Genomic DNA, 140,806 nt, shown 5'->3' with positions numbered 1-140,806 from the left:
GCATTAACATTTTCTGGAGGCCTCTATAAATGCATTTAGATACGCATATAGCACTCCCGCCAAGGAGCTTCTCCCCTTTTGAGCCCAAAGTCAAGGTGTTGTCTTGCAGCAGAGCGCAGGCTAGCGACAAAACGAGGACAGACACTGGCTCTCAGGGGTTAAGATGCAAGCGGTCATGTGCCTGTCGGCTGCAACAAAAGCCTGCCTATGTAGGGTGCATACAGATGGAGCAGGCTCCTTTGTGTGCGCCGTTTCACACGTCGCAGCCTCGGAGCTGCCAGGTCTGGCTCTCGGGGGCCTGGCTGCGGGCCTGGCTAGCAGCTTGCAGCACCTGAAGCGAGGGGGGCTCGCACATCACTATTCTTTGCAGCACGTCTCCAAAGATAATACAGCGGAGGCCCTGGATAGCGTGGCCGAGGACACGGAGTGAATGCTCGCTGTGCTCTTCCAAAGTCACTTGGACGGCACTGTTTGTACTAAACATGTCATTTTTTGGGATGAAATACATCATACAATTCACACTGTGTATCATTTTGCATAATACAACACCTATTATTTAACACTGTACAAGTTTCTATCCAATAATACTCCCATTTATTTTTATTATAGAATAAGCTACTCTTACTCTATAAACTCAATTAACTTCACTATTACTTATCACTGATATTTAGTAACACTCCAGATTGTTGCTTCTTTCTACTCCTTTTTGGATGTTAAATTATGCTGTTTTTCAATGTAACTTGCATGTTTGGAATAAATCATAAATAAAGTATGATAATAATGGAAAACATGTTGACACATTTGTGGAATTTCACAGTAGGAATTCCCAACTATGTGTCACATCGCTTTTCTTTCTCTGCAAGCGATCACATGTCTAAATTCAAAAGAGGGAGGCAAGCTGGATGGAGGTTTTTGGGCCTGACGCGGCACATTGACAGCGTGATCATGTGATCACGTGAGCACACAGGTGTATGCTCTTATCATAGAATGGATGGCAGGTGGGAGGCCGGCGGTCCGCTTGAGGACCATTCAGCGTTTGACATTTTAAATGCAGGACAAACACGGCGAGCATGAAGACCCCCCGCTGCCCTGCCCGGACTTCAAACCCACATCGAGTGGCTAGAAAGGCTGTGGTGTGGATGCGTATTATTTCAAGAGCATGGCCCGATGCGTGCACCAAGCACCCTTCAGGAAGACATTACAAATAAACATGGCGTCGGTGCAAAAAATTCTATTCCCTCATTATTTTTAGGACTGTGAAAGCCCCCGCCGCACGAGACACGTGAACAGGACCAGAAAGGTCCATTCTGCCTCAGCTTGAAATGAGAGCGTTCTGTTCTTTCTCGATGTTCCTCTCGAACATGCTTCGCCTGGCACAAAAAAAAGTAACATTGTAGAATGTGCAATATTTGCACATTTGAAGCAATATTCGGTTCCTCACGCTCAAATTAGCAAGCTGGTGTTTCACCGGGATGTGAAAATATTTGGACGGGACCCTTCGGAAGTTTCATACAGGTAATTACATGTGCAAGAAAGTGTGCTGACAAAGCTCAGGGAGGTTTTTCGCCAATTTTGGTGTTTGATGAGAAAAGCAGTGATTTTCAAGTGATCTCGGGCAGATTTATGCTGGAAATGACTTTTTGGGCTGAAAAGAAATCACTTTACTTTTTTCTTTGTATGATGACACATTACGGCAAAATGATATGATGTTATTACAGCTGCTTAGTCAAGTTTCAAAACACTTATTTCACTTCATATGCAGACCAAAATCATACACGTGTTTTTCTTTCAGCTACACGCAAAAAAAAACATTAAAAAAAAAATTATGTGACCAAAGTGCATCCCGGGGGTTATTTGCGGTACACCACTCATTTTTTAATTGCCCTCTGCATATTCTTAAACTAAAATTAATTCACTATTAATGGAATATATTGCTATTATTACTGTACAAATTTGCTTTGACACCTCAAAAACAAAGCTATGAATGTTTTATTCAAACAGCTTAACACAGGCATCAGGAACAAGTCTCTAAATATATTATTTTTCATAATGTTGTTATACTGAATAAATAAATACTTTTTACCATGACTGCCGCTTCAGGTGCTGCAAGGTACTCTCTTCGTCATTTTTCTCTAAAGGGTTTGTTCTCCAGAATGCACCAGCTGACTCTTTGATCAAGGGATAGAAGTTTACTTGACCTCTCAATGACCCGGGTACGCTATCGTATTATGCAATCATCATCGCATTTTGGTATCTGACCTGGAAAATATCAAAAAAGAACAGCTGGCATTGGCTCTTGCCACCCGTATCGATCCTGAAAATGGATGGTGTCATTTCTGTAATGTTTTACATTACATTTTACCGTATGAAGAAATGTCTGAGCCAGTCAGCAAAAGAGGTTCCCGAGCCATAGGTTACCAACCCCTGGCTCGGCATATACTAACCTAGCATATTTAATGTACCGAATATATCAAACCCATTCTTTCATTTTCCTGCCTAGTTCTATGAGCTCAGCCAAATAGTGCCTCATCATTTTCATTAAGGGTGCAAACAAGGAATGTGAATGTAGCCTTATACTGAAAGAATTGCACAAAAAGCTTTCAAGCAAAGTGCTGCTGCAGCCACGATGATCCCACTCAGTGAGGGTGGTGAGGTGCAATTAGCATCCCACATATCGTTCTGTATTGTTTAACACCGATTCACACGAGTGTAAATACCCAACGCCATCAGGATGTCCGTGTTTTTTTTGGGGTTTTTTTGAGCACACACAAAATTAACACTCGGCACGTGCCAAATGTGGGTAGATTTTTTCATTCGGGCCAATAAATCCGCTGAGGCAACACGCCACGGTGGCGGGTAGACGTTTGAGGCACAATGGTCATAAAAACTATGCTGACTTTCTATATTGTTATTTTTACGGGAAACCTGGTTTGGTTCTCTGGCGACTGATACGGAAGTGGACACACACGTCTACATGGACTTATTAAAAAACAGGATGCTGTTGGTTCAGCCACCCGACATAACATCTGCAACCAGAGATAAACATGAGCACGAGGGGCCACCAATTCCATCGTTTATGTGCAGTTTTTCATTCATTCATTCATTTTCTACCGCTTATCTTAACGAGGGTGCTGGAGCCTATCCCAGCTGTCTTCGGGCAAGAGGCGGGGTACGCCAGCCAATCACAGGACACATATAGACAAACAACCATTCACACTCACATTCATACCTATGGACAATTTGGAGTCGCCAATTAACCTAGCATGTTTTAGGAATGTGGGAGGAAACTGGAGTACCCGGAGAAAACCCACGCCGAGGCCGAGGGTGGGATTGAACTCGGGTCTCCTAGCTGTGAGGTCTGCGCGCTAACCACTCGACCGCAGTCCATACTGTACAGATAAAATGAAATGACTGCAAACAACCGGCGTGTCTTACGGTATATATGATCTTTGATGACTGTCATGCATCCTCTCACAAAGTACCACATTTCCTGGTTTAAATGGTCTTCCAACAGCCACAATAACAACAACACACGCTACTGTTGCAAGCTAAAATTCAACTCTGAACCTTCGACGTCACTTCCTGTCCTTCACACATGTCCGTTCGCCTCTAAGGTCCCCTCTGAAAACACATTTACTGTGACACAAACAGGAAGGGGTCTGATTTACATCTTAAATTACTACTAAATTGTGTATAAAGCCATTTAAGGACAATAGCCACCGCAGGAAGTATGCTGTCCAGACAAAACAGCTAATTATGACTCTTATCTTATATATATGTCTAATACAGGGGTGGGCAAACTATGGCCCGAGGGCCACATGCGGCCCACCAAGCATTTGAATCCGGCCCGCCAGTTGATTTCCAAGTATTTAAATTTTTAAACATACAAACTTGCAACATGACTTGCAAGTCGGTAGTCTTATTTAGTAAAAAAAATGTAAAATTAAATTACATAGTTTGATGTGGTCTGGTGTTTAAAGTGCTCCTGAAAAAAATGGACACGAGAATATATAGCTGATAGTATAACACTTTTACAGATTAAATTAGACGTATAAATCAAGTAAAAGTATAAACATAAAATAGTGTGTGTGTGTTAAATATATGTTCTGACCCCCCGAACAATTTTGTTAACTCGAGTCAAAATATTTGCCCACCCCTGGTTTAATATGTCTTATTTTCGCTGATTATATCTACTATATCTGGTAATACTAATGTAAAGGTGACTATAGGGATGTTATTTCAAGTCAATAGGGCTCTAATAATGTTAAAAAAACATCTTTAGTCGATCGTAAGCAGGTTTTCTATGTCATAACTACAAAAATATTCCATTGATGAATATTGAATCATACTTGGTGGAATTTCACTGGGCCCAACTAAGGGCAATAAACAAAAGACGACTGTAAGAGCAAAGAATAAAACTAAGAAAAAAGGATCAAAATTAAAATGTAACAGAGACTTACATGAGCCACCAGTAGCTCGCCGCCTGATTTTGAGTAGATCATCAAAGCATGAAAGAATATTTGCATCAACTCTTTGTATTGAACATGATGTCACTTTATGATAAATTACCACAAGATAGCATAAAAACAATGAAAGCTCACCTCTCCTTGCTGTAGCTCTCATATACCCCGAGACAGCACACTTGACTTGTGTCCTACCTGTGTTAGTTTTCTTTAGGGGGAATGATATTAGCCATTTTGGTGAAGCAGCCCACTCCACACTAGGCTACCTTGCGCCTCAGAAGTACTAATTTGCCATTGGAAGCCAATGAATCACAACCACGGCTCTTTACAAACACGAATCACGCTTGATAATCAGCCACTTAACCCACTATGACCCTCAGACCTATATCATCTAATTCAGTTATTTTGCCAGAACATGAGATGCAACAGATGCACTCAGTAAAATGTATACAATGTCTCAAACAGACACATTAACCTCTTGGGAGGGCTTTCTTGTTCCGGATCTTCTCCACAAAATAGCCGATAGGAGCCGGAGGATGTCTCTTTGCAGCGCATCTGGATAACACCTGATCTGAGCAAAGAGGGCTGCCAATGAGAGCAATCCGTCAAATCTTCGCTTAAAAGTAGGAATGAGGCGGAGAGGCCCGGTGCACTAACTCAAAGTCACGTCTCAATCACGTGTGATATGTCTATGTGAAACTAAATATTCGTTTTCTGGTACATTTAAGTCACTATAAAATTGATATGCTTAAAAATGGCAAATACAGAAACTGACACAAGCATCCATTTTTCAAAGTATCAGGAATGTCAGAACATTTTTTTCAAAGCAACTGATAAATGTCTAGGAAAAAAAAACATGTAAATAAACTTTTTCAGGTCAGCCGAGAAATATTGTCCTAACCACATAAATTGTACGTAAATGTATCCCCGTGTTTATTTTTTCCTGGCTGTGCTCCCTTTCTACAAGCTTCACACAGTCCTGCCTTCAACTTCTCATCCAAAAGCAACCCAGCGTCGGTCCCACATTACCCATTTACTTTGCTTGTACAAGATCCTCCTGATTACGTTGAAGGCATCGTCTTGTTCCTCAGTTGCCCTTTTTTGACCGCGTGGCTCGTCCACCCCGGGCTTGCTATCGTCCGCTCGCACAAAAGGCAAGGAATTTGCCGTCCGGGGGCCAATCCTGATTACCTTCCACAATCGATTAGGTCTGTTGAATATTTGGAATGTTTTAAATGGCGCACAGAAACTCATCTTGGCAAGCCTTTGAAAAGACATCCTGTTCTCTAATTGTCTTTGTTGTTGTCTTTGTGTTTCATCACTTCATTGCTTTTTCCTTCATCTGTTATGATCTTTTTGTTAATGTCTACTGATATTCATTGTTTTGTATCAAAAATGAAGAAAAAAACATATCAAATAAGCGGTTTAATTAGTTTCAATATTATCCTACCGAGGCTGCACAGTGTTCGAGTGGGTAGCACGCAGGCCTCACAGGTAGGAGACCCGAGTTCAATTCCACCCTCGGCCATCTCTGTGTGGAGTTTGCATGTTCTCCCCATGCATGCGTGGGCTTTCACCGGTTACTCCGGTTTCCTCCCACATTCCAAAAACATGCTAGGTTAATTGGTGACTCCAAATTGTCCATAGGTATGAATGTGAGTGTGAATGGTTGTTTGTCTATATGTGCCCTGTGATTGGCTGGCGACCAGTCCAGTGTGTACCCCGCTTCAGCACTCCCCCGCGACCCGCGCAAGGATAAGCGGTAGAAAATGAATGATTTATCCTACCGATGTAATATACCGGCGTGATGTGTTTACTTTCACAAAGATCTCAGAGTTTTGTGTTATATATATATATATATATTGTTACATTCTTTACAAATGCTGGGAAAACAGTGGTAGTTTTTGCTTTTGTTTAGTTTACTCAAACAATTTGTCATAAAAGGAAATAAGGAATCAACTTTGTTATGAGTTGATATTGTTCAACTGTCTTATATTGCGTTAAATATTCTTAAATTGTGCGTGTTGGTATACACATTTTTTATACACATTGATTATAATCACGATCAACAAATGACAGGGGATAAAAATTTACTTTTTACATATTAATATCTGCTAGTGTGATGTGATATGGTTTGTATATGTCAGGGGTGCTCACACTTTTTCAGCATGCGAGCTACTTTTAAAATGACCGAGTCAAAATGATCTACCCACTACAAAAATGCAAAACATCTATTTATTTTCAAATGTATTGAGGATTATTTGTACGTACAATGTATGTTGATGTACCTTACATAACCAAATAAGCCAATATTGCAAAACACACATAATTAACTATTAACATTTTTTGTAATTACCTGAGTTTACTTTGATGACTTGCACTGAATTGAATCAGCCAGGGATGCATAGTCCGGACAGTAGCTGCTGATAGCCAGGTTAGCCAGGCAAACGCACTTCGAAAAAAACATTGTGAAAAAAAAAGTCCACCTCCCATTCCATATGGAAGTGATATGTTTTAGCCTTTTTACTTGGTCCAGCTACTTCACTCATTTTAGTGACCATAAACTTTAGCGAGGGCTTAAAATCTGACGCAATTCGCCGACTAGCTTAGCACTTTGCATCGTTTACGCATGAGAGGTGACCTAAAGTCAAAATTCAGTTGTCATCTGACTGGTTGTCCTGTATGTCAATCAAGTAACGGGGATGGATGATAGCCTGACATCGTAAGTTCTGCCGCACTTAGAGACGTTGTTTGATTTGATTGGTCACCCGAAGGGCAACATTCAGTTGTCATTTGAATGGCTGCCCTGTATATCAATCAAGTGACGGCATTGATGCTAGGATGATATTTTTTTAATGTCACGCCGCGATCAACCAGCGATCGACCAGTACCACCTCCGCGATCGACCGGTAGATCGCGATCGACTTAATGAGCACCCCTGGTATATGTGCACGCCTTTCAGATGAAGTTTAACACGGGTTACAATTCTCATGAAAATATCTTAACACAACAAGAGTTGTTACAAAGGTGGATAAATGGATAATATATGCAAGGGGTCATAAGGAAACCATTAAACTATCTCTGACTTTGGACTTTTTACCTTCTCTTTCTGTCAAAAGAATTTCCTGCTTCTCAAAAACATCCAAAAATTCAAGTCATCCTGTGTTAACGTGTCCCAAATAAATTGGCACAAACCAAGGTTATTCTGAAATGGTTTTCAGTCCGCATACACATATGATGGAATGACACTGATCCTGTATGGTACGCCTCACCCACTTACTAACAAACCTGTAAAGAATGCTTTGCCAGTAAATACCAGTGCTACCTAAACTGCAAAGCCACGAGTCTGCCGAACGCAACAGCAAGCCAGGAGGACGACCGCAGCTGTCCTTGAGTCCGTAATCCACTCAAAACCACATTTTTGACGGCACTTTTGAATTTATGAGGGCAATATGACATTGTCTTGTTCACATCGAGGAAAATAAAAGTGATTGAATATCTAGCTCATGCATTAATGATATACTGTTCATTCATAAGCGTCCGCTTAGGATTCCCTAAAACTACAATTGAAATAAACCTAGTTTAAGTATAAACAGGAGCTTACCAGCTTTCCAGTGTCCGACGGCCCTTCTGCTCCCAGGGGTGCTGGTGGCCTCTGGTGCACTGCAGCAAACGCAGGAAACAGAACCGGGCTGAAAAAAAAAAAAAAAACATCTCAAAGTGAGGGTCAAGAGTTTGGATTTTGAAGCGAGACAAACATGTAAGAATGTGGGTGCAAGCTGAGCACACAGCGTTCCTGCTGGAACAGGTCCGTGATGCATTTCTTCTTAAAAAGGGCTTTATAGAACACAAATGACACTAAATCAAATAAAGGCTGTGTCCGTCGGCACCTTTAGGTTAAGACACTAGTGCATAATGTACTTACTGTATAGTCGTGTTGCATTCAAGCACTGTATCGTAACAGTCTAGGGCTAGACAATGACACAGCACTATTCTAGATAAAGTCCTTTTCTGAATAATTCTGTTGAAGGCATTGTTGCATAATCCATTTAAAAAATGTATACTTTCCATCCCCACAACAAGATGATGCACACAAACATCATTCACCTTGTTCTTGAGTGGAGGCTGACTTTAATATTTCATCAGGTGCTAACGCTCAAAGCGGTTTATCCGCTATTAATAGCGATGGGAATGCAGCAATTTATTCTTTCCATGCTATCAGAGATTGAAGGCATAGAAAGGGGCCTCGACGCTGGCCTTAATAAAGCCACTGGCACGGCTTCCTTTTGCCTCCTGAGCATGTCAAGCAGCCAGCCTCCCCCCCCCTCCCCCCCCTCGCTGTGGGTATGTTTAAACTAAACCGGAAGAACCTGCACTGCTCTCCACAGAGGTCTGCTTCATTTGCTTTTTTCGTCTCTCCTTTCCTCCCTCCCTCCCCATCTTCTAACAGGACCTGTGAACTCTCCATAAACCCACACATTCCCTGCTGAAGAAGGAATACAACGAAAAATTGGTGCAAAAAAAGGAGAAATAGACAATAGGAAATGAAATAGGCGAGCAGGACAGATTGCAGAGTACTTAATCAATGCAGAAGCCTGCTCACTCCCCCCCACCCCCCGCTCTCTTTTTTCTCTCTCAAATGATTCACAGTGGAAAGAAAAGGCCTTTTCCTTGTCCTCAGTTGAACTCCACATCAGCTTCCTGTTAGAAAGGCAAAGAGGAAACACCCAGAGCGCCACGCGCATGCGCACACGGCAATACACACACAGCGAGGCCTTCACTGGTGGATGGATTCTTTGCTGCCGGAGAAATTAGGTCAAGCATTAAAGTACCCTGCATGGAGATGAACGCAGCACATATACTATATATATCGAGCATGCACACAGAATGTTGATGGATTGCATGTAAATAAATGAAAACGTGTCAAACGACCTGATAGAGTACATGTTACACAGCAATATTAGCCCCCACCCTCCTCACTCCTTAAAGAAACAGCGCAACAAACACATTGCCAAACACATCCAATCAACTATTCATAGAGAAGGCGGACCAGTCTAATCTCACCATTTAGAGGCTCAATCAATTGCATTGGGGGCATTTGAGGGGGGTGATGGTGTTCTGAAGAAAAGTGGAGTATCCATGCGATTCGGGGCGTCAGGGGTAAAACCAAGACTGTAATAACGCCAATTTTCACTCCACACGGCCATGTGCTTCCCCCGGTGCCCGCACTGACTCACAGTGGAGAAATGAGCTCAGCGCCATTGTCCCACCACCTGTGTTTTCTGCTTCATTTTCACCAAGGCACAATGGCATTTTTCCTGTTTACCGCGCTTTGTAAACATGCAACGTCAGCGGGTGTTAATACACATGAGAGGGAGAGAGCGTGTGCGGCCAAAAGGGTCGAGCTTTCCCTCCTTCCTCTTCCGTGGATCTGTCTTTCTCGGGGAAATATGCCTCTGAATGCATGTGAAAATGTACGGAGGTACTGTACGTCACATTTTTATAAAGATTGAAGTCACAACATGACGACGACAAAACATACAGACTATCAAGAGCTACGCTCGTCTGCTAAAGCAGGGGTCCACAACCTTTTTGAGCACATTGACCGACTCCTTTCTGTCAAAAAAAAGCTACACTCCAGACTAAATAAAGGAAAGCACAATAGGTGCAAGCTGGGAGTTTGTTTTGCAGAGAGAAGATGCGAAAAGCATGGTTTGTTGTGTTTAAGCGTATTGTCGCCATCAATTTTTCACTGCAGACTCTTGTTTTGGTAGTGGCTCCCGCCCAAAACCAAGTCTTACACAAGTGATCGGACGGGAATGGCAATAACGTTTTGACCGCCGTGGTCCAAAGTTCAAAATAATTCCTTTTTAACGTCAATCCAAAATGACGGAACAACAAACTTTGCGATTTGCAGCATTAACATGCCATATTTGAGGTCGTTGCTGTCTTAATTTCTGTTGACTTTGGCTTTCTGTTATGCTCCTTGGCCTGGGAAGCTTTTTCAGCAGCCCCAGTGAGAAATCTTGTTAACGTAGTTTGTCTCTTCACGTATGCACATGGACCACTTTGACCCCACGGTGACATCCGAGTAAAATGAATTCATGTGCGCTGCCTGGCCACAAATAAAAAAACCTCACCACCTGGATTGAACTGAATAAATAGCTAAGTTGGGATAGTTACCGCATGCGTTATTATGTTTCAGCTGGCAACAAGCGATTTCTCCCTAACCGATGCAGTGAACAGCTTCTCTTTTGTTAAATAAACATGTCTAAAGATACATCCTGTAGTCGTGGAAGTGGTGCTAATCTGCTTCAGATATTATTGGCATGTATCAAACGTGACAACACGTCTAAGGAGACGCTTCAGAACTCAGTGGCAGAACAGTGGGGAAGCGTGGTGCATACTTTGGCCCGAATCGCACCTCATCAATACAAGACCTTGGCAAAAAATTAATCCAACTCTTGTAGAGAAATAAATGTTTGAAGCTTGTGGAACGCTAAAGGCTGTCCAAGAAAGGGTGACCTTTTTTTTAAATATATATGTTATTATATAAAAGAAACCACAGTATTTCCAAAATGAAAATATATTTTCTTCAAAATGGTGATTTATGAAAATAAATAAGGTGCCTTCCTATTGATATTTTATACTGAATCTGACTGTGGTTTGGCCACTCAGTGATTGGGGACCCCTGGTCATAACAATATGGCCTCAACTTTATATCTATATGTACAAAAAACTACTTAAGTGTCTACACGTCTGTTCAACAATCTTTTTTATGTGTACTGCAACTTCTCACTATGTTTTTAACTGTAATAATCACCATCCCACACACACACGTCTTGGATCAATATGTATGTGAGTGTGGGAATGAGATGAAAGAAGCCCACGCAGGCCTTTAAACTATTAAAAACCACAACCATTAAGTTCATTTTCATCCCAAAAAAAACTTCTAGTAAGTGGGGGGGGGGACATATACGACCATAGATGATGCCTGGGCCAATGTTTTGGAGGTTTTTTTTGTTTATAAAGCACTATTTCTAGTGACGTCCTACCAGCGGCTAAGCTCACATGCTTCACCCCGCACGGAGGTGCTTGTGAGCGGCTGCGCGTCTGGGATCGCGTCGGTGCGGACAACAAAGGGCGACATGAGTCGTAACGAGGGTACTTTATTATTTGCACTTTATTTAACGGTTTAATGTTAAACTACGAGGCTATTAAGCACCATAAAAGCGGACTTGGACGATGATAGCCATATGAATGTCCATCCGTTATTAAGTGCGCTAAGCTATATATTGACATATCGACGTCCAGCCATTATTAAGCGCACTTCCTGTGTTCTAACCTATGCCTTTCCGTGACGATACCCAGCCATAATTAAGTGTAATTCTTATGTTCTAACCTATATATGAGCATAACAGTATCTAGCCATTGTTATGTGCACTTCCTGTGTTCGAACCGATGAGGTAAACAATCACAAGTATACGTACCCATAGGTGTCACGTTCAAGTGCACCGCTTTTCCCCGGGGCTTTACACTTCCTTGACTTCTGCTAGGCTTTTCGTCTGCCCTTCCACGACAAAGACACGATCCAGTTCACACGCAATAAAGTGTCCGTGTTTAGGAGACGACAGACGGAACGCAGCGATACACTGCTCCCTGCTCCTCTTCCCCCCGACCATGGCTGCCTCGGTTCAGCGAGGACACCGCGCGTCCTCCGCCGCCAGTCAAGTTCAGCTGAGGTGAAGCACCCGTTACACAAGCTAGCCCAGTTCCATCGCAGCTGCTGTTTTTTTTAAAGTCTGCCGAAGAAGGAGACGAGAGGGTATTAAAAAAAGGCTGAAAAGACACTTCACGTTGTAATAGCAGCAAAAAAGTAGGCAGTGTTCACATGATTATTGAGGGCTGCCTCACTACCCCCCCCCCTTTTTTACCCTTCCGCGAATGAGGAAAAATCACTATTTGATATTGCCTGATGCCAGCTTTGTCCAAAAACATTACAAATATAAATAAATGCAAAATCCTATTATAGCCGCAGCATTTTAAAACAATCGCGTGCGAATTTTACACCGTTTTAAAATGTCATTTTGGCAAATTACTGAGCAATTTCATTACATTAGAGAGGGAACTGTAGTTGTTCTAATCTCCCTATTAGGAAACATTAAGTCGTAAACAAACATCTACACAAGTTAAATGGCTTTCATGTCACAAACACATTCAATATTAAAATAGAAACAGCAAGCTTAATTTGGGTAATTATGCTTTTTTTTATCTCGTAAAATACATTTTCAAGTTCATTTTGACACACCTGTGTTGATTAGCTCCACTTGCTATACCATCCACTATAAATATAATATATATGTTTAATTAAGTTGTATTTTACCTGAAGAAAGCTACTAAGTCATGATTCAATTGGATTTATCTTGCAAAACTGAATGAATACATTAAGAAAACACTTTTGTCACCCACAAAACTTTTTTCACTATAAATATAATGAACATGGATGTCATTACCAGTCGAAAAGTCGCAATTGAGGACATTTTAATCCTCTTAAGGGTCGTAATTGAGGTAGTCAGTGTAGGTTTCATCATTTTAAAAACAACTACAACAGTATTTGTTTCGATTTTTGTAATATACAGAATACAAAATAATAGTCAAAGTAAATAAAAACTCATAACACATATATTTTTGGTAAAAATAAAAATCAGGCACTGTACAGGACAACAAAAAAAGAGACGTAAGCACTGGCGCTCCCTATGGACCCCTGTTGATCGACTTTTTTATAATGTTACTTCCACTCATTTGCTAAGAAAGAAGCAATTAATGAACTTTTTCAATATAAATACATCCAAAGTAAAGTTTAAAAAATGCATAAGATAATCATAATTCAGAATAATACATAGAATTTTTACATTTTAAATAAATATTATGGCACGACAAAAAAAAAACAATAAAAGGTCACCATGTGTTCTGTTGCCAAATAACTCCAATACATTCTAAAAAAATAATACACTTTTTGTACATTGTTGATTCTTATAGTGATATTAAACTTCCACCCACTGACCTGCTCTGTGGACAGCAATTATAAGAAGAAGTGTACTATAGGATTAAGTGTGTGTGTGTGTGTGTGTGTTCACTCCACGTGGCTATAGTGCACATAAGGCCTTAGCTTAAATGGATTAAAAGGTGATAGACGTTCATACTGATGGTGCCTGAAGACAAACACACATTTGAATTATTTCATTTGCAAATAACTTCAGTGTGTGTGAAATTAAGGACAATAATTACAAGTGTGAGGTTGTTTTCGAGGTCAGTGAAAGAAGTATCCCCCTCCAACTTATTCTATGTAAATACTTGGAAAATGTTTATTATTATAAGAAGATATGAGTTTAATATTCCTTCAACTTAATATTAGTGAATTACATGTGTTGTTTGAATTATTTAAATACACACTCTGGTGTACCATGGAATAATAAATACTTCATCATATCTTGTATATGTGTAATTTGTCTTATTGAGTTTTTCTATGCATTTGTGTACATTTGCATAAAGCGACAGCATTTATAATTCAATGTAATTCTCCAGTTTTGTTTTTTGTTGTTTGTTTTCCTCAAACTTTAATAGGATTATACAGAGGATAAAAATCCCTACAAGTGAACAACAGATCATTTATTAGTGCCACTGATGCATGGCGCTTAACAGAAACACACTTAAACGGACTTCTGCACTCAAAAGTCATCAATCTTTAATTTGATTGATTAGATACACTTCTTCCATCAATTAAGAACCTATCAGGAAGAGTGCTGAGTATATGGTAGCATAATTAGAAAGTTCAGCTGAAACAAAGGCTGTATTCTCCAGCAGCAAAGAAGGCCCCCTCCCTCTTTGAAGTTCATTTTCAGGACCCCCCCCCACTCCTTCCCCAGATGCAGGAAGGAGCACGTCTGAGGAGGCAAAATGGCTGGGGACTGAGGAGGTGTGGAAAAGTGGGAGAGGCCAAACTGCTGTCTCTCGTCCCACTCAGCTCCTTCCCTCTGCTCGCACCGACCCAAATAAAGTGGTGCAGTGCGGCGCCCGCCCCACCTTGCACCACTCAACAATCGATCAAGAACCTCTCTTGATGTGACACAAATCTCATCCTGGAGTTTGTGAAGCTTAATAAAGTTATTTTTTTTAATCATTCAAGTGCACATCATGAAGGATGTGGATGTCTGAGTGGGTTCATGCACCTGTGGAGGCACTATCGCTTCTTTATCAGCAGTCCGGTTGCTTGTGTAGTATGTTTTGACTTGGTTGCCGCGGGTAACGGGTCAATGATTACCCACAGTGCGGCCGGGATTGTCCTCAAGTGCAGGTCAGACCCCCGGGGAGATAGTTAGGCCTCCATTCTCAAGTTAGGAATGACTTTTGATGAATCACTGACGACCTGTAAAGCAGGGGTGTGCAAAGTGCAGCCTGCGGGCCATTTTTGGCCTGCGGCTCAATTTTTTATGCATGGGCTCTTACATAATTCATTCATTCATTCATTTTCTACCGCTTTTTCCTCACGAGGGTCGCGGGGGTGCGGAGCCTATCCCAGCTGTCTTCGGGCGAGAGGCGGGGTACACCCTGGACTGGTGGCCAGCCAATCACAGGGCACATATAGACAAACAACCATTCACACTCACATTCATACCTATGGACAATTTGGAGTCGCCAATTAACCTAGCATGTTTTTTTTTTGGAATGTGGGAGGAAACCGGAGTACCCGGAGAACACCCATGCATGCAAACATGCAAACTCCACACAGAGATGGCCGAGGGTGGAATTGAACTCTAGTCTCCTAGCTGTGAGGCCTGCGTGCTACCCACTCGACCACTGTGCAGCCTCGGTAGGATAATATTGAAACTAATTAAACCGTTTATTTGATTTTTTTTCTTCATACAAAACAATGAATATCAGTAGACATTAACAAAAAAACACGATCATAACAGATGAAGAAGGAAATTGAACCCTAGTCTCCTAGCTGTGAGGTCTGCGCGCTAACCACTCGACCGCCGTGCTGCCCGGCTCTTACATAATCCAAAAGTAAAATCAATTCAGCTAATGGATGGATTTGATTGGTTTTAGTATTGTTGACACACAAAATGTATTTCGCCAACATCCATTCCGTGAATAGGTGGATCTCGAACTTGGTCAAGAGACCGCGGCTCCATCTATATATAGTATCTATAGCAAGTCAATAGCACTGAAATGACTGGACGGCAGGGCCCCTCTTCTGTCCCCCTGCAGCACCACAAACAGCCATTGTCACTAGAGACCACAAGAACAATTGGCTTCTTATGCTGTGGCCAGTCCAGGCATGGGAGGGTAAACTTCAGCAAAGACCGCCTAAGTCAATTATAGCGCCAACGGGCCTGTGCGGTTTGGAGGGCTTTGCGAGAGGTCCGCCACTTCAGCACATTTGATGCCTCCACGTCTTTTGGAAGCTGGGTTCCATCTTGTGAAAGCAACAGAGGATGGGCTAACCTCGATCCCTCTCCCTTCTTCCCCTCTCCTGTCCCACTCTCGGAAATCGAGGCTCCGCCCTTCAACTGTCCTCCCGCGCTTTGGATGCTCCGCCTACTAACCCTATCCACTTTCTACATGACATCATCTGCACATCTGTCGTCCCAAACAGGGTACTGCATATGGGGACACTACATGACCAGAAGTCTCTGTGTTTGATTCTATTTGTATTTCTCCAGTAAATAATCCACCTAACGTCACCCATCCCTGCATGCGAGGGAGGCAGGAAGCGGCCATTAAAGTAAATGATCCATGGGCTTGACCGCAGTTCTGACCCGTGTGATTGTAAGCAAACACAATCAGCAACGCTAGCATGACATGTGGCTCTATAGGAAACGTTTGTGTGTGTGTGTGTGTGTGTGTGTGTGTTGAAACTTTGAGGAATAGTGGACCTTCTTCTCCAAGTGCAATTGTTCACATGCAAATGACTAACAGATCAAATGAGGCTGGAGAAAAAACAGTCGCATTACAAATGGGTGTAGTTAACCAAACTAATGGAGAACATTAAATAAGTTCAAGTCAACAGAAATTAACCCTCTGCAGGACCATCTTAAGTTGGTTGGGGGTGAGCCATGTTAACATAACATATATTTATAATGGTTAGCATGGCGGCCACACAGTCGGGAGTTCGAGACGCTCTGGGTTTGACCCTACATTTGGGTACGTTCTCCCCATACGGGACTCCGGTTTACATGCTAGGTTAATTGGCGACTCCAAATCGTCCATATGTGAATGGTTGTTTGTCTATATGTGCCCTGTGATTGGCTGGCGACCTGTCCAGGGTGTACCCCTGCCTCACGCCCGAAGTCAGCTGGGATAGGCTCCAGCCTAGTGAGGACATTGCATCTAATGGTATGCACAGCTTTTATTTAAGTAAAATAACTCTATATATATATATATTAGACTATTTATATGATAAAGTCACCTTACAGTATATATACAAATTATATTATTGGCCTTAAATAATACTTTGTCACAGTTACAATATTGCATATTCCTATCTTTTTATCACAACAGTATATGCATATTATATAATTAGCCTTAAAATTTATTGCACTTTGTCACAGTTATAATATTGTATATGACCCTCTTGTTGTTAATATTACAATATTGCATATTCCTATCTTTTTATCACAACAGTGTATTCATATTATATAATTAGCCTTAAAATTGATTGCACTTTGTCACAGTTATAATACTGTATATGACCCTCTTATTGTTAATATTACAATATTGCATTTTCCTATCTTTTTATCAAAACACTATATGCATATTATATAATTAGCCTTAAAATTTATTGCACTTTTCGCAGTTATAATACTGCATATGACCCTCTTATTGTTAATATTACACAATATTGCATTTTCCTATCTTTTTATCAAAACACTATATGCATATTATATAATTAGCCTTAAAATTTATTGCACTTTTCGCAGTTATAATACTGCATATGACCCTCTTATTGTTAATATTACAATATTGCATTTTCCTATCTTTTTATCAAAACACTATATGCATATTATATAATTAGCCTTAAAATTGATTGCACTTTTCGCAGTTATAATACTGCATATGACTCTCTTATTGTTAATATTGTGTTCTACCTAAACAGACAAATTGACAATATAGTTCTGACTAAATAGAAAAAAAATCGCAATTTTCTTACATTACATCCTCAAGTGCTCCAAATACAATATTTACCCATGTACTTAACAAAAGTAAAATAAAAATTAAATTGCTGTAGCAATGTTACAAATGGGTGTTAAAACAGTGCAGCACATCAAAAAAGCAATAAATTAACTTTAATTAACTTCACTGTTTGGATGCAGGCTATATCATATTTATGTGTCTTTGCAGTGTCACATGAGGGTGTTTTTTGCTGGCATTTTTTTGGGCATTTTTGTTGATAAAGTCACCTAAAATGTGCATACTAGCATACTAATTTGTTATTATATATTGTTTGGTGCTTCTAAATGAAAAATAACTTCTATTTCATGATTGCAATCACAAATCTGTGTCCACGGTGCCATTGCTGTGTCACATACACAAATGTTTTCATGCATATTTACAATGATAAAGCAGATGTTAGCATAATAAAGTCACAGTATATAGTACATGCGATATAATAATAAATAGCACTTAAGTACAGCTGAATCATCCCGGGATTGTTTAACTTGTGAATATTCCGTTAAAAAAAAAAAATCAAGGTGTCCACTTCAGTGCTGATTATCTCCCTCAAGTACCTCAAATATTGACTAAGGTACTTGATGAAATGCAACTGTTGTTTACACGTTTTGTCAGCATTATTAAGTCAGTGATTGCAGTTTCCCTTGAAATAATAAAGATGCACACACAAAATGGTGTGAGATGCTAAACAGTGTAGCATTTGGACAATATAGGAAGAAAAATAGTGGAACAATTGTAGGAGTCATAGGCCTTAACATACAGCTTGGGCTTCTCCATCATGTGAAACATGGGAGTAAAGAGCCCCCTTGAGGATGTCTGAGTTACTCACATTTCTGCTGTCACTGGAATGCTGCTGGGATTCTCGCTTGATCGTTTTCCATGGCTGCAATTAAAAAAAGGGAGTATGTGAGCTAACATTCAAGGCTTCCATTCCAAAAGTCACTATGCTACAAGTGCGCATGCAGAATATGCAGAATGAACTGCAGAACAGCAAGATTTCAACTTCCTCCACATCTGCAACATGTTTATACAGGCACAAATAGCATTTACATAAAAGGATTTTTTTCTCCTCTGATGACATTTATGTGCTGAGTGCTTTCATCCATTTTGGGGGGGGGGGAAAGAAACAAAAAAGACAACACATTTCCCAAATACCGCTGTTCTGCAATGTGGAATTCATTCTGGCTTTGAAAAACAAAAGGAAATTAAGTGAGTGATTTTGTTGGTGTAGCTCAGGGGTCTCCAAAGTGTGGCCTGAGGAGGACACAATTTTTTTTTTTTTTTTACTGGCACATCCTAAAAATACAATTAAAAAAGAAAATTACAGCAAAAATGGGAGAAAAGAAACGTAACTTGATGAGAAAAAGTTAAAATTCTGTTACTAACAAGACTTGGTTTTCATGTCTAAGACATTATAGCCTTTTATAGTAAAACCCTAAACATCCACACGTCATCCATCCATCAAGTTTTCTATGCCGCTTATCCTCACTAGGGTCACTGGAGCCTATCCCAGCTGTCTTGGGGCGAGAGGCGCGTGGCCAGCCAATCACAGGGCACATATAGACAAACAACCATTCACACTCACATTCATACCTATGGACAATTTGGAGTCGCCAATTAACCTAGCATGTTTTTGGAATGTGGGAGGAAACCGGAGTACCCGGAGAAAACCCACGCATGCACGGGGAGAACATGCAAACTCCACATCGGGGGGTCGCACGGTGACTGAATAGTTAGGGAGATCGGGAAGACTTTGGTTTGATTCTCCGCTTGGTCATCGTTTGTGTCAAGTTTGCATGTTTTCTCCGTGGTTTTCTCCTGGTACTCCGGTTTCCTCCCACATTCCCAAAACATTCATCTTAGGTTAAGACTTAGGACTCCAAATTGTCCATAGGTATGAATGTTATTGCCCTGCGATTGGCTTGCGATCAGTCTCGCCTTGTCAGCTGGGATAGGCTCCAGCATACCCCTGTGACACTAGTGAGAATAAGCGACATAGAAGATGGATGAATGGAATATTTTGGGAAAAAACAATAAAAAAAGATTACAGAGCAAAGTTCAAAATAAAAAAGTAATCACCTTAACATGCCTATTATTCATTGTTTACATCACATTGCGCAAATCTTGCCTTGAGATTTACCACTTCCACATGGAAGAGGAGGATAACTTTTTTCATTTATACTAAACAAACACTTTATTCACCGATATCACAAAGCTCACAAAATATCAAAGTGGCCCTTACATCCTTCCATTTTCAGTGGACCTACCCATACTGAGGCCTGTTTTCTCAATTATTAAGCATTCCATGCAGCAAACCAAAATATTAGGAACATCTCTGAATATGATGCATAGCAGGCATTGCCACTGTAACTGAACTACTATTTGTTCAAGGCCACCATTTTCTGTTTAATGAGGTTAAACGGTCGTCACGTTGACATATCCCTGGCGATTCATTTCAACCTCTGACATCTATAGCCTTCATGCGCTTCAAGAGCCTTGGCACCACCAATGGGAACAAGTGTTCTTAGCGCTCACTTTTGACTGCTAAATTAGCTTTTCATGTCATCTTTTCTCCGCGACACCACGCTATTTCCAGTTAGCTCACTTTTGATGGCCAATTATGTGCTGATTTCTTTTTCTGCTGGCAGATACTCCGCTCTTTGGGGAAAACAGGCATGGAGTGTGAGCGGGGGAAGTGTGTAAAAGATGTGAGTGTTAACGTGTCGCTGCAGTCGGTGATGCCTGTGATGTGACCTTGCGTGCATATTTATGTGGTCTTCTGATGCTAATCGTCAAGTATTCAGCAACAGAAACAGCAGCACTGAGACATTTCTGAGGCATTTGAGTTTGATGTAGAACGGGGGTGTTTAAATGGTTTCCGTCAAGGACCACATACCAAAAAATGAAAGGATGCAAGGCCCACTTTGATATTCTCAAGATAGAATTGGATCTCAGCTTTGTGATGTAGGTGAAAAAGCATATTATTAGCAGGTTTTTTCATAAATATTTACGTTTTCATCTTAAATAATCGTTGTAAATGTTCTTCTTGGAATATTATGACTTTATTCCTATGATATTAGAACTTAATAGTTTATATGGTTTGTTTCTCAGAATATTTTTGTTGTAAAAGTAAAATGTTTCTTTAATAGTATACTAAAATGTGATTATTTTTCCTCATAATCATATGGATTTATTCTTATTAAATTATTACTTTTTTCTTGCTAGAATTTGACCTTTTATTTAGTATTTTGACTTTATTCTATTAGAATTATAGTTGTTTTTATCAATTTTTTATTTAAAAAAATCCAGCTATTTCAGTTTTCTTTTAATTTAATTTAATTTAATTTAATTTAATTTAATTTAATTTAATTTAATTTAATTTAATATTTAAAAAATACAGAAAATTACAGCAAAAATGTCGGAAAAAGAGGCGTAACTTGATGAGAAAAAGTTGAAATTCTGTTACTAACAAGACTTGGTTTTCATGTCTAAGACATTATAGCCTTTTATAGTAGAACCCTAAACATCCACACATCATCCATCCATACGTTTTCTATGCCGCTTATCCTCACTAGGCTCGTCCCTATCCATCTGTCTTGGGGCAAGAGGCCCAATTAATTTTTTAATTAAATTAAATTAAATTAAATTAAATTAAATTAAATTAAATTAAATTGAATTGAATTGAATTGAATTGAATTGAATTGAATTGAATTGAATTGAATTGAATTGAATTGAATTGAATTGAATTGAATTGAAATGAATTGAATTGAAATGAATTGAATTGAAATGAATTGAATTAAATTGAATTTAAAGTAGTAATATTCATGTGTACTGTATTCATATACTCTATATGTAATGTCAAAATTCTAGCCAAAGACTAATTTCCATCTGTTGTCCCCTTAAAAGACCTTAAAAGACAGTTTATTAAGACACTATACACGTAAATTACCACCTTATTTCCATAATATTGTGACTTTATTCCACTAAATTACAACTTTTCTCTTAATATTTTGAAATGATATTTGCATAATATGCCGCAGGCCTGATAGGGCCCCCAGGGTGCACTTTGGACACCCCTGATGTAGAAGAACCCTGACCTAAACCCCACCAAATGGTTGCAACGCCATGTTTTTCCACATTTTGACTTCCCGGTATCTCATGATTATGATCCATAAAACGTTAAAGAGCTCAGCCATGCTTCCTTTACTCGCCTCCAGCCTTGTCAATCATCGTAATAAAGCAGATAATGTCTGTTCTGTCAACACCCTCGACAGACATGAAGTCGTTAAGGCTTTATGGCTGCTCTCATCACTGATTTGATATCCTGTTTGGCGACGTACGTGTTCCCGTATGGCCCTTTGAAAAACACACACATGTAAAAAGCAGCAGATATTACACAGCAACTGCCAAGACAAGAGTGCACACTTTTAAGGGCCGGCTTGTGGTTGAAAGGAGGGTCACCAGGAGTGAAAGTCAATGAGATTTAATCTTTGAAATAGTTTTTGTTTAAATATAAATCACAGTTCTTTACTGTTGCTAGTTTCCCAGAAATGAAATTAATAGTGTCTGACTATTTGAAAGCATAATTCATTAATATCATCACCCCTTGTGGTTGTAAAGTGCAGGCTCCAGAATGAAAGACAGCATCGGATAAAATATGCACTTTGTCGTTTGTGACGCCAACTTCAGAAAACAGCTCATCCTTTGAAGCTACAGCACTAATTCTACTTCTTTACTTAACAGTCTCACCACAACAAATACTCTTAAATACGTTTTAAAAGCTACAATTACTCGTTTTTGTGCACATGAACGGACCATTTGCACGAGCAATGCAAATACCAGCAAGGAAAAGGCAACTTGTACATGCTGTGCATAATGAATATGTACCTGTTGAAGCAACTTTGGTCCCGTTTACCACCACACGAGGGCGCACTTGTGCTGGCGAACGCAGAGGCGGACAAAGTTGACCTCTAACCTCCTGCTTTTTGACATGAAAAGACAAAGAACATTCAAAATAAAGACCCTTAAAAATAACATATTTTGACACATCTTGTGCTAAATGTATTTTTATGATATATGAAAGTAGATATGATAATATGATGAGCCGTACGAGCACAATTGCTGTCTAATAAAGTGAGTGCAGGTGTACAAAAATTTGATAACAAATAAAAAACATATAAAAAACATATAAAAAACATATAAAATATCTAAAACAAGAACAATTGATCGCCATTTTTTGCAGTCAGCACAACTAATAAAGAGGCAGCAGAGCATCACGACCCTCCATTCAAAATTAAAACATGTAATTTGGGAGGCGCGGGGGGGGGGGGTGTTATGGGAGGTATTAGGGGTGGAGATACGGTGAATGTGCTGCTCCATCCCAATGCTTCCCTTCCCCAAAACCCACTGCCGCAATATAGCCCCCACTTTGATGCACACGACTGGACCCACCCAGCAGCAGCAGCAGCACCACCACCACCACGCCCACCCCTTGCACTCTCTCAGCCCAGGTGGGAGCGTGCACTTCGGCCTCGGGATGCAGCGTCTCGCCCTCGGCTCACCGCCAGTGGAGTGTGGACTACTTTAAAAATCACGACACCTGGACATCTATTAAACGGGATTGTTTGGTGATTTTTTTTTTTTTTTTTTGAAGGAGTGAAGACAAAGTTGCGTTCAATGCGCAGCCATGCTCATCATCTCGTCACGCAGCGCTCTGCTGTCCGTCTACTACCCACAGATCTTCCTCATCCTCACCAGCGGTAGCTACCTGTACGCTCATTTTCTTTGAACTTTGAGCACAAAAAAATGTTTTTACGCGAAAATTACACGCAGGATTTCTAGTGGAGGACGCAGGTGTTGAATATAAGGAAGTAATGTGAAGTAGGATATTGGTCAACTACATTTAGTGTACTCTTAATTTGTAGTTACATATTGTGTGTAATATGTTCATGATTTATTACATTATTACAAAAAATCACAATAATAAGCATATTTCGTATCTTTCTGATTGTCATTGAAACTACAGTATGTCTATCTGCATATGTAGGACCTTGTCCTCGGTGGTAGCTTTGGGCGCCAACATCATCTGCAACAAGATACCAGGCCTGGCGCCTCGACAGCGAGCCCTTTGTCAGAGCCGCCCGGATGCCATCATTGTCATTGGCGAAGGCGCCCAGCTGGGCATCAACGAATGCCAGTACCAGTTCCGGTACGGCCGGTGGAACTGCTCGGCCCTGGGAGAGAGGACAGTGTTCGGACAAGAGCTGAGAGTAGGTCAGTCCCATTTGCACCGGATTTGATTTTTGACAAGATCGTATAGAAATTAGATGCATTAATGTGGCTTTTGTGTATTAATATTCATTCATTCATTCATTTTCTACCGCTTTTTCCTCACGAGGGTCGCGGGGGGTGCTGGAGCCTATCCCAGCTGTCTTTGGGCGAGAGGCAGGGTACACCCTGGACTGGTCGCCAGCCAATTGTATTAATATTTATGTCCCTTAATCTAATAGGAAATTAATTGTAACTGGATTTAAATGGAAGTGTACGCACGTCTCCAGGTCCAAAAATGGTCCGAATATATTCCCAACTTGTACAAATCATGTAACGATGACCACACAAGTGAAACTGTATCCCTCCTAAAGTCCAGTTTGCACTAATGTGCACCCATAGATAATTACCAGATTCATTTTCTAGTAACAAAAAGGGTCCAGGTGTAACCTACCAGGTCCTGCGTTCAGCTGAGACTCAAACTAAAGTCCACAGAATCAAGAGTCAAGAGCGCTAGCCGTCAAGCTAAAAACACAAGCTGTCAATTCGACTCTTAAGTGATTTCAGGGTAACTGAATATGCTCCAAAATGGCCTCGGTATACCGATACTCCCAATTTGTACAGCTCAAGGGTATAAAAGCAGTACCTTTCATATACCCCAAAAAGTATGCAAATAAAGTACCAGGACGCTATTGCATATTCTGATGACAGAATGTCCCGTGGCTTAGCATCAATTACAAAGGCAAGACGTTTTGACAAACATCTAACACATTTGTCAAACCTTTGTCCATATAAGGGCGTTCCACCTTCAAAGAACAGCCAACTAGACAAGGGATTCAATCAGTATTTCCCACAGAATCCCCCCTCATGTGAGACCCTCATATGAATTGCATTGCAATGTGAATGTTTTGTTGCGGCTTTGGACCCGCGTTTAATCTCGCAGTTCTGGGAGCCATCACTTTTGTTCCAAGGAGACAGACATCTGGATGCCTTTCTTTCTTCCTTTCCTTTTGTCAAAAGGAAATGTTTCCTTTCACTTAGTGGTGTGTAAAGCGGATAAGAGTACTCTTTTGGACGCAACTTGGAGACACGAGAAGAACCTTTCTCCAGGACTGTATCTCATAAAAAGAACTACACCAGCAAGTTTTGTCCATTCATGCTCTCTCCTGTCGCTTAATCTGTAGCACTTCATTTGCTTGACCGCCAGGCCTTTAAACTCATTAAGCGTTGAGAAAGAGCGCGGAGAATCATGCTAACCACTAATTGAAGTCAGGCCCGGCAGCTGGATGGCAACAATGCACTGCTGTGCAATCCAAACAAATCACGGCGAGAGCAGATTCCCCCTGTACAATATATCCGGATTGCACAGATTTAGCCTGATGAGAGAGGACTTGAGTTTGTTATTAGTTATGGATGGAGGCGGGGGAAAGGGGGGGGGGGGCACAGGACTGATGGTTTCACTTTGTCACAGGGGAGCCATTAGAATCTCTCCTATACACAAGACGCCATGCATTAATACCGCCGCTTGTTGAACGCACGCATTACGCTGATTGGCGCGAGGGGCTATCCTGTTACACAGACCTACCGTGGTGCCAGTAAATTAATTTCCCCCGCACCTCAGCACGCCATAAATACAAGGGTGTTTATTCTCAACTTCAAAATGGTGACACAGCAAAGAAAGGGGCACATGTCAGTCAAACTGGAGCACGCAGGGATCCGGCGCTTAAGTATCGCTTGCAAAAACAACGTGGACTGCCTGAAACAGACACAGCAAGACATTTAAGCTGTGTGAGAAATTCAATTGATGAAAAATATCCAAATCTACCGGTCAGCCAGTAGATGTCACTTGTGTTTGCCTCAAGTTTTCGACAACAACAGAAGCCTTACTGCTGATGACTTCAGCCTGAAAGTCGTGGACAACAGGGGTCAATATTGGGGTATCCTTGAAAAGGCTTAGCGGTTTACGATGTGGGCAACATTTCTCAAGAAATAATTGGAAGGAATTTAGGGATTACACATCTGCAAACCATAATATCCATCAAATATCCGGGGAATGCATAAAAATCACCCCTTGTAAAGCAGAACCCCACTGCATTGCAGTATTTAAAAACTGACACCAGTCCATCAAGGATATTACCACTTGGGCTTGGCAGCACTTTGGAAATGCGTTCTAAGTAAATGCAATTCACTGCGTCTCCAAACACCATGTAAAAAGGGAAAAGCATATATCAGTAACATCCACAAGCCAGTTCTCTGGGCTGTCTGAGATGACGCAAAGTGGAAAAGTCCGCTGTGGTCAGACGAGTCTGTGTTTCAAAATTGGTTTTGGAAATCTTGGCTCCAGAGGAGCTTCCAGATCTTTTCCTGATATCCAGTTAGAGAAGTCAGCATCCGTGATGGTATGACGGTGTTCTGGTGGCCTACGGCATCACGAGTAATTAAAAACCTTCAGCAACCCGTCAGTGCTACAAGGAGTCTGGTGCTGCGATCCAGATGACGTCGTCTAATCGAAGCCACATTCTGAATGCTGCAGCTTGGACAACATGGAGGATCGACACAGAGCAGGCAATTCACGTTACCATGTTGACCCAACTAGGAAGTGGTATTTTCATTCATTCATTCATTTGTGCTGGAGCCTATCCCAGCTGTCTTTGGGCGAGAGGCGGGGTACACCCTGGACTGGTGACCAGCCAATCACAGGGCACATATAGACAAACAACCATTCACACTCACATTCATACCTATGGACAATTTGGAGTCGCCAATTAACCTAGCGTGTTTTTGGAATGTGGGAGGAAACTGGAGTACCCGGGGAAAACCCACGCATGCACGGGGAGAACATGCAAACTCCACACAGAGATGGCTGAGGGTGGAATTGAACCCTGGTCTCTTAGCTGTGAGGTCTGCGCGCTAACCACTAGACCACCGTGCCACCAAGGTGGTATTTTAAACCGGAAAAAAAGTCTGAAAAATACGCGTCTTCTTGTATTCAGAGTGTGGATTTATACATGCACATCAATAGGTGGAGGCAAGAGGTTTTCTTCCTGTCACTCACACACCAGTGACCAGGAGTATTGCAGTCGCAGCAAATGTCTCAATTGTCGAGCAGCTAAGAAATACTACCAATATTGAAAATATAATCAATTATTATTTCCTTTTGATCGAGGTCAAGCTGATATTTTCTTTTTCAGGTAGCCGAGAAGCAGCCTTCACGTACGCCATCACAGCGGCCGGCGTGGCCCACGCGGTGACCACAGCCTGCAGCCAGGGCAACCTGAGCCAGTGCGGCTGCGACCGTGACAAGCAGGGCTACCACGAGCGCGAGCAGGGCTGGAAGTGGGGGGGCTGCTCGGCCGACGTCAAGTATGGCGTGGAATTCTCGCGGCGCTTCGTGGATGCCCGAGAGATTAAGAAAAACGCCCGGCGGCTGATGAACCTACACAACAATGAGGCGGGCCGGAAGGTACAGTATGTGTACAACATGAGGGTGACAATAATTATCATTTTGTACTTTTTGTGGCAATGGAAATACACACCGCATACACACTGTACCAAACAGTACTACCTAGTAAACTGGAGGTATCACAAATTTTTTTATGATACTTTAGAGTACTCAGTAGTATAGATTTACTATTAACATATGTGAGTACCAAGATGATTGTACCTTGCCTATACGGTCAAGTATGGTGGTGGAAGTGTAATGGTCTGGCTGTATGAGAGCTGCCAGCTCTGGGAAGCTGCGGTTCAATACGTGAAACATGAATTCCAAGTGAGTCCACCTCACAGTAAACATGCCCACATTGAATCCAGTGCCAGCAGCACTCATGCAGCCCCAGACCGTGACACTACCACCACCATATTTGACAGTAGGCTAGACACAGTAGTTATACAAACTATACACTGACTGCTCTCTCTCTGTTGTTAGATCCTTGAAGAAAAGATGAAGCTGGAGTGCAAGTGTCATGGCGTGTCTGGGTCCTGCACCACTAAGACCTGCTGGATCACCCTCCCAAAGTTTAGAGAGATCGGTTACCTGCTAAAGGAGCGGTACAGCGCCGCCGTTCAAGTCGAGCCGGTCCACGCTTCTCGTCTGCGCCAACCTTCCTTTCTACGCCTCAAAGAGGGTCGGGGCTACCAGAAGCCCCCCGACACCGATTTGGTGTACCTGGAGCGCTCGCCCAACTACTGCGAGGAGGACAGGGTCACAGGGAGCACAGGGACGCGGGGGAGACTCTGCAACGGCACCTCGGCGCACATGGATGGCTGCAACGTGATGTGCTGCGGCAGGGGGTACAACTTGCACCAGTACACGAGGGTCTGGCAGTGCAACTGCAAATTCCACTGGTGCTGCTTTGTCAAATGCAACACCTGCAGCGAGAAATCTGAGATTTTCACCTGCAAGTAGAGGAGTGGGAGGAAAAGGAAGTATTTATTCAACATTTTGCACATTTTGACATCCTATTTGAAATTCTTGACAAAGGATGGTTAGGGATGACTTTAGACTGGAGATGCTGGTCTGAAGCATCCTGCAAGAGAAAGGATTTGTTTTCAAAAGGCAAATAAAAAAAAATGTCACAGACAGAAGGCAAATAATTCTGTTACACGGGGTTGTGATCATGGAAATGGTCAAAAGCTGGAATATGACTCGCACTGTATTCTGTTTGAACACTGAAATGAAAACTAAATATTTATGTTAGACTTATAGAGGGTGGAAACAACTCACCGCTTTTCTTCTTTGTTGATGCAAAGTGGATGAAATAGTCAAATCTGCCATTTGCAGCCATTATGTGTAACCTGTCACATAATAAGCCGGGGTGTCCAAAGTGCAGCCTGGGGGCAATTTTTGTCCCACCACTTTGTTTTTTTGGTCCCTCGCATATTCTAAAAATAAAATGAAATCATTCATGATATACATATAATTACACTTTATATAAATTTGCTTTGCCACCCATAAAACAACGCTAATATGCTATAGCTTAGCATAGGTTGACCAACACTGGACTGGTTTCAGCATGTACCAACGAGACCCTGCACATCCTTCAATTTTTCTGTATGCGGTCCTCGTTGAAAAAGTTTGGACACCCCTGCGTTAAGCTATTGATTAAGCATGAGGTATGACAGTTCTATTTTTAGCCTACACGCTTGTGAGTGAGAACGGCACCTTCCATCCCCGACTGTGTTCATTGTTTTGTTTGCTATGACCAGGTTGGAATACAGTGAGCGTTCCCATGAATGGCGCACACAAAAGCGCGGTTTAAGCCCGCCTGGGTGGATGGCATGTGCCTTAACCACACAGCAGCTATTTTTGGTCCATCACCCATTGTCGAACTTACAAAACAATTTGAAGAGTATATTTTTATATGAGGAATGTGGCACTTTATGTCATTTATACCTAGGGAAAAGAAAGTCACCATTGAAAAGCTGTTGACTAAAATAGTGTTTACTATTGTGTCTTTTCAGAGATTTAAATTATTTGCGATTTCTATTCATGTAAATAGTTTTTATTAAAGTAGCCAAAAAATTAAGCTAGCATCACGGTGTTTCTACTAGTCATCTCCCCAGTATGTGTTTTATGTTACATTCTTGGCTTAAATAAAGTCATACAAAATGTTTTGTGTTGCAAACAAATGTTTATTAAACCTTCTAATAATGTATTTTGTATCTGGGAGGCAGGAACACAATGTGGTATAAAACGCTGATGGGGGAAAGCCCAGAGTACTGTGTGGAGGTGACCAGACAGCCATGGCCATGCTGCCTCATTCAGACCGTGGCTGACTCGCACAGACTCTTTCCTGTGGGGCTCAAAAGCATTGCAGCCAGCCGCTGGAGCGCAAGTAACCGCTGTTTTGTTAGCTGTCTGAAATCCTTGGGGACCGGAACCGTATAAGCTCCCTCCACCATGGCGGTGGATTGAGGGGAGAGTCCGGTTGATTGTTTCAGTGCATCTTGTCATTTAAAAAAAAAACGGCGGCAGAGAAAACAGGGTGTGGCAGGCCTCTAAAGCGCCACATTGTTGAGGTGTCAGCATTGTTCAGCTTGTGTCACTACCACTAATCACCAGAAGAAAAGTAAATTACAGGTTGCGTTGACTAACGCTAGTGCGGTGTAACTTAAATAGGCAAGGTGAAGGTGTAAAGAACTCAAATAGCTGGTTTGAATGTCTTAAGCCCTTTGACGCAGCATTTGTCTACGATACAGTGCATAAAATTTAGATTATGAGCATACAATTAGTCTAAACATTGCAATGTAGGCAACATTACTATGCTAAGTTAATGTATTATGTATTACATTCATTGATTTATTACAGAAGTCAATGTGATTCTGCATGGTATTTAACCCTGATGGAGAGATTAAATTCTCCAAAAAGAAAAGCCTAGACACTGTGGAGTCATTTGTCTTTGGATTACAGCACAAAGAATTAGCTTAGCCAAATGGTACAAGTGAGGCCACTCTACATTTCCCAGGATTTGGGGCGAGACAATAGAAGAGTTCCTAAAGCGTAGTTTTTCCAGCGGGGAGAGCCTGTGCACCTTTAATACTGTATGTACTGAGAAGCTCCACTCTATAAGTGCTATAGTGTTAAGGTATTGATATTTCTTCACGTTAAAACCTGGGCCGAGGTCATGCATCCTTCCTGACTGGTCTGAGCAACAAACTGCCGTCTCGCTCCTCCACCTGGAAGCCCAACTCCCTGAGCGCGGAATAGTCGGCAGCCCCGCGTTGTTCCAGTGAGGCCACCAGCTCTTGATTCTTCTGGTTGTGTTCCAAGAGGTTCCGGATGGCGAAAATTGACCATTGACTGATGACTGGATGTGTTGGTTAAGGTTATTATATTTTAGACAACTCCAAATGACCATTAAAGCTTTCTATCTCTTTGTATTTCTCTACCTTCGATTAATAATAATAATACATTTTATTTGTATAGCGCTTTTCAGAGTACTCAAAGACGCTTTACAGTACAGAAAAAATAAATAAAAATAGAGTTGAGTAAAAACAGAGTAAACAATGCATTAAAATACAACATCCATACATTCATTCAAAGCTAAAACAAGGCTAAAAGCAGGGCGGGACGGGGCGCAGCAGTCAGGTATAAAAAGTTAGCAACACCCCGTCCTATTTGTGCTTTATGTAAATAAAAGCCCTCGCTATAGTAACAGCACTTCCTATATTACCAGGTGAAATTATAAAAGGAGTCTTGTGGCGGTAAGGAATAATCGTGCAAAATGTACCAAACAAACAAATATACAGGCAACACTTTTTTCAAGCACTGAACAAATGGCTAAAAAGTACTGCAACCTTATAATTCTAGAGGTAAAACAAAGTAAGAGGTGTCCTGGCTGGTCCAGTTGTATCATAAACACCAAAATGTTGGTGATGCAGGGTCGCCACGGCAACACAGAGGCGACTAAATTGAAGATGCCGATTTCACGTCAAATGTTACTGAAGTTGCTTTAAATTTAACATATTTTAAATAAGACCACAAAACTATGTACATATAGTGGTACCTTGGTTAACATTTTTCAGTTAACAACCAAAATCTCTGCCTTGGCTTGCATTGGCCTGCTTGATTAGTGTCCAAAATACAGTCTGTTTTTTATTTTAGTTTTTTACATTTTTTATATTAAACCAGCAAGGTACATGTTTACTGGTTGTAGAACCAAGTTTGATTTAAATAATGTTTACATTTTTGCCAATTGTGGCTACAGTAGAATAATGTGTTAATTTTTTGTTAATTGATGGATGTGTGTTTTTTCCCCCCAACAAAATTAGCTAAAAGTGATGTTAACTGTTAAGTTGCCCATTCATTTGTCGTCACTTTTGCATCGATTTATTGTTTAGAAAATGTGCTTTGTGTTAACATTTTTGGGTGACTGGAACAAATTAATTTGATTTACATTATTTTCTATGAAAAATTTTTTTTTGGTTACAGTCCGTTTTGGTTTGAGTCAGATGGATTAATGATGTTAACCAAGGCACCACTGTCATCCAAAAATAACTGCATTTATATTCATGATTTGATGAGGTATTTTCATATTTTATGCTTCAACAAAAAAAATATTAAGAATGTAAATACTGATGGTAGTAAAAAAAAACGCAGTACATCCAGAATGCTGCTGCTCTAGTGCTGACTAGAACCAGGAATTATGAGCACATTAGCCTTTTCATGGTCTTGCGCCAAAGTGCATTACTGACATGTTAGAGCCACATAAACCATCTCGGCCTCCTGAGGGTGCCCCAAGTCAGCACTAAACACGGTGAGGCTGCATTTCAGTGTTTGGCTGCCAAAATCTGCAACTGTCTTCCAGAAAATGCAAGGCAATCCTCAAATTTGGCAATGTTCAAATCCTGACTGAAAACACTTCTATTCAACTGTGTATTTTATCTGCACCCTTCACTTTTAATTCATTTAAACTTTTAGGTATTCTAGATTTTCTGTAATTTTTCAATGTTTGTATGTTTTATGAACTGATTTTCTTTTTGGTAAAACCCTTTGAATTACCGTGTGCACGAATTATGCTCTCTAAACAAATGTTACCTTGCCTAAAATGCTATTAGCAAAGGATACATGGGTTGTTGCTGTCTATGTTACAGTTGTCCAGAATGACAGGGATGCCTTCCAGTTCTCTGACCTGCAAAAAAACATATGCATTCAATGTAGCTTTCAATACTAAATCAGCTTACAGTTTATTCATTCATTCATTCATTCATTAGACAAACAACCATTCACACTCACATTCATACCTATGGACAATTTGGAGTGGCCAATTAACCTAGCATGTTTTTGGAATGTGGGAGGAAACCGGAGTACCCGGAGAAAACCCACGCATGCGCGGGGAGAACATGCAAACTCCACACAGAGATGGCCGAGGGTGGGAATTGAACCCTGGTCTCCTAGCTGTGAGGTCTGCGCGCTAACCACTAGATCGCCGTGCCGCCGCTTACAGTTTATTTACTTACTTATTGCACCTTGTTGATATTTGTGATATGGAACAATGAATAACCTCAAATACAATCAATCCACAAATTACAATATTATTTTCTTAAAACATGTTTTTCCGTTGTATTTTGTTTATTAAAACTACTTGCATTGTTTTGCAGCTGTTGGACGCTGAACCAAACCAATGTTTTTGTCTCTTAAGTGAGAAAATAAAGCCTGCGTTTAAAAATTCCATGTGATTATTTAAAGGCAAATAATAACTACGAGGGGGAAAACTGGAGCAGCGGCATAGTTGTGGCTGTGCCTGAACCGTGTCACAACAGCATCATCTGCTTCTTATCATTAGTTTGCGCCCGTAAGCTCAATTATTGTATCTGTTTGCCACTGACCTCCACTTGTCACGGCGGTTAATTTCCAAAACACACTGCATGGAGAGCCAGAACTAATAGCGGTGTTTGTATTGTCAAAAAGGAGAACAAACAGGACAATAAGCAACCAGACTTGAGCTTTGTGTGCATCCAGTTCTGCACTTAGCGAGGACATCTTGTGTTACAATCTGTCCCAAAGGTGAACAGAGCAAAATGTGGTTTACTGGAAGGGATCTTGGTGAAAACAGATACGGGGTGATTTCTGACCAATGACAGACCACAGATCAGCATCCATAAATATTACAGCGAGGCCAGGCGAGGGTGTCCATCCCACAAGCATTCCAACAATCGCTTCCTATTAAAGGCGAGTGAGTCTATACTGCAGCCCAGGCAGAGGCTAGCTCCTCCCCGACTGCTGTAATATTTATCTTGATGTGACAACTGAGATGCTGACAGCAGGCGATGGAGGCAAACTGATAAAATCGCGGCGGCGGTAGTGGGCTCAGTGAGAAACAAGAGAGCTGGATTGAAAGAACATGCTTTGTACGGACGGGAACACGCAGAGTTAAAATCAGCTCATTTCCTCTCCGTAGTCGTCCGTTTGTGCGGTTTGATACACCAGCCTGTCTCCTGCTTGCACTGTAAAACGATAAGGCACTAAAGAGCAAAGGACTTGCAGTTCCCGGATCCTGTTTGAGAAGGAATCTCATAGTAGTAGGCATGGAGAGTAATATAAAAAAAATACTTCTGTATGATTTTTATTATTACTGTAAGCGCCTCTGCCCCACGGCAAGACTTTAACCCTTAGGATGAGGGTGTCCAAAGTGCGGCACTGTGTCCTGCAGTGTGTTCTTAAATGGCCCTCATACTATATCACATCTACAAAGTGACATTGATGTGATCGACCGCTCGTTCCCAGTCAGCATTATGGGCACTGGAATAACGTGTGGGTTGATTGATTTGCTACCATTGAGCTTAAACATTCGAGTCACCAAAACCCCAAATTTAGATCTATCCACGACAGTACCTACCTACCCAAAGTACTTATCCATACAGTATCTACTTCAAACCTTGTTCTGGTTGATAGTGTGGTTGTAGCAAAGGTTTCCAATCAGCCTGATGAGATGAGCCTTAAAGCTGATGACAGGTGAGTCGGAAGAAGTGTTGTCCTCTTCGCTGGAGGAGAAATTCTGAGCCGAGCTGAAAATGTTCTTGCTGGCCTTTCCGATGGTGTGAACCTGCTTCAGGAGCTCTGCCGGAGAAGATGAAGAACAGAAGACACTTAAATGTTGTTTTATTGATGATGGCGCAGGAATGTGAGCTGGTTTATGTCATGACACCTTTATCGCTTGTGTTGACCCATTTAGGGAGTTTTGTGTGGTTTGATTTACCTACGGTGGTCACCAAAAGGTCCGCTTGGTCTTGTAGGAACTCTGCGTGGTGTGAGGTCACCTCGCATAGCACGTCAAGTAGACTGATCACTGTCAGTACCTCCTGCAGGACCTGCTGATGAGAGAATACACAATTTCTACGGACTCTTCCAGAGCGGTATTAGTGTTTGTACCTCATCGCTGGATGCAGAGCCAGTGGCAAGGGTCAACACGGCTCCACAGCCTTTCTGGAAGGAAGATGCGAGGAAACAAGTCACGTTGGGAGGGACGCCACAATTTTGGGACTCTTCGCCACTTAGCTGGGCCGAGATCAGCTCTAACAGCGTCAGTCTGAAAGACAATAATGCACTTTTTCTATACCGTGAAGCGTAAAGACCACCACAGGAACAGGTGTAGTTTGAGTGAGAGAGCTAGTTGAGCTCTGTAAACTGCATTTTGATAAGACTTTGGATGTTATGGCGCCACCTTTTGCTTTGACAGGCACATGACTAGTCAAAAATGCTATTTAATGTGAACAAAGGGTAGGCAAAGTCTGGCCCAAGGCCATGAGCTCGTTTTTTTTTGGTCTCTGGCATATTCCAACAATAAAATCCCAGACATCCCAGATAAAGGCTACACAGAGAAGCAAAACACTGTAATGATATCAGAAATTCCTTTTCTTTTTAGACTATGAGAAAAAAATGTGAGAGTGGCATATACTACATACAAAGAACAAAGATTACCTTTCACAGGATGACATTGCAGCATACATGTTTTCAACCAGAGCTGAAGATGTGAGAAAATGCTGAGTTGCAATCAGGACCCTGTTGATTCATATAAATGCACACATTAAAAACTACATTGACAGTCCGCTTGCCACTTATCTCGCTCTTACGTCCAGTCCAGCTCGGGTTGTGTCCTGCAGAGCTCCATCATCTTGAGCGCCAGCTGGATGTTCTGTGGCTCGGAAAGTTCCTCCACCTTGGCTTCATCCAGGCATGTGTGGACCACCATGGAGGTGTAGCTCACTGTCTTCTCATCATCAACGTTAAGCAGCTGCCTGCTCACAATGAGATTTAGGCTTCTGACTAAGCTGTTTGGTATTTATGTCAGGACCATAAAACTGGTGTCTGTTCAGCCATCATTTTCATACAGATACTATCAAGTGTAACTTACACAATGAGATCTGGAAAGCTTAGCCGCCAAATGTCATCTTTGCACATTTGGTTCCCCACAGCTAAATTACCTAGAGACTGGATCCCACAACGCAGAGCTGAGAGGAAAAAAACGATAATACGAGAAAGCTATTAAAAGCTACCATTGGGATTCAATGACATATTTAAAACTTACGCTCAAAGACGCCATCCCTGCTCTTTGAATTTGTGTGAAGGAATCTCAATATCCGGAGGCAAACATCAACAAAACCAAGCTCCCTGTAAGTAAACATCACATTTACGTGGTAAACACATATATGACAATAAAGACATAATGTCAACCCTTACCTGAGCAGGCACTGATTGCGGGGACTTTGCACACAGGAGTTCCTCTGAGCTCGAAAGCACTCAGCAGTAAGCTGCAGCTTTAGGCTGTAATTAGAGCCGCTGGAAGCTTGCAACTCATCACTGAGTCTGGATAAGACTTTTAGAAGACTGGAAAACGCCTCTCTATCGACAGCATCCCTGGATGTTGATCAAAACAGGATGATGTCATCGTTCAGTAAACAGCTAACAATGACAAGTATTAGTTCACAAGTGAAGGCTAGAGGGAAATAGTAGTTGTAAAAACACACTTTACACCATAACAATATATACGTTTAGGACATTAAAGACCCGCATCTTGTTAAAAGGTTAATTCATCAAGTCAAAGCATATGGTAACAAGCTAGCTGTTTAGCAATATAATACCATTACTTACATTTAGTTGATAGCGCAGCTAGCTTAGCAAACAAGCTAACAAACACCAACACAACAAAACACTTCCTCCTCACCTGTAGTCCTTGTCCCGTAAGGCAGTCGTAAATGTTTTTAAGACTTGTAAGTGTTCAGGGCAGTGTTTTTCATTCAAAATACCAGCAATAGACGCTGAAATGTCATCGGGGTTGGTCGGAGTAGCTGCCATGTTTTCTGTGTCATGCGTATGGGGCGGGACATCCGGAAGAAGTCTTAAACCCCATTGGCTGTTCTAGCTTTGAGGGCGGTGTCAAAACATGTGCTATTGTTTTCAAGTTTTCTTGGCTTTCAGTGAAAACAAGCGTGTATTATATGTCTTTTGAATTAATCAAATTGCAGTTTTTCTTTGTTCCTTGTTTGAGAACATGCTAAACCGATTCAATTCATAGCAAGCCTCATTCACATATGAAATCAATTTCCCTAATAATGACTAAAGACTGCTGCCCAGATTTCATTTATGCAATTGTTGCCACAGGACAAGCATCTGGGATTTCCATGCAGTGGTTAAGTTTTACATCACAGGATTTTCCTCTTTGGTTGACCCCTGTGTTTTGATTGGACAGGAGGAGCTCAACGGTGGTCTAAGTCACATCAACGTGGAAAAGAGTTGATTATATTGTATATGTTTTTTTAAAGCAATTTTTCATTTTTATGTGAGTTATTTACAGAACAGTATTGTATATCAGATTATGAGTGGAAATAAGCGGAAATATCGTGACAAACTTTACACAGGAGAGGCTGTGGTGGTTCTCCACAGAACAAACAATGAGCACATTTAATGGCAATTAGTCTTGAACAGCCATAACTCAGATGGTGCAAAAGTAAAATGGATTGTACATATAATGACATTAAATACACACAACAACACAACACACGTGTGTAAAATTAGGATTAAGACAACCACTCATGTGAACTAGCTAAGTAATAATTGCATAATAAAACGTTAACACATAAGTGACCATAATGTATGGTGTTAGCATTGCCTCACAGTAAACCTCTGTATGTTGTATGATAATCTATTGCAAATATGCATTCTTTTGGCATACATTTTGCATCTTATATTCAATTCACATGGTGAACATGGCTCAGAACCAGAACTCTGTGAAGCAGATGTAGATGACGACGATGTTGCGATGTGAGACGAGTCCTGACCTAACATAGCTCAGCGCCACGTGCAACTCGATGTCGATGGGGCCGTTGACTGGCTTCACCTGCCGCACCACTCCTGGGAAATTAACAGGAAGTGCCGTCAGTAAATGTTCTCTAAGCTCTTGTGAAATGCTGCAATGCTAGTTTTAATACAGTATGATATCACCGAGATGAGGACAACAGAGCAATTTGGTTGAAGATCCTTTATGTGACAGGAGCGCTCTGCTGTTTGTAAAAACTCTAGTCAAAGATCTTATACGGTATTTGACCAGTAAGTTCTACTGTTTTCAAGGATTTACTGCGAAAGCACATCAAAGTTCCACTGCTGTCTGTAAGCCTAGACTGAAAAATGTGAGTCAAAGATTCTCTATTTGACATGTATGCTCTGATGTTTTGAAATATTTTCTCCAAAAGCATCTCAGTGATTCTCTAGTCTATAGGACTGATTGTAAAAGCATGTCAAAGATTCTTTGACAGCAGCTCTGCTTTTAAGAACCGACTATAAAAAGCACATCAAATATTCTCTATATAACGGGAGCATGCTGCTGTCTGCAACAACGCTACAAAAAATCCAATAAGACGGGACTGCTCTTCTGTTTTTAAGAAGCGACTGCAAAAACATGTCAAAGATCCTTTATATGACAAGCACACCAGAGCACTCAAAAAGTATGTTGAAGATCATATATACTGTATAACAGGTGAGCGTTCTTGTTTTTAAGGACCGACTGCAAATGCACGTCAAAGTTCCTCACTTGGTATGACAGGAGCGCTCTGCAGACTGTAAGGCACGACTGCAAAAATGCGAATCAAAGATCCTCTATTTGACTGGTATAGCCTGCTGTTGTGAAGCATATCACATCATGGTCATATCACCTCGTACTTCGGTACGTGACAAAAATAAAATGTAAAAAAAACAAAAAAACTTAAACTATATTAGGAAAGCAGGAAGTGAACAAATGTAACAGTTACTGATTGTAAAAGTATCAGATGGAGGGGTAGGATTTAATAAGCTTTGCTTCTTCCTACTCCTTTTGGACATGTGGAACTGTGAACTGATTAAATTCAATCAAATTCAATAAATTCAAACTCAATTGTAATCTGATGCATGTTCAAATGAAATAAAACCATTACCATTACCATTTACTACAAAAGCATTATAAAGATTCTCTATATAGTCGGAGTGGTCAGCTTTTTTTTAAGGAGCCTGTCAAAGATCCTTTATTTGGCAGGAGTGCTCTGCTGTCTGTAAGGACTTATGCCAAAAGGCACATCAAAGGTCATGCCAGGTACGCTATGCTGTTTTTTAGAGCTAAGTGCAAAAGCACAAAAGTGCTCCACAAAAATGCGGGTCAAAGATCACCTATATAGTAAGAGTGTTCTGCTGCTTTTAGGAAGTGACTGCAAAAACATTAGTCAAGTTTAGGACTAAACTCTTGATCTGAACCGTATGTGCTCTTACCCATGACAATACCCTGTTGTGAGCGCTTGACCACGTCAAATGAGGCCCGGTCATCTGTCGTCAGGATTTCAAAGACCACATCACCGTCGGCGCTGTCGGCGGATGATGCCGTTCGCAGGAAAACCACATCTGTTGGAACAATATGAGATGACAAGTGCAATAAGATAAACGTCGGACGACTAGAATCGACATGATCCGTGCTCACCTTCCGGTTGGTTGAGGTGTTTGTAGGTGGGCAATGATAGGATGGTGTAGCTGATGAGGTGGACGGGGTCTTGCATGCAGACGTAATCATTCAACGGACAGGATTTAACGCAACGCATGCTGGACGCTTTCCTGGCTCTGAAACAATGCATGAGGATACCACCACTTAAAAGCTGGTCTGGATATGTGCATGGAGAACCTGAATAGCCACTAAATCTCCCTCTCAAAAGGAATGAGTGAATGGGTCCAAACCCGCCGTGCAAAGTCTAAAACAACACTTAGGAGGGTTAGCAGAGTGAGTGTAGTGGGGCTTTCAAAATAAAATCAGGGGACAGGAGCCAGGCAAGCAGGTGAGTCCAAGTTGTTCGTGGAGCTGCGAGCCAAAGTGTGGTTGGCCCCAGTGCCAAAATAATATATCCTGATGTGATCCAGTGACATCACAAGAACAGGGTCAACATTTTTGTCCAAGACAAGACGTCTCACTTCGTTCCGTCCAAAAATAAGAATCCAAAACACACAGATACTGTAATTATTGTCATATTCAATGATTAATGTGGTATTTTGACAAAGGAGGCGCTTCCAATCCAAAGATTTACCATAACCACACTTATGTTACACTTTTCAATCAGCTCTATTCGCAATAAACACTGGAAAATGTGTCCGCTCGCGTTTATTCAGCTGAACGGCTACTGGTGTCATTTACAGCAAATTAGGTGCGAATCACCTGACACAGACTCTCAAAAGCATCATCCATCATGACTGGTTCCACCACTAATTGGGTCGCCATGCTGATGCTGGACAGGTGCCCGGAAGGTGACCAAAATATAAGTGGAGAGCTTATTTTTTCCCACTGGACTGGAAAGAGGAACTTGGAATAGTAGAAGTTGGCAGTGTGCATTTTCACTGACTAAACACTGAGGTAAACTGCTGTGAAGGGTAACCTTCAACCCGGTAATAGCTAACGAACGCCATCTACTGGTCAAAGACCGTACTGCTACTCCTACTTCTCCATTATAATCTGCCACTTGGAAATTGATAGAGATCCGGTACAAAAATATCAGAATTTAGAATCAGAATTTTAGTAATTATTTTTAATAAATTAAGTATTCTAATTAAAATAATTAACAAAAAAACACTTTTTAGGTTTTTAACTGCTTTTTTTGCCGCTCATGCAGCTAAAGGAGGACACCAGGAAATGTAATGCGATCAATCACAAAAACATTGGAATTATTCATTCATTCATTCATTCATTTTCTACCGCTTTTCCTCGCAAGGGTCGCGGGGGTGCAGGAGCCTATCCCAGCTGTCTTCGGGCGAGAGACGGAGTACACCCTGGACTAGTCGCCATCCAATCACAGGGCACATATAGACAAACAACCATTCACACTCACATTCATACCTATGGACAATTTGGAGTCGCCAATTAACCTAGCATGTTTTTGGAATGTGGGAGGAAACCGGAGTACCCGGAGAAAACCCACGCATGCACAGGGAGAACATGCAAACTCCACACAGAGATGGCCGAGTGTGGAATTGAACTCTGATCTCCTAGCTGTGAGGTCTGCGCGCTAACCACACGCCCGCCGTGCAGCCCCATTGGAGTTATTGAAATGTAACTCTTTAGGTTTTTGATGTTCAAGCAACTAAAGGCGGAGTCTAGAAACTGGACAATTTAATCAGATCCAATACAAAAGTATGCCAAAAAATGTAATTATCTTCAATAGTTTTATTAAAAATTTTATTTATTTTGTTTTTTTAGGTTTTTGCCCCCTAGTTAAATGATTTATTTCTAAATTTATGACATTTAACGTTTATTCCAAACACATTTTTTGCCATTTTGCAACTAAAGAAGATGAAAAAAATGTTTTTCAACCACGGCGTACCCCCCATGGCACATCCATGGTACATGGCCCCACAGAATGCGTGCATTTCACTGTGGAGGTGTACCTAATGTTGTGATCAGTAACTGTAAATAATTCTTAAAGTGAAATAAAAGCAGTATTTTCCGGGGGAGTGATATATATTCATATTTGTATCACTTTTCTTAATATGAAGACATAAATAAGGAAGGTAGGAGTGTAAAATAGTTCCTATTATATTATAATTAAAGGAGTTTATCTATATGCAATTCCCCCCATTTTGTATTGTTTGTACGTTATATCAAGAGGTATATAAGGCATGTGTCAAAGCTACACATCTAATGGTAACAATGCAGAGAAGCCACAAATAAAAAGGTAGATGTTTGTTTCCTATTGGTCCTTCCTACAGTGTCTGGCTAGGTTGCTCCCCCGTGACAAACACAGCTATCTTAGCCATGTAGAGGTGTGAAGTCCCGTAGCGCATCAGCCTCATCTCCACTGTCAGGAAGAAGTCCCGAGACTCGGCGAGGGCGCGTCGCAACGAGATGACGCCTCTGTAGGCCTGCTGTTGCTGGACCGCAAAGTAGCCTTGCTCATCTCCGGACACTATGCTCACCGCCATTTGGTCTCCGGGCACCGAATTGAACGGCCCCATGCGGAAAATGTCGGCGGGGACGGGTGTGTTGGTGGGGAGGGTGACGTTGTAGAAGGAGATTCTCAGGGGCAATGAGAAACACGACGCAGGGTCCTGTGTGAACTCGCAAGTTTGGCGCTCGCAACGGCTGGAAGGGAGAAACCAAAGTTTGATCTAATGGATTCATCCAAGGGAAGAATTAAGGCGGGAGATACACCCTGGATGGATCACCTGTCAGTCACAGGGCTGACACGTACAGCAGAGAGATAGCTACAGATTCTAACCCACAACCGTCTTGCATGCTCACCCATTCGCCACTTTCTGGTAGTAGGAGGGACACTCGAGGGTCAAGCAACGATATCCTCCGTGGATGTTGAAACAGCTCTGCGAGGCGGAGCAGGTGTGACTTCCTGTTTCACACTCATCAATATCTGTATCGACACACACAACACAAGTCAAGGAGTGTGTTTATTCTGTAATAAAAGTGTTTACAGTATGGGATGTGTTACCTTGGCATGTGTGTCCATTTGGTGCAAGGGTGTATCCCATAGGTGGGCAGGTGCAGTAGAAGCTTCCAGGTGCGTTGGAGCAGCGGTAGGAGCACACATGACCCCCAGTGGGCAGCGCACATTCATCAATATCTGACAGGAAGAACCATAAAACAGTTAAGCAGTTGCCTCGTTTTGATGACGTAGCATTCCGACACCTTCGCATGTATTCCCATCAGTGTCACTCAGCTGGTAACCACGGCGACAGTAGCACTGGTAGGAGCCGTAGGTGTTGGCGCACTCCTGGCCACACGGGTTGGCCTCGCACTCGTTGACATCTAGAAACGTGGCGTCAGTCTGGGTTTGCAAACACAACCATGCTCTTCGGTAAATGGGTTGTTTTACCGTCACAACTCCTGCCATCTTGGGATAGTTGGAAACCCTTGGAGCATTCGCACTGGTAGGACCCTTCGGTGTTGACACACTTGTGAGCGCAGAGTCGCCCTGGATAATGCCTGCACTCGTCGATATCTACAGACAACAAATACATGCAAATATCATAAACAAAACATTACATGTATTAACCCAAATAGAAAACAACCTTGAATATAATAGAAGATACATACGTTTTTAAAGGTAAGATTTAAGTCTATAAAACTATCATACTGGACTGACCCAAATATAAGACAACCCCGAATATAACACGACCCCACTTTTTCAAGACCAGTTTTTGGACATGTATCTCAAAATCAATGACAAAAAACACACCAAAAGTAACCTTTATTCATCTCACCTCACTTTACAGTGAAATACCGCACTGACCCGAATATAAGACAACCCCAAATATAACAGAACCTCACTTTTTTAGTAGTTTTTGGACATATATTTCAAAATCAAAGATGAAATGTACCCTTTTTTCATCTTACCTCAGTTTTCAAAATCAGTGAAATACTGCATGGACCCGAATATAAGACAACCCCGAATATAACACAACCTCACTTTTTTGAGTACAGTTCTTGGACATGTATTTCAAAATCAAAGACAAAATGTAACCTTTTTACATCTTACCTCACTTTTCAAAATCAGTGAAATACTGCACGGACCCGAATATAAGACAACCCCTAATATAACAGAACCTCACTTTTTTGAGTACAGTTTTTGGACATGTATTTCAAAATCAAAGATGAAATGTAACCTTTTTTCATCTTACCTCACTTTTCAAAATCAGTGAAATACTGCACTGACCCGAATATAAGACAACCCCAAATATAACACAACCTCACTTTTTTTCTACCAGTTTTTTCTACATGAGGGAAATACTGTACTTCAGTGACCTGAACACAAGACAACACTGAATGTGATCCGACCCCCTTTTTTCAAGACTGCTTTTGGGAAAAATATATTTTCAACCTTGAATATAAACTGGTCTTTTCCCCCAAATACCAGTTTATGGACATTCCATACGTGCATATTTTTTCTAATGTTGAAAAAAGAAATTTGTCTCTCTTTTTTTTCTCACATTTTCAATATCAGTGAAATATTTTATTGACCTAAATATAAGAATTCCAAATATAAGACGGACTCCTGTTTTGGGAAAAATATTTCATTAAAAAATCCATGACAATAAAAGAATTATAATATTTCCTTTTGATTATGTTTTTCCATCTATTCAATATCAGTGAAATGAATATAAGATGACCCTGAAAAAAAGACGACCCCACTTTTTCAAGAACCTTTTTCTGAGAGATTTAAAGACTGAATTATTATTTTGAATCTTTTTTCAATACTGAATTTGAGTTAAATAAAAACTTGAATATAAGACAACCAGTTTTTGACTGTATATACTGTAAAACACCATTGAAGATTGTTATGATTGTTATTATTATTAATCATATTTTCAATACAACAACATTTTTAGACTTTCTCTCATGAAAAAAATAGCGCCTTATATTTGTGTTAAATGTCATTTGGGGGTTGTACCTTCACACTGTTTGTTGACGCTGTTGAACACAAATCCATTTGTGCATTCACATCGATAGGTGCCCATCATGTTGACACAGACGTGGTGTCCGCACACGTTGCCCGTCTGACACTCGTCCACATCTGCATTCAAATGGGAAACAGTTCCGATGTTACCTACGGCAGTAAACGCAACAAAGACTTCCAAAGGTCTTTACCTTCACAGCGTGTGCCATCCGCATTCAGGTGGTAGCCACGTCCACATGTGACCGTGTTCTTGCGGCACGTGTACGAGCCCGGTGTGTTGATGCACGTGTGGCCGGGTTGGCAGGGACTAGAGTGGATCACACACTCGTTGATGTCTAAAAGGAAGAGCTTGATGTTGGTCATATTACCTTAGCCAACACTTGAATGCTGTCGTGAATTACCAATACAGCTGCCAACTGCATCTTGAATGAACCCAACAGCACACTTCTCCTTTGGATGGCAGCGGAAGGACCCTTCAGTGTTGTTACACAGGAATGCCAATCCGCAGTTGTGCATTCCCAAAGCGCATTCATCGATATCTGGAATGAGGGGAGACAATGAAATGTTGCACAGGTCCCCTTACCTTCACTGTTATTAATACATTTTGACACCTTGGCAGTGGTTGCTGTTGGTTAGCTCGTAGCCGGTGCCGCAGCTGGTCTCCCGTTGGCAGCGGAACGAGCCCTCTGTGTTGATACACGCTTGGCCGAAGAGGCAATTGTGGGAGCTGATCAAGCATTCGTTAATATCTAAAGGCACACAAGCACAATATTGAACTGTCCTTATCGATTAAAGACTTGCAGGATGAATAATGATACTCACCCTCGCAAGTGACTCCATCAAATTGGAGCTGATAACCAGCACGGCACGCACACGTCCCATTGACAATGCAAAGCTGGGAGCAATTGGAGACTGGGAATAGTGTGGAAACAAGGATTAAGGATCTTTATTGTCCCTGCAATCATGCAATAATGCCAATATGCAGTAGTTGCAGTGATTCACACAATACAACCCAACAATAATATTGTAGAACTACAATTAAACTAGAAAACAACAATGGAAAAAAACAGTAGTGATATAATCAAAATAAATAAATAAATATAATAAAAACTTGTAATCCTATGATGAAAAGTTGTAAAATTATGTGAAAAATGAATGTAACTTTAGAAGCATAAAAGGAAATAATTTATTTAAATGGAAATTTTTACTTTTTTTTGTAAATTGTAATACAAGAGTTGCAATTTTTGGAAAATTAGGTTGGAAATGGTTATATTTTAAAGAAAGTCTAAATATTATAGGAATAAAGTTATAATATTACAATAAAAATAATATTTATTAAGCTGTAAAAAGTTTGGACGGTCCTGAGTTAAATGATAAACTTTAATGGCCACACCTAGAAGTGCCACCTCAGAAATACTCCCTACAACCACTGTAGAGAGAGCTTGTGTACCACCAGTAGTACTTAGTATACTCAGTGGCACTATCACAATTTGAGCCCCGTAAGAGCAACCAGAAATATGGATTAGCACCAAAAGCACAAATATGAATTGTTGGGGGAAAAAAACAGAATCAAAATAATGGAAAAACTAGAAAAGTCATTGCAAGTTTAGCACACAACAACAAACAGAAAATGAGGTAAGGCTATTTAGCTACAAAATACACAATATAGTGCAATAATAATTGTGGTATTAATTGATTTTCTATTAGAAATGTGTCCGTAAAAGAGGTGACCCAAACCTGTACAGTTGCCCGACACCACTGGAAGAACGCTGGTGGCATTCAGTGACACTATTGTGAAAAAACAAGAAAAGACACACATTCTCACATTTACACCCCTATGTTTTTGCAAGGGGAGCATGATTTGACACTTTACCACTTCACCACGGGAGGCAACAACAGCAAGCCTCGACATGTCACCAAATGGCTCCCGTAAGTCGCCATTTGGCGACGTGTTAACCCGTGTTCAAGTGTCTGCAAGCTTTAACATCTGAAACCTACTTTCATTGCGTTCCTGCCACCGAGGCTATAATTTAAAGGCACTAAGTCTAAGTCTTAATAACAGGCTCAGAAATTGTACAAAACAGTAATAATTGGTATTATGTACAAATCACTTCAAGGTACACAGTTAAACAGTCGCCTGTGAGTTAAACTAAAATATTTACCGGATTATTGGATGCTATGTAACATGTACATCAGAGACAAGAAGAGGGTGCCAGATAGGATACACCATGGTCGTCTACAATCAAGCAATACAAAATTAAGTTAAGGAAAAAAGTAAAATGGGTTCATTCATTATTATGAAATATTCATAATAATACAAAACTGTATAACTAATATTATAAATAATAATATATTGTAATATTAATATTATAATAAAAACTGAACATTTTGAAATTACAAGGAAAATTGTAATGAAAAACTTACTACTACATAAAATAATACATAAAATATTAGAAGAAAGCAATGAAATGAAAATGGCTATATACACGCAATAGCTCTCTGTCAACAATCACAATTGTGGTTATTATACTTTATTTAATTTTATTTAATATATCATTAATAATATAATAATTATTTTAGCATATATAATTATAATTATTATAATTATTAAATATAATTATGATTAAATATAATTATATAATATAATCTATATAATAATACATTTTATTTGTATAGCACTTTTCAAGATACTCAAAGACACTTTACAGAAAAATGAAGTTGAATAAAGCAAGTAAACAGAATAGAAGACACACCAAAATACAGCATTCAATGGTTAATACACAGTTAAAACATGAGTAAAAGCGGGGCGGGGCACATATATATATATAATATATATTATATATATTATACTATATATATTATATTATAATATATATTATATTATTATATATAATTATAATAATATAATAATTATTAAAAATACATAATTATATTAATAACATAATAATGTTGAGGCTAAAATAATCCTTGCATTCCACATGTAAGAATGTGTCACCTTCTACAGTTGGGTGTATTTCCTCTGTCGTGTTTTTGGCACAGCAGCTTTTTGCAGCGTGTGTGCACCGTTTCCCCAGCGACACGTAAGCCATCTCGCAGCCGGGATCATGGAGTGCTGACGACACACCGAACATGCAACAGTCACAGCACATCTAATCAAAAGGAGATGAAACAATTAGGAATTTGATAGAGGATTGTGGGAAGATGGTGATGGTGACCTTGAGGATTCTGGTTTGCCACGGCTCCCCTTGGAAGAAGTGTCTCTCACAGGCAGACTGCCAGAGAGCCATGGAGGTGCCCTCGTCACATAGTAGCTGTTCCAGGACCGCCTCACAGCACTGCTCCTGGGCGACCCTGAAGGTCAAAGTAAATACACACGTGGTCAAACCAAAGTTGAGGGACATTATTGTGTATTATTATTTTAGGCATAAAAAAGCTATTTGTGAGCAATTAAACAATATAAAGCGGCTGTGACTTGGTTGCATTCCATGCAGTCACGGCCAAAAACATTGGCATGTTTGGCATACCAACGTTTTTGGCCATGACTGTATAAATAACACAAGACATTGTACCAACCACATCACAAAATTTTAATAAATCCAATTGTTTGAGCAAAATAAAGTCATCAGTGCAAATTAACTAAACAGAATCAAAAACTAAAAGTCGTCCCTTGTTTAATCGCAAGCTGCCGAGCTAACTCGTGAAAGTGTTTCAAATGGTGTGAGGTAGGACAAACCAAGCAGCCAAAACCTTACCACTTCCACACAGAATGTGAGGCGAACTATGTCTGACATGTGTCACACATGCCATTGCTGAATGCATGCTGGCAATATGCAGATCAATACGGAAATATTGATACCAGGTAGCTCTAAAATCCATATTCAAAACAAAATATTGATATTTTTGATACTTGAGTCATTTAAGATAATGGATACCAGCCTGAATTTTACTCACTATTGAATCGTAAATGAAATCTGTGCTATTGCACATCACTACTACATGTCAGGTAACATTACTGATATCTAGTGGCCAAAAAACTATACTACTTTTTCAATATTATTTGACTAATAGTAATTAAGAGAATAATTTCTGAAAAAAACGCAATAGAGTGAGGGAGTGATGTTCGAATAGAGGAAAGACTAAATTAGCTTTTTAGCCTTCCTGTCTCCAAAAATACATTTGAGTATGTAAACAAGACAAGAATATATGATTACTCCATTAATATCATAATATATCATATTTGTGAAAATAAACATGGAGAACATAAAAATATCACTCATATCATCTTGTACACACGTCCCTCGGTTAATTGGTATGCAATAAGTGATTCCCGAGGTAGGATTCAATATGAATAAATATAATATTTTTTGTCATTATGGCATAGAAAACCGTTTTACAATCTTCTAGATATTGGGTTTTAACATTATTAGAGCCCTTAAGACATGAAATAACCCCCATTTAATCATTTTAGCCATATTAGACATAAATAAGATAACAAGACTCACAAGGGAGCAATTCCTTGCTTTTTCATGGACAATGTAATTCCAACATACTTCCACCATTACAACACATTCATTAATTGCCATTGCAATTGTGTTTAAATGCTATTACACTCGTATTAGCAAATATAGTAGACCAAATGAGAGTAAATAAGGCATTTAAGACGTAAATAAAACTCCCGCTCGAGCAGTGCCACAGTAAATGTGTTCCCTAGGGAACCGGTGTTGTGCCGAGTTTTGCATGCCTAGAATAGTGCCCGTCTGGTCGAACAGTGACATCTAGTGGCCAATGTAAAATACAGTACCACATTCTCATAGAGAATGGGTCTTCTGCCTATGTTACTTCATTTATTAATTATTAATATTTTTTTCTTCAAAACGCTTAGGCCAAGACTAATGTTGTGTAAATATGCTTTAATTTGTGTTTAAAACCCCAAAACAGCAATCATTTAGAAATTCTTTTTTAATTGTACTATGTATGGTGGGACAGGGCATCCTTAGCTTTAATTCCATAATACAGTACTGAACAATGGTGATGGGTTAAAAAAAATAAACATGCCTAAAATCTGTTTTTTTCTGTCCCCGTTTGTGGACCAGGTGTGTTTTTTTACACCAAAGGGGGGCCTTTTAAATGCTCCAGGGGGCCACTTACTACTAGAGTGGGGCAGTTCAGGGTTTTGCATATGATTTTAGGCTATTTTATGCATTCTGTACAGCAGTTTTTTAATATCTACTGTATATCAACGTGGTCATCCAACCCTGTGCAGATCATGAAAGAAAAAGGAGCTCAAACGCAACGAAAAGCGGTACTGCGAACCTCCAGGGGGTCAAAGGTCGCTGCATAAAAACCAGGTGTCTCTCTTACCTGCACATGAGGGAGTTGGAGATGCGGGGCAGGTCTGTGCAACTGTACACGGTCTGGGCCCTCCGCTTGCCGTCCTCGCAGCACCCGTGGATATTCTGTGTACGCGTGGATGGAGTGGACGGGATTAAGCCTGAAGAAATGGGATTGGTGAAGTTAAAAACCCTCGCTAAACTATTAAACACACAAGTCAGTAGCGGGAGTTTAAAAAGTGCAGCCTTGCCGTTGCCACGCAGAAAGGTGCCCATAGTAAGTAGAAGTAGAATCCACGGTGACATGACGCATGCGGGTGCGTGTCTCTTACTCTACTGAGCTCCGTAAGAAATGGACTACACCAGCTTGTCTGCTAATCGTGGAAGGGGGGGTGTAACGTGATGTCGTCACTTTTTTTCAAAACGGCATTTAAAAACTATTCCATCATTATTAATTAAAAAATATATAGAAAAATGTGAAATATTCCATTACTTTTCTTATTTTTTGTATCCTATTTACTATATATATATATATATATATATATATATATATATATATATATATATATAATATTAAATACACCTTTAATCGTCCACTCTCGTCCACTCTCAAATAAGTTAATTATTACAAACACACCCTCGTTGAAATAATGCTGAAAAGCACTTAAAAGATTTTTTTCCAGTTGCCTCACATCATCTATAGTACAAGGACACAGAACACTGGCAAGAGTGATCATCACGTTTGCAGCTGATAATAAAGACGCCTGAGAAGAAATGTTCTCCTGTTTGATAAGACATTGATGGGGTTAGCAGAGGATAAGATCTTTTTTTTCCTCAAAAAGGGGGGTAATGCATCTGTACAAAAATAATGCATACAGCAGCTCACAGCATGAAAAAAACATGAGAAATTATCATGCATGATAAAGAAATATACTGTTTATGGAAATACAGTATGTTCTCAATGGCTGTAGTGCAGTTGTCCTTCGTTTATATTTATAACGGTTGATGGGTTACAGACCCGACCGTGATAAATGAATAACCCGCAAAATTATATTCAATGTTCTTAAATTTAATATTTTCATAGTTGGAGCAGCGATAATCTGAAATATGGCTATGTGGACAGGAAATAACACCTCGAGAGTCACCTTTACACTGCTTGTTTACAACACATTGCTAACCTCGTAAGGTGCAGGGATTGGAGACAGCCGCTATCTTGCAAGCTAACCAGTTAGTCTCGTATTTACCGTATTTTCCGGACTATAAGTCGCACTTTTTTTCATAGGTTGGCTGTTCCTGCGACTTATACTCCAGAGCAACTGTTTATGTTACATAAACACTGGGCACCTTTACTGTTCATGTTTATTTTTGTGTAGCTGAATAACCATTGTGTTAGCATATCTTACACCTATTCAGCCTGTTCTCTATTCTTTTATTGTTAGAATTTGCCTTCCAATAGGGCGTAATGTCAAGTAGTTTGTAAAATAAATTACCCGCAAAAATGCGACTTATACACCAGTGTGACTTATGTATGTTTTTTTTCTATCCAATTATGCATTTTTTGCCTTGTGCGAGTTATACTCCGGAGCGACTAATTGTCCAGAAAATACTGTATTTATTCTAAAAATTTATTTATTTCTTCTAAAATAAAGAAACTAAAAACGTACCACTTCCACACTGAATGAAAGAGGTGAAAAAATGCAGCATTAAGGTACTGTAATGTAAGGTAATGTCATGACTGCCACCTGGTAAGCAGAATATTCAGTAAATTCATTTTGGAAAAACCTGTGATGGAGTAAGGGAGTAATCGAACCACGATTAAGCGAGGGATGACTGTGTACTGTAACGTTTTAGTGTATTGTGTCATCCGGTACAGTAAAATATTAAACATGTCCATCCTGTAAAAATCTCAATTGCTCCAATGTGCATCTCCAGCAAGGATCAGTGTTACACAATGTCTGTTCACAAGACCAGTGCTCTAGTTTCCTATTGCAAAAGTGGAAGACAACATCAGCCGTCATTTTCGACATCTTTTTCTCTATTGCAATCCGTCTCTCCTGTTTCTTCAGGGATGTTTTCCTGTGTGCTCTCCTGGTGTTCAACTGATTCTTCAATCTTGTCACCAGGAAGGGGGCTGCTTTCCTCTTTTGGGGGGCTTTCAGCATCTTCAGGAGGCATTTCCTCCTCCTGCTTGACGTCCTCCGTGGGTTTATCGTGTACCTCCGTGGCCACCAAATTCATGTCTGTCCTTAATTCGCTCATATCGGTCGCCTGCTCCTTAGTTTCTAATGTCTCCTCTTCTGCTTCTTCAGTAGGAGCTGTTTTCTCCTCTTCGGTGGCGGTGGTATTCTCAGCCGGACTGGCAGTTTTAACATCCTCCGGCAGGGGGGGTGCACTTTCCTGCATCGGCTCCTGTTCCTGTTCCTGTTCCTCTTCCTCGTCGAACTCATCCTCCAGTGGTGGGATCATGTCCTCTTTTCCGCCGGGGAAAGTCTTATCCGGGTACACAACCCTCAGCTGCTCCTCGAAGTAGTCTTCCAAATATAAACCGCCACTGCCCACATCGGAGGTCGCCTGTAATAGCAGTACATGACAATAATACAATATTAAACACACTATTACTATATATTTCCATAACATTGTCCCTTGAGAAGATATACTGTGATAACATGGTTGTGAAATGTGAGTCATGTATGAGATGCTAATGGATGTTAATGTCTGCTTACCTTATAGTACTTGGCACAGTTAATAAATATGAGCCTGATGTCTGATACAAATCCCTCGGGAGTGAGGTAAGGCTCCGCCTCAGATGTCCCGAGCTTCTTTTTAATCGTCGATAAATCCATCGGAGTTTTGATGAGTTCTTTGTACTTTTTTGACTCCTTCAGACGAAAAAAAGTTGTCAATACAACATCGTAACAGTGACTCTGTATGTTGTGTTCAGCCATGACAACAATAACGTTTCCATTGGTAACTGGTTAATTGGTTAACTGTTACCGCTAGCTGCTGAAGACAGAATATTACCGATGCGTGCTGAAAGTCGGTGCTGATGTCATTGCAGAAGAGAAGTAGAAGCAACCGCTCACATTTCTGTGAAAGCGTGAGAGTGAGGTGAAAGTCAAAATAAAAGGTCAGTGAATAATTTACTAAGGGAGACATGCTGCTGGTATGAAGGGAAAAATGGCTTCACCCTTTGATCAACGGGTGGCAGTCTTTCTGACACGTGTGTGTCCTTCTTATCGCAGTCGTACGCCATCTCAGGGCTGATGAGGTCTCGGCAGAAGGAACAGAACCATTCGCCACTGAAGATAAAAACAGGACATGATGAAGATGCATCTGAGAGTGTACTGATTGTTCCGTAATGTTTGACAGTAGTCACCTAGGAGACTCATTTAACGCGGGAATGTGACAGGCCAGATGGAAGACTTTGGGACACTTGTCACAGCAGAGCAGCTCTCCCCCGTTTTGGCACACAGCACACCAGTCCTCGTTTGGATCGTCCTCAGGTTGAGAGCCCTTCTCAGACTCGGGCAGCGCTGAAGCCTGCTGTTGTTTTGCCAGGCTGGAGTCCGATTGTGAGGCTTGCAGAGGGGGACAGGTTTTAAGCTGTTGTGGGTGTGGACGGGCTCCCGTGCTGCTGTCGGGAAGGCTGGATTGAACCTGATAGACACAAAGAGCATTGCAGAAAAAAGCACAATGTAATCCATCAGGTTTCATGAGCAATAGTGTTGGTCTTACAAAATGAACTTCATCCTCGTCTTCTGGTTCGTCCTTGATGACGATAATGGGCCCGGGGGATGACCTTCTTCGCCGCTTGGCCGAGGGAGCGGCCGTCGTCTCGGTATTCAGCTTCCACGATGCCGTCCTTGCATCACTTTTGGCATATGACAATGGTAATGGTAATGGTTTTATTTCATTTGAACATGCATCAGATTACAATTGAATGCATCACATAATCGGTTCACAGTTCCACATGTCCAAAAGGAGTAGGAAGAAGCAAAGCTTATTAAATCCTACCCCTCCATCTGGTACTTTTACAATCAGTAACTGTTACATTTGTTCACTTCCTGCTTTCCTTTTAAAAAAAAAAAAATAATGCACCTCGTACCAAAGTACAAGGTGTTATGACCATACAATGACATAATGTGTACCATAGTAAGTGTCAATATAGTGATATATATAGCACATCATGACTGGTTGAAGACTCTTCATCCTTGTATTTAGCAAACATCAACTGCTTGTATTGTTTCTTGAATTGGCTCATTGTTGTGCATTGTTTGAGGTCCTTACTCAATCCATTCCATAGTTTGATTCCACATACTGAAATGCTATGGCTTTTTAACACAGTCCTAGCATAAAAGTGTTTCAAATTTAGTTCTTCCCTGAGAAAACAATGTTTTAATGAAGACTGTAATAAGACTTACAAGTCAGGCTGCCTCATACAAGTGAGAAACTTTGGACTCTAGGCCGGAATAAATGGCTGATTTAAGAATTACTGATAATTTCTTACCCTTTGGTGCGCTCTGAAGACGATGGTTTAACCACTGGCGAGTTCTGCCTTCCTTGAACTTGACAAAAGAGGAGGTCAAATGTTTTATTATAAGCCGATGGCACTTAAACAAGTGCCAGTATCGGAAATATCAGCAGTTTATGCTAATTCTTATATGAATCGGGAGGTGTTCCTCGGTGTACCTAATTTGTCGGCGGTTTTGAAGGCTTGACTTGAAGCAAAGCTGGGTCTCGTGAGGGCCATGGTAGCGGAGGGGACAGGACAGATGCCTTCACTCCGTTTCAGGTAGGACAGCTCTGCCAAGTTCCGCTGAACACAAGTAAATAAATTAATGTGTGTTCCGAAGAGACGTATTGTCATGGACTCGGCTGATCGAACCAACCTGGCTTGGTGGCACCTGCGCCGCCCCTCCAGCCGACACAGGATGTGGGAAGCGGAAGGCGCCCTGTGATACATCCATGGGTTTGGAAGGGAAGCGGGATGTGCCGACGATTTCTCGAAGCGACTAAATGTAAGACAATGGTTCAAGGAACATTTTAAAGATAACACTATTCCCTTTGAGCTACATTTAGCATATGTAGCATTCAATAACGCTACGGGATCTGCTAGACTATGCATCTCACCTGAGGAGGCGGGAACCCAGCATTATGCAGCATGGAGGAGTTGGGGCTCCTGGTGTTGGCTTGCGACCCCCCATATCTGCGTCCCAGCTGCGTCAAGTTTGTCAGCGTTTGCGATGGAGAGGACCCTCCGTGGATAGGTCTGGTCGGGGGCGGAAGGCCGTGGGGACCAGGGTGCCTGGAGTTCTGGTACCAGGACCAATGGTTGGGAGCGGCCTGCCTGTGGGGCTGCTGGGAAAGTTTGTCAACCTGAGACAGAGGAATTACCGAAGCAGAGAGCAGACATTTGATGCCTTCACATTTTTTTTACACATTGCACCGCTCAGTGCATGTAAGCCGAACCTCATACCTGCATCTGGAGCTGGGCCAGGGTGCTCTGGCGTTGCTGAGCTGAGAGCTGCTGAGGCAGCCCCCCGACTGGTGCTTCTCCTCGGGGGCCGGCCTGTTGGTTGGGGACGGGCGGCTGTACTGAGCTCCTGTCAACTAGAAGAGAACCTGGAAAACCAGCATTAAATACACAATATATGATTACTTCTCATGTATTGTACCTGCATTGCAGTGGCTGTGCTGTGTTTCCTCATAGAGTTTTTTTTTTTTTTAAGTACAGTGCCTTCATTTGCAAAGTTATTTTACAACAATACTAATATTTTACATAGCGTTAATCACTTTTCCGCAAAATTAATGATTATACCTTGTATAATAATAGAATAAATTATTTGGGCGCATACTTTATAATATTAATAATGCCTATGATTACTTTTTAACAATAAGATACTTTATTAAAGTACTATATCTTACAGTATACAGTCACCGTTAGTTGTATAGCTTTTTTGTAATATCTAGAGGTCTTAAGTTGTTTTATTTATTATTATTATTTATTTATTATTATTATTTATTTTTAATTATTTTTGCAACAGTAGTAAAATAAATGACAGTAAAAATAAATATTATAATAGTAAAAAAATATTACAGTAAAAAATTATGCCATTATTTGAACATATATTTTATAATTTTAAATAATGTTGAATATTACCTACAAAAATATTTATGTATATGTTGTACAATTCTAAGAGTGATATATGACTAAAATATTGACATAAATTGATGTGACATTTTTTAAATTCAATCAATTTTTAAATTATATTTTATATATTATATTATAGGCGGCACGGCGGTCGAGTGGTTAGCGCACAGACCTCACAGCTAGGAGACCAGGGTTCAATCCCGTGGGTTTTCTCCGGGGACTCCGGTTTCCTCCCACATTCCAAAAACATACTAGGTTAATTGGCGACTCCAAATTGTCCATAGGTATGAATGTGAGTGTGAATGGTTGTTTGTCTATATGTGCCCTGTGATTGGCTGGCCACCAGTCCAGGGTGTACCCCGCCTCTCGCCCCAAGACAGCTGGGATAGGCTCCAGCACCCCCGCGACCCTCGTGAGGAAAAAGTGGTAGAAAATGAATGAATATTATAATATACATTATATTATATTATTATATATCATATTTAATCACATATTGCATATTTGTATTTATATAGATGTACTGTAATAAATATAAATATATAATTTAGTCAGTGTTTAGCAGTTTTTCCAGCGTTTATTTCATTCATTTTGACAACTATTAATTGGTGCATGGCATCTAAGAGTGTGGAGACAACATACAGCTTTGCAGCCATTTGTAGGTGAGACCGCTCCTTACCAAGGTCAACATTTGTGGCCCAGAAACCAGAGCGACACTGGAAACGGACAGAACTCTGAGGGATGACTGCAGGGTTGCACCTTGCACCCATCAAGTAATGGATCTGGAACAGAATCTGAATAAAGGGAGATTTTGCATAAATATAGAGTAGTTGGGTTTAAATCCCCGGAATGCTATGAAGTAACTCACCAGTTTCTTGCAGTAGAGTAGTGCTGTGCCGCTTTGGCTGGCCGTGGCCCACTTGGTGAAACTGATGACGTGGTCAAGGTGCCGGCGCAGAGAGTTGACGTCCTCCTGCTGCTTTTTTAGACCCAGCTCATGATCTTTAGTGAGAGACTGGAAAATATGCATTACATAAATACTCCGTCCATGAAATTACAACCATTAAAGAAACCAACCTCGAGCTGGTTAGCCAGAACCTTTCCCTTCCTGTTGATCTCCATAATGAGGTTACAGATGGCCTTCTTGATTTCATTGGTGACCGACTTTCTGTTTTCCTCGACTTGCTGCAGTCTGGATAAAAAAAATAAAACATTATCATAACATTCATTCATTTTCTACCGCTTTTCCTCACGAGAGTCGCGGGGGTGCTGGAGCCTATCCCAGCTGTCTTCGGGCGAGAGGCGGGGTACACCCTGGACTGGTCGCCAGCCAATCACAGGGCACATATAGACAAACAACCATTCACACTCACATTCATACCTGTGGACAATTTGGAGTCAACAATTAACCTAGCATGTTTTTGGAATGTGGGAGGAAACCGGAGTACCCGGAGAAAACCCACGCATGCACGGGGAGAACATGCAAAGTCCACACAGAGATGGCCGAGGGTGTAATTGAACCCTGGTCTCCTAGCTGTGAGGTCTGCGCGCTAACCACTTGATCGCCGTGCAGCCCCATTATCATATATATCAAAAAAGCAACAGAAATTAGAACTAAACAAGACACTTTACCCGTTGCTGATACAGCTGGAGAATTCCTCGATGGCCTTCCTTTTTTCTTGCAGCTGCTGCGTCATGTTCTCGAGATACTGCCTGTGGTTCCTGTACGCATCCTCCAGGAACTGATAGCTGGACACAATCAATGATTAAGCAGAATGATAAAAAATGATCCAGAATATGGGTCACTGTTGTAGTTTTCATGGATAAGACTGATTTTGATGTTTTATAATTAAAAAGCGGTGACAATGCATACTTGTGATCCTTGTGTTTGAGCAGCTGACAGTCTCTGCAGGTGAGTCGATCGCACGTCTCGCAAAAAAGCTTCAACGGCTCCTGCTTGTGGATGTCACAAAACACGGGCTTCTGTGTGGAAACCGCGACCGCTTCTGCACGAAAGCGCAGACGTGGAAGGACGGGCATCAATAGCGCATTTTTGGGTGTCAAACTTTTTTTTTTTTTTTTGGTCCTACCTGGGGACATTTCCTCCTTTTGGCGTATGGTGTGGTCCCTGGTGAACTTTACCCTCTGGTGCGCCTCGATACAAGTCACACAGAGGAACTCCACACACTCCAAACAGTAGCCTGTTGCCTCTGTGTTGTCGTCACAACTCATACACACCTGACAAAGCATGTCAAAGTAAGAGCAGACAATATTAGTGTTTGATGCGGAGCTGCAATCTGTTTGCTAATTTGCATAATTGACCATTCTGTATGAGCAGGTCATGTCTGAGAGACAAAAAGTGAGCAAAAAAAAAACCACTGGAAAGCAAAACCAATATGTTTAGACCTTTAGTTCAATAAATAATAAAAATTGTGTTGCCCACCTGAGCCAGTTTTCCCATCTGGGAAAATAACCCAACACTTCAAGATACACAGTCATGGTCATATAACCTCATACTTCGGTAAGTGACAAAAAAATTAAAATAAAAAAATTAAAACATAAAAAATTTATAAATAAAAACAAAACACTTAAATTATATTTGGAAGGCAGGAAGTGAACAAATGTAACAGTTGCTGATTGTAAAAGTACCAGATGGAGGGGTAGGATTTAATAAGCTTTGTTCTTCCTACTCCTTTTGGACATGTGGAACTATGAACTGATTATGTGATGCATTCAATTGTAATCTGATGCATGTTCAAATGAAATTAAACCATTACCATGACCATTACAGAGACGTTTGGTTGACGATGTAAATAAAACAGAACAGCGTAAAATTGTACGCATTCTATGGCACTAATGGCCTGTGAGAATACATAAGAGGAACTATTGCATTTTTTTTTTACATTATTATAACATCAGTGGTTTATTTAGTCTCCAAACATTACAAAATATACTTTGATTAATATCATGTATCGGCTCCTCTCCCCACATGAGTGTATCGTGACACCCCGACTTACAAATGAAATTTTCTTTTTCTCTTATTTTTACAGTATGTCTCAAACAAAACTGAGCAGCCCGTGATGGCTTTGAGCAAATTAAAACTGGTTGAGAAATGCGTCACGTGTGTATGTCAAGAGTCTTTGGAACGCAAGAAAAAGTCAATAGCTAAGTCAACTTTTAAAGGAAGAGTTTCTCCAAGGGTCTAAATATTTTCTGGCAGTCCACGTGCGTATGAGGTGTGTTAAAAAGCAGTTACAATGCATATCCGCCATCTTGGGTACAAAGTAGTAAAGACAAACCTTTTGTGGCAAGCCCACCAACATACGACATAAGCGTCAACCGACCTGGCTGTTTTTCTCCATGGTGCTGCTTGGCACCTCAGCAGAATCCTTGACAAAGAAATTGTCCAGCACGTCCATTTCCCAGCATTCCTGTCTGCATACTGGACAACGGATAGTGGCCACTGCAGGCAGAGTGAACAAATGTGAAGATGATAGGTCATGTCCCAGTCCATCAGCCTCACAGTCTGGAGATCTGGGTTTGAAACTCTACTTTGTTTTCTTTGTTTTTCATTTTAAAGCAAGACAGATAATGAATGGGTATTTGAATGGTGATGCTTCACTCACTTTGCTTGTTCATGCTGTCTGCTTGCTGGCCGAGAGAGTGATCCCGTCTGGCCTCGCCACCCCTGCATGGTGCAGGAAGGCACCTCTTGCAGAAAGAGTGGAGACATGGAAGGAGTTTGGGCTCTCTGTTGTGAAAGCTCAACTTGCAGATAGGACAGGTGTCCATGAGTCCAAATGTGCCTTGTTGTTTCGGCCGCTCTTCCCCGAGTGGCAAACTTTCAGCCTCGTTTTCCACGATGATGACAATGTCGTCATTGTCAACCGATTCGCCACCCTGGTTCATTTTAATGATTTTCGACCCTTCGATTACTCCCGGATTACTCCTTTCGATACAAAGGCTAGCCTAAATTGTAAAATGTTATATCTTAAGACATTGCACATAATAATATGAACCGATACCAGGAGCGGTACAATGACAGCGTTTTAAAAACATTAACATCATTCGGGACACGGAAGCTAGCGTCATTAGCAACCTAGCTTCTCCTATCAACGTGTTATTCGAGTCATTCGATGCAGTAAACACACACGCTTGTGATTAAAACATTTTTAAAATAGCAGCACATGATTAACAAATAATTAAATCCACATTACATACGCTATACTGTGCCATAAATGTATTAAAGGAAGGCGGCCATCACTTCTTTTCGATCAAAACAGCAGACACACATTACCCAGAATGCACCGCGGAATATTTAAAGCTACAGTCTCGAGAACAAATTCAATACAAATGTCCATATGGTACTACGCTTTTACTCAACTTGACCTAGGTTTTTATTTGTTTTTATTTATTTCGTTTTACCCAATTGCCCAATAAAGAAAAATAGCATGAGGCCACAAAACATACGTTTAAAACAATGTCTTATAAACTCAGACAACAGAATACAACAAATAGGTAGGGTTATGTAGGATTATCATGTTGGTTCAACCTCACTACCTGACGCCTGAACAAACGTGTAGCACAGTGAATTGACAAACTGCTTCTTTTAGCTGGCGACAAACAGCTTGCCAGCATGCCAATTCGGAGTCTCCCATGGTTTTGGCCGTCAAATTTGCAGGGACTTTGTGTGTATCAAAGTAGTTCAGAAAAGACGAGTTGATGGAGTACTCTTGCTAGTATTAGAAATAAACGTAAATACACTGAGCCTCTCCTGCCTTCCTCGTGCTCATCCAATCACCAGTCAGAACTCAGCTAGGATGCATTCATGGTCTCACACAAAGTTGGATTTTTTTAAAAATGACGTGCATTTTCCCCACTCGGGTGTTAAAAATATTCGAGCATTGCAAAGGGAGCCACATGCACCTCTGGAGCCGTGGATTGCTGACCCCTGACCACGTTAATACGGGTTATCGCGCTCATTGCTCGTTGCCCTCTGTACCTGGGAGGAGTTATTACAATGGGCAAAGGGTAAGCAGTGCTATTTGAGCACATTTAAATTACGCACACTTAACTATATTTGTTCAGCCAGAGGGATCAAACACAAGTGACAGAAGTGGAAACATAGTCTCATTTGACAAAAAAATGAACCCGAATGCTGCAAGTCACTCCGTCCCTCTTAGTGACGGGACTAGAATGCCATTGATAGGACTGGGCACATACGCAGATCCCCGCACGGTAAGAATCATTGCACTTGATAATATATCAAATAAGCTTAATTTTCTAAAATAATCTTTGACTGTTTTTTTTTTCACAGACCCCTAAAGAGACAGCATATAAGGCTGTGAAACTGGCTATAGAAACAGGATACAGACACATTGATGGAGCTTTGGTTTACTTCAATGAACATGAGGTTGGACAAGCAATCAGGGACAAAATAGCTGATGGAACTGTGAAAAGACAGGATATCTTCTACTGTGGAAAGGTTTGCGTGATATTATAGTGTGTTACCTTTAAATAAGGACTGATTTTGTTCATATACACTTTATTATGCAGCTGTGGAACACATTCCATCCACCAGAACTGGTCCGGCATGCTTTGGAGAAAACCTTGAAGACATTGCAACTGGATTATGTTGACTTATACATTGTTGAGATGCCCACAGCGTTTAAGGTATTAGGTAACAGTATAAATACAAGTTGAAGAAGAGAAATGTATTGCTATTTGTTGCTTTTCTAAAGCCAGGAGATAACTTCTACCCAAAAGATGCGGACGGGAAGCACATTTATCATGAGACGGATCTTTGTGCAACTTGGGAAGTAAGTATTAGTGCAGCCCTGCGGTCTGGGTGAAATTCTTCTAAAGGTCATTGCACAATACTACAAATTCCTCATTTTACTCAATTTACTCAAAGTCATGTGGACCTATGTGTGGGGAGCATTTTCCTTGCTTAAACTGCTCTTTTTCCTCCCGGAAAGGCTATGGAGGCATGCAAAGACGCAGGGTTGGTGAAATCTCTCGGAGTGTCCAACTTTAACAAGAGACAGTTGGAGTTACTCCTCAACAAGCCAGACCTGAAACACAAACCGGTGTCAAACCAGGTGCAAATATTGACACTGCACAATTCTAATGATGCTTGCTAGGCAAGCTGTTGATAAGCCCTTCTCCACTCAGGTTGAATGCCATCCTTATTTCACTCAACCGAAGTTGCTGGAGTACTGCAGGAATAATGACATTGTCATTGTGGGATACAGCCCATTAGGGACATCTAGAGATGCATCCTGGTATTGCAGACAAGCGACATTCAATTCAGTTCTATTGCAAAAGGATTATGTGCAATTAAGATGTACTTTAAAATGCAAACAGGGTTAACTTAACCTGCCCCCCACTCTTGGAGGATGAGCTGCTTGTGTCACTGGCTACAAAGTACAACAAGACTCCAGCTCAGGTTGCACTCAGGTTCAACATGCAAAGAGGGGTTGCAGTTATCCCAAAGAGCTTCAGCCCTCATCGTATAAAGGAGAACTTCCAGGTTTTGTTTCATGAAGCAAGAATTGTGAAGCACTGCAATGTCTAAATTGGAATTTGTCTGGTGTCTGCAATCCAGATATTCGACTTCTGCCTCTCTGAGGAGGACATGAAGGCCATTGAGGGCTTGAACAAAAATATTCGCTTTGTGGAGCTCCTGATGTGAGTAAACATGCATGAATATATGTTCTAATGGGCAATAAAATAAACATAATAATAACAAAATATCTCTTCTTCATCCAACAGGTGGTCCGATCACCCTGAGTACCCATTTCATGATGACTACTAAACAACAATTCATAGAAGTAAATAAGTCTGCTCAATGAATTAGAATATCTTTGAAAATGTCAGTACAATTCAAAAAGTGAAAATCTTATTATTCTATACATCCACTGCACAGTAAAATCTCTCAAGAATACATGTTCTTAATTTATTAATAATGTGTTGATTATACAGTATTTCATAGTTAATAAAACCACCAAATGAAATATCCCATTAGATCTGGAAAAGTTGTCAAACAACAATAATGATATTCTCATGTTTTACTGTTTGTATTGTTATTAACCATTATTTTCGTTTCTTTTTTTAAGGTGCGAAGACAAGTATGTTCATTCCTATGTTACACATTTCATTTATGGTAATTATCTATTATAATATTCTGTCTACACTGTCCACTTTCCCCATTGTGGGACTAATAAAGGCTTATAGTGGTATTTTATTTTCTTTATTGTCCCAGGCCTTCAGGGCCAAAAGCTGATTGTGATATTATGCTGTGCACCTCCACGTCGCTCGGTGTCGCTCGCGAGCACGTCGGCTAAATGTGACAACCACCGCTAGCAAACAACAGCTACAAGGCGACTTTAAATTATTTTAAAAAGAGCCCACAACTCACGCAGTTCGATGTTTGCATTTCACTCGCACAGAGAACAAATAAACTCATCGCAATGTGATAAATTAGCCTCGTAAGGCGGCGTTTTCAGACACAAATAATGTTAGCTGCGCAACGAGCTGTAGCTAAGCTAAACCACAGTAGCCTCAAGCTAGCCCTCCCCCCTACCCGTCAATGAATGGCGATGGCCAGGAAAGGCGTCACTCAACAAGCTACTTGCTCGGATGCAGAATGGTGGGTTTTATAGAATTTTAAACATAAACGTCGCATTCCTTTGAGATTTGTATTTTACTCAAATCCCATTCGGTGTGAGTAACTTGACTAGAAATGCATCACCAGGATGAGATCATGTGTTACATAGCTACACAGACGGAGCTAGGTTAGCTTAGCAGTAGTAGAGCTAACATTGCTATCATGGATTGTGTTTGTTTATGTTGACAAGAAGACAAGTAGTTGGTAGTCCAACTCGTTTGGATTATTGAAGCCATGGTGGTGAACTGACCCTGCCCTCTGTCCCGATTAGGAGAGGCGACACATCCACAAATCCACGCTTGCATGAATGCTGGAGCAACGTTAAAACCACCATTGTCTTCACACAGCACCCATCCTAACGTCATTGACGTGGTTTTAACGAAGGAAGGTGATAGTAGACATGGAGGAAGTTCCACAAGACGAGGAACATTTGGATTTATAATTATGACCTGGTGAAAGCCACTCGGGGACATATTTGCAGCGTATAGACAATAATATATGATCAACATGTCTGCAATTGGCGAGTTTGTGCCTCCTCCCGAATGTCCGGTTTTTGAGCCAAGTTGGGAGGATTTCTCGGACCCCCTTGGATTCATCAACAAGATCCGACCCATCGCAGAGAAAACCGGCATCTGTAAGATCAGACCACCTGAGGTAAAACCCAAACACCCACGACAGATGACATGACTATATTTGTTAATATCCACTAAACTCTGCATTACATTAGTTTACAATGGGCCTGCTTGTTTTAGCAAAACACGACCACTTCCCACCACTCTAATTAGAGGTCACAAAAGGCATATTGATTATTTGACATTTTAATGACATGCTTTTATTAAATATACAGAAAAAATGTAAAAGATGAAAAACAGTGGCAAATTATCAACTCGTGATTGCCGTTTTTGTGCCGGGCTAGCTAATTTACGTTAGCGACATAAACTCGACGTTGGGCCTCAGGTAGCACCGTCGCTTCTTCTTCCAACCTAACATCTATGCAGTGCTACGCACACCAAAAGCAACAATTGTGCGCTTTATTCTTCTTTCGTGTTAATTTCTCAACCTTGTTTAATGACGCGAGTGGACCTTTAATGACAGAAACAGAAGCACTAGATATAAGTGGGTGGGTCCACAAGCGACCACAACGTATTTCCAAGTCATCATTTAAAACGTATTAAAGGGTTTCTAAACATAATAAAGACTGATTGATTTTTTATTTGCGTTTGGATGTGTCATTTCCTCATTGTTGCTCTTCTATCAGGACTGGCAGCCTCCGTTTACGTGCGACGTGCGTCACTTCCGGTTTACGCCTCGTGTGCAACGGCTGAATGAACTTGAGGTGAGTAGAGTACACACAGCATCCACACACAGTACTTGGGAGATCAAGGGTGTTTACAAATGTTCCAAACACAGACATTATTTAGAAATCATCAAAAACATGCAGTGGGAAATGCCAAGCGCTACAGGATCCAAAACATTTTGCTACAAGTGTGCAAAAGTACTAAGGCCAGGTGTTTAACAAAGACATAGGAAATTGTACTTCCTTCTGTTACCACATGACTGCACTCTATTTGTGTTGGTGGGGGGGGGGGGTAGATGACATCATCATCCAATTTGCATAACTGGCCATAATGCAAGAATAAAACCTGCTGTTTTGTGGAGGGGACATTCTGGGCTTTCCAGTGGTACTGTATATTAGGGGTGTCCAAAGTGGGGCCCGGGGGCCGCTGTTTTTTTTTTTTATTGACCTGTGACACACTCTAAATATATGATAAAACAAGAAAAGTGGGAAAAAACAAAAAGAGGACATAAATGAATAGATACAGAGGATATAAATGAAGACATAATATAAGGAGAATAAAGTCATTATTCATTCATTCATTTTTTACCGCTTATCTTCACGAGGGTCGCGTGGGGGTGCTGGAGCCTATCCCAGCTGTCTTCGGGCGAGAAGCGGGATACACCCTGGACTGGTGGCCAGCCAATCACAGGGCACATATAGACAAACAACCATTCACACTCACATTCATACCTATGGACAATTTGGAGTCGACAGTTAACCTAGCATGTTTTTGGAATGTGGGAAGAAACCGGAGTACCTGTAGAGACCCCAGAGATGGCCGAGGGTGGGATTGAACAGGTCTGTGCGCTAACCACTCGCCCACCGCGCAGCCCTGGTTGAAATATGAAAGACTAAAAATGTAATGTTCTATAATATTGTGAGAAACAAAACAAAGTTGCAATTTTTGGAACTGTATGGTGGGTAAAAGTTATAATATGATAATAAAGTCAGAATATTATGAGAGTAAAGAAAAAAAAGTAGAAGTAGAAAAAAGACAGCAGAAATGAAAAAAGGGCGACAAATAGAGAAAATCCTATTCAATCATACTAATAATATGCTTTGAAGCAGGTGGTTTTTTTTTATTTTAATTTTTTCGTCATGGGTTGGTTTAGAATATGTAAAAGTGGCCCCCATCTGTTGATGCTTCAGGATGTGGCCCTCCGTGGAAAAAGTTTGGACACCCCTACTGTATCTTGAGATTGAAATTGAAACAGAAGAGTCGCGGTCCCACCAGTACATATTCATAGGAAAAACAAGCATCTTCCAGTTGTCAGTACTCGCAAAATGTGAGGCAGAGTGTTTACTTAATCAATCACATCATCGCCATAAAAAGTTATGTATGCTACCTTCTGGCCTTGTTTTGTGCATATGCAATCTTTTATGAATTAACCCCCAATTATTGGTGGGTGGGGCGTTTCAGGATTTGTAACCATGTAAGACATCGAACTAGGGATGGGTGTATTGTGCTATACATTGCAACATATTACGTTAATGTTATGTGTATCTACATTTTTCTGGGCCTCACGATGGGGGAAAATCAGTGAACCATGGATAATTTCACATAAACGCCATGGTTTTATATGGTTTCTATTCTCTCCCCCAGGCGCTCACTCGTGTGAAGCTCAACTTCCTGGATCAAATCGCAAAGTTCTGGGAGCTGCAGGGATCCAAGATTCGTTTCCCGCACGTGGAGAGGAAGGTCCTGGACCTCTATCAACTCAGCAAGGTAAGACTGGGGACATTATCTTATGTTTTCAAACCTTATTTAGACTTAGACTTCAAATTGCCAATGAAATGTTGTTGCTTGGCTTCCATATTACACCAGACTAACAAAAGAAAGAATGAAACTTTATTTACAACTGAACTTCCATTTGTGTAGCGGTAGACGTAAACATTCATGTTGTTTCCCATACATCTAATATCTTACTATATTGATAAACAGATGCCTGTATCAGTGGTGGTCCACATTCACTTTTGGCAGGCCGTGACAAATTACCGTATTTTCTGGACTACAAGTGGCTCCGGAGTATAAGTCACACAAGGCCAAAAATGCATAATTAGGTAGAAAAAAACATACATAAGTCGCACTGGAGTATAAGTCACATTTTTTTGCGGGTAATTTATTTTCCAAACTACTTGACCAAAACAGACATTACGTCCTCTTGGAAGGCAAGTTCTAACAATAAAAGAATAGAGAACAGGCTGAATAGGTGTAAGATATGCTAACACAATGGTTATTCAGCTACGCAAAAAATAAACATGAACAGAAAAGGTGTCCAGTGTTTATGTAACATAAACACTTCTTTCATTTATTAGTCGCTCTGGAGTATAAGTTGCAGGAACAGCCAACCTATGAAAAAAAGTGCAACTTGTATTCCGGAAAATACGGTATTTTTATTATATTCTTAATTCTTTTTTAATTCAATTGTGCAAGTAACAATATGTTGCTTCTTAATGTAACTTTGTTAAGCGTGTTATCATTACTATTGTGTTTAGGTTGTGTCATCCGAAGGAGGCTTTGAAACGGTATGTAAAGAGAAGAGTTGGTCCAAAGTGAGCAGCCGAATGGGCTTCCCAGCTGGGAAAGGGACTGGTTCACTACTGCGCTCCCACTACGAGAGGATCCTCTACCCATATGAGCTCTTCCAGTCGGGAGCCACTTTGACTGTAAGTGCGATTTAATTAAAGTGTTTTGTCTTTTTCGTTCAGTCGTGTTGATTAATTTTCTCTAATCAGGGCATCCAACGTCTTTACGAGGAGGGTGACGACTGCGAGGAAGTTGATGAGGGAGTGGGTGAAGAGGCGGCAGAAGAGGACGATCAGGAGGAGGAAGAGGACAAAGACGGGGAGTTTGATGCTGCACAGACAAAAGAGCGTCCTTTACCTGAAAGACGCTCCAGGCGCCTTAAATCAGAGGTTAGCTTGTGCTACTCTCCAGACTATTTTTTTTTTTTTTTTGAGCAAGAACATGTTCACTTTTGTTGTCTCACTTCAGAGGGAAAACAAGGAGCCAAAAGGACTCAAACTGTTTGGTACGAGCCCCAAGATGATGGATTTGGAGATTGTGTCAGCAGGTAGGAGATAATTTGAACTTCCTGCATTTTTCTCCCTGCTTCATGTGTAATTTTTGTCCTCAAGAAGACGACGGCTACAACAAGAAGCATCGTCACCTCAAAGCTCAAGCCTTTGCCATCAAAATGAGGCCGCGCAAGGAGACCCTGGAGGTCAACTTTGTGAGTGGCAGACACAGTTTCCCCACAAAACGTTGCTTTGCTGTTCTTGTAATTTTACAATTTTATAACACAACCGCCCAGATTGACCTCTACTTCTGCCTGATGTGCGGGCGAGGCGACGAGGAGGACCGTCTCCTGTTATGCGATGGCTGCGACGACAGCTATCACACCTTCTGTCTGATTCCGCCTCTGCATGATGTGCCCAAGGGGGACTGGCGCTGCCCCAAGTGTGTGGCAGAGGTAAAATAAGCACTGACATCTCTGCACAGGGTAATACTGTATGTGTATTACTTGTTCTATAATCCTCTTGTTCTCTTTTATTTCTGCAGGAATGCAGTAAACCAAGAGAGGCGTTCGGCTTTGAGCAGGCTGTGAGGGAATACTCCCTGCAGAGCTTCGGAGAAATGGCCGACCAGTTCAAGTCGGATTATTTCAACATGCCAGTTCATGTATGTAAAGAAGTATGTCATAGCTTCTGAAGAGCACACATCACCACAAGAGATGGTTTTCACGAGCTCCGCTGTGTGGCTGCAGATGGTCCCCACTGAGCTGGTAGAGAAAGAGTTTTGGCGCCTGGTGAGCAGCATTGAGGAGGACGTCATCGTGGAGTACGGAGCCGACATCAGTTCCAAGGACGTGGGCAGCGGGTTCCCGGTCAGGGATGGCAAGAGGAGGCTGCTGGGAGATGAAGAGGTGAGACCACTGCATATAAGTAGCATCTTAGCATTAAGAATGTAATATTGGCAAAAAACGGCTTAAATAAAATGCATGTTAGCATTGATAGCGTACCTCCTGGTCGCTATCATCAATGTAACCTTACTGACACCCAGAGACTAGTGTAGAAAGCTCCACTGCCGCTGTTTATAATTGAGAAGAGCTTAACGATGCACTTCAATTGCTTTATTAAAAAGCAGAGAACACAGGAGCTGCTGTCTCTCCCACTCTCTACACTGCTAACCTGGTGCTAGCATTCAACCAACTAACAGTCAACCGTAAAATATGAATATTTTTAAATTGAATAATGGCCCATATTTAACCACGAAACAGCAATATTTTATTATGAAATAAAAAACCCTTTTGAGTGATGGCACAATGTTCAAATACAGTGAATGACTGTGTCATATTGATCAGAATATAAGACAGATTTTTTTCTCCTGTGACAATAATGTCTTCAAAAGATGAGTTGTACTATAATCGTGGTCTCGAGCCTTTATACATGCAGACCACCTTATATTCTTATATTCAGGTCAAGGCAGTATTAATCAAAAATAAAATACTGCTTTAAATAGTGCTTAGCACATCTTCACCTACAGTACATGGGGCTGGTTTTAGCACATCAAAGTGGCTTCAACATCCTTCACTTATTTTGTATGTGGCCCTTGGTGGGAAATTTTGGACCTTCCTGACTTCAATTACTTCAAGTTGGATGTTAGAGCGCTGTGTGTTGCCTTGGCGTCCACCTGACAGTGTACAAAGAGTTCTTTCGAGATGATTTTTAATCCGACTAAATGTCTCCTGTTAGGAGTATGCCAACTCCGGTTGGAATCTGAACAACATGCCCGTGCTGGAGCAGTCTGTTCTTGCTCACATCAATGTGGACATCTCGGGTATGAAGGTGCCGTGGCTCTACGTAGGCATGTGTTTCTCCTCTTTCTGCTGGCACATTGAGGACCACTGGAGTTACTCCATCAATTTCCTCCACTGGTGAGGCCATGCAATGCTCAGTATAACATTGGTGTGTTGTCAAAAGCACCCATTTGAGCGCCTTTTTGTTTGTAAGGGGCGAGCCAAAGACCTGGTATGGCGTGCCAGCATCCGCAGCAGAGCAGCTGGAGGCCGTTATGAAGAAGTTAGCTCCCGAGCTGTTTGAATCCCAGCCTGACCTCCTCCATCAGCTTGTCACCATCATGAACCCCAACGTCCTCATGGAGCATGGCGTGCCTGTATGTGACTTATTGTATATAATAATTCAGGACCATCTATGGACCAGCTATGGATAACGTGTTTGTTTGTCATTCTCTTCAGGTGTACAGGACCAATCAATGTGCAGGGGAGTTTGTGGTGACCTTCCCTAGAGCGTACCATAGTGGTTTCAACCAGGGCTACAATTTTGCAGAGGCTGTTAACTTCTGCACGGCTGACTGGGTGAGACAGAGTTCTTCTTCATTTAAAAGAGGAACGACCAACCCCCCCCCCCCCCCCCCCCACCACCACCACCCACCCCCTCGCCCCCCACCCCTCCACACACACAGTCGTCATCTGTGATTGTTTTATTCTTTCACAGTTACCCATGGGCCGCCAGTGTGTGGCCCACTATCGCCGCCTGCACCGCTACTGCGTCTTCTCTCACGACGAGCTACTGTGCAAGATGGCCGCTGACCCGGAGAGCCTCGACGTAGAGCTGGCCGCCGCTGTCGTCAAGGAGATGGAGGAGATGATGGAGGAGGAGGTGCAGCTCAGAAAGGCAGTACAGGAAACGGTAAGTTATTTGGATAATGTTTTGCATCTTCTCGGTTTACAATGGCGTCCGTTTGCCTGCAGGGGGTGCTGTCGACTGAGCAGGAGGTTTTTGAGTTGGTGCCTGACGACGAGCGCCAGTGCCACAAATGCAAGACCACCTGCTTCCTGTCTGCTCTGACCTGCTCGTGTAGTCCTGATCGGCTGGTTTGTCTCCATCATGCAGCAGATCTCTGTGACTGCCCTCTCAGCAACAAGTGCCTCAGGCAGGCCTTTGTTCGTCATATATTTAGCTGCTAGCAAACCTTTACTTACTGTGTTGTTCTTCTGATTTCAGGTATCGCTATGATCTGGAGGAATTTCCGACCATGCTGTATGGTGTGAAGAATCGTGCGCAGTCATATGACACCTGGGCAAAGAGGGTCAATGAGGCCTTTGCTGCAGACCAGAAAAACAAGAAAGGTCTCTACTTAACTGCTACACCTTGAATTAACCTGATTATATGTTTGTTTACTTCATTTTTCTCTCTCTCGCTTAGATCTAATTGAGCTTAAAGTTTTGCTGGAGGACGCTGAAGACAGGAAGTACCCGGAGAATTCTTTGTTGCGCTTCTTGAGGGAGATGGTGAAAGAGGCCGAGACGTGCTCCTCTGTAGCCCAGCTGCTGCTCAGTCGCAAGCAGAGACACAGGTAGGTTGACGTTCACTGTTCAAGCAGTGTATGGACCCAGTAGAATACTTGGCACACACAAAGTGACATCTTTTTTGCTTGATTTCACAGCAGCCGCCTGCGTTCGGAGAACAGCCGGACTCGCAGCAAGCTGACTGTGGATGAGCTGAAGGCCTTTGTGGAGCAGCTTTACAGGCTGCCTTGCATCATCAGCCAGGCCCGACAAGTCAAGGTCAGGCCCGACAAACTTTTTTTATAAATCAATGTCTCAATTCAGATTAAGAATGCTCTCAATCATGTCATATTCACACTATTTTGAAGACTAAACCATAGAAATTGTTACAGAAGCTAATATAATACTGTATCTCTTCATAGGAGTTGCTGGAGAATGTGGAGGACTTTCACGAGCGAGCCCAAGTTGCGCTAGCAGATGAGCTACCTGATTCCTCCAAGCTCCAGGCACTATTGGACCTCGGCAGCGGGCTGGATGTGGAGCTACCCGAGCTTCCCCGGCTCAAACAGGAGCTCCAGCAGGCCCGTTGGCTCGATGAGGTCAGCCTCCTAGAAGCTATTAATATAAACCTAAGAATCATTTTAGAGTCTGCGTGTAACGTCTGTGTCACACACACCAGGTCCGCATCACCCTGGCAGAGCCTCATCGTGTCACACTGGAGCTCATGAAGAGGCTGATTGATTCTGGGGTGGGCCTGGCGCCCCATCACGCTGTGGAGAAGGCGATGGCTGAGCTGCAGGAGATCCTGACAGTCTCAGAGAGATGGGAGGACAAGGCTCGCGCCTGCTTGCAGGCCAGGTAATTACACACATCATTGCATACAAACAACAGAAACCTAAAAGCGGCACATTGAGTCATTCCTGCCTGTCTTTTATTAAACAAGGCCTCGACACAGCATGATGACCTTAGAGAGTATTGTGATCGAGGCCAGGAACATTCCAGCATACCTACCTAATATTTTGGCTCTACGAGAGGCCCTGCAGAAAGCCAAAGAATGGACGGCCAAGGTGGAGGCTATTCAGGTACAGTGTGCATTCTCATGAATACCAGAATGATTAAGTTAATTTTTGGATGGATGACAAAGCCATTTTTCCACACATAGCGTGGTGGTAGCTATGCCTACCTGGAGCAATTGGAGAGTCTGCTGGCCCGGGGACGCTCCATCCCAGTCCGGCTTGACCCACTGGCCCAGGTGGAGTCTCAGGTGGCTTCAGCGCGAGCATGGAGGGAGAGGACCGCTCGCACGTTCCTCAAGAAGAACTCAACATACACGCTACTCCAGGTGAGGCGGGTACATTTCATTTGTGGTCGTACATGTGTGGTAATTTGTGTTGTCCTCTCAGGTTCTGAGTCCTCGTGTGGACATCGGTGTTTACGGTAACAGCAAGAGCAAGCGGAAGCGAGTCAGAGAGATCATGGAGAAGGAGAGAGGAGGCTTCGACCCCGACGCCTTGAGCGAACTGGATGAGAACCGGGAGGAGGCGCGAGACCCCTCCGCTGTGGTCGCCGCCTTCAAAGCCAAGGAGCAAAAAGAGGTGGAGGCCATCCATTCCCTCCGTGCTGCCAACTTGGCCAAGATGGCCATGGCCGACCGCATCGAAGAGGTCAAGTTCTGCTTGTGTCGCAAGACGGCGAGCGGTTTCATGCTGCAGTGCGAGCTCTGCAAGGACTGGTTCCACGGCGTTTGCGTTCCTCTGCCTAAGACAGGGGCGCAGAAAAAGATAGGCGTTGGTTGGCAGAGCAATAGCAAGGACTCAAAATTCCTGTGCCCGCTGTGTCAGAGGTCGAGGCGGCCCAGGTTGGAGACCATCTTGTCTCTGCTGGTGTCGCTACAGAAGCTTCCAGTGCGTCTGCCAGAAGGAGAGGCCCTCCAGTGTTTGACTGAGAGGGCCATGAGTTGGCAGGTATGTACTGAAAATGACTACAAGTGTGTACTCTTGTGAACTAATCTTTGCCACCAGGACCGAGCACGCCAAGCTCTAGCCACTGATGAGCTGTCGTCCGCCTTGGCCAAGCTGTCCGTACTGAGCCAGCGCATGGTGGAGCAAGCTGCCCGGGAGAAGACGGAGAAGATCATCAATGCCGAGTTGCAAAAAGCTGCCGCCAATCCAGATTTACAGGTACCAGCACAATCCTGTGGAAGTCTCTCGATGGGCATCTTCTGTGGGACTCTGTTTGATCTATGTTGGGTTTTTTTCCCTCAGGGGCACATCCAGACCTTCCAGCAATCTGGCTTCAGCCGAGCCACATCACCTCGCCAGTCTGTGGACTATGATGACGAGGAGACCGACTCGGATGAAGACATCAGGGAGACGTACGGTTACGACACGAAGGTGAGACGGAGAGTTTCTGGAATGAGTGAGAGGTGTGGCTAGAGTCTAGCCGCTAGACCTAGTCTCCTTTCTTGCAGGACCCAGGTGAGGTCAAGCCCTACCTCTTCTGCGACGATGAGATCCCCGTCAAGTCCGAGGAGGTGGTTAGTCATATGTGGCCGACAGCCACACCCTCTTTCTGCGCTGAACACGCCTACTCGTCAGCCTCTAAGTCCATTGTGCAACGTGAGACTCCTCTCCTTCACCATTTGTGTTAGCATTCTCAAACATCTCACGGCTGGGAAAATGTTGCAGATGTGGGAACGCCAAGAAAGCAGCCCCGGAAGACCCCTTTGGTACCCCGGAGCTTGGAGCCACCCGTGCTTGAGTTGTCTCCACAGGCCAAAGCTCAGCTGGAAGAGCTGATGATGCTGGGTGACCTGCTGGAGGTGTCTCTGGATGAGACCCAGCACATCTGGAGGATCCTGCAGGCCACGCATCCTCCATTAGAGGAGAGATTCCTGCAGGTCATGGAGGTATGGAACTGATTTTGCTTTCTTAGCATCTCTGCTACATTTTTCCTAGATCTGCTTTTTCTCCACAGCCCGACGACGTTCCGATGGAGAAGTCGCTGAAAATTAAGATCAAGGATTCAGAGAAGAAGAGGAAACGGAAGCTGGAGCGTGCCGAGCATCACCACCATCACCATCACCACCACCACCACATGCTGATGACCACCGCCGGCGGAGCTGCCGCGGTTCTCGGGGAAGTGCGACCGTCTAAGTCCAAGGAACTGAAAAGGGCCGGCCTGGAGCTCGGCCTCGGGGGTAAAACCAAGAAGAAGAAGCTGAAACTGGGCCTGGAGAAGAACCGCGAGATGAAGCAACTGGCCAAACGGTTAGCCAAGGAGGAGAAAGAGAGGAAGAGGAAGGAGAAGGCGGCCGCCAAGGCAGAAGCCATCAGGGAAGGGCTGGAGAAGAGGAAGGAGAAGAAGATTTTGGACATTCCCTCCAAGTACGAGTGGTCCGGTGCTGAAGACTCCAATGATGAGAACGCCGTGTGCGCGGCTAAAAACTGTCAGAGACCGTGCAAAGACAAGGTGAGCACCTAACAGCTGAACATTCCCCTGTGCAGTACATGTGTCATCACGTTGGTGTTGGTAGGAAGTCACATTGCGCCAAAACACACGCTTGGTTTACATGTTAACAGAGGTCAGAGGTGAGCATGTGACACCTTACATGTAGTAATCAAGGTTAGGAATTACACAATGCTTCCATTTAACAACCCCATTGCTTTCCAGTGCAATTGTACCCTAAAAAAAACACTGTTTTGTTCACCGAGGCACACGATTACAGGTGTAGCAACAACAACATGTTTTACACGCTTTTCCTGGTTCTGTCATTACATAATTCACGTAAATAATTGGCCATGAAGCAAAACTTTTTCCGGAGTTTTCCAAAACTCAGTCAGTGTTTGTATGTGGACAGGTAAACTGAGCTTTGCACACATCACTGCACATCTACTACCTCACCATTGTTGATGAAGATGTATTATGGTAACGGTATGGGCTTATGAGGATGACAGTCCTATTATAACATGTTTGTGAGTGAGGACAAATGGGTAGCACCAGTTTAAAAAAAAAATAATAACGATAGCTCCATGTAGATCTATGGCGGTCTAATTTGTGATGGCCCGCCACAAATAAATGTATAGGAAACAGTGTTGTAGTTGTATGTCAGCCTTATAATATATCTAAAATATGTGGTTATACTGGATGACCCAATCGGTCTTGCGGGAAAGCATTTGTGCAAATCATTGCATCATCGATGCACAATGATTCGTGCATCATCACTAAATTATATATGTATAATAATAATTCTAATAAAATTATATATTCATACTTATTACAGTACATCTATATAAATACAAATATGCAATATGTGGTGCTGGAGCCTATCCCAGCTGTCGTTGGGCGAGAGGCGAGGTACACCCTGGACTGGTGGCCAGCCAATCACAGGGCACATATAGACAAACAACCATTCACACTCACATTCATACCTATGGACAATTTGGAGTGGCCAATTAACCTAGCATGTTTTTGGAATGTGGGAGGAAACCGGAGTACCCAGAGAAAACCCACGAATGCACGGGGAGAACATGCAAACTCCACACAGAGATGGCCGAGGGTGGAATTGAACCCTGGTTCTCCTAGCTGTGAGGTCTGAGCGCTAACCACTAGACCGCCATGCCGCCTCGTGCTAATCAACCTTGCAATATTCTGAAAAAAAGTAAAATAAATCAAAGTTTACAAAAGAATATATTGAGAAGTCAAACAAGCAGACTGTTCTCGTTGATGATTCTTAGAAAGAACACTTGTTTAAGCCTTTCGGGTCCAGGAAGACATGTTTACCTTGTTTGTAGTTTGAGTTAATAACAAACATTTCCCCTAAATGGCCATCATGGAACTTTATTGAATATCAACAGCTGATAACAGCACTGGAACACCTTAAGGAGAGTTACACATAACGTATTAACAGGCCAGGCGGCCATGGATCGCTACTGGCCACCAAGTTAACAAGTGGCCAGTCTGTGACAGCCAATCAGAGCACTGGAGTCAGTGGGTCTGCCTTAATGTACTTGAAGCGATGATATAATGAAAGCATGTGTGTGTTTATCGCTAATCTGGTTTCCATGCAGTATTATTAATATTTTTCTGCATTTTGTTCTATCAAGGTGGACTGGGTACAGTGTGACGGCGGCTGCGACGAGTGGTTCCACCAGGTATGCGTTGGCGTTTCCTGCGAAATGGCGGAGAACGAAGACTACATCTGCGAGGACTGCTCCCTCAAAGGGCCAAGACGGGGAGGAGGATGCGACGTGGTCGCGGAAGAGGAGGAGGAGGAGGAGGAGGCTGCACAGGAAAGCGTGGTGGTACTGGCGACACCGACTTTGCTGTCGTCCGGCGGCGGCGCCTCGTGGTCTCACGGCGCCACCGTCCTCACACATCTAAACACAGCGAGCTCGCAGGAGCCTCAGCAGAGCAGTTAGCGCCACCAGAGGCCTCAGAGACTCAATCCGGTATCCACTTGAAAGACTGCAGAGCATCCGAGAGAGAGGTTTTTAACTTCCTTTATCATGAAACTCCGACCTTCTTGGACCCAAGCGGAGTTTTAGCTCTTGAAGCATCCACCAGCTACAATACAACCCCAACAGATGTATCACCTTTAATTCAACGCATTACTGCAACCCTTCACACTAATGTCAATAGGACCCCTGGTTAGGCAAAGAAATGGTTGTAATGTAGTGGAATTATTTATAATGTACATAGCTTGAAAGCATTAAAATAATGGATTGTGGCTTTTTTTGTTTTCTCACCTTTTAATAAACTATTCCTAGTCAAACAATTATAATACACTGTACTGTAATTTTCTTGTTTTATTCTACATATTGTGTAATAAGGGTGTGAACCGTGGAAGTCTGTTCACCCCCACTGCCAGCCCCCCTCACCACTCCGAGTAAACTCTGGTACAAACTCGCTTCAGCCGCTTTCATCTAAATGATTAAACTTCGTAATGACGAGCAGAGAGAGAGTGGCATCCACAGTAATTAGGTTAACATTTGTTCTGATGTTCATTTACTTATGTACTTTTTAAATTTAACTTTCAATTACATGTTTTATTTTGTATTAAAAATATACAAAAAAGGCTCAGTTCTTAGCTACAATTAAAAGTATGATAATTTTTTTTGTAATATATTACAATTTTTTTTAACAAATGGAATTTTTTTAGTTTTTTTTGTTTTTTACAAATTAAAAATGTAACTTGTTTTTTTCATTTCCATACATACATACATAATGCAATATAATAACTTTTATACTATAATAATGCTACAAAAAATATTTTAAATAATTTTGTAATTACCAGTAATTGCACCAGTAAACTGGTGCAAATTCGCTTCAGCCACTTTCATCTAAATGATTAAACTCCGTAATGACCTGCAGAGAGTGGCATCCACAGTAATTAGGTTAACACTTGTTCCGATGTTCATGTACTTTTACTTTTTTTAAACTTTCAATTACATGTTTTATTTTGTATTAAAAATGTACAAAAAAGGCTCAGTTCTTAGCTATAATTAAAAGTATGATACATTTTATTGTAATATATTACTAATTTTATATATTATATTACTTACTTTTTTAATATAATATATAATATGCTACAAAAATATTTTTAATAATTTTGTAATTACCGGTAATTGCACCAGTAAACTCTAAACATCTAAATGATTAAACTCCGTAATGACCAGCAGAGAGAGTGGCATCCACAGTAATTAGGTTAACACTTGTTCCTATGTTCATGTACTTTTACTTTTTTTTAAACTTTCAATTCCATGTTTTATTTTGTATTAAAAATGTACAAAGAAGGCTCAGTTCTTAGCTATAATTAAAAGTATGGCACATTATATGGCAATATATTACTAATTTTTTTTAACAAATGTAATTATTTTGGATTGTTTTTTTTTACAAATTAAAAATATTTTTTTCATTTCCATACATAATACAATAATATAATAAATTTTATACTATAATAATGCTACAGCATTTTTTAATAATTTTGTAATTATTTTAAAGTATTTTTTGTTTTTTTTTGACAAATATTGCTTCTTTTCTTAGTTATAATTAAAGTACATAACATTTTACACTAGTGTAATACTATTAAAATAATGTTTTTAATGATTCAATATTTTATTTTTTTGTATTCTATTTGCATTATAGTATTAAAAATGTAATATTTCTCCAACTAAGGTGGTCCAGTGCAGTCAATTGATGCACTTTGCTCTTTCACATAACAGTACAGACAGTGGAGGCTGGCCTATGTTGAGCATTTTTAAAGCCCCCGCCTCCGACCACCCATTCCTCCCACGCACCCACCCACTTCTCTCACAGCACAAATTCTAAAACCTGAGCATTTACCGCAAAATTCCCTGCTGGAAGCACAGGTGTGAGACGCACAAGAGCAAGTGCAATGAAAGGTAAGGACATCTAATATTGTTGTCAATTCAAATCCTACTTTTCTCCTCTATTTTATCCCAAGGCGACGCTGCCAAAGCGGGCCTCCAGAATGGCGCCACCATCCAGGTCCTGGACCCGCTGCCTGCCTCAGAGGAGAAGATGGAGGAGAGGGGACAGTGGAGCAACAAGGTGGAGTTCATCCTCTCCGTTGCCGGATCCATCATCGGCCTGGGAAATATGTGGCGTTTCCCGTACCTCTGCTACAAAAACGGAGGAGGTGAGATTTTTTTTTTTTTTCTCATCGCTAATTCATCGTATTTCTTACGGGAACCGCCGCAATGTTTTCACGAGAGAAGTGACACGCTGTATGTTGGTCAACGGCTGCAGCCTGGTTAGAAAAAAGAAACGGCCATTTCTGGGTCTTGAAACAGCATGTGGTGGTTCTCCTCTCTCCACCTCCATCGGGGACCGGGTCAAAGGTCAGAGCCGAGAGGGGTCAGACAGCTGTTGTTGCTCCTCGCTTGCAGCAGCTGTCCCCACAGAGGCACCCATTGGGGGAAAACAAGACGACGGAAAATGTTTGTTTGTTTGTTAAACGTTCATATACATTTTGGAATTTCACGTTTTATATTTGCTCGGTTATGAGAAGGATTTTTACAGCAATACAAAAATGGACAAAAGAAACCACTTTTAAGGTGAAATATCAAAGTTAACACAAAAAATAAGTTAAAAAGTCTTAACAAGGAATATTCCTCCTCTGCGCAGGCGCCTTCCTCATCCCATATCTCATCTTCCTGTTTGCCTGCGGCGTTCCTGTCTTCTTCTTGGAGACGGCGTTGGGGCAGTACACCAGCGAGGGAGGGATAACCTGCTGGAGAAAGATCAGCCCCTTGTTTGAAGGTACTATGATGCTTATTTTATAGGCAAGGAACCAAGGAACCGATATGTATAACATGACATATCTCTTGTGGTGGAATGTTGGTGTTGTTTGCAGCATTTTAACAATATCGTTTTTCAAAAAATTTGATCCGTAGTCGTAATATATTCTTAATATGATTATTTTATTGAATGTCATTAATATTTTTTACATTATTTTTCAGGTATTATGATTTGTTTAGGTCACTAATATCAATAATATTATGTATGACATTCTTATATTGCTATTAAAAACAATGCAAAATGTTTAAATGCAATCATGTTCACTTTTAAAAAAATACAAAAAAGAAAACATATAAAACAGCAACAATTGTTTGATCTTATGTATACATATTTATGATTTTAAAAAACAAGCTCAGGAAATGCATTTGGTAATTTGAGCGGGTGCTTAAAATTAACCCAGCACGTACAACCACACCATTTCTCACAGCCAATGAGCTAAATCTAGTCATAGTAGACATCATGTCAAAAGTTTTGTTAATGTATATGAACTCAACTATGTGATTGTGGCATATCAGTATGAAATATTTTACATTATTTTCCGATGAATTTGTATTTAAATGATTCACTACCTTCACAAATGTTTGAAAGAACAACCAAAAATTAAATGAAGACGAAAAGTATCATAATACTATTTTACATATTACCATTTCCAGTTCATATTTTCTGTAAGTAGGCATAAGTAACCGTATTTCATTGCTTTAGTGTTGCTTTCCCAGGCAAAGAGTTAACATAGTTATCTTAAATAAACAAAACAATTAAATATATCTAAATAGAATTGTTATAATACACATTTCTATCAATGAAAATAATATTTTTATTGATTCTTATTCAACAGTTGTTGTGTTCTACATGTTAGATATACATATCTATATAAAATATATTTTCTTTATTACAGTATGTGAACACTGTTACAGGTTGAGCCTGTCCCTTTAAGAAAAACAGCATTGTGGGAAGTTATGTTTGTGTCTCTTTTTCCACTGTATTGTTTTCTGCATTCTGATTGGCTGTAGACCACTGCCAATCAATATTCTTAGGCTGCCTTGCATTGACTCCTGCACGTGTCATCACTAGCTTGCTTGCTAGCTTGTAATTGGACCTTCGTTTAGAAGGAGAATGGCTGCAATGGGAGTACAGCAGCACTATGTTTAGGATACAAAAACGCTACAGTGCAGCGGAATGGCGTCAGGATGTATAGTGAGGGTGTCTGGTGAGGGTGTTTAAAACCTTTAAAAATATATAATTGGAAAACATGAAGTTGGCTACTTTGGCTAGTTATGCCATAAACAAGGGAGGGAACACCGTATTTAAAATAAAACGCACAAAGCAATTATTTATGTTTATATTCTTTTTCTTATTTATTATTCAGGTCTTGGCTACGGCACACAAGTGATTGTGACTTTGCTGAACTTCTACTATATTGTGGTCCTGGCTTGGGGGATGTTCTATCTCTCCTTCTCCTTCTCCTGGGATCTACCTTGGTCTTCCTGCAACAACTCATGGAACACAGGTACTCTGAGATTTTGTTTATTTTTTTTTTAGGAAAAAAGAAAAAAAACTCTTTGTACTTTACTTGTCCAGAAAACTGTTTGGAGTTTCAGCGGAGAAACACCTCTATCAACCAAACAATCTTCTCCAATGCCACCTCTCCTGTCATGGAGTTCTGGGAGTGAGTTCTGTGTGAATGTGACCATGCATCAAGTGTCTGGCACATGTTGGTGTGGAGGGCCAGTACACATGACTGTCTTGGGTCCCAACAGGAGACGAGCGCTGAGGATCTCGCCGGGCATCGACCATATGGGCTCGCTCAACTGGGATCTGGCTGTGTGTCTGTTCATCGCATGGGTCATGTGCTACTTCTGCATCTGGAAGGGGGTGAAGTCCACAGGAAAGGTGGGTGGCAGTCAAAAAAGTCAATGCCTCTCAAGTGAAAAAAGTTTGGGGTTGACCGACAGTCATTTTGTGTCGATACAGGTTGTCTATTTCACTGCAACCTTCCCATATTTGATGCTTATTGTGCTGCTGGTGCGAGGGCTCACTCTGCCTGGTGCAGGGATTGGCATCCAGTTTTACCTCTATCCTGATTTGGGACGCCTGTCAGACCCACAGGTACCAAAATATCATGCTACTGTGTATCAACGGTGCCAAAAGTGCGGCCCGAGGGCCATTTATGTCGAAACAAAACAATAAATAAAGTTTTATTTTTGGAAAATTAGGTTGAGGAAAAAGTTATGTCATAACAGTAAAGTTATAATTACCATAAGAAAACTTACAGGAATGGAATTCGGGCCCCATTGAAGAAAATAATCTGAGATTTTGAAATTAAAGTTGTAAATTTGTGACAATAAAATAGTACATTTAGATGAAAAATGTCATATATTTACAAGAAGTAAGCAATTATGAGAATAAAGTCAAAAATTGACGAAAAATAAAGTCACACCTTTTCATAGCTGCCTCAGACAATGCCTGTTGACAAAAATAAAATTCATTAATTTTCTACTGCTTATCCTCACGAGGGTTGCAGTGGGTGCTGGAGTCTATCCCAGCTGTCTTCAGGCGAGAGGCGGGGTACACCCTGGACTGGTTGCCAGCCAATCACAGGGCACATATAGACAAACAACCATTCACACTCACATTCATACCTATGGACAATTTGGAGTCACCAATTAACCTAGCATGTTTTATGGGATATGGGAGGAAACCGGAGTACCCGGAGAAAACCCACGCATTCACAGGGAGAACATGCAAACTCCACACAGAGATGGCCGAGGGTGGGATTGAACCCTGGTCTCCTAGCTGTGAAGCCTGCATGCTAACCAATCGACTGCCGTGCCGCCACAAATCAGTTAAATATTTCTAAATAGAATTATGTTATAATATATATTGCTAGAAATGGAAAATAATATTTTTATTGATTCTTATTCAACAGTACTTGTGGTCTACATGTTAGATATACATATCTATATAAAATATATTTTCTTTATTACAGTATGTGAACACTGTTACAGGTCAAGCCTGTCCCTTTAAGAAAAACGGCAATCACAGGGCACATATAGACAAACAACCATTCACACTCACATTCATACCTATGGGCAATTTGGAGTCGCCAATTAACCCCACGCATGCACAGGGAGAACATGCAAACTCCACACACAGCTGGCTGTGGGGGGAATTGAACTCCGGTCTCCTAGCTGTGAGGCCTGTGTGCTAACCACGTGACAGATGCAGACTCCCCGTGCAGACTTTATATATAACCAATATTCAGAAAATTAAAAAAACAGAATTGGAAAATTCTTATTTATTGAGCAGAAATACAACATGGAAGTATCTGTATCGGACCTGAAGAATCGGTGCGGAGCCGTCCCAAATTACATTAGCAGCTATCCACGTTTTTGGTTAAGGTTTAGCCTCTCAGGTTCTTCCCCAAATGAGAACCAATTGGTGTTCTGTCCCCTGTTGGCACTGATGCACAAGGTGCAGGCCTCCCACGGTTCCTAGCGGGGTCCTGCTGGGTCCATCTGTGTTGTGTAAAAAGAAGCAGGAACCGCAAGGACTCTGCTCGGACTGTAAACAGGACCACAGACTGCAGATCAGACCTCCCAGTTTGCTCTGAAACTGGGAGGCTGCAGTGTTTTTGACTGTAGAAGTTTTGTTAATGAGTATTTATTTCACCATCATCTCCCTTGTATGTTACTGATTATACATCAACGGTAAATTCCTGTGGATCATACAACCCTTACATGTCACGTGTATGGTCGTCCTTGCTGCTTTTATACAGTAATTGTATCATTTTGACGATAGAATGAATGAATAAATACTGAATATATAATAATTGATGTACTAAAAGTTGTTTTAGTTTTCTTGAATACACATATTTGAAATTTCGCCCATGACTCCTTTTGAAGGTATGGATGGATGCTGGGACCCAGATCTTCTTCTCCTATGCTATTTGCTTAGGGTCGCTCACAGCGCTGGGCAGCTACAACCGATACAACAACAACTGCTACAGGTACTTGTGTTGATTCTGCACATCTGATGAACAGCAAGTCAACTTCCTGTGTGTCCCTTGCGTTGCAGAGATTGCCTGTCGCTTTGCTTTCTGAACAGTGGCACCAGCTTTGTAGCCGGGTTTGCCATCTTCTCCATTCTTGGTTTCATGTCTTATGAGCAGAATGTTCCCATCTCAGAGGTGGCCGAGTCAGGTAAGGCCCGACACGGCGAGTCCACGATATTTCATTCATGATACTTGATATTTGTTCTACTTTTATCCCGCAGGTCCTGGTCTAGCTTTCATTGCTTATCCTCGTGCCGTGTCCATGATGCCCTTCTCACCTCTATGGGCCGCTCTTTTCTTCATCATGATTGTTTTCTTAGGGCTGGACAGTCAGGTGGGTGCGGAATACACTCTATGAATGAATGATGATCCTGTAATGATTATACTGCCTCTACGTTAGTTTGTATGTGTGGAGAGCCTCGTGACCGCCATCGTCGACATGTACCCTGCCGTGTTCCGCCGTAAGAACCGCAGGGAGCTCTTCCTCCTGGGTGTGGTCTTCATCTCCTTCTTAGTGGGCCTCGTCATGCTCATGGAGGTTGGTGTTGGACTCACAAATACACTAAGCTCAACTACTACATCTTTGGTATGGAATTAGTTCATTTCTTGTATACAGACACAGTATTTGGATCTCTGGTCTCAGTTGCTTGCCCCTTAAAGGGCCAGTACATGGCTTTTGAATGCTACTGCTGCTCTGATCAGCATTGTTTTGAGCAGGGGTGGGCAAACTACGGCCCAGGGGCCACATGCGGCCCATCACTTGCTTTCTAAGTATTTCAAATTTTAACATACAAACTGGCAACATGACTTGCAAGACGGATGTCTTATTTTTTGTAAAAAAAAACAAACAACAAAACTGTGAAATTAAATTACATAGTTTGATGTGGTCTGATGTTTAAAGTGCTCCTGAAAAAAGGGACACAAGAATATAACACTTTATAAACTATAACACTATAAACTTTTACAGATAAAATTAGACAAATAATTCAAGGAAAATTCATTAATTTTCTGCCGCTTATCCTCACAAGGGGTGCTGGAGCCTATCCCAGCTGTCTTCAGGCGAGAGGCGGGGTACACCCTGGACTGGTGGCCAGCCAATCACAGGGCACATATAGACAAACAACCATTCACACTCACATTCATACCTATGGACAATTTGGAGTCGCCACTTAACCTAGCATGTTTTTGGAATGTGGGCGGAAACCGGAGTACCCGGAGAAAACCCACGCATGCACGGGGAGAACATGCAAACTCCACACAGAGATGGCCGAGGGTGAGATTGAACCCTGGTTTCCTAGCTGTGAGGTCTGCGCGCTAACCACTAGAGCACCGTGCAGCCCCTCAAGGAGAATTATAAGCATAAAATAGTGTGTGTGTTAAATATATGTTCCGGCCCCCCCGGACAATTTTGTTAACTCAGTGCGGCCCATGAGTCAAATATTTGCATCCCCCTGGTTTACAGGGTGTTTCAAGTTTGCTATAATTCTTGATCGTGAAAAAATACTGTATATCCTGTATTGCGTAAGGGGAGACTCCAAATTGTCCATAGGTATGAATGTGAGTGTGAATGGTTGTTTGTCTATATGTGCCCTGTGATTGGCTGGCCACCAGTCCAGGGTGTACCCCACCTCTCACTCCAAAGTCAGCTGGGATAAGCTGCAGCATACCCCTGCAAGCCTAGTGAGGATAAGCGGTATATAAAATGTATGGATGGATAAAAAGAAACACATGAAGTGTTGCTGTTGGTTTTTCCAGGGTGGCATGTACGTCTTCCAGCTGTTCGATTACTATGCTGCCAGTGGTATGTGTCTTCTCTTCATGGGCCTCTTTGAGACCGTCTGCATTGCTTGGGTCTACGGTAAGTCGGCCATTAAACAGGAAGTGCTTTTGTACTGTCTATTAATTGTTGCAAAAAAATATCTCGATTCTGTTTTTCCAGGTGCCGATCGCTTTTATGACAACATCGAAGACATGATCGGCTACCGTCCCGGCCCTTATATTAAATACTGCTGGTTGTTCTTCACCCCAGCGACCTGCATTGTGAGTTTTAAACGTCTTATCATGAGAAGTTTGGAGGAGATTGCACAAAATACAGTATGAGTTGTTGGATATTAACACATTTATCCTAACAGGGTACATTTGCATTCTCCCTTATTAAATACACTCCCCTAAAATACAACAATGAGTATGTGTACCCATGGTGGGGCTATGTGATTGGCTGGCTGCTGGCTCTCTCCTCCATGGTTTGCATCCCTCTTTGGATGGCGTACAAGATCAGTACCACACAAGGAACATTCAGAGAGGTAATACACGTCATGTATTTATATGTATCAGTGTATCAGCTTTCAAAATACATGTGTTTGTCTTTTCCACAGCGCATCCGGCTGCTCATCACACCATCAGAGGATTTGCCCAAAACAAAGAGGGAGCAGGAGAGGTTGCTGGCCATTTTTGCTCCAGAGGAAGACACCGTCAGGAATAAAATTGGCTACCATCCTGTTTTGGAGCAAGACTCCAACTTATGAGGTAGCAGAATTCCAATATGCACTTCTTGGAAGGTTTTAATATGACCCAGAAGCCATATTTGTATCATATTATTGTGCTATCATGAGTGATTGTTGTATTTACGTAATAAAATGTATTTTTATTTTAAGGTGAACTATATGACAAAAATATGCAATATTAGTGCTCTAGTTGTAGAACTACTAATGTATCAGTTTCTTATTTTTACTGTAACAAATTGTCTGTATAAGGAAATCTGTATATCTGTTTTTAAATAAAGGTGTAAAATCCAACAAGAAAGCACTTTTACTATGCTAAGTAGCTTTGACAAGCACTTTAGCTGTATTTACAAGTCCCCACGAGGGAAAAATACTGAAGACACGGCATATCTGATCAGCTAAAGCACAGGTGTCCATGGGGCACATACTGAAAAATCAAAGGATGCAGGCAGAGCGTCGTTCCGGCTCGAGCTGGCTCTTTGAAGTGAACGAGCCAGCTTTTTTCCCCCGATCTGTTTTTCTGTTAAAGCTGCGTGTAATTGGTCAAAATGTGTGGTGCCATGCATGTGGACACTGAGCAAAAGGATGGCCTACATTTACAACTTAGATTGTAGTATTTGTTCCATGAAATTGTATGAATTTATTATATATATACTGACCCTCACAGTGTCTGTCAAAATAATTCTGTCTGGTTAAGTCCCCACTGAAGACCCAAGTACCAAATACACCGTTCACCGCTGATTTCTCCAGTGTATTTCTGCCAATAAAAACAAGTATTAGTCTTGTTTCTTAAAAAATATATTTTCTAATTCGTCATCCTAATTCGTCATTCATAACTTGTGCAAAAATTACACTTGTCATCTTGAGTGTCATTGGTGACTTATGATTGGCTGACAGTTTTTACGTCACTGCCTTGTCACGCACAACGTGCCCTCGAGACGCCCTCCCTTTTTCCCATCATGCACCCGGGGATGACTGAGGAAAGATGGCGGAAGGAGGAGCGGCCGATCTGGAAACCCAGAGAGGAGAGGTCGCGGCACTAATGAAAACGCAACTAAAAAAGGGAGACACTTGGTGAGACTTGAGTTTGAACCTTTTGGACAAGTGCAGCTTGACCGTCAGTTGTCTCGGCAGCGACTGTCAACGTCATTAAGCTTGTGGAAAGTGGCGCTTACGGGCCGTGTTGACAGTTAGCTTCGAGCTAGCTAGCGTGTGTGTCAGTTATCGTCGGTTCAGTTAGACACTACTTGGGACCAAACGTTCATCCTTTTACGTCACATTGTTTATTTCTAACTGTGTTCATCCCTCCTGTATTATTTTACAGCTTCTAATTTTATGAATTGAATAAGTACCATGTCATTTGAGATGATCGTGCACGATAGCTAGGGGCTATTTGGCTAGCGTACCGAACTGTCAGTGGGTTCATACGTCGGCTTCTTTAGGGCGGAGTCTGAAAAAGAAGCACCTGTCAAAATCAGAGAGCCAGCTGGCCACAAGTTGAGCAACCCGACCTCAAATGTGCGTTAACAGTGCCGCTTTAACCACTGATGTTTACATCTTATATGTTGAGGTAGCATCGCATTGCAATCGTCTCCATTCTACATGGGCAGAACTATTATCAACCAAACATATTCTATGCATGTAGTGTTGAAAACATTGTTAGAACTAATTTAAACTCCAAAATATGACTCTTTGTTGTTGCTGCAGGTACTTGGTAGACAGTCAGTGGTTCAAACAGTGGAAGAAATATGTGGGATTTGACAGCTGGGACAAATATCAGATGGGGGACCAGCATGTCTACCCTGGACCAGTTGATAACGCTGGTCTTCTCAGAGGTAAGAATTGTTGTTTACACACTTACTTAGACAAGGGGGGGCGAGAATAGCTGCATCATTCTGGCAAATAGCCACAAAGAGAGTACAAAACAACATTGTTGTTTTTACAAGGGTTCATAGAAAGCTCTCCAGCATACCTTCTGTGTGTTTTGCGCTGCAGGAGATACTCATTGTTGAACCACTTGCCGGCTTTGTGAGTCATGCTTACCTCTTTTTCCTCCTTTGTACCCATAGATAGGGATGTTCTGGCTATCAAGGAACATCTCATTGATGAGCTGGACTACATCCTTGTGCCGACGGACGGCTGGAATAAGCTCGTCAGCTGGTATGGGCTCACAGAGGGTCAGGAGCCAATTGCACGTAAGGTAAGTGCTCGGCCATTCTGAGAATAGCATGAGTGGATGGGGAGAAGCACATAGTGGTTGTGATTACTTGCAAGACTTGTGGAATCAAGCTTTGCGCGTCTGTTTTGGGTAGCGTTAAGCTAATTATTTGTAATTGTGCACACAATGCATGGACTGCTATTGTAAATATGTAAATGTAATACCCCTGTCATGGCAGATATTCATTGGTATGTACTTATGTGTTATTTTGAGGTAAAATGAGGCAAGTCCACTTAACCCACACATTTGGCGAGTCATTGTATCATGGCCGCCGCGAAGTGTTGCACCCCCCAAACTCCTCCACCCTCCTCACCCATTGACCCTCCCATTTTGCCATGTATGCGCTGGGACGTATCAGGTGGCCAAAGGGTTTCTATTTTCAGGCGACGTGCTGCATGACGGAAAAGCTAATGGAGCGAGCTGCGAGACACAACATGCAGGAGGTTTATCATCATGTTTTTGATCTATCGCTCCTTTCTTCCTGTGGAGTCGTCACACTGATTTCTTTGGGGTGGAGTGTTAGGATGGCGTGTGTGGGCGGACTACTCACGTGTTAAAGAGGACTATAGTCACAGGGATTCACGCTCCGTTCTTGTTTGATTGCTAACACCGGCGGAATGATCGTCCTTTTTTTTTAAGTGGATGAAGGCCCGCTGAGGTCATACTGAGAGAGGCAGATTGATTATGTCACCGGGAAGGGAGGTGGGAGGGATGAAAGGTTTTGGCTCGGCTCTGATTTGTGGAATTCTGCTTGGCAACGACTTTTCCTCTTAGCTCACGGACACGTTGGCCCACTGGGGATCTTAGGTTTGGGATAGGGAGGGGGCAACGGGGGCTGAATATGAGCTGCGTGTGCATGACTATTGGATTTCTCATGGATATTTGTGAAGTTGTGTGCGAATATGAATGTGTGTGTGTGTGTGTCGGAGCTGTACAGTGTTGAAATAAATAGGCCGGGACCCCTCAGCTGTTTCCACAAGGTGCTGCTAATTTGGGCCCTCCACTCTTGACTGTCAGCTGAGTGGCCGCCATTGCGTCAAACTTAAACATACAAACATTAATTATTTGCTATATAGTGCAAATACTGTGGACTTTTTCCATCTGTTGTACTTGGCCTGAAAGAATGGACTTGTCAACGCTATGGAATCTATCATGACAACCGCTTTATGTTGTGGAGCTAGACATGCACCATGATTAAACATACACCGACTGTGTATAGTAATTCTTTAGCATTTAATATGTGGTCATATCCTTGTGTCTTCATAAGGTGGTCGAGCAAGGTATGTTTGTGAAGCACTGCAAGGTTGAGGTGTACCTGACCGAGCTAAAGCTATGCGAGGACAGCAACATGGACAATGTGATCACCAGGCGCTTTAGTAAAGCTGACACAATAGGCAAGTCTCACTGACACAAAAACACTTTTTCCCATAACCCATTTACATTTGGACAAGTTAAATTCATATTTCATTTCTCTATTGTAGATCTAATAGAGAAGGAGATGCGGAAACTGTTCAGCATCCCAGATGAAAAGGAAACCAGACTTTGGAATAGGTACATGAGCAACACGTTTGAGCCTCTCAACAAACCCGACAGCACCATCCAAGATGCTGGCCTTTATCAAGGACAGGTAAGGCGCCTTTTCTACTCATTACACAAGAACAGTACCCTATTTTATCACCATAAAGTATACAGGTGGTCCTCGGGTTATGACCGAGTTCCATTCCTAGACTGCCTTGTATGTCTGAACTTATACCTAACATTCAGGGTGCTTCATTGTGATATTGATATCAATATAATGGGCTGATATCAGCAAAAATCTGATTATATCGGCCTGTATCTAAAAGTCTGAAAAAGACTTTGCAGCTGAGTACAACACTTGTCATGCACAAGTTTCCTATGTAAGCACAGAACGGGGGTAAGTTTAATATTACTCATGGGGCATGTGAAGCAGCGGGAAACTTCATAAAATTAAGTCATAAAAGGTGTTTTATTCGTGCTGATATCAATTTGATATCTCTATTGGAAGTGAAAAAGTTGTATCAGGACACCTCTATGTAAATAGTCACTCACAATGTACACAGAACACACGAAGCACATATAAAAACAAAGTGAACTCCTACTTTTCTCCCTGTGGGTGGCTGAAAAATACTTTCCCAGGGTAACCTTCTCCTCTCCTCCCAGATCTCCTTGTCACAGCGCACAGAATCCATGACCCCTCTATCATTCATTAGCATCCAATAATTTTAATCTTAATGATAAGTGCGACATACGTCCCCATCGTGACCATAAGAGTGGCCAACATTGATGGGTGTGTCTCCTGTCTTTGACCTTTTTATGATGTTCATTTTCACTTCCAAGGACACACTGGCTGTGTATTCTTTTGTCAGCATGCACTGTAACTAGTGCAGTTATGGATTAATTTTGGATTAATTCATGGGAGCACCTTGAAACACACACAGAACATCGAAAACCGTGGAGCACCCATATCTTGAGTAATGTAGCTTGGTGAAAATATGTATCACTTGCCCCAGGTAGCTTGTCTTACATTTGTGTCGGATTTGAACTGATTGGATGTTTTCATTTTACATACACTTGCATTAGTGAATGCTCGCCGAAACGTTCATCCATCCGTCTTCACATTAGCAATAGCAGCAAGAGGCCCTCCCTTTCCGCCACCTCAGCTTTTCCTTTGTGATGTCTCCTGCAGGTTCTCGTAATAGAGCAGAAGAATGAGGATGGCACATGGCCCCGAGGCTCAGACGCACCCAAGTGAGAACAGACGTGGCTTACATTGTTTTATTTGTGGCAAAGTACTTTAACAAGCAGTCTGCCAGCCACTAGTGATGAAACCTTGGGATGCTAGATCACTGCAATATATAGAAAATGTCTACACTGGCTACAACATATGCTCATTCCCCTCAATGACATACCACTTTATTTTAAATCCATCTCAGTTTTCAGTTTGTTTGACTCCTTTCTGCAGCGGCCTGCCTGTTTGCTTTACGCTAACTCATGATCTATTCTGATTTCTTATCTTTTTGAAGGTCATCTGGTGCTTCCAATCTCTCTGCTTTGCCAAAGATCTCGCCTTCATCTCTCTCAAACAATCATAACAGCAGCTTCAACAGCAGGAAGTAAGGCTCGAGTAGCTGAGGGGTGGTTGCGGGCGCCAACAGCCAGAGATGGACTTACCAAAAACTCGTATTTATTGCGCATGTTCCTCCTGAATTCTACCACTATGAATGAAGACGTTTTGAATATCCAATCTGACTCGAGCCGGTCCGTCTCTGGCTGTGGATTCGGGGCTGAAAGCGAATTGCTTAAGGATGCAGTTTCAATTGTTTGAGGTGACAGCAAGGCAAGTGTGATTGATTTCTTTGGAATCAGGAGACAGCAGTGCTCTCTGCTAGTTGCCTCCCGGTGCCTCAAGGTGTCTTAGTCAGCGTTTATCTGTGTCAGTTAATAGCCCACATACAGTGTGGCACAGTTTCTTGATTTCATCCTAATGCGTGCATACAGCTGCGTCCACCTTAGGGACCCCTGTAGTAGGTAGCTGCAACTTATGAATGTTGCTGTTATTCAAGTATCAATACAATAATTTGAGGGGAAAAAAGATAAGATATGGCTTTATTCGTCCCTCAGTGGGGAAATTTGCATTAAAAAAAGCATTTATATTAAAAAAAACATCATTGTGGCCATACATTGATTTCATACAGCCAAGTGAAAGCTACATTACAGGAACCAGGTGGCACTTTTAAAAGGCACACCCCTTCACAGTCCAGGGATATGCTGTATATCATAAAAACTGAAAGATGCCTGGTGAGGTACTTTATGGTTAACTATGCATTTCTGGGTCTTTTTAACCTGAGCAGTTAGCAGTTAAAGTGATAGAGCCTACGTCAGCCCACCGCTAGAGAGAGAGAGCACTGCTTGTCTGAGGGTGGAGCTGTCTCCTCGACTGTCCCCTCCTTTTCACCTTCCATGTGTTTTGCTGCATGCAATGGTTGTTATTTCTAGCATCTAACTCTTAAATGCATAAAGAAGTGAGGTGTTCTTACATGCATTCATTGATACCAGCGGCATCGTTGTCTGACTTTGAGGATTTTGAGTTTATACTCGCAGTAGCTCTTCTGTCCTTGATTCACTGCCGTGCCAGCGCCATTGTTTCATCTAAATTATGCATGTCTCATCTTTTTTTTTTTTTTTCATATGTAATGGCCCCGCATTGCATAGCACTTTTTTCATTTTTGGAGCTGTCAGTTTATTGTGGTTACAATGCTGTGTAACAGCAGTGTCACTGTCATTTAAGGCAACATCCCCTCACTCTTCTTCGCTCTCCCCTTCTCCTGCCAGCTCATTGCCATGCATACGTTCTCGCAGGCAAGTGACCTTCACAATACTCCTCATCTACTTTCCTCTTCTCTTGCCTGTATCCACACATCAGCAGCCAGTGTCATAAAAATGCACTTTCTTTGGTATAAGTTGATTTATTCAGACACCCTTGCCCCCACCCCTTTAAAAGCCCTCCTTGAGTCAACTATGGCATATTAAAGAGCGTGTAAGAGGGGGTGCCAAAATGTGGGAACGTAATAGATAGACAGATATTGCATGTACCAACATGCATCAATGTACATTTACAGCAAGGCTTGTGAATACTGCAGCCTCAGCTGGATGCAGTCCCATCGGCTGCTTCCATCCAACCCCATCTTGTTTCTCCTCCGTCAGAGCCCCCTCCCTCTCTTACCCCCACCCTCTTGTACTGTCCCCTCCTCTGCCTCTTGCCCCCTCTCTCTCTCCCTCTCTCTCCCTGTGCACCTCTCGCTTCACTAGCAGTACTCTTGAGCATCCTTGCTGCTGCTATAAATATCTGCTGGAAGCCGTAGAGCGGCGGCAGCAGCAGCAGCAGCAGGCAGGCCAGAGGGAGGTCTAGGAGACCTGGGCTAGAGGACACTAGTATAGGACAGGACTGCACTAGTGGAGCGGATAGGATGGCAAGATAACAAGCAGGTGCTGCTGAAGATGTAGATGATTTCAAGTGTTGTTTTCGAGTGATCTGGTGGTAAACCTGACAGTCAGCCTGTCCTGGACCATATTCAAACTGGACTGCCACTGGTTTGTGCTGGAGTACCATTAAGAATGGATCTCTACTTTGCCTGGCTTCTAAACGCCAGGATTTGCATGCGCCGGACTTGAAATCAATCTCAACCCAGGCTGCCGCTCGTTCAGTTTTGTAGAGACATGCAGGCCGGCATGGGCCGGGGCGGGGCTGAGATGTCATGCTCCTGTGTTGCTGGTGGTGCCTGAGGTCTGAAGCGGTGGAGCTGGACAGCCGAAGGGTGGACCACCGCGTGCTGAACTGTGAGGCCAGTGCCTCCGCCACCATCCCGGCGGTTTCTCTTGACCAGTGGGAGCAGGAAACGACCAACGCTGCCTCGCAGCCCCCTCAGAGGTCTGCTGCTTGCTGCAGGCCGAGTTAACAGCATTGGCCATTTTAAAGACCTGCGTAATACATAGACATAGCAGTATTTGTCTCTGTGTTCATGACCTTTTCGGAGCTCTTAGCCATTCAGCAAACTAATCAACTGTTTCACTTGTCCTCTTGATTGCAGTGTGAAGAATTCGACCTATAGCTTACCATCCTACCACTCCTACAGTAACAGCTATGACTACTCAGAGCAGAGTAGGCAAAGTGAGCGTCCAGGCCTGTGTGGACTGTCGAACCTGGGAAATACCTGCTTCATGAACTCTGCCGTGCAGGTAACAGCATACTCTACAAGGACGGACTTTAATCTAAAATGTTGAGAGATGACCTGATGAAACTACAAGAATGATGTCTAAGAAAAGGAGAGTCTGACTCTTCAATTATAAATTAAGCTGGAATCCACTCTGTAATTAACATTGTCCTCTGCTGCTCCTGTGTCCTCAGTGTTTAAGTAATATCCCTCCCCTCACGGACTACTTCCTCAAAGACAAGTACACCAGTGAGCTGAATGCGGACAACCCACTGGGCATGAAGGGAGAGATTGCCAAAGCCTATGCTGAGCTTATCAAGCAGCTGTGGTCCTGCAAGTGCAGCTACGTTACCCCAAGGCCTTTCAAGGTTGAATGTCTACATAAAAAGTTTGGTTAAAATTGTGTTTTTTTCTTGTATAGTACATTGACGTCTCTGTTCTTTAGACACAGGTGGGCCGCTTCGCCCCTCAATTCTCAGGCTACCAGCAGCAGGACTCTCATGAACTGCTGGCTTTTCTTCTGGATGGTCTTCACGAGGACTTGAACCGGATTAGGAAGAAGCCTTACATACAGCTAAAAGATGCCAACGGCCGGCCTGATAAGGTGCTTGGAAGATGGATTTCGTTCTCGCTGTGGGAGTATTGACAATGTATTAATATGGTTTTGCTGACAGGTGGTGGCAGAGGAAGCTTGGGAGAACCACATTAAGAGGAACGACTCCATAATTGTGGACATCTTTCATGGTCTGTTTAAGTCCACCTTGGTGTGTCCTGTGTGCGCCAAGGTCTCGGTGACTTTTGATCCTTTCTGCTACTTGACACTGCCTTTGCCCATGAAGAAGGAGCGCACACTGGAGGTTTATCTAGTCAGGTTGGACCCCCTGGCCAAACCCACACAGGTAACGGTTATTACCAGGGAGAGTCTCCTCCTGATATAGTCCTGACTTGGTCTTATGGACTACTTTTTTTTTCCAGTACAAACTAACCGTGCCAAAGGTGGGCTCCATCTCTGACCTGTGTACCTCCCTCTCCATCCTGTCCGGGCTTCCTGCTGAGAAGGTAAGGACTAGATTGGGCCGATGCATATAGGCTAATTAGTCATATTTACTAGCTATTGAAAGTAATAAAATTCTCTTGCGGGTTTCCGCAAGCATGTTATTCTCATGGGGCACTGATGTGTAGTGTGATATTGTTCTACTAAGTCACAGCTTATCATGGTGCAAAAAATGCAGTTCCTTACTTAAAAATGCTGTTTCTCTTGTTGTGCGAGTGAGACAAGGAAGCGCTGCACCTCCCTAGTCTGTGTGTTTGTGTATTTGGAGGGGGGGCAGGTGGTACTCAGGCAGTGTGCAGCACAGAGACACACAGGAATGAAGCGACAAAAGCTCTGTGCAGAAATAAAAAGTTAATATATGGTTTACGTATTGGCCGATGTTGATTAATCTGGGATACGTCATAATGGGCCGGGCTCTAGTATGACTTTACAGTCAGCTCCATCTCCTTAAGCGCTATTACATTAAAATGCTGACCTTTTCCACTGACAGACATTTAATCATTTAAAGTGTCCTTGGTCATACAGCGTCAACGTCAAACGGGGTGATGTTTTTGTCCTTTTTGTTATTGAACCAGAAAGTCAGACCTCTGCCAAGGCTGAACAATCCTAATTTGGCACCAAACTTACCCATCCAAATTTGCCATTAGGATTCAGGCATTATTCCCTGAGAAGTTAAGAAAAATGTTGACTCATTTTGCAAAGTTAGCAAAAGTGGAAGCAAATCCCCTGACTCTGCACCAAATAACTAAAGCATTCTTCCTCGGCCCTTGTTTCAACTCTCCACATGTGGGCTCTTGGGTTCCCTTCAGATGATTGTAACAGACATCTACAGCCACCGTTTTCATCGGATCTTCGCCACCAATGACAATCTCAGCAGCATCATGGAGAGAGATGACATCTACGTGTAAGTACTATGTTTTTATCCTATCACCAGCCTCCATACGTTTCCTTGCACAAGTGTTGTTTAGTTGTTACTGTAGGTCTTTCAAAGTGACTTAGGAGCATTTTACCTCTTTGTAGCTTTGAGTTAGCGGTGAATCGGGTGGAGGACACGGACCACGTCGTCATCCCTGTGCACCTGAGGGAAAAGTATAAACAGTCGGGATACAACCACACCAGCACGCCGCTGTTCGGATTGCCTTTCCTCATCGCCGTTCCCAGGACGCTCAGCGAGGACAAACTCTACAACATGCTGCTAATTCGCCTATGGTGGGTTATTACTACACCAGCAAGGATCATAAACATAAACTAGTCCATGAACTGCATTTTTAATGCTGCCGCTCAGGAGTTATTGTGAATTAAAAGGGGCCTGTGTTTTCTGCAGCCGATTTGTGAGATCGTCTGTCGAGGAAGATGAAGATGACTGCGAAGAGAGCCAGTCCACCAAACCACACACTGTCAATGGCAACACTACTAATGGCCTCCAGGAGGAGGGGTCGCCAAGTCAGTGCATCACCTACTCACTCCACCTAAACACTAATATTTCTTTAACCTGGTCTTCTGTTTTACTTCAGGTGAGATGGAGACTGACGAGCAGGACGATGAGTCCAGTCAGGATCAAGAGCTACCCTCGGAGAACGACAACAGTCAGTCAGAGGACTCTGTGGGCGGAGATAACGAGCTGGAGAACGGCATGGTCGCCCCGCAGAACTCCACCAAAGGCCAGCAGACCACCACCGGGCACAACAGAAAGAGACTTTTCACATTCCAGCTGAACAACATGGGAAAGACGGACTTCTCCCTCATCACGGACGACACACGGCAGATCCGCTTTGATGAGGGACACTTGCGGCTCAGTGGTCGGTATTCACATGTTCTTGTATGTTCTTCACATTACCGAATCAATTCATCAATCCTTTTTGTCGTCCTCTTGTAGATCGTTCTTATCTTTCTTTGGACTGGGAGCCCGAGATGAAAAAGAAATACTTTGACGACACAGTTGTTGAGGTAAAACCAGCAGCACTTCTCTTATAAGTATACAATATGTCCTCTTCAGGGTATTGGGTGTTTTTAAAACAGGACTTTGACAAGCATGAGAGCATGGACTACAAGCCTCAGAAGAAAGCCTTCTTCAAGCTGAAAGACTGCATTGAACTGTTCACTACTAAGGAGAAACTGGGAGCCGAGGACCCTTGGTATGTTATCTGCTTTAAATCAGCTGATACACCCAGTACTCAGTCAGTACAACATGATGACCAATGTTTGCAGGTACTGTCCAAACTGTAAGCAGCACCAACAGGCCACCAAGAAATTGGACCTTTGGTCTTTGCCGCCGGTGCTGGTGGTCCACCTGAAGAGATTCTCCTACAGCCGCTACATGAGAGATAAACTGGACTCCCTCGTTGACTTCCCACTAAGGTGCACAAACCGCACAAACAAAGTGACGTCGTCCTTCCGAGTCACTCACCTTTCTTACGTGTCCTTCCTGCAGCAATCTGGACATGTCGGAGTTTCTGATCAACCCCAACAGCGGACCGTGTCTTTACGACCTGATCGCTGTGTCCAACCACTATGGCGGCATGGGGGGAGGCCACTGTAAGAGTTGATAGTAGAATAAGGATGCTTGCTGCCTAGCAAGACCCATTCATTCCAGCAGTATTGCATGTGTCACTTTGGAGTAATTGTGGTATTAATGTTTGTCTTGCCTGGCTTAGATACTGCTTACGCTAAGAACACAGATGACGGAAAGTGGTACAACTTTGATGACAGCAGCGTGTCGCCTGCCAGTGAAGATCAAATAGTGGTGAGTGTGCTTATTGCTGTCCAATGTTACAGTCATCAAAAACACAAACACTTAATAGTTTTGACGTTAAATGAATAGTATTGACGTAATTAAATGATCCTAAAAGTGTGTCTACTTGACTATTTAAGTTATTCTCATTTCAATGGTCTTGGATGCACATCATCGGTGAAAAACGCTAGCTCAGCATAACTAAAGGGCCAAGATTCCACAATACACTGGTGTGTAGTCCAGGCAGTAAATCATGTTTGTAGAGCCATGCCATGAAGTTCCACTTAGGCTGAGCACACTGCAAGTTTTGCAAGTGTAACACATTTCTAAATGGAGGGTGAGTTCATAGAAAAGCCACCTTAATGTGAGTTGGTGGTTATTTCCTGATGGTTTCTCTGTGCTCATGTCCAGTCCAAAGCGGGCTACGTACTCTTCTACCAGCGCCAGGACACGGTAAAAGGCACGGGATACTTTGCGCTCGACTGTGAGAAAGAGGAGGATAACGAGGAGGAGGAAGAGGAAGAAGAAGAAGAAGCAGAGGACGATGACGACGACGAGGAAAACGAAGAGAGACGAAGCGCCTGCTCTTCTTCTCCTGCTGGCGCTCCCGCCGCCACCGCCGCACAAAGCGAAGACCCGAATGAGAACAAGTGCAGGAAGAATGACAATGAGCCAGAACAGGAAGAGGAGGAGGTGCCCAGTCGAGATGTCACCATGAGCGCCAACTGACAGAAGCGAGGGCATAAACAATCAGAGCGAGAAAGAGGGATCTTTCCATCCAAAGCCATATGGACACACAGCATGGCAAGCGGGTGCCAACGGACCCAGCCGGGTGGTTCGGACCTAACCGGTGCCAATGTGGGCGTGGCATTAGTGGTACGTGGAGAATTCAGGGCCCTCCCCCTGTGGCTGAATCACTGTTTGTGTGTGCGTGCGTGTATTACCAGTTACATTTTTGTTTCTAAAGGAAACTTTAGGAAGGCTTTGATTCTGAGGCTACATCAGAGCAGTTTGCGTTGTGAGTCTTTTATATCTCTGAGAGAAAGTTATCATTTTAGTATCTTTAAGTTTGTACATATTTTAAACACTGAACAGTATGTGCGCTGACGCATTTTGAACCGCACAATCACCGACTTATCCACGTTTTGCTTTTGTTGTTATTGCCACACACTGCAGTCTAGCTCAGAGATGAATGTGATGTGACTTTCTCTGATGAACAAAACAAAGTGTAGGAAGCTGCCTTCATCCATGCAGGCCACGCGCAACTTCAACTTGGATGCCAGATTTTCTATTGCTTTTTCTTTTTTTTTTTTTTAAGTATGAAATGCCAAACTTTTAGAGCTTTGCTCCTCTTGCTGTGACCTTGTTTGCGTAAGCTTCCATGAGCTCACGGCCAGCCGTCTATGGCGCCCTCTGTTGGCCAGCTGCACTCCCAAACGCAAATAAACAGCATGGAGGGAGGCTTCCAGCTACACTACCTTTTTTGAAACCGAGAGTGAGAGTTAGTTGCTGTGTCAGAAATACACGGAATTGAGTCAAAATGGTGTCTTAAATCAACATCGTGTGCAGTGAATTCCACAGCCTGCGTCCCAACCTCAGGTGTGGTTTCTCTGATGTCACATCTTGTCCGGATCACCTCAGCCTTAACTCTTCATCTTTTTTCTCTCTTTTGCATGACCCCTTCCAACACACTTGAATGTTCATAATAATCTGGAAGCTATGCTTGTCATATCACAGCCACATAATCTCCCCTTTTTTTGTAATGCGCAGGAGGGCCAGAATGTATGCGCGGTGAGCACTGACCAGATGTATGCGATCAATGCCTTTTTTTTTTTCTTTTTTAATTCTTAATTGCGCCACCCTTGTTTTGCTTTCTCCGGATGGTTGAATGTGATGCTGATGGCTTCTCTCGGCTTTTGACTCTAGCTGGATGCTGAATGCTTGTGCTCCGAGGTAACGGCTAGGGGTGACTCCACCTTAAAAAGAAAACATAAAAAGCCTTTTCAACACATGGGATTGTGATCAAGTGGCAGATTGTTGCAGGATATTCCTCCATCAGTGATGCATTTATTCTCCATGGTGGAGTGAGGCTCTTTGCGATGTGTGCACCATGCCGCGTCTCTGAGGCATCGCCGTGCTTTGCGTCACTTTTTTTGGCCGATTCACCCCCCCCCCCCCCCCCCCCAACACCTGAATGAGTGAGATATGACTGCTATAATAGACCTATACCGTACTGTATATAAGAGTTCACTCTGTGAGTGCACATTTGATAAATTTTATTTATTTATATGTAAGCATTTAATAAGGAAACAATATATTTACAACCTTGACAAGAGTGGGATTATTAGGAATGGAAAGGGTGACCTCGTGAATATTAGTTAGAAAAGCCTGTTTTGGGATTTTTTTTTTTTTTTTTTTTTTAATAAAGGATGTTGTTTTGGGGACTTTTTTGTACAAAAAAAAATCCAGGCATCCTTGCATGATAGGGGTTTCCAGGTTTTGGCTGCACTTGAGTTCACTTGGGTTTACATTTGAAATGTGCATGTGTATTTATACACAATCTTCAATAAAGTTGTGTCAAGCTTTTAGGGAGTTTTCTCCACCTGTGTGGGGTGTTTTGTTGTTTATCCTTAAAGGTAGAGTTCTAAATAGCCTTCGCTACTTTCACTTACATTACTAGTATTATTTCAAAGTATTAAGTATGAGCTCACTTTACACTTAAACTGACTTGTTTAATCCTACTGGGATTATTATTGCCTGTTCTGTCCTGTTTACTGTTTGTTAAAATAGTGAAAGACTTATGAGAAGTGGAATCACATCTGTGAGTAAAGGAGCGGAAGACAACAAAATGACAAGAATTTCGACTTGGGTGAGTCTTATCCATCGAAATAGTCAGATATGTTGTCTCACCTCTGTTCATGTGACAGAAGAGCCGGCAGTGAGTCGGTGATGTCATCATTTTGTCTGTTTACATGACAATGACCCGTTTTCACCCAAAGTGCCTTAGACTTAATTTATGTCACAAAAACAACACAAACATTTCTCCCATTTTTTTTATTTTTCACTCCTGGGATTATTCCCGCCCTTCCCAACAGTAGAGTTGCACAAGGAGACATTAAAATTATGTTTTTTTTTTAAACTTCTGTAGGAACCTTTCAGTTATACAAAAGGTAGACATTCACAAAGCAGGAAGGTCACGCGGTCACTTCAATTCCCTTGCAGCTGATTTCCCATAATGAAGCTACAGGAAGTAGACTTTTTCTTTTTTTTTTGTACAATACAATTACAGAAACATCAGAGAGGGAAGCAAACAGTGAAGCAGCACACGGCCATCCTGTATTTACATCTGTAGCGATGTAGTAACAATAATCATAATATTCCACACTTCTTTATCAACTTATCCACCTCCACCAAACATTGAACCTGAGTTGATGTGCAGAAGTCGGCTGGCTATCAGGGTGAGAGAAAGAAATTACATTCATCTAATAGACCAAAGAAAGGCTGAACGACAAAGCACAAGATGAACATTCAACACGAGCCCTAAATCAGACAAAAAAAGCTGCAGCTTTATATTCACAACAACAATGCAGTCAATAAATAATATTTGTATATTTCTAAATAAACACTTCATGGAATGAACAGGAGGACAACTGCAGGTATAGAAACAGCATGTAAAAATGAAACAGAAAACAAATAAAGAGGCTGAGATGATTGACAGCCTTGGCACATGCTTGAAATGACACTTCCTCGTTCCTCCCTCTGCACATCATCCTTTTTGACTTTCATGCTGCCGTTTAATCTTCATCATCAACATTGCGTTATGGCAAATGAACCCTGTCATTGCAGCTAAATAATAACAAGGACACCAGCCATACAATAAGTCACAGGAATTGGAAACTGCTTCTCACAAAATGTCAATGCATGCACAACAATATGTTTATTTTTAATGTACGTATGTATTCTTATGGGTCCAATTAAAGTGCAATCATGTCCAAGTGCAATCAAACCTCATATTTTGACATACCCACATTAATTTTGACGTTCATGTTTAGATTTTAAACCTCTTTTGATATTTTTCCAATTTAAATAAGTTGATAATTAAACCCAAACAAAGTGCATCCATGCATTGATTCCTAATAAAGTTAGGATGATTAAAAAAAAATAATTTCTCTTCTGTAATATTTGACTTTTATTTTGTGAGCACCTACTGGACTAAAGAATGGGGACATGGAATTGGCCATAGAATTGTCCAGACACCTGATTGATTCCTAGCAGTCCAGTCTCTTGGATTGTAATACCTCTTACTTCCTCAAGAGGCAACAATGAGTCACTGTAGCTCAATTGTCTACATTAAGTAAAAGGAAAGTGATGACAGGAAGCTCCTCTTTTGGCTGATCACTCCCGACAAATTAAACATATCCCAAGTTTTGGAGGAGGATGGGGTGTTTTTAGCCGAGGGCTTTGCTGCTCAGGGCTGACGGTTGCCGTACATCAGCGGTATGATGAAGACGGAGATGTCGTCGCCAGAGCCCAGGCGCTCGTTGGTGATGCGCCAGCCTCGGTCCCTCAGGACGCCGCGGGCTCGCATCACCAAATCCTGTGCGGCCATCGTGTACCTAGCAAAGATAGGAGTGGAGTTGAGAGGATGCCTAAAATACACATATGAAAAAAAACTGTGTTTGACCTTCTAAATGCAGTTTTTAACATCATTAGATACCTCTAGACATGAAATAGCACCCCTATAGTCATCTTTACACTTCTATTACTGAATATAGTACACATAATAAGAATAAATAAGTCATCTAAGACATAAATAAAACTGTGTGGATGTACAGTCGTCCCTTGCTACAATCGTTCTATTGCGGGTCACTATTTCTGACTAACTTTCAAACCTATTAATTTTAGAATAAATAAACTTGAGGCTAACTAGTTAGCTCGGTAGATTGCTACAGTATTGTCAAAATAATGTTATCATATTGCTTATCATGTATCCTATAATAAGTAATACGAGTATAAAGGTGACTATAGGGGTGTTGTTTAATATTTGCAGGACTCTACTGTTTTTAGGTCATAAATAGGTTTTCTATGCTCTACCTATGGAAATATTCAATTTGTTCCAATATCGAACCCTATGTTTCGTAAATTGAGAGGTGACTGTAAATGTGTTCCGACGCCAGGGGAGTCTGGTGCTTGTGTGTCGCAAGGAACATTACAGTAACGTTACTGTCACCTATTGGCCAGAATACTACATATTTCTGAATTTTTGTTCATTTAGCCATTTAAAATAGCTTAAAATAGCATTTTTTGAATTACAGTGATGGAGTAAAGCTGTGACATTCGTAGAGAGGGATTCCTGCATTTAAAATTACTAATTATATATAATAATATAATAAAAATAAAATTAAATAATAATTTACAAATGAGAGGGAAGCTAAGAGACAAATATGCAGGATCTTCTGACTCTAATCTCTCATGTTCCTGAGTACCGCTAGATGGAACCCGTGTACCACCAGTGGCACTCGTACCATAGTTTAAGACAGTTAGCACCAATTTAGCACAAAGATCCCAATTTTCTATCGTACATTGCACTCGCTTGGTGAAAACAAAGCTAACCTGTGTAGATCATCGGGATCACAGTTGGCAAGAAAGGTGGAAACGGCTTCGGCCACTTCCTGGTTGGACAGAACATCCCAGAGGCCGTCGGTACCCATCACCAGGACATCGTCAGCGCCATGTTCGTACTGCGTGAGGTTGTACACCTTCACCTGTGTCCACAAACGTTTCAGAAAAATGACGTTTTTTTTTCTCCACACTTGCAGGTTACCTCTGGAAGGCAGGACAGGAAGGGCTTGATGTAGATGTTGGAGTCGTGAACCTTTAGGTCATGGTCTCCGAGCCCACGGGTCACGCCGATGGTCGCCAGAACCCGAGCCTGGGAAGGACAAAAGGTCATCCATTCTCCAGTCAGAGCTTTAATCTGGTGCGTTTTTACACTTACCTTCTTCCCTTCGCCGTATATTAGTGGAAACTTGAGGTCTTCATCTTCAATGGTCTTGTATGCCCTGTAAACATATGACCTCATTTTCTTTATTGTGGTACACCTCCACTGCAGAACACACTGAAGAGAAGGAGGCGGGGCTTACCATCCGCTCATAGTAAAGTCTCTGTAGAGCATCCTCTTCCCGACCTCCTTCCTCTGGACCCTTCGTGGGAATTCTAGGTGTGTGAACTCGTTTCCTAGCAGGTGAGGCTGCATGAAACCCTTGGAGGAGGACACACAGTACCCGTGAGTACGGCTGCCGTAAATGTAGTATTCCATTTAACATGGACGAATAGTTCCCAATATTTTATCCAATCCACTTTATTTATTCATTCATTCATTTTCTACCGCTTATCCTCACAAGGGTCGCGGGGGTGCTGGAGCCTATCCCAGCTGTCTTCGGGTGAGAGGCGGGGTACACCCTGGACTGGTGGCCAGCCAATCACAGGGCACATATAGACAAACAACCATTCACACTCACATTCATACCTATGGACAATTTGGAGTCGCCAATTAACCTAGCATGTTTTTGGAATGTGGGAGGAAACCGGAGTACCCGGAGAAAACCCACGCATGCACGGGGAGAACATGCAAACTCCACACAGAGATGGCTGAGGGTGGAATTGAACCCTGGTCTCCTAGCTGTGACCGCCGTGCAGCCCCCACTTTATTTATATAGCACATTTTATAAACAGAGTTTCCAAAGACTAGTAAAATAAAAAGTAAAAATAAAATACAATAAATAAAGGTACAAATTGAATTTAATCCAAAACTAAAAGAAATAAAATAGTAAAATAGATATTAAAATATTAAAAACAAAAAGCAAAGCAATAAAAGTGCAAAAAAATAAAATCAATTAAAATAAAAAGAAAGGACTAAAAGACACAGGACAATACGACTCACTCCGAGTTAAAAGCCAGAGAATAAAAGTGGGTTTTAAGACGAGATTTAAAGCTTTCGACGTTGGGGGGCCTTTTTTTTACTTGGGAGGGGAGAGAGTTCCATAGCTTGGGGCCAACCACAGAAAAGGCTCGGTCTCCCCTGGTCTTAAGTCTCGTCTTGGTCCGAGATGTGTGAGATGACCTCACAACTAGGAGACCAGGGTTCAGTTCCACCCTCGGCCATCTCTGTGTGGAGTTTGCATATTCTCCCCGTGCATGCGTGGGTTTTCTCCGGGTACTCCGGTTTCCTCCCACATTCCAAAAACATGCTAGGTTAATTGGCGACTCCAAATTGTCCATAGGTATGAATGTGAGTGTGAATGGTTGTTTGTCTATATGTGCCCTGTGATTGGCTGGCCACCAGTCCAGGGTGTACCCCGCCTCTCGCCCAAAGACAGCTGGGATAGGCTCCAGCACCCTTGTGAGGAAAAAGCGGTAGAAAATGAATGAATGAATCCTAAAGTGAACAGGCAACCAATGCAGGGAGGCCAGAATTGGGATGATGTGCTCCCCCTTTTTGGTTCCTGTTAAAAGCCTTGCCGCAGAGTTCTGGACTAACTGTAAGCGGGAGAGAGACTTTTGGCTAATTTTTAGAACTAAAGAATTTTAGAATTTTTAGAAGTCAAGACAAGACAAGACAAAAAAACGTATTGGTAAGCTGAGACTTTTAACAAAAATCGTATTTGTACCAGGAATTGTAGACGTTGTCGTTCTGATTCTGGTGTGAATTCTGTTGACATGGGAACGATCTCATTGTTTCTAATAATGATGGCCCTGTTTAGAAAGCACACAACACACAAGTTAGAATACACTTTTGTTTGAGAACACACACACACACACATATACACACCTGCTATCTCCCGCATTCCCAACATAGAGTTTCCCCAGCATGTAGACCACAGTGAGAGCCGTGCATCCTCCTGTGATGTTGTAGCCTTGCTTCTCCTTCTCGATCTGAGCATCCTGCCCCCCAACACATAACATAGAGATGAACTCTCTACCCCCCTCTTATGGTAGCAATATAGAAGACAATGTAGATCTACCATCTCTTTGAAGGCATTCTCCATAGCGCCAATCACCAAGCTCTCATGCTGGATCTTCTTCTCGGTGAAGAACCGAGGAGGGGGAGGTGTGCTGCTGGGTGAACCCGGCGTCCCGGCCGCACCCCGCAGTGAGGCCGCGCGGGTCAGAGCACGGTGAGGGCCCGGCGTGTTGCCCTGCTGCAGGAAGGGGTTGTTGTCGGGTTCCTCCCCCAGGATGGTGGGGGGCAGAGATGCCAGATTGTGCAGGATCTCGATGACGGCTTGCAGCTGACAGGCGATGTGGTGCTGCAGGAGGCGGGAGGCCACGACGGCGGCGCCCGAACCGGCGTGGCCATCGAACAAGGCCCAGTAGTGGAACACGAGTCCCTCGTTGTCCTGCAAAAAAAACCTTTTTATCATTAAAGTCCAAAAACATCACCAAAAAACTTACCTCTCCCAGCTTGCTGTGCTCCAAACGCAGACCAGGGCCCTCCCCATTGGGCAGCGAATTGCGTCTCTTAGTGGTGGGGGTCTTGCTAGGCGTGGAGGGGGGACAGTAGCTCATGGGCCTCCTCCTCACCACCACCACCTCGCAGCAAGCCTGGTCCTCATTGAGAGCGCTCTTTCCGGCGTTAATCACTCTGTGTAGGAGGAGACCAGGGATTGCGTGACATTGTCGCCTGCCTAGTCGGGTTGGGTCTTTGTAGCTGACGATTCCATCAGTCAACAAAGTTGACCTGGTCTTCCATATTTGTGCATATATAATCGGTCGCTAATTGACAGAGATCACCACAGAGTGCAGTTGATTCAGGCCCGTCTAGTTGGCTGACCGAGGATTATTCGCTTATTTTTTTTTTTTGCACCACATAAAACGAACATAAAAGTGAGAGCGGCTCGCCTATCAGACATCTCTGGAGGGCGTGTGTGTTTGAGAGGAAATTAGCATGACTATTTTTAGACGCCGACAGTGGGTTGTTTTGTGCTATAGGCAGCATCACTGACTCACAGATGCACGGCCATGCAGGATGGAGACATGGTGGCATAACGCTGGATTATATAACTCCAACACCTGGAAATGCTTTCATGCACATTCAAAAGTCCATAAATCCATACATTTTGTGTTTTTTTTTTTCTACTTCTTAACGCAGCTTCGCTTCCAATCAGGCATTAAAACCTAGTTCCTCCTCAGAGTGTCACAAATGTAACGTAACCGTTAAGTTTCACTACAGTCTGCAAACATCCGCCTGACTCGTGCTGGATCAGCAGACAACAGAACTGTGACCGTGTGACTCTAAATTTGAAAAGCCGTCCATCAAAATAACTTTATTTGCTGCTAACAAAGCGTTTCTCGCACACCGGGTGTGTCCAATGTGCGGCACAGGGCCATACTCAGATTGAAGCTTGTACTCACCCTGAAAATAAAATGAATGACTTATTAAGTCTACACCCAATCTAAGCTTTATTCATTCATTTTCTACTGCTCTTTCCTCACACGGGTCGCGGAGGGTGCTGGAGCCTATCCCAGCTGTCTTCGGGCGAGAGGCGGGGTACACCCTGGACTGGTGGCAATATAGCCAATCACAGGGCACATATAGACAAACAACCATTCACACTCACATTCATACCTATGGACAATTTTGGAGTCGCTAATTAACCTAGCATGTTTTTGGAATGTGGAATTTTTTGTGGTTGAATACGGTCTATTATTAGCCAAAAATATGCATATCTTAGCAAATATTACATACATTTGGTGTAAAGTAAACATTTTCAAACATAATTTCTGAATGAACCAAATAAGGCATTCAGAAGACATGTTTGTGTGTAGTAATCTACACTTGCCCCTAGGTGTCAGTAATGTTTCTGTCATGTTCAATGAGGCACACTTGATCGGCGCAATTAATTATCTCTGACACTGTCCTCCACACCCCTCCAGATAGATGACGTGAGTCTTAAATGGCTTATTTCCACGCACTATATGGGGTAGTACACGGTAAAGGTGAATGTAGGGGTGTTATTTCATGTGTAGTGGTCTCTAATAATTAATTTATGGTCTTAAACAGGTTTTCTATGCTGTGAAAGTATTCCATTGATAATTGATACCAGTTTGAGAACCATGTAGATCACGTTGAAAACTGAAAAACCACATTCATATTCCAACAAATAGCTGCTTCATTAGCAACAATGAGGAACGTATTAGCTGCTTTTAAATAAAAAGTGCCTAGGGTTAGTCGGGTTAATAATAGGTCATCCACCAAGGAGAACAGCCTTGCGGGCATCAATGGACATTTTTGGAAAAGACTTCCCAAGCAAATAAAAGTAAGCATTATTGTGAGCATGCATGCGTCCCATGCAGAAAGGCTTATACTGCTGTGTCATCTCTTCACCAGTTCCACGCCAGTTGCACGCAAAATGGCCTGCCCCGGGGTGAAAGGTCACACAAGCCCTCCGTGTCGGTCACAACAGGTGCAGCTTACAGCGCCCAGTTGTGCGCATGCGCTCAATCTGGATCATTGTTGTTATGATGATGTCATGACGGTAACCCTGCAGACCCCCTTTGTGTGCACGGATGGTTACTTACTCAGCATATCCGGTGGCCCACGGTAATCTCCTGGTCTCCTTCAAGATGAGGATGGGCCGGGCGATGTGATCCGCGGAGCACTCGATCTCATCCGGTGATAGTCCCAAGAACTCCGGCCTCATATAGGGGAATTTAAGCGGCAGGTCCGAACCGGGGTTGCCGCCTCCGGCGGAGCTGCCTCCGGCCATGATCCCACCCATGAAGCCGGCTACGGCGGACTTGACCCGCGTGAGCATGTTGGTGGCGCGTCGCGGAGGGGTATCCGGCGGCCGGTGCGCGGCGCCGCGACTCCCTTTCCCCGGATTGCCCCCCAGCTCGGCCGCGCTGCTTCGACGACAGGCTCGATGGAGAACAAGGCGATGGAGGGAGGGGGGGGAGAGGAAGGCGCTCGGCCGGTCAATGCGTCATCGATGGCGGACGTTGCAGGGCAGCTCCTGCGGGGGAAGGGTGGAGGAAAGCGGCTAGGATGGCTTAGGCAAAGCCGTGCACGCCTCCATGGAGACCCGGAGACAACATCCCCAGCGTCGGGAACGCGGAATTAACCGGTCACGTGACGTGCCCGTGATGCACACTGTAAAAAATGCACTCTGTTTATGTTTATGGGTGTCCAAAGTGCGGCCCGGGACCATTTATTTTGTGGCTTACAGTATATATTTCATAAATATTAATAAACTAATAATATAAACAATAGCATGCTCTCTCACCTATAACACAAATCTAAGAAGTAGGCAGATTTTCGTAGCCTGTTAAATGTAATTATTAAACGACAGACACAACTCAATACAAAATGCACTTAAAAATGAAACTTTTTCATTATTATGATTTTTTTTATTTTATATATTTTTAAAATTTTATATATATATTTTTAATTTTATAATTGTATATATTTTTTAATTTTATATTTTTTATAATTATTTTATTTTATAATTTTATATTATTTATTTTTATATTTTAAATTATTTTCCAATTTTATATTATTATTTTCAAACAAATGGCCGTACATTCTCCATCAGAGTTTTTTGGTCTACTGCAGAATTCATAGCTCCATAGCCCCAGACCATCACACTACCACCACCGTATTTTACTGTTGCTATGATATACTCTTACACCAGATGTATTGGGATACACACCTTCCATCTGGACTTGTGAATACGGACCTTAACTAAGGCCTGCAGTTCTTTGGATGTTGCTGTGGGGTCTTTTGTGACCTCATGGATGAGTCGTCGCTGCGCTCTTGGGTATTTCTGGTTGGCCATACACTCCTGGGAAAGTTCACTGATGTTCTGTGTTTTCACCATTTTTGGATAATGACTCTCACTGTGGTTTGCTGGTGTCCCAAAGCTTTAGAAATACTTTATAACCCTTTCCAGACTTGGAAAGGAAATTACTTCCTTACTGCTTCTTCCGAGACTCTTGTTCAGACATTTTGAATTCCTTAACTATGACCTCATATGTTGCATGCCTAAGGTGCATTTATAGTGCAGCTGCACTAATCCAACCAGTAAAATGGATGTCATTTGGATATTGTCATCGCACATTCATTTACTCTTACTCATGGATCATTGTTGGACTCTTTTTGCAGTGTGCAGAATGAGCACTTTACAGCGCTGACAGCAGGTTGAAGATAAATCCTCCCTGGTAGATGCATGGAGAGATGCGCGGACATGTGAGTGCATTATGGGCCGCGAGTGTTTTTTCCAAATTGACCACGCCGCTTACTATTCTCAACCATTTTGTAAAACAAACATCCCACGTGAGCTGTGGCTCTGATTGCAAAATGAAATGAGGATAAGGTATTCGAGAATAAGCTAAAATGCAGTAGAATATGCATCCTGAATGTTATGTTTAATGCATGTTTACGTTTCTTTATTCCTGTTCAATGGAGTCCTATCGTGAGCTCTTCTATGACGTTATTGTCAGAACGGCTTGCAGTACATGTTTCATCCTGACAGAGGTCGCTGTTGTGCACCAGTGGATGCCACTCACTCCAAGGAGGAAATACAAAATGATCAAATGGAAAATTATAAATGCTTACTTGAGGTTATTAGTGGCTATTATTAGTTGTCAGTCCTGCCACATAATTACATGTGATGAGATAATGCACATAGTTTACTATTATTATTATTATTATTATTGTAATCAGGTGATAGAACAGCTGTATTAAATAAGAAATGTTTTTGGTTCAGTGCCTTATTTGTATTTAGTATTTTTTTTAGCAGGCCTGCTTGGAGTATTTCCCATGAATGACGTCTGTTTCCTTTTCAGATAAATACGACAACGTCTGCTTGTGTTTTTTTTTAAACCTGTATTGTGCAACAGGGGGAATCATAAAAAGTTTGTTGTGAACTTCCTTTACAGTAAGTGTATCATATAGATGCTGGTTTATTTTCAGTACATTTACATTTTTTGGGCTACTTTCCTTATGCATATTTACCATACACTTGAATTCATTCTACTTTTAGTGTTCTAATAATAGAAAGTTTTGTTTGCACATATTCATCTCCATGGCTCCGCCCCCCTGGATGACCAGAAAGCGTGTCCTCCTCTTCTGGTCCATCACACCACAACTGAATGTCACCACATGACCGAGCAACCACCTCAGTGTCACACCTCCCACTTTGCCTGGCACCAAGTACATGTACAAGTACAAGAAAAGGAAGCAGAAGGAAGTGGAAGATTTGTAGTGACTATGTTCCTGCGGGCTACCTTGCTGATGTTCCACTCCTGTTTGGTTCTCTATGGAGCTGCTGCACAACACACGGAACTGGAAAGGATAAAGACGTGTGGGATCAAGTGTTCTCAGGTAAAAGTGCATCCTTGGATTCTTATTCTTATTCATTCTTATTCAATGCATTTGTTTTAAATGTACAACATATTTTGGATTATAACACTGCAAATACAACATACTTTTATTATAACAAAATTGCCATGTGCTGTTTATATAAATTATTATTTTTTTATTGATGACTTAACTAATTAGGCTACTTTATGTTTCTTTTTGCAGGGCCTTCAGTGTAACACCGAACCAGCATGTAAGAACATCACATCATGAATATTATTATGACCCATTAATTATGAATACAATACTCTCCACCAGTATTACTAATGTTCTGGAATAATTAACCTTGACACAGATAATCATGTAACATGTGGGAATTTCCCATAGCAACACAAGTCCTATTCAATTTGAATTCAATCTCCATTGCAGATTTCTTTGCCGCTTCGTGTCAGACGCCCGCTGACGGACTTACTGTCTCCTCCGTGTTCCGCAACCTCAGCTTTTCCACCGTCGTGACATGTGAAGGGCATCAAAGATGCTCTCTGCACCTCCAAATCCACATGACGGTCCAGCTTCCAGGTGTGTTTCAACAAAGGATCTTTATTGTAACAAGGAAGTTACCGCGCTTATGACGTGCGGGTGACTAAATCCTGATTCCTCTCCATCCAGAGTCCATCCACGGTTTGTCCGTTTGCTCTCAGACTCCGGGAATGCTGCGGAAGTGTCGAATAGTCCGGATTTCAAAGGCTTCCGGGCGGATAATGTCCGGGATGCAGGTATTGTGTCGGTATTTGTAAAACTGTGCATTGTCCGATTCATAACGCAATTAAATGTGACTGTTCTAGGGTTATCATCACACATTTCATTCTTTGCCATCAATGGTGGTGGCTTCACAATAAAACGTTTTATTTTGACTCAACTTTTTTGACATATTATGCAAGAAAATTCCAGTTCTTCTCTCTTGTGTGGTTTTCCGCTGTTGATTTGGCCTCTCGTCGTCACTGCACTGTCCGTCCTGCTAGGTGGAGCTTGAGGACAACTGCACTGACATTTATCCACAGCAGCAAGTGAAGGTCACAGTGACGACGGTGCCCGATTACTGTGGAATAACTCAAAGCAGAACCTACGTCGCTCCAGGTGCCACAGTGTCAATGCAGGAAGTTGTGGATGCAGGAAGTAGTGGATGCTGTGTTTTGTACTCATGATTCAAAGTCATTGTATAAACTTACTAGTACTTCCTTGTCATTGATGAAAACATATGAAGGTTAATGACTCCTTACTGAAGCGGCTATTTTGTATTACTGTGTCACCCACTGCAGATTGCTCATGGAAGGATTTGAGGAGACTTGTCCCTGAATGCATCAGTGAGTAAAACCTCACGTGTGTATGTCACATATATAACTTAAAATGTTAAATGTTACACACTTACAGCTGGGAGGTTATCATATGACATCAACGCAGAGAGAAAAGAGCTGCACGTCTCCGTGAGTGACATGTTGGATGATGAAGACTATCATTTGCGGCTGTGCCATAAGGATTTCATCTGTGCTGGCACAGGGGCTAACGCATTGGTAAATGAGCTTTTATTTTGAAAAACTGCAAGGACTTGATGACAATTGTGGCTGTGAGTGTTACTGCTGCTTTGTCATAATGCTAGTGCTTACTATGCTAGCACAAAGGGTTGATTTTGAATGGGTAGGGTGGTGGTCAAAGGCGTATAAATAATTGTTACTAAATAATAGAATTCAAATACATTGGATACTCAATTTCTTTTTGGAATTTTAAGAAATTATTTCACAATTGTGTGGTTGTACCCTTTCACAAGGTCATAACTGACAACTAATAAAGTAAAAAAAATATTGTCATATTGTCTTATTTAGACAATGCGATGTAGTTAAAATGCATCTATTATTATTTATTAAAATTGTGTGTTTTTTTGTTGCGTTTTGGCAAGTAATTACCGTTATATTGCACGTGTAGTGACTGTACTACAATTCCCATAGTGCATTGCGACAGAGTGTCCCCGTGCTTTCCACTGTTGGCGGTCCAGTCACTCTTAAGCCCCTCATATACCGTAACTCATTTGAATCAAGTTAAATGCTTATTTTGTGTTTTTTTTGTTGAATGTACAGTCCGTCGTGTGTTTTTTATTGTCTTCTTTTTTTAAAGCTAATGTTATTGCGCATATTTGTTTAAATTGCTCCTCGCTTATTCGCTAGCAGCTGCTAGCTTAAAAAGCTAATTCCAAAACCGTCAACTATGGCAGCCTTGGAGGGTCAGTGAGTTGATCAATCTGATTCAATTGAATCGTTTTAAAAGTAATCCATGAAAATTTGTTTTACATGTTTCCCTTGTTAACTTTCCAGATAATGAAAGACGAAGTCACCAAGAGCGCCATTCTCCCATTTTCCAGACCGTTGCCATGCCTCTGCATCGAGGTAAAGCCATCTGGATCACACCGTTTCTACACAGGGAGGCACCACTGAACGCTCCTTGCTCCCCACAGGGCTGGTCAGCGGTGATGGACGCCCGCAGAGTGCAGGTCTGCCCTTTCAACAACAGTGAGTCACTTCGATTGCTTCACAAACCGTACCACTACCGCGAGGTTTCCCGGTTGTGACTCAGCGCGTCTTTCCCTGCAGGTCTGGAGGAAATGTGGCATGGGATTCATTACGACCCACTGGCGGGGGTGCTTTCATGGGAACCCGCCTGCCCTCTGACGGCCACCGTGGCGCTATGCCAGAGAGCAGGGGAGGATGACGTCTGCACGGATCTGCAGCAAGCTTCCCGAAATGTCGGCAGGGAAAAGGTACCAGCTGCTGTGTCAGTATGACTCGGCTCTATCACATATTACACATCTCGTTTTATGGCAATACACCTGCACACGTCACTACAGAACGTGATGATAAATCATGTTTACTGCAGGTTTATCATATGAAAGTCCCTCTAGTGGCTTTGAAGCAAGCGTAGTTTGATTCAAAGTGGAAACATTCTTCAGATGGGACCTCTCCACTTGGGTCTCGGTCCAAACAAAAAGCTTAAATGACTCATCAAGTCCAAATACTCGAGCATTTGCATCACTTTGCAGCTGGTATTGTTTGGTATAACTTTTATAAAGTTTATTAAATGTTTCCTTGCAGATAACATTTGCGCAAGTGGACCCTCACCCTCAGCTGTGCATGAAGGTATTTTTTTCTATAACTTTTAAGAATTTATTCTGTGAATACTGTAATATACTATAACATAGTTTATGTATACTATCAGAAGTCAGAGAAGAAAAGAAATAATGAAATAAAAGAAAATCTAAAATACATATACATGTATGAAAATATTTAAAAAGTCAAGCTAAATAAAAATCTTTAAACATAAATGTAAAAAAGAAGCGAAAACAATGCTAAATTAAATTTTTAAAATTATTAAATATTAAATTATTAAAATGTAAATATATAACTATAACAGAGCATAAAAATGAATATGATATCATTCACTATGTATAAATACACTTTCAAAAATCTAAGTGAAGAAAAGTCAGGCCAAATCTAAAAATATTCCATAAATATAACTAAAGAAAATAAAAAATCATAGAATACTATTTAAATGTGATAATATAATATATTAGTAAATACTAGAAAGCAGTGCAAATGTACAAATAATAAAAAATAAATATGAAATTATTAAAATGTAAATATATAACTATAACAGAGCATAAAAAATGAATATGATGTCATTCACTATGTATAAATACACTTTCAAAAATCCAAGTGAAGAAAAGTCAGGCCAAATCTAAAAATATTCTATAAATATAACTAAAGAAAATAAAAAATCACTTACTTTTTTCACTTTACTATTGTAAATGTGATAATATAATAATTAGTAAATACTAGAAAGCAGTGCAAATGTACAAATAAAAAAAAATGTAATTCATGTGAAAAAAATAACTATCAACGTGACTAAATGATGGGATTCAATGTTATACTTCATTACAAACAATTTAATAACTAATAACATGCTTGGAGTATAAAACAAAAATTTTTTGTTTGGTTTTTTTGTAGTTCCGTGCAGGCCATCGGTCTTGGATCAGGTGTCCTTTTGTTGGGAGATTCCAAGGTTAAACTGATTATTATTATTATAAGTGATCAACTCTTTATCAATGATTTTTATGGTAAGCTAGACTGCTGTTGCAATCAATACTGTTCATTTATTTGTATTTGTTTCCTAGCCTGGGATGTGACTGTGATGAAACATGCGGCTCACAAAGCGGCAAAGCTGACGTCGCACATGAACGCCACTTTCTCCGTGCACGCATGTATGCCGCGTGAGGGCTCCGCTGTGTGTGGCGCGATGGGGACACGCGCTGTCATTCACGTGGTACGCGTGACACTGAGCATCTTGTCATTGTGTGAAACCGTGGCAGCCATCTTTCTCTTTTTATTAGGGGCCGCATACATCTGTTAGCTTGAACATGACAGACGCTCCCTCGTGTTTTTATGTAAGTTTTTTCATCGCTATATCACCAGTTAGATAGAATACTTGTATACATTTGTATTGTACAGGTGAGGAGAACGGATGTGACGTATGCTCCCACAATCCTTCACTGTTTCACAGAGGAACGCAGTGAGTTATTATTTGGGGTGTCTGATAATTGTCAGCCTGATATCAGCATAAATATGCAATATTGGCTGATATTGGTATCGGAAATTTGAGAGTTGGACAATATCGGCATAAGGGTTTCTGGGAAAAAAATCCAATATCCGACATCCCTAATTATTATTATTATATTTCAAAAGAGTTGCAAACATGTCATTCTTATCACAGGTGAGCCAGCGACTCTCTTCGCCACCTCGGCCAATCAGATGTTGATCATGGTCATCGTCCCGGTTGGCCTCTGGCTCACTGCTGTCATCATTGTCACCCTGGTGTTGCATGTCAGACTCATCGGTAGGTACCTTATATTACGTCATGATCAATTCTTCACCCTGCTGTTTGCTGTTTAAGAAGAAAAACTAAGCAAGCTATCGTGTTTTTTTTCTTCGACCGCTTTCTTGAATGTTGTTGTTTTTGGCAGACGGCGCTCCTGTTTGGGACGTTTCACAACGCAGAGACCGCCATCCTACTCTCTGACTGACTGTGTCAGATGCGTTTGAATAATAATAAATGTTTTTCCATACGAGGCCTGTGTGTTATTGGCAACATTCTTTTGAGACCATGTTTTCATTTTAGCTTGACATTAGCTTGACACTGAAGTTCCCTGTATGTGTTTTTGTAATGTAGCCAGCGACGCTGTCTGTGACCGCGCACAATTTTGCACTGTTTTGTTTCTGCCAACCAAATATCTCGGTCCTCTGTGTTTATTCTGTTTAAAAAAACGAAATACTCCCACCCGGGCTGCACGGTGGTCGTGTGGTTAGCGTACAGACTTCACAGCTAGGAGACCCGGGTTCAGTTCCACTTTGTGGAGTTTGCATGTTCTCCCCGTGCATGCGTGGGTTTTCTCTGGGTACTCCGGTTTCCTCCCACATTCCAAAAACATGCTAGGTTAATTGGCGACTCCAAATTGTCCATAGGTATGAATGTGAGTGTGAATGGTTGTTTGTCTATATGTGCCCTGTGATTGGCTGGCCACCAGTCCAGGGTGTACCCCGCCTCTCGCCTGAAGACAGCTGGGATAGGCTCCAGCTCCCCCAGCGACCCTCGTGAGGATAAGCGGTAGAAAATGAATAAATGAATATTCCCACCCTGTGGCTGGGATATTTGCTTTTGTGCCATCATTCATCTTTGCGTATGCTAACTGCTATACCTGGTGTATCAACTCATGGGTAGACAGAGAGACAAGCAGGTGTTAAACATGCATCATGCACATGTCAATTTATCAAGGAAATCATAATTATCGACTTGCTTTGTTTGTTAATGTAAATTTGTCAATCAGTCATGTTATTGATTATCGTGACAGGGCTACTATAAACGTTGTATTTTCCGTACTATAAGCTGTCAGGCGCGTGCCAAAGTAAGAGGGGCGTTGCAGCCATAGACGGTTTTAACCAATCAGAGGCACCAATGATGTCATTTGCATAGACATATCACAACAAACATGTCGACTGATAGCATTACTAGCAAAGCAGCCTTCATTTTCAGTATGATTTTTCACATTTGTCAGCAAAATCTATTGAAAATGTTATGAAGCATTTCCAAAATCTCAGTTTTTAAGGACAAAGACCTTTTTTATGTATTTACATTATATTGGACTGTACAGAACAGAAAGCTGTGTGTGTGTGTGTGTGTGTGTGTGTGATTGACACACATGAGGAACTTGTCCTTAAAAGTGTGAGTCCCGTTTCCTGGTGCTGTGTCAACGTGCATGCATAAGATGACTCAAACAATAACACAACACCTGCTTTTGTAAGTTAACACAAAACATAAAGCAACACTTCCTCATCATTTGACCTATGAATTTGAATGCATTTATTGTCTCTTTGTATTTAGGGGAAGCACTAGTGACCTTTTGTCGTATTGACTTAACTTTTCACACGGAGGACATTGTCCGCTTTGACTGGCAGATGACACATCATTTTTATTTATGGCAACAAAGCAATAAAATGTTAAAAATACAAACACAATAGTCATCCATGTCTCCATTTAGTACATAGACGAAGGATTGGATTATTTTTAGCATCTTGATCTTTTGATGTATTATATTTTGTATGGAAATACTTGGTACTTTTATGACTTTTATTCATTTATTTGACATTTTAGTTCCTTGTGACTTTATTTTGTTGGGCAATAAATACTTTTGCAGCTTAAAAAAAACACTTTTTAAACTTCATTTTGTCAGGTCCATAATTTTAACAGGCAATAATTTGATAATTTGAATAAATTCTATGTTTATTGTGTAGCAATACTTCGTACTATTGTAACTTTATTTCATTTCCAAAAGTTAATTGATTAATAAATGATGGCTGGTGGTTGATTATGGCTCATTATAAGTCCAAAAATATTGATTCGCAAGTGTTATGTAGTACTCCGGCCACTAGACGTCAGTAATGACAAAACATTGATGAGACGTGACATTACATCACATTAGCTTCCCACTGCTTGTGGTTAGACATGGAATTATAAGAGTGAAATGAAGTTCTTCTTTTCCGTGTGGAAGTGGTAAGTTTGTGGCTTTTTACTTTGTCTTTTTTCTCTACTCTGTTTGAAACTCGTAAGATTACAGTAAATGAATTGGAGGCTAACTAGTTAGCTCACTAGCCTTGCACATTAATACCACATAAGTGATGTAAACAAAGAATAATAGGAGCGTAAAGGTGACTATATAGGGATGGTATTTTTATCTACATGGCTCTAATAATGGTAATTTTTTTTGAAAGTCATAAACATATTTTTTTCGTGCTCTAACTCAATTTATTAACAAAGTAGAAACATTTCCTACTTTGCAGAAATTCACTTGACCGGCCAGCCTGGAACCAATTAAGTGTAATAAACGAGATGACGTACTTGATATTTTTATAGCTTTATTTTAATACTTTGTAAGTTTATTTGGTAACTTTATTTTGAGTGGTAATACTATTTTTTCTACTTTTATTGGCACGCAGTAACCACACACGCTCTACTTGGGGATTAATAAAGTAATTAAATAATTGTTTTCCTGTCGTACAGTAAAAAAATAATATGCAGTTTGGAATTCATGAATGCATAAATATGATGAAAATTTTTGGTTTTGTTGTTGTTGTAATGATGTGCACTCATTTAGCTGTAAATTAAATATTAGTTTTTCTTTTTTGCGTTTGGTTGCTATTTGACAACCTGCCACAAGAGGGCAATGTTGACTGACTAATTCGTGCATATGATTTCAAATAGCTGCTCATTACTTTTTTTTCATTTTTTAATGTGGTGCTTCCTTTACATTCGCAACTGTTGTTTTCGGCTACAGTTGACTTTCATAAATAATATCTTTGCACTAGGCAATGACTTTTGACCTCCAAAACGTGGGAACATGTTTGTATCTGTATATAATAGGAGGCTAATAATGACTTCTATTGGTGTAAATTGTTTTTCCGATTGTACTTCTACATATTTTTGACAAGCTATCATAAAAAGACAGTTTATTTAAAATGCAGGTCTATTTTTGCACGTTTGAAGTGATCCAAAGCTCTCCACAGAGAAGATCTTGTCTCTGATGTTGCTGATGGTTTGAAGCACCTCCTTACGTCTGTTGTTGGCACGCTGGAAATATCTAAATGTGATCTCATCCTGCTGTCTAAGCTTGGGATTACAATAAAAAAAAGAAAAAGCAGCTAGGTACAGTGCCGGGAGCAGTTTTTGCAGCGTTTTTTTCCTCAAAAAAACAAGAAGAAACTTGACAGGAACAAAACGGCGCTGTTCTCGGGCCTTCAGGTAGCTGTTTGTGTACGAGTCCATCAGTAGGTCCATCTCTAAGCCCGTGTGGGGAAAGAATGACAAACGGCATCCAGAGACAACAGACAGGGATGATCTAATCCTTGTTGTGGAGAATTCCACACATTCCTGCGGGGTGTTGTTCCCCGGGCCAGTTAATCGGCCAGTGCCGACGTTGTCCTCGCGTCCGGGCTTTGCGCTAAACAAACAGGCCTTTTAGAAGCACAGCGAGTGGAAATTTGATGTCAAACAGTCGAGTATAGACACACACACACATACAGTGAGGCAGTCATAGCCTCAGGTATGCATGGAAAGACATATACCTGACAGGGGAAACATGTGAGGAGGCAAGTGGGACAAAGGTGAAAGGTTCAAGGGTGAATGAGGGGAGAAAAATGGGGGAGGTTTCAAGCTTCTTCATGCAAATTCAGCACAGTAATAAGCCTCTTCTTCCTATACAGCATATTGTTCTTCAAGGTGTTACTTTTACATTATTAAAGCACCAGTATGAAAAAATCCCCTAATATGCGAGCTTCATAATCATTTGGATTGTACTCATTTTAGTATTAAAGAGAAGAGCCATGTCGCTGCATGGCGACCATGATGGCCTATTTTATCGGGTGGACCAGCCAGGACACTGATCATGTTGTGCTAGCGTCGTTATGTTCATATTTGCATTGAGTGCTTGTAGAAATATTAAAGATGCTTCTGTTTTTACTTGCAATGGTTGAGGATATTTCCTTGGTTAAAGCCACAATATGGAAAAAATGACCTAAATATAGAAGCCTCTGAATGATGCACCTGCTTGCACCGTTCTGTCATTGCCACGGCGACCCCATATGACCTATTTTAGTGAGTTAAGGTTGTGCATGTTGTTTGTTAGCATCTGTGCTATCATTACTTATAGTTTTAGTTTTTTGTTATTTTTTTATGTTAAAGCCACAATATGAAAAAAAATACATTGTCTCTATCATGTCCTTGACGACCCTGGATGACCTATTTGGTGGTGGACCAGCCAGAACATTACAGTAAAGAGTTGTTAAAGCTGATATATGAAAAAACAATGTAGGTACACAATATTGTAATATGTACGACACTATCTTTACAATGTAAACCCCAGCTAACATACTATAATATTGGTGGACCAGCCAGGACACCTCATGTTGTCAGCGTTAGCATCAATGCTAATGCTAATGTTCATGAAAAGCTTGTAATTGTTGCACCAGCCAGGACACCTCATGTTGTCAGCACTAGCATCAATGCTAATGTTAATGTTCATGAAAAGCTTGTAATTGTTGGACCAGCCAGGACACCTCCCATGTTGGTAGCCTTACTGCTAAAATTAGTCTTGTGTTTTTTTCCTCCTTTAACATGTGTTCCTTACTGTAGCTTTAAAAGGATGCTTTCAAAGGATGAGCAGATGTGAGTGAGTAGGGATGGAAAAACAGAGCTTATCAAGGGTGGAAAGCTTTCGAAGAAACAGTCCAGCCCACCTCCATGGTAGGTCCTGTTGACAAGAACAGAAGAAGCTCCCCTCAAACACACACACACACTCACACACACACTTTACAGAGGTCTCTTTGTTCCTTTGTGAGCCATTCTAGAAAGAGCACAGCTGTAAACCGTCCAAATCAGTCCATTAGACCCTGAGGTGCCGCGGCGCTCTTCGTTCCTTGACTGTGTATCCGCTAAGAAAACGGCAAGCTTGAGTCATCAATAAACAGAAGAGTGGGATGAGTGTGTGACTGCGTGTGTTGGGATAATAGCAGGCAGAGACAGGAGGAGTTTGAGGGTTTAAGGGAGGATAATGGTGCAGAGTAGCACGAGGGGGCCATGAGCTCATTCCTCTCCCAGCTGGCAAACAAGGCCTTTTCCACGGAGATCCTAACTCCGCGCCGTCCCTCTGTTGTCCCTTTTTATTTTGCTCCTCCACACACTGACCATATTTGGCTTTTCCAGAAGGAGGACACTCCGACTTCTTTTTATAGGCACAGACTTACAAAAAAGAACAGTACATAAATGTCAGGGATGTCAACTACTACAAATGAAGCCGTGGGTGGTACTGTAAAAATGTCAAAATTGACATGAAGACTAACCAATGACTGCATAGAATGGGATGTATATAACCAATCAGTCACTTGAATGACATGTAGATGAACCCATGGTTGTATGAAGTTGGACTGTCATACCCAGCCGTCACTTACACTGTTTCTGTTAAGTGACATGTGGACTAACCAATGACTCGATAGAATGGGACTTGCATAACCAACCAGTCACTTGACTGACATGTCGACTAGCCGATGGTTGTATGACGATGGACTGTCATACCCAGCCGTCACTTATACTGTTTCTGTTAATTGACATGTAGACTAACCAATGACTCCGTAGAATGGGACTTACATAACCGACCAGTCACTTGACTGACATGTAGACGAGCCCATGGTTGTATGACGTTGGACTGTCATATCCAGCCATCACTTATACTGTTTCTGTTAATTGACATGTAGACTAACCAATGACTGCATAGAATGGGACTTACATACATATATAACCGACCAGTCACTTGACTGACATGTAGATGAACCCATGGTTGTATGAAGTTGGACTGTCATACCCAGCCATCATTTATACTGTTTCTGTTAATAGACATGTAGACTAACCAATGACTCCGTAGAATGGGACTTACATAACCGACCAGTCACTTGACTGACATGTAGACGAGCCCATGGTTGTATAACGTTGGACTGTCATATCCAGCCATCACTTATACTGTTTCTCTTAATTGACATGTAGACTAACCAATGACTGCATAGAATGGGATGTACGTATCTAACAATCAGTCACTTGACTGACATGTAGATAAACCCATGGTTGTATGAAGTTGGACTGTCATACCCAGCCATCACTTATACTGTTTCTGTTGATTGACATGTAGACTAACCAATGACTCTGTAGAATGGGACTTACATAACCGACCAGTCACTTGACTGACATGTAGACTAACCAATGACTGCATGACGTGGGAGTGAAGTAACTGGCTCATCATCTGTACTGTGTAACAAGTGACATGTAGACTTACCAGCGACTGATCACTTTTACAGGTGATAGACTGACCAATGAGTACAGTGAAGTAACTGGTTCTGTATCTAATTCCATGTAGACTGACCATTGACTGCATATAGAAAGAGTTATACTATATAACTGACCAATCAGTTGTCCTGTACGTAATGAGTCGCATAGGCTGACCAATGATTGCATGAAGTGGGAGTGATGTATGGCCAATAACAAATCTGATAATTGATAAGCAGACAAACCAATGACTGAATGAAATGTGAGGGGGGAGAAGGGTGAGCTATGAAGCTGACCAATAACTACTTCTGTATGTAGTTAATTACATGTAGACTGTACTGTACTGACCATTGACCAGTGGGAGCGTTGCTACAGCCCAATCACTTTTACTGTACCTAGTGATTCACATAGACTGACCAATGACTGCATATAGTGGGCATGTTGCGACTGCCCAATCACTTTTACTCTACGTAACTGACCAGTAACTAAAACTGTATTAAATTATTAACATGTAGACTAACCAATGACTGCTTATAATTTTGCTTATGTACCAGCCCAATTGTACAGCAGACTGAACAATGACTGCATGAATAGGGAGTGATGTAAATATATAACACTGGATCTAATAATTAACTAATTTAGACTAACCAGTGACTGCATAAAGTGTGATGTCTGTAACCGCCCAATTGTATAATCATTCATGTGTAGACTGAACAATGACTGCATAAAGTGGGAGTGACCAGTTTTGGTACAGTATCTGGACCGGCCAATGACTATGTAGTTGTCCATGGAAGAGAGGGCCTTTGGTTACGTTTATGCAGTAATGACCTCTAACCTTTCCAGCCTCTTAATTGGCAGCCAGCGTCCTTCCAGTCTTCAGGGGTGGAAGCATAAATGCCAGTCGCCCCGTAGTTTGGCAATAAAAAGCTTGAGCCAAAGGTGACCTCTGCGCAGTGTCCGGACCTTTGTCAGCCGCATTGACCTCTGACCCCGGCACACGCCAGTCCTGCTTCCAACACCCCCGCCCATCGCCTAGTTGTTTGTTGTCATGTTAGAGCCACGTGAGTACACAGCAATAATTAAGCTTCCAAAACGCACATCCCCGTCTCTGCACACACACACACACATCTGTTGAAAGGCAAACTGTGACCCTTGACCTTTCAGTGGCTGAGGTCAGGCCACGTGCAGATGGACCAGCTGTGGAAGTCCCACAGTCCTGTGTGACAGTGGCAGGTGGAGTGGACAGGAGAAGCACAACAGCTCGAAAGACAACAAAACAAAAGCAGCAGTAGCACACAATCATCCCACTCAGCACTAACATTGTAGGCCCACTGGGACAAAATGGCCGACATAAGTGCAATAAAAATTTTGTATTTTGTTTTGTGTTTTTGAAAAGAGAAAACAAATGTATGTGGATACATGTGTGCCACTTGGTATGTGTGCCAAGATAGCAGGTTTCTGCTCCTGCTAGAGAAAAATTAATTAATAATTACAATAATTATTAATAATTATCTAATTAATTATTATCAACGACAGTTAATAATTAATATTAATTAATTAAACTAATTATCCAAAAATCCAAAATCTTTATTTTTGTTTTGTTTTCATAACCTTTCTGACTTTTTAATAATTAATATGTATTTAATATGTATTTAATATGTATTTAATATGTATTTAATATACATTTAATATGTATTTAATATGTATTTAATATTTATTTAATATTTATTTAATATTTATTCAAATTTATATTTCAACTCTGTGCTATTATAATGACCTCATTATTTTCCTATATATTTAAAATTCATTGTCTTTTTTTCCTTGTTAGAATACAACATTTTTCTCTTAATTTTGTGATTTTATAGTCATAAAATTACAGCTATTTTTTAATTTCTACTGTTTTTTTCCCCAACAATTTCAACTTTTGTCTAGTAATATATTATCTAATATGTCTTCAATATGTACACTTTATGTGACTAAAATGATGTAATTTTTCCTTATAGTAAAAATATAAATTTGGTCTTTTTCTGGTTAGATTACAATTTTTCAAAGCTATTTTTCCATTTTTTCTGTTAATGTTTGTTGTTTTTGTTCATTTTGTTGTTAAATTATATTTTTAGAATATGCTGCAAGCCAATAAAACCACTTTGGACACCCCTTCTTTACAGACTTGATTAACTTACTTAGCAGTGGATTACAGCATTTTTCAACACTTATGTTGTTTTTTTCTATATGCCAACCTTACACGCTACAATCCTTTCAAGACATCTTTGTTTATTGGACTGAAAGCTCAGCTAAATTTCACCGCTTCCGCTTCCCGAGCTCAGGGATTGGCTTAAAAAGAAGAATAACACTGGAGCACAATACAGAAGCTGTGTTTTTCTGTAGGGTGTGGAAGCCGTGTGTGTGTGTGTGTGTGTTTGTGCTGACCCCCCACTGGGTGCTAAGCAGAGAGGGTGTGTGCGGTGGGGGTAGAGAGGCCCATGGGTGGATGAGTGCCAGGCCAGGCCTTCCCTGCAGCCCCATAAGCTCCCCACTTGTCAGGCTTTGCTTGATAATCACTGATATGCTTGTGCGGGTGATAGCCTAAAACCAGGAATGCACAACAGGCTCTAAACCTCATGTGTTTCATTTTGGAGGGGATGTTGTACTTCTAGGGCAGTAACAAGGCTTATTTACGGCACTGTATTTGGAAAATCCAAATAAGACCCTCACATATTTATTTATTTCAGTATTTTTTTTCAAGTTGAAGTATTTTGTTCAAAATCAGGGTTTAGATTCAAATGCATTAGGTGGAACTCTTATAATAGTCATTTGTGCTGTGTGTAAGGACTGAAATGTAGACTGAACAATGACTGAATGAAGTTGTACTCTACAAATGAGAAATCACTTGTACTACGTGTCGTGATAGACATTGGACTGACCAATGACTGAAGGATGCGGCATAATAGACTCATCATTGGTACCGTGTGGAATAATTAACAAATAGGCCGGCCAATAACTGCGTACATTTGAAGTCATGTTACCGATTTATCATTTTATAAGGTGTGGATTAACTGACCAATGACTGTGCGTGATGACTAGCACGTAGGTTAACCAATATCTGCAAGAAGTGGCCCATCCTTAGTGCTCTGCGAAATAACTGACAAATGGACCGGCCAACAACTGCATACATTTGAAGTCATCTCACCGATTCACCATTTTATAAGGTGTGGATTAATTGGCATGTAGACTGACCAATGACTGAAGGATGCAGCATAACTGACTCATCATTGGTACCGTGTGGAATAATTGAAAAATAGACCGGCCAATAACTGCGTACATTTGAAGTCATGTTACCGATTCATCATTTTATAAGATGTGGATTAATTGGCATATAGACTGACCAATGACTGAAGGATGCGGCATAACTGACTCATCATTGGCACCGTGTGGAATAACTGACAAATAAACCGGCCAACAACTGCATACGTAAGTAACGGAGTAACGTAACCCATCAATAATAGACAATGACTATGTAGTGTGGTTTAACTAAAAGGAAACACATGTCAGTATGGACTAATTGGCACGTTGACTGACCAATGACTTGAATGAAATGGGACTGATGCATGCGACCAATCACTTGCAGTATTTGCAATGATTAACATATAGCTTAACTAACCGATAATGACTGTATGGTTTCTACATTTAATCGAAACACAAGTCAATATCGACTGACCAATGACTGAATGAAATTAGACTGATGTATGCGACCAGTCTGTAATGATTAACTTGTCTACAAGCAGTGCTCCATCATTGCTACATTGCAGAATGATTGACAAGTACACCGGCCAATGACTGAGAGAAAGAGAAATCCAAGTCGTGGTGCATTGTAAGAATGATCCGTTACTGTTTATGTCGCTATAAAAATGCAAAGGGGAGCATAAGTGTTTGTTTCCCAGCATTGACGCCATAAAGCCAGCATTTCATGTGCAAATGATGAACATATACAAAATATATGAGCGTATGCAACACAGTGCTGGCAGCGAGCCGATGCACGGCCATCGCTCATTACGCTGAGCAGCAGCAGCAGTGCTGGAAAGGCCTGTGAACTCGCTGGCCTTTTATGTAGTAGATGGCACAAAACAAAGCATTGTTTTGCTGCGGGGATGCACAGCATATAGTGTAATGCCACTGCACCCTCTTTCATCATGGCCGCATATCCATATGGTTGGCCTATATTCTCACAAACAGTAGGTATAGGCCCCCCTGTGGGAATTCAATTGCGCTGTAATCATGATGCTTGTGTAACACCCCTTCCCGCTCCCCTATCCCATTATTATTGTCATCTTAGGGGTCACATTTGGCCCTCGTGGCCTTTCCGAAGCGGCCCCGGGGAGTGCTTATATACTGTACATTCATTCTGTGATCTTTCTACACAAGACTTAGGATTACATGTAAAAGCTTACAGTGAAGGTCTTGTGGTTGCATTTGGAGAAGCTTCATCAGGGTGACCCTGAGGGTGTATGCCCTGTAATTATACTACAATACCCGGGGGACCTTGGGACTGGCCCATTATTGCCACAGCACTGATGGACTGTTGGTAATTGCCATTTTGTAGAGAGCCGGAGGTGCAGAGGAGGCGGGAGGTCACACCGCCAGAACACCTTTAGCCACGCAATGCTGAGCTTGCATCCTCCATCAAAAATGCTCATGCATGTCAGATTTTTTTTTATACACTCAACCCCACAAGCCCCCTCCCACTCCACCCCCCCCCCCCCCACACTGTGACACAGGAGACCCGTAAGGTTGAGAGATCAGCGAGGTCAGGAAGGCAACGATAAAATCTGACCTTATTGTTCGGATTTTCATTTAGTGAGATGTTGAATTTCCTGCCCTTTGGTGCACCCTTTTTATTTTATTGTCAGTGTTAGAATTTAAACCTGGAATGTCTCCAGAAGAGATTTATTGCATTTTACAAGCAGAATTAATGACATTTCTTATGTTTTGACTTGCCTCAGGTTTGCACAGGGCTAAGCCAAGAAAGAATCCATTACATTTTGGTGCAAATCTGGATAAAAACAACACTGATTAAGGACAAACAAACAAATATGGCATTGTGAAATGTCACTTTCTAGGAATTATTACAATTTTGTACCTTTTCATCACTCCAGGAGTCATAATGTAAGCTCCATCTGCCCCAGAATAAAACTTGGTACAGTCTAGTTGTCCTATCATCCATCTATGAACCAGGAAGACGCCATAAATGAACCAAAAATATGGCGCCACTCAATAATGTGTGGATTCTTACCTAAATATAATGCAAACAGTGGTGATGGAAATATCTAAATGAAATTATTGGTTAGTTTGCGTGTCAATCATGAGATGCGTGGCCAGTGATGACGGGTATATCACTGCCATATCGGAGTTATTATAGTTATTGCCTGGTTTAACTTGATGCAGTCATTGGTCAGTCTACATGTCAGTCATTAGATGCGGTTTAAGTGATGGCTCGGCTATAACAATCCCACTTTATCCAGTCATTGGTCAGTCTACATGTCAGTTTTAGATGCAGTTTAAGTGATGGCTCGGCTATAACAATCCCACTTTATCCAGTCATTGGTCAGTCTACATGTCAGTCATTACACAAAGGTCAAGGGATTGGCCATTTCTAACACGTCACACGTCATGCAGTCATTGGTCAGTCTACATATCCATCATTAGATGTGGTACAAGGGATTGTTGAGTTATAGTAGTACCACTTTACGCCGTCATTGGTCAGTCTACATGTCAGTCATTACACACGTTAAGGGATTGGCCATTTATAAGAGTCACACGTGATGCAGTCGTTGGTCAGTCTACATATCCATCATTAGATACGGTGCAAGGGATTGTTGAGTTATAGCAGTACCACTTTATGCCGTCATTGGTCAGTCTGCATGTCGGTCATTACATACAGGTCAAGGGATTGGCCATTTACAACAGTCACACGTCATGCAGTCGTTGGTCAGTCTACATATCTATCATTAGATGCGGTTCAAGAGATTGTTGAGTTATAGCAGTACTACTTTATGCTGTCATTGGTCAGTCTACATGGCAGTCATTACACACAGGTCAAGGTATTAGCCATTTATAAAAAATCACACATCATGCAGTCGTTGGTCAGTCTACATATCCATCATTAGATACGGGGCAAGGGATTGTTGAGTTATAGCAGTACCACTTCATGCCGTCATTGGTCAGTCTATATGGCAGTTATTACATGCAGGTTAAGTCAGTGTTCGGTAATGATCCCATTTAATACAGTCATTGGTATGCCTTTATGTCTCTCCTGCGGCAGTACAAGTTATTGTCCAGTTACAACAGTCTTGATGCCTTACGCAGTCATTGGTCAGTCATTACAGGCAGTAAAAGTGATTGGTATGCAGTCATTGGCCAGTCTACATTGCATGTGATTGGGCAGTTGCACACAAATAAACATCTTAAGTGCTTGCACGGTGGGGAACGACTACGATGCAAGTGTCACTGCAGGAAAACACGCACACTACATGACACACACTACACACTACACACAGCTGAGCCACAATTCATCTAGTTGTCAATCACAATCCACGACAGCCCGTCTCCTTCTGCCAGTGCGACAATACATCAAGACACAATGAAGTAGACACTTGTTCCCTCCTTTCTCTTTTCCCCCCTTTGCTGTAAACCGAATATTTGCATGCATAACTACACACGCTTTGTGCACAATTGTCTTTTTCTCTTTTCCTTATGTTGCACGTGCGCATCGTGTAATTAGGGGGTGTCCTTGATGCTTCAAACACACAGAATACATCTATATACAGAGGGATTCTCTTAAAGAAAACAATTCCCTGGAGGACATGGAAAATGGCGTGTTAGAGGTGGGCGTGGGTGAGGGAGGGGTCAGAAATCAGAGCAGATGGCAGACAAGCCCCTCCCCGTCCCTCTTTCTCTCAGCAGGTTATGGAGTAGGGGCAATTTACGCCCGAGCCCCCCCAGTCTCTCTGCCAGCCTCCGCTTGTGTCTGTCACTGAGGACCACTCCATCTTATCCACACTTACCACCGCTCCATTAGCCACCGGCAGGTGCTGAGTAGCTTGACACCTGTCAATCAAAAGCACACACGCATGCTGTTCAATATGTAACACCAGCTTATCCTTTCCCGGAAAGTATACTTTCCAGCCTGTGATTAATATAATAAGACTCATTAAACCCATATCACTGATGCCGCATGTGTGTGCGTGTGTATCTGTGTGAGTGGGTGTGTGTGTGCACGCTTCTACCCACCATTGGAACCAGGCTCCACACATGACAGTGGCTTACTGTGGAAAGGCCTTTTTCAGACATAAACAAACCATTATACATGCTCAGCTGTTCAACAGGCTTCTCCGGCCTTTCACAAACAGCATCTATAGACTTTCCATTTAAGGCCACGGCGGCCAGGAGGAGCCAAGAGAAAGAACAGTAATGCTGTGTATAAATAGAAAGAATAGTAATATTGTAGTAATGGAGATGAGCACAACAAAAGCGCAGTGTGGAAAGAAACACTGAGGAGGCGTTTATTTGTCATGTGTTGGAGGGTCAATGTGGTGGAATGAGAAGATATATTTATAAAGTATAAATAAAACTATAATATATTTATAAATTATAAACACAAAACACATTAGTCAATAAATAATAAACACAATCTATGTAACATACTAAAGTACAAAACACTATCAGTCACTCAAAATGCAATACTTAAAAAAAATACTGCTTTTTAACCTAAAATGATTGCTATTACACCAAAGAGGTGAAAATAGAAAATATCATTGGTTTTGCTCTCCAGTCATCCTAAATAGCATTTATGAGGTCAAAGGTCATTAATGTGGGTCTGGCATTGGCCTCATCGCTCCTGTAGTTAATCTTAATGGGGCCGAAGTCATGTTATTCCACTCAAAATGCAAACTATACTTCAAAAAATACTGCTTCTTAACCTAAAATGATTGCTATTACACCAAAGAGATGAAAATAGAAAATATCATTGGTTTTGCTCTCCAGTCATCCTAATAGAATTTGTGAGATCAAAGGTCATTAACGTGGGTCTGGCATTGACCTCATCGTTCCTGTAGTTAATCTTAATGGGGCCGAAGTCATGTTATTCCACAATAAAACCAGGACCAGATAGGGCACTTCCCAAATGAATGAATATGAAATATTCCTAAATATACCATATAACCTAGTGCAATTTCCTTTATTTACCTAGTAATATAAATATAATGGCTGCAAATGCACCTAAAGGACTTCAATTACCACTCTCTCACCCCTGTCGTAGCCTGAAGAGGTTTTCCAGTCGGGAATTCTGTGCAAACATCCTACTGGGGCATATAAGCTTCCATACAAATTAGGCCTAATCATGAAATATGATGACGGGTGAAGCAATGAAAGTGAAACTACAAATGAAAGCGGTTGAAGGTGTACTAGTTTTACTCCATGCAGCACTAGCACACAGAGTCAAAATCGGGAAATCTTCCAGGTTTACAGTGGAGTCTTTCTCCTGCAAGAGAAAAGCTCACCTTTGCCTCTTTCTGTTCCTTGTTCCCGCTTGTGGAGCGTTTACATTTTCTATTAAACATGCAGTACTTACGAGGGCAACTCAGGGTATCCCCTACCTAATAGTCCACACTGAGAAACACACACAGTGGCGTTCTGTCAGTGTTGCAGACTGTCTGTCTCCTTGTCGATCCAGCGGCGACTGTAACTAGGTGTAATGGCCAGCCTGTGGTTTGTGACTCTATGGGCCTATTCACAAGCACGCATGTACACACAAACACACACACTGTTTACAATGGTGAGTTTGGGCCCGAGCTGCTAATTGAAACGTATTTCTTTTTCCATCCAAAACGAGCAAAGGGCATCCCTATTTTCCCCTGTGTGAAGGCGTGGTGTTTGCGGAATAACTCAACTGCAGGGTCTACCTTTGGCTGCAGACCAAAAGCATTACGATACAAATCCAAGTTATTTGGCGTGTGCGTACTGTATACGTGCAAGGAATCAGGTATGGAATTTTCTCCCCAAGCAGGTAAACATGTATATGCTAGCTCCTGGTTATTCCCAGAGATGGAACGTCTTAAGATCGTTGTATATATTTGGCAGAAGGCACCAGAGATGGGAGGAAGTTGGTGTTTTGCAAGTCTCAAGTACATCTGAAGTTAAGTATCAAGTAAAGGCATGTCTCAAAGTCAGCTGGGATAGGCTCCAGCATACCCCCACGACCAGCGGCATAGAAAATAGTTGGATGGAAGACTTATCATGACAAGACAGAAAAAGAAAACGCTCTTGTTACCAGCTAATACATGGAAACGGCTGCACGGTGGGAAAAGTGGTTAGCGTGCATGCCTCACAGTTATGAGACCTGAGTTCAATTCCACCGTCGGGAATCTCTGTGTGGAGTTCTCCCTGTGGTTTTCTCCCACATTCCAAAAACATGCTAGGTTAATTGTCCATAGGTATGAATGTGAGTGTGAGTGTGAATGGTTGTTTGTCTATATGTGCCCTGTGATTGGCTGGTGACCAGTCCAGGGTGCCTGAAGACAGCTGGGATAGGCTCCAGCACCCGCAACCCTCGTGAGGATAAGCAGTAGAAAATGAATGAATAATACATGGAAACAGGAACTGAAAGTCAGCTCCGTCGCTTGTTTGTGATGTCATCACCAGTTGACTCTGTAGATCTTTGGTAGCTAACACAGTTACGTCACAAGTCCAATGTTTGTATAGTTCTACATACGTAAAGCTATATATTGGAAAGCATATAAATGAGGGATAAATGAACATTTAATGTTACGTGATTGTTCCAAAAGACACAATGTGGCAGCGAGATCAACACAGACACCACTTTGTGTTATTTCTCGAATTCAGTCATGTTTTCGTTATCAAATGGGTTATATTGATGGGTCACCGATGCATGACATGCTTTATGACATGCAGAAAAACGGACTAGTGTGCTACGCGCAGTGTTTGGCCTCGGAGTCAGAATGGTACAAAAATAGGACGTATGAAAACCGAAGTTTGACTATATGGGATCATGTCCTATGTACGCGTGGTCCAAAGGTTCGTGCTAAGCTAGCGAGCTGACTAACTGACATTGTCATGTAGCATCCTTTTAATCCTTCCATTCCAACCAGGTTTTACCCTTAAAGGTCACACGGGGACAAATGCAAATGACCCTTTCCTCTCCTTGCTCGATGACCCCGATCCCGCAGCTCCGAAAGCTGCTCTCTCCCAGTTCATGCCGAGACGTTTGCCACAGCCCCCCCCCAAGTTCCATTCTAAGTGGATTTAAATAGATAAAAGGGAAAGTGGAAAGCTATTAAAAGGTCACGGAGACTACATCTGTTTTCCAGTTCACCTCGCATCACAGAGACCGACTTTCTCCTTGATGGAGGTATGCTAATAAAAGATAAAAATTCAGTGATTTTCTCCCGACCCTAATGAGGATAAGCCGTATAGAAAATGGATGGATGGAACACAATGATTTCAAAAAAGAAAATGTATTCCCCCCACTCTCTGAGAGTCATTTACCAAGGTCATTGGAAGTTGTTTCATGTATTTGGATTGAGCGGAATCAGTATACAGTATACAGTATACAGTATACAGTATACAGTATACAGTATACAGTATACAGTATACAGTATACAGTATAGCGTACTGATACCTTTCCCTGGTGAAACAAAAGGAGCCATCTGTAGCCTTTGTCTTAGTTCAGGGATAAGCCGAAGCCAATCCAGGCCTCTGAGGACTGATCTGCAGTTGGGCTGGTGTCCTCCTAATCCTATTAGGAGTGGGACACTCTTAAGATTCCACCAGGAGTATGGTAGAAAAAAATGTTCAATGAAAACGGGACATAGAGTGGTACTCCTGGTTCCAAAAGATCCGACAAAACCTGAAACGTATGAAAACCCAAGCAGTTTTTCCCACAGGAAATAATGTCAATCCAATTGTAAATGTAAACACATTTGATATAGAATAATTATAGTTGTATATGCAGAAAACAATGCAGATGATGATCAGATATTAATTAATACCAAAATTGTTAATATATAGTATATATTACTACTGTCAAAATCTCAGATTCGACTAGGTTCGACTCAGATTCAACGTACGACTTTATTCCTGTAAACTTTTTTTTTCTCAGAAATTCACAAATTCATCCTCGAAATCTCAGATTCCCACAAATTTATGACATTGTTCTTGTAAATTTATGACTTTTGTCTTGCAAATGTACAACTTTATTCTTGTAATTTGACAACTTTTTCTCATAAATTTGCGACTTTATTCGCGCAAATGTATGACTTTAGTCCTGTAAATTTCCTTTTTTTTTTGATATTCAAAACTTTTATCCTCAAAATCTTAGATTTTCACAAATTTATGACAGAAATTCACAACTTTACGACATTGTTCTTCCAAATTTTTGACTTTAGTCTTGCAAATGTATGACTTTATTCTTGTAAATTCACGACTTTTTTCTTGTAAATGTACGACTTTAGTTACTCAAATTTACGACTTTATTCCTGTAAATGTATACTTTTTTTTCTCAGAAATTCAAATATAGTATATTGTATGTTTTGGTCAAAAACCAGGGCGTTTGAAAACCAAGGTTTGACGTTACTGGCATGACAAGGAGATCCCACCTGAGATGTTTTCCAGTGGAGGGGGCGCCATCATGATCTGGGATGCTTTTTTCTTCAATGGAACAATGGATCTTCAGGGTGTGCAGGGTTGTCAAACGGCAGATGTTTGTGTGGAGATGTTGCAGGGGCATCCCTCATGACTGAAGCTTACTCTTTTGGACCATCCTTTATGTTCTCCTGGGGAAGGAAAGACATCTTCACCACCAAGGGCAACATTCCCTCATGAGGAGCCTCTTTTCTCAAAGGTGGAGCAAACAAAGGATGGCGGCGATCCTTTTTTCTCACGTTTGGTGCTCCTAAAACGTCACTCTTGCATAACAGCAGGCAGCTAAAAAGTTCATTTGTTTAACTGCTAATGGTAACGGAATCCACGGGTTAGATTTGTGGACACAAGGATATTCTACACTCCTTTTGAGTGGGAGTTCTTCAAGTGTTTTTGCACATGATCAGGGTGCGAGAGGGTCTTAGAGAAAACACCGGAAGGGTCAGACATTCAACAGCTGTGTGGGAACGTGTTTGTCCGAGAAGCGAGGCTAAGGATGTACGGCCCATGTGTGCGCTGATGCACACGTGCAAGCTGCTCTGTTATTGTTTTGGTCTGACTGAGCCGTCACCTGATTCTTCTCATGTGCGCTCACATTTCTTTCTCATATTCTCACACACACACACATACACACATGCACACACACACCCTGTGGTGTCAGCTGCTGACTGTGAGCAGGGAGGCCAAAGGAGAAGATGAGGAGACCATAATCGCGGAATTAAAAACAAATAGATAAGAGTGAAAGCAGGTGTCTGTGCTGGGAAACGGACTGATTGAAGAAATATTTGCCTGGAGGAAGTCGAGAGCTTTCCAGGACCTGTAGTACCAGTACTGACCACCGAGGTCACATGGTCATGTCATAGCTGTCAACGTTAGCATTTCAAAGTAAATTTTTATCGTACATTTATGACTCTATTATTGTCGTTTGCATCCTTTTTCTCGTAAATATAATACTTTATTTTCGAAATATCAGATTCCCACAAATTTACGATATTATTCTTGCAAATTTTAGACTTTATTCTCTGGAATTTCTGACTTTAGTCTTACAAATGTACAACTTTATTTTTGTAAATTTGCAACTTTTTTCTTGTAAATATGCGACTTTTCAGATTCTCAAAAATTTACAACTTTAGTCTTGCAAATGTACGACTTTATTCTTGTAAAATTACGACTTTTTTCTTGTAAATGTACGACTTTAGTTGCGCAAATGTATGACTTTATTCCTGTAAATTTATTACTTTTTTTCTCAGAAATTCACAACTTTATCCTCGAAATCTGAGTCTCATGAATTTATGACGTTGTTCTTCCAAATTCACGACTTTAGTCTTGCAAATGTACCACTTTATTAATGTAAATGTACAACATTTTTTTCTTGTAAATGTATGACTTTTTTCGCACAAATGTACTACTGTATTCCTATAAATTTACTACTTTTTTTTCAGAAATTCACAACTTATTTTCAAAATTTCAGATTCCAAAATATTTACGACTTTATTCTTGTAAATTTACTACTTTTTTCTTAGAAATTCACAACTTATCCTCGAAATCTCAGATTCTCACAAATTTATGACGTTCTTCTTGCAAATGTATGACTTTTTTATCGTAAATTTATGACTTTAGTCTTGCAAAATGTACGACTTTTGCTGTAAATTTACGCCTTTTTTTTCTCTGAAATTCACACAATTTTATCCTCAACCTCAGATTTTCACAAATTTCCGACTTTTTTCCTGTAAATTCATGACTTTGCGCTTGCAAATTTACGACTTTATTCTTGTAACTTTATGACCATTTTCTCGTACAATTACGACGTTAGTCTTGGAATATTACGACAGTTTTCTCACAGATTTCCGAATCTATTCTTATGAATTGATGACTTTTTTTATTGTAAATTTATGACTTTTTTTTCTCGTAAATGTATAAATTTATTCCCTGATAGTCACTACTTTATTCTTGAAATCTCATATTACTTCCAATGTGACCCTAACACTCATCATATAATAGAGATATTTTATATAGTAGATGAGTTATGTTGTAGTTTGACATCATGGCTTGTCAGTGGAAATGGTAATATCCCCTCAGCGTGTGTCCGTTTGTCTTTTCTCTTGCTGTTTTCTCGTTCAGCGCAATCAATTATGTCAGCCGTCTTGTGCCACCTGCGCTCGTGTGACATTTACAGCTCAACTGTGTTTGCTTTTAAGGCTCATGGAAAAGAACAGAGCCGGGTTTAATGTAGTTTCACAGTTAGTGCATTCAATATTAGATTTATGACAGAGGATATTAGTATTCAGTGGGGGGGGGGGGGGGGTTTCAGTAAAAAAATGACAGCATTTGAGTGGAAAAGTAGCCAGCGTTCTGATTCCAGTGGTTTCACTGTTTTAATAATATGGGAATCTTACAAATTTTCCACGTGTGTTCCACTTTTTCAACAATATGACACTGTGAGAAGACTACAAGTTATTCCTGCTTTTTTTCCCCCTATTTAGTGTCATATTTCTGTCTGGTATGTTGCTTTTATTGGCTTTATAGTTCATTTTTTGAGGGTTTTTAATGCCCTATTGTGATTATTGGTGTCACCTGTTTCCATTGGTCCTGTCCAATTGTCAGCTCCCTTGCCTCATTTCCTCGTTAGCTCTTGTTTAGCTTTCGTGGTTCTGTTTAGTAGGATTTTCGCAAGTCGCATGGCACTGCTGCTGGCGTTAATTAGGGTCCAACGCCACAAAATCCTGAAAATAACATGAAATTGTATAATTAAGACTAAAAAAAAAGCAGTGGTAGGAGTGTCTTATATGATTGGGGATAATGTACAATCCGGTTTCCAAAGGCGGACCCTTCTGGAGCCCAAATGACAGCCCTAATATCACATCACCATTAAAACCAAATCACTTGCGGTAACCTGTCAAACACGTTTCTCAAGACGTGCAAAATGGAGCCGCTTTTTGAGGCTTGGTGTGCCAAGCATAATTCTTGAGAATGATTTTTAAATAACCCCAAACTGAAGGAAGAGGAGGGGGAGGGCTATGCTGGCAGCCATGTGTGGCGAGTGTGGCGGAGTGTGGAACTTGGCGCCGTTTCGGGCTCGGTCCTGCCAAGCAAGCGAAACCTCCACGCCAGGTGCCACAGTCACTGCAAACATGCAAACGCACACATGACTCAATACAACACACATGCATAAAGAATGTAAAAGTGTATTTAAATATAGATCGCCTTGCTTTGATGTGCACCAGTAAACATACATATTTGTGCATGTATTCCAGCAAACAGCCAGTCTATGAATTTTATATGAAAAGCCTTTTATTTTCTATTCCTCTGCATTGTTGCATGTTTGCGCTCTACCTTTTCTTAGTGCTTGGTGTGAACCTCCTGCCAGTCATCAAGGTGCAAGTGTTTACCATCAGGAAATGATGTCAGCCTCTGTTTCATGCAGGGAAGATGAGGGATAAATCTTTGTGTATAACGCATGGGCCACGTTGAACAATCACAGCTTGGACTGTATGAACAACGGCTTTATCTCACTTTTAATCAAGAGAAAAATAGGATGCATTTTCTAATCCATACATATGTATCAGTTATCAGATTTTGACATTTTGAGAAATGTTAAAAATGTCCTTATAGTTAAGCTTATAAATAGTGAGAATTTTCTCTCTCCCCATTTAATCCTGAATACAACAAAATTTCTTCCAAATTTTTTTTTACATTATCAAGAGAAGATTCATTAAAAAATATTATATATATATAAAATATCAGTTATAAAAATCAGTTATATATATATATATATATATATATATATTGTGTATAAAACTGATTTTATAACTGATATATTTATTTAAAATGTATAAAACTGATTTTTATAACTGATATTTTAATTAAATAAAATTAAGTATTTTAATAAATGATAAAAAAAATGGCCATTATATTTGGTATATTGATAGATTATAATGATAATTTTCCAATGTATACATCTGTATCAATTATCAGAGCATTGTGACAAATATGCGATATATATATATGTACATATAAATGTCCTTATATTTAAGCTTATAAATAGTGACAATTTTCTTTCTCCCCATTTAATTCTGAATGCAACAAACTTTCTTGAAAAAACATTTACATTATCAATAGAACATTGTTAATAAAAAAAATGAATGATACATTATTATATTAAATTATTATATTAACAAATAATAATGCTGCTCTTCATTAGCTCACATATTTCTACCATGTTATTACCAATAAAAAATATAAAAATCAAATCATTAATTATTATTATAAAATAATAAAATAAAATTAAGTCTTTTAATAAATGATAAGAAAACGTCAATTGTATTTTGGTATATTGATAGGTTATATTGATAATCATTCTATATATTTAATAGTAATTAATACTAATATATTTTTGTATCTATTTTGACTATTACTTTTATACATCCAGTATTATATCTTTGTTCTCATCTTGTTTTAGATATACGTCTGTACTTTTATATTTTATATTATTTTGTACAGCAAATTTCAAGTTTTGGATTGAATTGTATTAACCCTCATTACAGCATGCATATGACATTTGACAAACAACGGCACATTATTTGGATTTTTTGTGTATTTTGTAACAATTCCATGCAGATATTCATCTATTTCCTCATGTGTGAGATTGATTTTGCGTTTTGTTATTATGCTTTCCTGTTTACCATGTGAAAAATCCAGCTAGGAGCTTAATGAGCCTAGAAATCAATCATTTGGACAGGAACCATCACACTATCTTCCAGTAGAAATGACAATCTACAGCCCTTTTTTACTACTCCGATGTATAGCCAATGTATAGGTGTCTCCTATGGAAGGATGGGTGAGCGGGCAGATGGGTGCATCAGGTGCAGCTGATTGACAGGAGCCCCCGACCCCCCCTCTCGGAGCGGTTGATTGATGGATGCATGTTGAGAAGGAACGGCGTGTTGGGGGTGTTTGTAATCACTTTCTGCAGCTGCTACTTAGCACATCCACATTGGCCAGATCATTAGGTACACCTTCCCAATCCCCACGACAGAAGCTCTTATCGCGATATTGTTCTGTTGCAGCCATATTGAGAGCGAAATAGGCTGCGCGAGAAACACTTTTGAGTGGTTCGCGTTATGCGTGCTCACAGTCTTGTGTAATCATGTGTTTTTTGCAGCGCCACACATCCATCCACTCATGCATAATGCAACAGCGCCTCTGTGTTTACACTTACCATTCACTGAATCAATACATTTATGGAATGCTTCCTCCATCTCATTCCCCAACACACATGCACACATATGTCACCATGGATTAACCAGATGGGATAGACTCATCTGGTTGGATAGAATGGGCGCTATACCTCAACAAATGATGGAACGGATGCATGACAGGCAAGTAAGGTCACTGGATGTACATTTGAGGGACCCCTCCCCCACACAAACGCACCCCAACGTGACATCCGACCTCGGCGTAATAAGGTCCTCGGAAATGCCACTGAATGCTGACATCCACGGCGAGGTTACCAAGAGGCCAGAGTGAGGGAGAGCGCGAGAGAGGCAGGAAGTGATTAATAGGGGGACGCGTTGTTGAATGGAAAGAGGGGGACGGCTTGGGGTGACCTTTAACCTGGCACAAGATTGACTAAAAGCGGTAGTGCCCCCGCTACCCTCGTCCATACTATTATATTGAAGTATATTGAAAATCAGGATTACCGTAATGCACGGCGGATGAGTGGTTAGCACGCAGGCCTCACAGTTGGGTAACCCGTGTTCAATTCCACCCTCAGCCATCTCTGTGTGGAGTTTGCATGTTCTCCCCGTGCATGCGTGGGTTTTCTCCGGGTACTCTGGTTTCCTCCCACATTCCAAAAACTTGCTAGGTTAATTGGCGACACCAAATTGTCCATAGGTATGAATGTGAGTGTGAATGGTTGTTTGTCTATATGTGCCCTGTGATTGGCTGGCCACCAGTCCAGGGTGTACCTCGCCTCTCGCCCGAAGACAGCTGGGATAGGCTCCAGCACCCCCCACGACCCTTGTGAGGATAAGCGGTAGAAAATGAATGAAAGAAAGATTACCGTAATTCTTTGTTTATGGGTAATTCCTAAGTGATTTTGGGGCTACTTTATGTTAGAGCGTAAAAAAAAACCTTCTAAATATGTTTTTTAACATCATTAGAGCCCTCTAGACATGAAATGACACCCCTTTACGGCTGTAAACTATAAGAGAAAATAAGCAATTTAAGAAATAAATAAGACATGTGTGTGTTGCTGTAAATATGTTGGAGGCGGACAGGAAGCGATGTTTGAGTATATCCACCCATCCATCCATCCATTTTCTATGCCGCTTATCCCCACCGGGGGCGAGAGGCGGGGTACACCCTGGACTGGTCGCCAGCCAATCACAGGGCACATATAGGCAAACAACCATTCACACTCACATTCATAACCAAACCATCAAAAGGTTGTCTGAGATTATTAGCTGTAAACGAGCTAAAACGATGCTAAAAGATG

The 140,806-nt window shown here is 41.5% G+C and overlaps 11 protein-coding genes across 22 annotated transcripts in view; 6 read left to right on the top strand and 5 right to left on the bottom strand.

Annotated features, from left to right (window-relative positions):
* Positions 1 to 12,314, bottom strand: part of LOC131132733 (peroxisome proliferator-activated receptor alpha-like) — a 35,984-nt gene extending 23,670 nt beyond the window's left edge. Inside the window, exons 1-2 of the mRNA XM_078798816.1 lie at positions 11,954 to 12,314; positions 8,068 to 8,155 (exon numbers count right to left, since the gene is read on the bottom strand). The gene's annotated coding sequence lies outside the window, so the exon portion shown is untranslated. The remainder of the gene's footprint in view (positions 1 to 8,067; positions 8,156 to 11,953) is intronic.
* Positions 12,315 to 23,138: 10,824 nt separating this feature from the next.
* On the top strand, positions 23,139 to 29,569 carry wnt7ba (wingless-type MMTV integration site family, member 7Ba). 2 transcript variants are annotated; one of them, XM_078798768.1, is made up of 4 exons: positions 23,139 to 23,455; positions 23,743 to 23,969; positions 27,155 to 27,426; positions 27,889 to 29,569. In XM_078798768.1, the coding sequence occupies exons 1-4, from the start codon at positions 23,373 to 23,375 to the stop codon at positions 28,366 to 28,368; spliced, it is 1,062 nt and encodes a 353-aa protein (XP_078654894.1). In that variant the 5' UTR covers positions 23,139 to 23,372; the 3' UTR covers positions 28,369 to 29,569. The 2 variants fall into 2 exon arrangements, with proteins under 2 accessions (XP_078654894.1, XP_057933984.1); XM_058078001.2 differs by having other exon boundaries at positions 23,139 to 23,465.
* Positions 28,418 to 36,806, bottom strand: atxn10 (ataxin 10). Of its 2 annotated transcripts, none has more exons than XM_058078000.2 (11): positions 36,626 to 36,806; positions 36,142 to 36,318; positions 35,990 to 36,072; positions 35,816 to 35,912; positions 35,535 to 35,699; positions 35,383 to 35,463; positions 34,834 to 34,990; positions 34,661 to 34,772; positions 34,340 to 34,521; positions 32,530 to 32,593; positions 28,418 to 30,769 (listed from the first exon to the last, which is right to left on the bottom strand). In XM_058078000.2, the coding sequence occupies exons 1-11, from the start codon at positions 36,754 to 36,756 to the stop codon at positions 30,585 to 30,587; spliced, it is 1,434 nt and encodes a 477-aa protein (XP_057933983.2). In that variant the 5' UTR covers positions 36,757 to 36,806; the 3' UTR covers positions 28,418 to 30,584. The 2 variants fall into 2 exon arrangements, with proteins under 2 accessions (XP_057933983.2, XP_057933982.2); XM_058077999.2 differs by having other exon boundaries at positions 28,423 to 30,769; positions 34,661 to 34,775.
* Positions 36,807 to 37,337: 531 nt separating this feature from the next.
* LOC131131857 (fibulin-1-like) lies at positions 37,338 to 46,278 on the bottom strand. The gene is made up of 14 exons (XM_078789163.1): positions 46,248 to 46,278; positions 46,104 to 46,154; positions 45,189 to 45,278; positions 44,978 to 45,115; positions 44,768 to 44,905; positions 44,558 to 44,701; positions 44,361 to 44,483; positions 42,786 to 42,911; positions 42,599 to 42,718; positions 42,402 to 42,533; positions 42,200 to 42,323; positions 39,401 to 39,537; positions 39,196 to 39,324; positions 37,338 to 37,812 (listed from the first exon to the last, which is right to left on the bottom strand). Exons 1-14 carry the CDS (start codon positions 46,276 to 46,278, stop codon positions 37,673 to 37,675), a joined length of 1,623 nt encoding a protein of 540 aa, XP_078645289.1. The 3' UTR covers positions 37,338 to 37,672.
* Positions 46,279 to 50,303: 4,025 nt separating this feature from the next.
* Positions 50,304 to 60,240, bottom strand: trim24 (tripartite motif containing 24). Of its 4 annotated transcripts, none has more exons than XM_058076824.2 (19): positions 59,471 to 60,229; positions 59,189 to 59,307; positions 57,935 to 58,082; positions 57,718 to 57,850; positions 57,477 to 57,593; positions 56,922 to 57,036; positions 56,713 to 56,859; positions 56,524 to 56,638; positions 55,173 to 55,318; positions 54,827 to 55,054; positions 54,586 to 54,708; positions 54,386 to 54,512; positions 54,204 to 54,261; positions 53,432 to 53,567; positions 53,073 to 53,353; positions 52,884 to 52,995; positions 52,718 to 52,783; positions 52,420 to 52,575; positions 50,306 to 52,267 (listed from the first exon to the last, which is right to left on the bottom strand). In XM_058076824.2, the coding sequence occupies exons 1-19, from the start codon at positions 59,751 to 59,753 to the stop codon at positions 51,704 to 51,706; spliced, it is 3,174 nt and encodes a 1,057-aa protein (XP_057932807.2). In that variant the 5' UTR covers positions 59,754 to 60,229; the 3' UTR covers positions 50,306 to 51,703. The 4 variants fall into 4 exon arrangements, with proteins under 4 accessions (XP_078654867.1, XP_057932807.2, XP_057932806.2 ...); XM_058076823.2 differs by having other exon boundaries at positions 54,827 to 55,072; positions 59,471 to 60,228; XM_058076825.2 differs by having other exon boundaries at positions 54,827 to 55,051; positions 59,471 to 60,227.
* Positions 60,241 to 60,857: 617 nt separating this feature from the next.
* Positions 60,858 to 63,085, top strand: LOC131131859 (aldo-keto reductase family 1 member D1-like). Its single transcript, XM_058076830.2, has 10 exons — positions 60,858 to 61,082; positions 61,162 to 61,329; positions 61,401 to 61,517; positions 61,586 to 61,663; positions 61,823 to 61,945; positions 62,019 to 62,128; positions 62,211 to 62,376; positions 62,452 to 62,534; positions 62,619 to 62,677; positions 62,963 to 63,085. The coding sequence occupies exons 1-9, from the start codon at positions 60,990 to 60,992 to the stop codon at positions 62,659 to 62,661; spliced, it is 981 nt and encodes a 326-aa protein (XP_057932813.1). The 5' UTR covers positions 60,858 to 60,989; the 3' UTR covers positions 62,662 to 62,677; positions 62,963 to 63,085.
* A 103-nt stretch (positions 63,086 to 63,188) lies between these two features.
* On the top strand, positions 63,189 to 77,138 carry kdm5a (lysine demethylase 5A). Of its 3 annotated transcripts, none has more exons than XM_058076821.2 (30): positions 63,189 to 63,495; positions 63,785 to 64,167; positions 64,772 to 64,849; positions 66,456 to 66,578; positions 67,349 to 67,519; positions 67,589 to 67,768; positions 67,848 to 67,926; positions 67,991 to 68,085; positions 68,167 to 68,325; positions 68,415 to 68,534; positions 68,620 to 68,778; positions 69,608 to 69,789; positions 69,866 to 70,028; positions 70,111 to 70,230; positions 70,370 to 70,564; positions 70,627 to 70,808; positions 70,880 to 71,004; positions 71,081 to 71,231; positions 71,322 to 71,442; positions 71,586 to 71,762; positions 71,843 to 72,021; positions 72,107 to 72,245; positions 72,326 to 72,505; positions 72,567 to 73,127; positions 73,185 to 73,343; positions 73,428 to 73,556; positions 73,634 to 73,781; positions 73,851 to 74,071; positions 74,140 to 74,634; positions 76,269 to 77,138. In XM_058076821.2, the coding sequence occupies exons 2-30, from the start codon at positions 64,012 to 64,014 to the stop codon at positions 76,581 to 76,583; spliced, it is 5,262 nt and encodes a 1,753-aa protein (XP_057932804.2). In that variant the 5' UTR covers positions 63,189 to 63,495; positions 63,785 to 64,011; the 3' UTR covers positions 76,584 to 77,138. The 3 variants fall into 3 exon arrangements, with proteins under 3 accessions (XP_057932804.2, XP_078654848.1, XP_057932805.2); XM_058076822.2 differs by having other exon boundaries at positions 63,190 to 63,495; positions 67,994 to 68,085; XM_078798722.1 differs by having other exon boundaries at positions 67,991 to 68,325.
* Positions 77,139 to 78,608: 1,470 nt separating this feature from the next.
* Positions 78,609 to 86,283, top strand: LOC131131858 (sodium- and chloride-dependent GABA transporter 2-like). The gene is made up of 14 exons (XM_058076828.2): positions 78,609 to 78,823; positions 79,312 to 79,446; positions 80,852 to 80,992; positions 81,064 to 81,151; positions 81,243 to 81,375; positions 81,457 to 81,591; positions 83,388 to 83,491; positions 83,560 to 83,684; positions 83,758 to 83,870; positions 83,937 to 84,074; positions 85,292 to 85,394; positions 85,476 to 85,576; positions 85,669 to 85,839; positions 85,912 to 86,283. The coding sequence occupies exons 1-14, from the start codon at positions 78,706 to 78,708 to the stop codon at positions 86,059 to 86,061; spliced, it is 1,755 nt and encodes a 584-aa protein (XP_057932811.2). The 5' UTR covers positions 78,609 to 78,705; the 3' UTR covers positions 86,062 to 86,283.
* A 701-nt stretch (positions 86,284 to 86,984) lies between these two features.
* Positions 86,985 to 99,947, top strand: usp15 (ubiquitin specific peptidase 15). 3 transcript variants are annotated; one of them, XM_058077447.2, is made up of 22 exons: positions 86,985 to 87,111; positions 87,745 to 87,872; positions 88,107 to 88,237; positions 89,523 to 89,649; positions 89,737 to 89,882; positions 90,963 to 91,024; positions 91,300 to 91,389; positions 93,865 to 94,012; positions 94,182 to 94,355; positions 94,433 to 94,591; positions 94,662 to 94,886; positions 94,963 to 95,046; positions 95,851 to 95,945; positions 96,062 to 96,250; positions 96,366 to 96,484; positions 96,556 to 96,840; positions 96,918 to 96,988; positions 97,061 to 97,176; positions 97,250 to 97,399; positions 97,473 to 97,576; positions 97,696 to 97,784; positions 98,184 to 99,947. In XM_058077447.2, exons 1-22 carry the CDS (start codon positions 87,023 to 87,025, stop codon positions 98,499 to 98,501), a joined length of 3,099 nt encoding a protein of 1,032 aa, XP_057933430.2. In that variant the 5' UTR covers positions 86,985 to 87,022; the 3' UTR covers positions 98,502 to 99,947. The 3 variants fall into 3 exon arrangements, with proteins under 3 accessions (XP_057933430.2, XP_057933431.2, XP_057933433.2); XM_058077448.2 differs by lacking the exon at positions 91,300 to 91,389; XM_058077450.2 differs by lacking the exons at positions 86,985 to 87,111; positions 87,745 to 87,872; positions 88,107 to 88,237; ... (2 more) ...; positions 90,963 to 91,024; positions 91,300 to 91,389 and adding an exon at positions 91,441 to 93,704.
* Positions 99,948 to 101,028: 1,081 nt separating this feature from the next.
* LOC131132134 (protein phosphatase 1H-like) lies at positions 101,029 to 108,898 on the bottom strand. Of its 2 annotated transcripts, XM_058077457.2 has the most exons (10): positions 108,354 to 108,897; positions 106,227 to 106,416; positions 105,797 to 106,171; positions 105,604 to 105,716; positions 105,443 to 105,527; positions 103,916 to 104,034; positions 103,771 to 103,834; positions 103,597 to 103,704; positions 103,386 to 103,537; positions 101,029 to 102,388 (listed from the first exon to the last, which is right to left on the bottom strand). In XM_058077457.2, the coding sequence occupies exons 1-10, from the start codon at positions 108,587 to 108,589 to the stop codon at positions 102,241 to 102,243; spliced, it is 1,590 nt and encodes a 529-aa protein (XP_057933440.2). In that variant the 5' UTR covers positions 108,590 to 108,897; the 3' UTR covers positions 101,029 to 102,240. The 2 variants fall into 2 exon arrangements, with proteins under 2 accessions (XP_057933440.2, XP_057933439.2); XM_058077456.2 differs by having other exon boundaries at positions 103,597 to 103,834; positions 108,354 to 108,898.
* Positions 108,899 to 109,356: 458 nt separating this feature from the next.
* On the top strand, positions 109,357 to 116,309 carry il17rel (interleukin 17 receptor E-like). 2 transcript variants are annotated; one of them, XM_078798698.1, is made up of 19 exons: positions 109,357 to 110,019; positions 110,619 to 110,710; positions 110,884 to 111,156; positions 111,358 to 111,385; positions 111,562 to 111,711; positions 111,802 to 111,908; positions 112,155 to 112,269; positions 112,452 to 112,496; positions 112,564 to 112,703; positions 113,499 to 113,570; positions 113,639 to 113,693; positions 113,775 to 113,941; positions 114,273 to 114,317; positions 115,185 to 115,239; positions 115,352 to 115,500; positions 115,568 to 115,621; positions 115,686 to 115,746; positions 115,948 to 116,070; positions 116,198 to 116,309. In XM_078798698.1, the coding sequence occupies exons 3-19, from the start codon at positions 110,935 to 110,937 to the stop codon at positions 116,251 to 116,253; spliced, it is 1,644 nt and encodes a 547-aa protein (XP_078654824.1). In that variant the 5' UTR covers positions 109,357 to 110,019; positions 110,619 to 110,710; positions 110,884 to 110,934; the 3' UTR covers positions 116,254 to 116,309. The 2 variants fall into 2 exon arrangements, with proteins under 2 accessions (XP_078654824.1, XP_078654822.1); XM_078798696.1 differs by having other exon boundaries at positions 110,619 to 111,156.
* The last annotated feature ends 24,497 nt before the right edge of the window (positions 116,310 to 140,806 follow it).

This window comes from Doryrhamphus excisus, linkage group LG2, assembly GCF_037039965.1.
Source record: "Doryrhamphus excisus strain RoL-2023G ecotype Guam linkage group LG2, RoL_Dexc_Guam_v1.1, whole genome shotgun sequence".
In the NCBI taxonomy this organism is placed as follows: domain Eukaryota; kingdom Metazoa; phylum Chordata; class Actinopteri; order Syngnathiformes; family Syngnathidae; genus Doryrhamphus; species Doryrhamphus excisus.
The sequence above is the reverse complement of the archived record's forward strand: the minus strand, read 5'-3'. Positions and strand labels throughout refer to the sequence as shown.

Bases quoted from the DNA above. Each gene is read 5' to 3' on its own strand.
- wnt7ba (XM_078798768.1), top strand. From the start codon at position 23,373: ATGCGCAGCCATGCTCATCATCTCGTCACGCAGCGCTCTGCTGTCCGT. The intron at 23,970-27,154 runs GTCAGTCCCATT...TTTCTTTTTCAG, and splicing joins CGGACAAGAGCTGAGAGTAG to GTAGCCGAGAAGCAGCCTTC. The intron at 27,427-27,888 runs GTACAGTATGTG...CTCTGTTGTTAG, and splicing joins ACAATGAGGCGGGCCGGAAG to ATCCTTGAAGAAAAGATGAA.
- atxn10 (XM_058077999.2), bottom strand. From the start codon at position 36,756: ATGGCAGCTACTCCGACCAACCCCGATGACATTTCAGCGTCTATTGCT. The intron at 36,319-36,625 runs GTGAGGAGGAAG...ATCAACATCCAG, and splicing joins TTACGGGACAAGGACTACAG to GGATGCTGTCGATAGAGAGG. The intron at 35,913-35,989 runs GTAAGTTTTAAA...TTTTCCTCTCAG, and splicing joins CAGGGATGGCGTCTTTGAGC to CTCTGCGTTGTGGGATCCAG.
- LOC131131857 (XM_078789163.1), bottom strand. From the start codon at position 46,278: ATGTCGAGGCTTGCTGTTGTTGCCTCCCGTG. The intron at 42,912-44,360 runs GTACAACCCCCA...TGTTGTCTGTAG, and splicing joins CGTCAACAAACAGTGTGAAG to ATATCGACGAGTGCAGGCAT. The intron at 42,534-42,598 runs GTGTCGGAATGC...TCTTCCTGTCAG, and splicing joins TGATGGGAATACATGCGAAG to ATATTGATGAATGTGCGCTG.
- trim24 (XM_078798741.1), bottom strand. From the start codon at position 59,753: ATGAACCAGGGTGGCGAATCGGTTGACAATGACGACATTGTCATCATC. The intron at 54,262-54,385 runs GTACACCGAGGA...TCTTTTGTCAAG, and splicing joins CAAAACCGCCGACAAATTAG to TTCAAGGAAGGCAGAACTCG. The intron at 53,354-53,431 runs GTAAGACCAACA...TGTGTCTATCAG, and splicing joins ACGAGGATGAAGTTCATTTT to GTTCAATCCAGCCTTCCCGA.
- LOC131131859 (XM_058076830.2), top strand. From the start codon at position 60,990: ATGAACCCGAATGCTGCAAGTCACTCCGTCCCTCTTAGTGACGGGACT. The intron at 61,518-61,585 runs GTATTAGGTAAC...GCTTTTCTAAAG, and splicing joins AGATGCCCACAGCGTTTAAG to CCAGGAGATAACTTCTACCC. The intron at 62,129-62,210 runs GTATTGCAGACA...AAATGCAAACAG, and splicing joins ACATCTAGAGATGCATCCTG to GGTTAACTTAACCTGCCCCC.
- kdm5a (XM_078798722.1), top strand. From the start codon at position 64,012: ATGATCAACATGTCTGCAATTGGCGAGTTTGTGCCTCCTCCCGAATGT. The intron at 68,535-68,619 runs GTATGTAAAGAA...GTGTGGCTGCAG, and splicing joins ATTTCAACATGCCAGTTCAT to ATGGTCCCCACTGAGCTGGT. The intron at 71,443-71,585 runs GTCAGGCCCGAC...ATCTCTTCATAG, and splicing joins GCCAGGCCCGACAAGTCAAG to GAGTTGCTGGAGAATGTGGA.
- LOC131131858 (XM_058076828.2), top strand. From the start codon at position 78,706: ATGGAGGAGAGGGGACAGTGGAGCAACAAGGTGGAGTTCATCCTCTCC. The intron at 79,447-80,851 runs GTACTATGATGC...TTTATTATTCAG, and splicing joins GATCAGCCCCTTGTTTGAAG to GTCTTGGCTACGGCACACAA. The intron at 85,395-85,475 runs GTAAGTCGGCCA...CTGTTTTTCCAG, and splicing joins CTGCATTGCTTGGGTCTACG to GTGCCGATCGCTTTTATGAC.
- usp15 (XM_058077447.2), top strand. From the start codon at position 87,023: ATGGCGGAAGGAGGAGCGGCCGATCTGGAAACCCAGAGAGGAGAGGTC. The intron at 88,238-89,522 runs GTAAGTGCTCGG...TGTCTTCATAAG, and splicing joins AGGAGCCAATTGCACGTAAG to GTGGTCGAGCAAGGTATGTT. The intron at 94,887-94,962 runs GTAACGGTTATT...TTTTTTTTCCAG, and splicing joins CCCTGGCCAAACCCACACAG to TACAAACTAACCGTGCCAAA.
- LOC131132134 (XM_058077456.2), bottom strand. From the start codon at position 108,589: ATGCTCACGCGGGTCAAGTCCGCCGTAGCCGGCTTCATGGGTGGGATC. The intron at 103,835-103,915 runs GTAAGCCCCGCC...ATATGTTTACAG, and splicing joins GACTTTACTATGAGCGGATG to GGCATACAAGACCATTGAAG. The intron at 102,389-103,385 runs GTTAGCTTTGTT...TATCTTTGCTAG, and splicing joins GATCCCGATGATCTACACAG to GTACACGATGGCCGCACAGG.
- il17rel (XM_078798698.1), top strand. From the start codon at position 110,935: ATGACCGAGCAACCACCTCAGTGTCACACCTCCCACTTTGCCTGGCAC. The intron at 113,571-113,638 runs GTAAAGCCATCT...TGCTCCCCACAG, and splicing joins TGCCATGCCTCTGCATCGAG to GGCTGGTCAGCGGTGATGGA. The intron at 115,622-115,685 runs GTAAGTTTTTTC...TGTATTGTACAG, and splicing joins ACGCTCCCTCGTGTTTTTAT to GTGAGGAGAACGGATGTGAC.